This window comes from Mytilus trossulus, chromosome 7, assembly GCF_036588685.1.
Source record: "Mytilus trossulus isolate FHL-02 chromosome 7, PNRI_Mtr1.1.1.hap1, whole genome shotgun sequence".
Classification (NCBI taxonomy): domain Eukaryota; kingdom Metazoa; phylum Mollusca; class Bivalvia; order Mytilida; family Mytilidae; genus Mytilus; species Mytilus trossulus.
Genome location: NC_086379.1, coordinates 39,076,109 through 39,220,287, shown reverse-complemented (window position 1 = coordinate 39,220,287; position 144,179 = coordinate 39,076,109). Strand labels below are relative to the sequence as shown.

The 144,179-nt window shown below is 32.0% G+C and overlaps 2 protein-coding genes across 4 annotated transcripts; both read left to right on the top strand.

Moving 5' to 3' along the window:
* The first annotated feature begins 49,685 nt into the window (after positions 1 to 49,685).
* LOC134726394 (putative nuclease HARBI1) lies at positions 49,686 to 50,260 on the top strand. Its single transcript, XM_063590794.1, has one exon. The coding sequence runs from the start codon at positions 49,742 to 49,744 to the stop codon at positions 50,258 to 50,260; it is 519 nt and encodes a 172-aa protein (XP_063446864.1). The 5' UTR covers positions 49,686 to 49,741.
* Positions 50,261 to 61,706: 11,446 nt separating this feature from the next.
* LOC134725058 (netrin-1-like) lies at positions 61,707 to 100,780 on the top strand. 3 transcript variants are annotated; one of them, XM_063588558.1, is made up of 7 exons: positions 61,707 to 63,221; positions 84,259 to 84,447; positions 90,285 to 90,434; positions 90,550 to 90,594; positions 93,469 to 93,513; positions 95,721 to 95,792; positions 98,450 to 100,780. In XM_063588558.1, exons 1-7 carry the CDS (start codon positions 62,183 to 62,185, stop codon positions 98,794 to 98,796), a joined length of 1,887 nt encoding a protein of 628 aa, XP_063444628.1. In that variant the 5' UTR covers positions 61,707 to 62,182; the 3' UTR covers positions 98,797 to 100,780. The 3 variants fall into 3 exon arrangements, with proteins under 3 accessions (XP_063444628.1, XP_063444627.1, XP_063444629.1); XM_063588557.1 differs by lacking the exon at positions 84,259 to 84,447 and adding an exon at positions 84,021 to 84,209 and having other exon boundaries at positions 61,712 to 63,221; XM_063588559.1 differs by lacking the exons at positions 84,259 to 84,447; positions 90,550 to 90,594 and adding an exon at positions 84,021 to 84,209 and having other exon boundaries at positions 61,713 to 63,221.
* The last annotated feature ends 43,399 nt before the right edge of the window (positions 100,781 to 144,179 follow it).

Genomic DNA, 144,179 nt, shown 5'->3' with positions numbered 1-144,179 from the left:
GTCAAAAAATGTATTCTAATTAATAATCTTTTTTTTCCATGCTACAAAGATATCGGAAGAAGTGGTATGAGTGCCAATATGTTTAAATTGTATAATGTCTATCGTTATGTCATTGATATGCCTTTCTGTCTGTTTGTTTTGGGGTTAGTATTTGTTCTAACTAAATAAACTAATGAAATTATTATTATTATTCTCTTATTCATTGGTTTGTTGTGGGAAGACTTTAACTTTTATTTAAAACATCTAAAAGAGACTTATTTTATACAGATTCCGTCTATCACATTAAGATTAAAATAAAACTCCACACGGCAAGAATTTAGTATTAAAAGTCTAAATGTGCACAGCAGGCTACAGCATTTTCTTTGCAATTTGCATGATTTTGTGGACAGTGCGCATCCTATGTACAATGAATAAAGGCAACAGTAGTATACAGCTGTTCAAAACTCATAAATCCATGGACAAAAGAACAAAATCGGGGAAACGATCTAAAACCGAGGGAAACGCATTAAATATAAGAGGAGAACAACGACACAACACTGAAATGTAACACACAGAGAAACGGACCAAGCATCAGACAAAACCCCACGAGAATAACAAATATAACATCAAAACCAAATACATGAATTTGGGATAGACAAGTACCGTGACACGTCTTATCGCAATGTGAATTTACAATAAAAAAAAAAAGAGAACCAAAAACGCAACGTTAAAATGACGCTGACTTGGTACAGGACATTTTTAATGGGGAAAAAATGATGGGTTAAACCTGGTTTTGTGGCATGCCAAACCTCGCACTTTAATGGCAATGTTAAATATAACATTGAAATGACAACATAATATAACAGGACTACAATACAAATAAATAGGAGAACATATTAGACAAAGAAACACATGATTAATAGATAACAAAAAGCATCAGGTTTAAAATTCAATACGCCAAAAACGCGCCTCTTCCACACAAAACATTGATAGTACCGGATGGAGTTGCCAGACTTTTTTCCAAATTCTCCCACAACTTTACTCAATTGAGCGCTTGCATCACTGCAAGTTTACCTTCGAATTCACTCGAAGAAATTGTATCATCTGTATTGTAAATTTTCCGATAACTTTGAATGTCACTGTGACTACAATTATTTACTCACTGCTTAGTGTGTATCCTGTTGACATAGTAACAGGCAAATTTAGTCCTGTGTTTTTTATTCAATAAATGGGCAGAAAGACTGTGCAACAGCTTCATGCCTAACTTGGTTCCTATTATATGCTGTATCAGTCTCCACATCTTCCATATTGTCTTTACCGATAGAGGTGTTTTAAAAGTCTCCTACCAATAACTGGTATTTTATCATGGCATCTTCATTTAGCTCTATAATTTTGTCACATTGTTTACTTTTTTTATTTGATATGAGCTGTAATATAACAGCACCCTGATGTTAAAGCATGCAAGGGCCATTTGTAGGTCTGATCCTCCCATTTTTATATTTTTTAATGCTAATGTCTTGCTTCATGGAGGAAGCAAGCAGCTTCTCGTCTGCTAGCTTTTTTGGTATCCTCCTCCATGAAACAATGACTAGGGCCGAGTTTTGTTGGCAATGTTTTTTCCTCCCGATTATACTGTGACACCGTTTTTATATACATTTATTTCAGGTCGACAGACTCTTTGGTTAAAACATATTTATGTTCTGCTTTAGTATTTTTAAACCCCAACTTGTTATTCCAAGGTGTGTGCATTTTACCTTTGATAAATGTTCTATTTCTTCTATTCAGTTTTTTGGTTTTTTCTGCGATCTTGGCAAGATATTTGGAACCTTTATTTTATACTGTTGCATAAGAAAATTTCTGATCTGGTAAAAATGACGTCACAAATGTCGCTATAATGTCATGATTGTTTCAAAGATTCGAATAGACAAAAGAAATTTATTTTATTCTTTACGCAGAGAAATATGTTCTTTAGAATTGTCAAGTGCAAATGCAATATTGTTTAACTTTGTTATTTGAGTTTCTTCATTGATTTGTGTGAAAATTTGTAATTAATGGTGTGATTATCTCCCCCTTGATCACAAATAAACGTTTTGCTATAGAAATATTATATTTTTTACTTTTCTAATGAAATGAAATGAAATAAAAAAAGTAAAATATTCATAGTTCAATGTGTCATATTAGAATTTCTTTAGTATGTTTACTTTTTATTTAGTCGTTAATATTGTTAGACATTTGAATTTTTCACTGCTGTGTGTTATATTAATTGTAAACCATTTTAACCGAACAGTACAGGTATTTATTATTTATAATTGTTGATGTAAATGTCCTTTGGTTTTGTGACGTTTACTCCGTGGTTTTTATTGTTATTGTCTTATATGGCAAAAATACATTATGTTTGAACTTTCCTAGAAGATAAAGGCTTTGTTGATCATGCTTAACGTTTAAATGCCACTTTAGTCGAAAATTTTTATGAAGAAAAATATTTTTGTGACTTTTTATTTGATGGGAGGAAACTTCATTACATCCGATTTTCACCCGTTGCAAAAAGTAAAATCACAAAAATACTAAACTTAGAGGAAAATCACTTCGGAAAGTCCATAATCACATGGTAAAATCAAATAGCAAAACGCATGGACAACTGTCGTATTCCTGACTTGGTATAGGCATTTTCAAATGTAGAAAATGGTGGATTAAACTTGGTTCTATAGCGCTAACCCTTTCACTTTAATGAAAAGTCTCATCAAATTACGTTTTATTTACATTGATGCGTTAGGTTAACAGATTCAATAAATAAAAGTCAAAATGTGGGTATATCAGTCATCATCGTATAACAATTTTAAAGGGAACAATTTAACAGAACACAAAAACATCTTCTATCTACGAACACATTCATTGATTTGAGTGTCTGACGTCAGAAACGTTTATACGTCACATAAATTTGTCGTTCAATGTGCATACAAACAATTTTAAAATTTACATAGGAAATGTCAGCATACAGGGTTAAAAAATCAAAAGTATGTAAGAATAAATTTCAGAAATAGACCGAGATTTAAACTAGTCCATAAGTTTTATACATGTATTTATAAGAATCCCCAAATAATTAATTCCACTACGCGATTGAATGATTTTGACGTTTGTGGTTCAACGTATATTGTAATTCATGATATAAATATATCATGAGATATAATAGAACAATATCATACTGACGGGATCTTTTAAAGTACAGAGTCACGTTAGAAGAACAAAGGAAATACAAAACAAACCACTAAGAAATAAAAGCCAATACTAACACATTGACGAGATGCATAAGTACCGAGCCACGTCAAACGGATATCACATAAACCGTTCAACAGTAATATTAATAATAGAACAAAGACAAATGAAAGAACTATAAAACACGTTTTAAGATGATAAACAACATCAGTACGCAGAATCTACACATCAAGAGCATCGTGTATTATTTGAGAAGTTGATACGGAATATTTATCAACAAGGTCTTGGTACCTTCCGGTGAACTTTTTTAGAAAAAGGACGAGACGTTCTTTGACATACCCCTGGTTCATCAACTTTCCATATGCAACTATTACAGTCATAATAACGTTCGATAACTCTGCATTGTGACTGGTTCAATTAAGATTTTTTTACTGGTAACCTGATGAATTATTTAAAGAAAATTGAAAAATATATTTAGTTCACCTCGGTTTCTATCCATTCGATGTCTTCTTTTATGAATATAAAATAATATAGCAAAGAATTTCATTGATACTTGGACAACACTAACCGGCATAGGTATTGTCAAAACATGCATCTACATGGGTATTGTCAAAACTTACATCGTGATTAGGTGCCATGTTTGTTTTCTTTGATCACGTTGATGTTATGACTTAATTAATATCTCCTTAATCTAGCTATGTCTAAGGCTATTCTTATAGTTACAATAACGTGTCATATTTAATTGCAATAAAAACAGTGAAAATAAATTGAATTATGTGCATTAACAAAATAAGTGTCGAACATCCTCTACGTTTGAAAATTATTTGTTCGCCATTTTTTCAAAATTTTATTAAAATAACAACAGCATGTTTAAGCTTCATAGAAAGGAACCAATGTTCGATTACATGCTGCTTTAAGGTAAGACAATGACTGAAAACGCGAGCATCCAACAGTTATTTAATTTTGATTGTAAAAATCGTACAAATTATATTTTTACCATGTCGCCCCACGCTGTCAATCTGGTCGCCATCTTGAAAAATAATAGCAGATTTTCTGAAAATAGCTTATTTTCAAATCAATTTGGAAGGGACATACTAGAAAATTAAACTATTCTATATACGATATTTCAAATATTTATGAATATAATAATAAGCACAAAGACCCACAATTATTCCATCTGTTTTGTTTAAATCGCAATTTAAGGCAAAAGACGACAGAAAATCCAATATTTATCGTAGTTGTATGATTTAACAGTGTAAACTATCGAGACAACAAGACAAATTTTCAAAAGCATTTGGAAGGGAGAAGATCAAAATTTAAACTATTCCAAAAGGAATATTTATATTTCTAAATATATGAGGAATTACTACAAAGACCCACACTTTTAGTATCATGAACTTAAAGTAATGTATTTCATCGATTCCAGAAAGCCCCTATGCATTTCTATACAATTTACTTGGGCTTGATACGGGTGATGTGTGACGTCACAAAAGTCACGTGATGACTGCTATAGTTGGATATGTACTCAGACACTGATGACGTTTAACAAAGTCTGAGTAGGAGCTGCAAGCCCTTGAATATCGAATAAGTTGGGAAATATATATCCCATATATGCAGATGAAATTGGTTGGTATATTGCTACTAAGGTGGAGGAAATTTATAATTTCAAAACCATAATCGCTTGTCATAGATTCTGATACTGAGATGACTGTGTAATTCAAATTCGAGATATAAGTCTAAAAATGAGGCGGAGGAAGCCGTGTCTGTTTTTTTCTTTTTCTTATGAACCTAATCAGAAAAAGTTCGGATTGTTTATGGAAAGAACATCTTCAATAGTATATTTGAAAGTGAAATTAAATAATCTGGCTTCTTTGATCCTCTTGTTTTTGACAAGTGTCATATGAAAATAAGAAGAGGTCGGCAAGAAGAGGCGCACAGTTTGTTCCCATAAATTTGTTGGAAAAGTCTACCTCCAAACTCAACAATCATTTTGTCGATAAGAAACTCCAGCATACTGACCACTTGTTCTTCTGTGTAGCCTGTTTTACCTTTTTGTTTGCCACTATTAACGAAATATGCCTTATGAAATCCCAAAGTAATAAATGTATAGCGTATGCTAACATTTTTATGTCGAGAGGCATTGTGGATTATTTCTTTTAGGCGATTTTTCAATTTCACATGGGGAATTGTGGTATACAGGGTTTTAAATCAAAAGTTTTGATGGAACTAATTTCAGGAAAAGACCGAGATTTAAAATTGTATAGAAGTTCTTTACAATTTTTAAGAATACACATATGGTTAATACCATTACGCGAGTAAACACTTTCACAGTATTTCTGATGACCCTCTTCACTGCGGACAGAATTTTAGTCAATTAAATGGACAATTCTTTAGTGGAACATGAAGATGAGCCAGCAATATACCGTTATTTGTACGGAATTTTATAAAGCTTTGGTATCTAATAGAAACAAGGTAAGTCATCCGATTTGGTGTTCAATGCAATGTTTTTTGAAGCCATGAAGAACTTATGATTTGCTTAAATCTCATCCTTGTCAAATGATATGTCTTTGTATGTGGGATTACCTGGTTGCTCCTTTATACCCGATTCTTTGACAAGCAACTGGTTTGTCCAGAAAAGGCAGCTTGTTTGTCCAGTAAGAAAGCTCCTTTCGGAGCAGATGAACGTATCCTGAAACTAAATTATCTAACATCAGTCGGACAAGCTCTTCGAAATACATAGTATAAGAATCCTCAAATATATATGTGCCCTGGTTAATGATCAATGGATCCAAAGGTGATATGCTTTTAAGGTTTTTTAGGGGGAAATGTTTAAACAAGAGATGTTGGAATTTTTTTATTTATTCAAAAAGTTCATGGACTTATCTTTCCATTGATTTATCGATACCTACATAACTATGAATATTTAACTTCTGCATGATGAGTTCACCAGTACATGCCAAGTGACCTATTGAATGATGTCACGTAAAAAAAAAATATTAATCGAGCAAGGACAAAAACCGCAGAGGTTTTTTTGGATGTGTAAAAAAAACCATGGAAAAGTCCTCCCTGATGAAAAATTTACTCCCTCAGTGCTACATGGTGCTGTTCAAAGCTAGTGGAAATGAAAAGTATAAACATTCAGGTAGACAGTTGTGAAACTAAAGAAAGCTCCACTAACACAATGCCTTATGTGGAATGATTAATAGTCAATGCTGCCACTGGTCTGATAAACGTACAAGTGACGCCTAAACAAGCACCACAGTTGAGACCTATCAAAGGCCCATTGAAACAACGATTGATAAAACTTAGGATACTGAGGCGTTAATGAGAAGAAACCAGTTACTGATTATTCTAATTATTTGAGCAGTGAGGATAGTGAGAGTGACAGCTCTTGACTTCTACCAGTTCTTCCTGCAATTCAGATTTCACAGTCGAAACAATTAATGTGAACATTGAGGTAGCAAATTCATTTGATTCATAACATATTTATATGTAGTAATTTGATGGAGACTCTCGCTTCAAACAACGAAATTTAACACAGCAGCAAACAAAAACTGGCGCATGCTGACATAACGTGTCGGGGTAAACATGCAGTAGGATCCTAACCCTCCATCAACCTAGAACAGTAGTTTTATAAAACAATAAAAGGACGAACTTGAAAAATCAGGCTGAACTCTTTGGATGGAAACAACAAAAAAATTGAACTACCAAAAGCACGACGTGGCCGGGTACTTGTACATCCCTACAACAAAAGGACTACAACTATTTGGTTTCCAAAACCAATTCTGAGAGGAAAAAAAAGGGAAGATTGTGTAAAACAAAAATTAAAGTTATTTCTTTTCTAAAGATGGTATCCCTACATCGTTGGATTTTCAGTCTACTTTTTCCAGTGATGAGTATACATTACATGATGATATGTGTTCTGTATTATACTCTACACATTTAGCGAGTTAATACACATTTTGAAATTATATTATTAGGGAGCTACCATTTGTTTTTTAGGGGGGGAGGGGTGGAGGCTAGGATGAAATTTAAAAAAAAATAGGCAGGAAAGGAGTTTTGAGTGAAAAAAAGGCAGGATGAGCAACTTGGTAAAATAAAATAGGCAGGATGACAATTTGTGAAAAAAAAGTCAGGATAAACTAGTAAAAAAAAAGGCAGGACCGATTATAGTAAAAAATAACTAGAGGCTCTAAAGAGCCTGTGTCGCTCACCTTGGTACATTTGTATATGTGAATATTCAACAAAGGACACAGATGGATTCGTGACAAAATTGTGTTTTGGTGATGGTGATATGTTTGTAGATCTAACTTTACTGAACATTCTTGCTGCGTACATATATCCCCATCTATAATGATTGGCCCAGTAGTTTCAGTTAAAAGTGTTAGTAAAAATTTACAAATTTTATGAAAATTGTTAAAAATTGACTATCGATTTGTCTGAAATTTTCAGGGCAGATAGATCTTGACCTGATAAACAATTTAACCCATGCCAGTTTTTCTCTTAATGCTTTTGTTTTTGAGTTATAAGCCAAAAACTGCATTTTATCCCATGTTCTATTTTTAGCCATGGCAGCCATCTTGGTAGGTTGACCGGGTCAACAGACACAATTTTTAAACTAGATACCCCAATGATGATTGTGGCCAAGTTTGGTTTAATATGGCGCAGTAGTTTCAGAGGAGAAGATTTTTGTAAAAGATAATTAAGATTTACAAAAAATGGTTAAAAATTGACTATAAAGGGCAATAACTCCTAAAGGGGTCATTTGACCATTTCGGTAATGTTGACTTATTTGTAAATCTTATTTTGCTGAACATTATTGCTGTTTACAGTTTATCTCTATCTATAATATTTTTCAAGATAATAACCAAAAACAGCAAAATTTCCTTAAAATTACCAATTTAGGGGTAGCAACCCAACAACAGGTTGTTCGATTCATCTGAAATTTTCAGGGCAGATAGATCTTGACCTGATAAACAATTTTACCCCATGTCAGAATTGCTCTAAATGCTTTTGTTTTTGAGTTATAAGCCAAAAACTGCATTTTACCCCTATGTTCTATTTTTAGCCATGGCGGCCATCTTGGTTGGTTGACCGGGTCACCGGACACAATTTTTAAACTAGATACCCCAATGATGATTGTGGCCAAGTTTGGTTTAATTTGGCCTTGTAGTTTCAGAGGAGAAGATTTTTGTAAAAGTTAACGCAGGACGACGACGGACGACGACGACGACGGACGACGACAGACGCCGGACGCAAAGTGATGAGAAAAGCTCACTTGGCCCTTCGGGCCAGGTGAGCTAAAAAGGCAGGACAGAGATTACAACTAAAAAAAAGCAGGACAACATTTTTCATTTTCTTTTACAGCTTAAACAGTATGTCTACATGTAATCAAACAATTTTGCTACATTGGGCATTTTCTTCAGTATAATAATTGTAAATTTTTCAAGATTTGAATATTATTTTATCATAAAGCACAAAATCTTTTTATTTTCATTGCCAAAACTCGACTTTTTTCCTGAGAACTCAACATATTGCGTATTTTAATTTGTTTCTCTAAATTTTCAGCGGTGCTAATTCCATATGAGCTTATATCGGTCTATCGAAAATTTCAAAGAAAAGGTGACAAGCTTTTTTATTCATGTGTCCGTTACAAATTCTGTCTTTATTTTGAATTGATATATAATTGTTCAAATAGAAATAATCTGGTGCGTTTTCAACTTAATCCAATACAACAAAAATGCAACAGAATATGTAGATGTCATTTGTATTGCCTTCTACACAGCGGTGCGCGGCGATCTTGGACTAACCTCGTGTTATACGTTCAGCAAAAACTGTCATGCCTACGTCTAAAATGTAAGATTATCCGAGTTAACGATGATAAGACTTATATCAAAAATAGCAGCGTGGGCCCCGCAGCGACGAAAAGAGTTGAATCATCTAATAGACAAACTTGCAAGCGATATAGGTGTTGCTGATATTGTTCATAACTAAGTGGCGATGCACTTCATGAGCGAATAACTTGCGATCTTTGACTAGGCTGATTTATTGAAAGATTTTCATGACGTTTGAAACAATGATTATGAGAACAAGCTAAGGACCTGTCGTATTTACAAGTAAAATGTTTAAACAGACAGTATGTCCTTTCGTTTTTACCAAGAAACGTAACTCGAACTATGCCATTATTTCGCAGTGGATCGCTGCCTCTAGCTGTAGAGACAGGAAGATACTACAGACTGCAGATTCCGCTAAATATTTGACTATTTAAATTTTGTAAATTGAATGATGAAGACATTATATATAATTTGATTCAAAAGACACGTCAATTTATTGAAAACATGAGTACAGAGCTCAGGTTCAATGCTTTAATGACTTGTAATGACATTCAAGTAACACTGCCCTACTCTATTTACAAATTCTATCTGAGGAGAAAACGATTTTTATAACATATCATTGTACATAAAGCCGGTTCTTTTTTAAATGAATAAAGATAATTTAAAAAAATGTTAGTGTATATTTGTACAGAAATAATGAAAGTATATTTGTTGTAATAGTTTATGTTATATGTTGATAGCCACTTTAATAAAATAAATTTATATGATCTATTTTAAAAAGTTAACCTAGTTATTATAGCTTTTAAATTTCACTCTCAAACCTTTTTACCATCATGCACAGTGTACATGTACATGTACCAGAAACTCATATTTACTATTATTGCACACTTCTCTGTTATACACATCTATGGGGTACATCAGATAAACTTAACTGAATTTGTGTTTACTTCCGCTTTTCTATGTTCTATACAATTTTCACCTGCGGAGAAAAAAAACAAATGTACAGTAGTTGTCGTTTGATTATGTAATATATACGTGTTTGTCGTTTTTTTATATAGATTAGACCGTTGGTTTTCCCGTTTGAATGGTTTTACACAAGTAATTTTGGGGCCCTTTATAGCTTGTTGTTCGGTGTGAGCCAATGCTCCGTGTTGAAGGCCGTACATTGACCTATAATGGTTTACTTTTTTTTAAATTGTTATTAGGATGGAGAGTTGTCTCATTGGCACTCACACCACATCTTCCTTTATCTATATTATAAACTTGAGATGTTTTGTATTAATAGAACTAAAGTATATTTTGTATAGTTTCCCGCCAAAATGACAAATTCGTGTAAGAAATATCGTACTCATACGGTGTATTAACGAAAGGCAAATAATCTCGAAAGGACATTTAAACTCAAGTCGGATATAATCTAACAACGCCAGTAAATAAACTCATCAAAGATACATTTTTGTATTAGGACTAAATTTAGTATATACGCCAGACGCGCGTTTCGTCTACAAAAGACTCATCAGTGACGCTCGAATCCAAAAAAGTTTAAAAGGCCGAATAAAGTACGAAGTTGAAGAGCATTAAGAACCAAAATTCCTAAAAGTTTTGCAGTAAAAGATAAACAATAGTACACAACACAACATACAAAATTAAAAACACGAACCCCACTATAAACTGGGCTAGCCTCGGGTGCTCTGGAAGGGTAAGCAGATCCTACTTTACATGAAGTACCCGTCGTGTTGTTTATGCGAGTACAAACACAGTAATAAACTCTTAACAGTTAAACTCAGTAGGTCATATTCGAGAATTGGGGAGAGATTGTTGTAACTACATAAGAAAAAAATCACTATCATCTGTGAAACGAATATTCCACGGTCCACCATCTCCGTTCGTGCTTAAATTTACGAAGGGATGATAACAACTTCGCCACTATAGGAACTTTTTGTTTAATTGATTCCTTGTTATAGCAGCAACCTTCTATATATCAATGAAATCGTGATAGGAAGCCCTGGGATGTCCTTAACAACTATGAAATATATCTTCTGTTTGCAAGCGCTGCTGGAATGTTTGCTATATAGATATGGAAAGTTCGCAATTGGGAAGTTGAAATCATCTCTTTTGTCGTAAAGTTTTGTTTTCAAGATATCCTCATTGGTCATTACTAGATGTAAGTCAAGATATGAGGTTGGCATTTTTTAAAGTAAGATTAAATGACCAATTTAAATATAGAAAAAGGAAGACATATTCCTAGTGAGTACAGAATTTGCCTTTGAAGTAAAATATTAGAAGACGAGAAACATATTTTTATTAGATTATGAGGATGAACAACTTTTTTACATAATTTGGAAATAAATTTTTCTGTAAAACATATTTGTATGATGAGGAAAGGGTGATTTTATACTCATTTAATCAACACCATCACCAGTAAATAAATTGGGGTTCTACAATAAAAAATCATTATATAGAACTGACAGAGGATAGAAGACTGGACTATTTACTATTTAAATTATTGTGTATATACATGTATATCTATGTTAAGTTGTATTTTTTTTGTATTTGTCACCAATTATTGTTTCAAGTGTATATATTGCTATTAACATTTGAATTCGTATAAGCAAAGACACGTGTGATTACTTAGTAATTCTGTTTAGCATGACAGAATCATAATGATACACACATTTTCAACTCCACATTGACTTTTTAAACAGTATTATATAATAAATATTTTTTCGGAGGTCGAATCATAAATAAAAGGATAGTCGAACACGTCTCCCAAATTTATTCAAATGCACATTTATTTCACATATTTAATTTTTTTTGAGAAACAGCGATTTTTGTTGGAATTTTTTTTAGATAGTGGTTTTAATTATGTTCTCTGATGCAAGTGAAGTCATTATAATTATGATTCAATAATAAAAATTAATGCTATCTATAGTTACCAACGTTTTTTGTGGGGTTCGTGTTGCTCAATATTTAGTTTTCAAATTGTTGTGCGTGTACTATTGTTGGTCTTTATTTTTTTTAGCGATATACTACTGTTGCATTTATAATTTAGCCATTGAGTTGTCCGTTTATTTTCAACTTCTGAGTTTGAATGTTCTGTTGATATCTTTCGCCTCTCTTTTTATTGGAGATAATGACATTTTGTACATATTTTTAACACATAAAAGCCCGAAATAAATTGAGAATGGAAATGGGAACATGTCAAAGATACGACAACCCGACCAAAGAGCAGATCATACAGTGGAGATCACTTCTTACCTGTCATTAGAACTGTCAGAATATCTGTATTAGAACTGTTCCAACCTGTCCTAGAACAGTTCTACCCTAGCCAAAATTTATCTAAATCGCAAGTTTCCTGTTTATGAGATATCAAAACATTCATCATTGAAGTTGACTGGTTATCATTCTTGACTGGAACTGGACCTGACAACAAATATCCGAGTTTAGAGCTTACAGCAGTCGGACCCTTTCTACGTATTACTTTATTAAAGAGGGACGAAAGATACCAAAGGGACAGTCAAATTCGTAAATATAAAACAAACTGACAACGCCATGGCTAAAAATGAAAAGACAAACAGAAAAACAATAGTACACATGACACAACATAGAAAACTAAAGAATAAACAACACGAACTTATCTTGCACTATATTCCAATAAAAGTCTGCTTTAATTAGAAGAGTAAACTCAAAAGACTCTGCGTCTGCAACGGGATGGGCTAGAGATAATCCATGTAGATAGTGAAGTCCTTGCGTGATTTTTCTGCTCTGGCTCTGAAGCGGTGATGCTATGGTGGGTACTATCAGTACTTTTATGGGTATAATCTCTCCATTATTGGCTTTCAACTGTACTGAGGTTTTGTCTAACTTTCTTATACCGCTAGTTTTATTCCCAAAAGAAACAATATTCAGATTTTTGGATCCCTCTTTCTGTACATTTAATTTAGTAGCTAAGTTTGCAGTAATAAACGACCGTTGTGCACCCTCGTCGAAAAGTATTTTTGACTCTGCTGTATAATTCACCGACATTACCTGAGCTACTGCTGTTTTAAGCAAAACGGTTGAAGTTTCTTGACTGGCTGATGTGTACAGCATTGAAGTTTCTGTGGTGTCCTTATCTTCTGATTGTTGTGTTGTATTTTTCTTGTAAATTGATGTATGATGTTTACGATGGCAAATTCTAGTCGTATTTAGAGCGACAATCTGATACTTTGTGCGTACCAAAACAATTAAAACACAATTTCTTTTACTTAATAAGGGCTATTCTTTTTCATGTTTGGCGACATCCGTGCAGTCATTGGAAAAGTGGTCCCCCTCACAGAATGAGCATGCTTTTCTTTGTACGGAATTTATTGTTTTTTTCATACCTTGCTACTTCGATGTTTTTCCTTGTGAGCGATTCTTGCCAAAATCCTTCTTTACACTTGCTACAACATTTGTGGTATGATTAGCTGTCGACGGTTGATACATGTAATCATTATGTCCTGATTCTTGAATTGAAGGTTCTCTGCAAATAGCGTCTCGTAGTTTCTGTATATTCCAATCATCACTTCCGTTTTCCCGTGTACTATTTTTTCCTGAAATCTGGCGGCAATTTCCCTAGAATAACTGGAATCAGTAATGAACCAAACATTTCTTGGCATTGGCCTATTAACTCTCGCTCATCAGGCACCGGCATATCCAAAAGTGATCTCATGTAAGCATTGATTATCTTGTGGGTTTGGCCATAACGATTCTTTAAAATTTCAATAGCCTTGTAGTAATTTAGGTTGGTCATGTTTAGGCCTGAAACTACGTTTGCGACATCTGATTGCTATAAGACTTCAAATATGAAAATTTCTGAATGTCAGCTAGTGTACTGTTATGATGAATTGTCGATTCAAATGAATCCCAGAAATATTGCCATTCTATTATATCTCCGCTAAAATTTGGTAGCGTTAACTTGGGTAGGCGATGATTTTGGCTTCAGGTTGAATTTGTTTGTGACAGCTCCCGACTGGAATGCGTAAATGGGTTTAAATGTGAATGTGGTATAAACTTTTGGGCATTGCTATCTAGAATTGAAGAAGCGGCGGTGGCGACGGGTTTCAAGAACTTTTTGTATTTTCTAATTTTACTCTAAATAGTACTCATCTGTTTCTATAATTTCATCAGTAATTCCCTCCGAGTCCACTGTATTTAAGATCTGTTCGTCGATATTGGCTAGAGTTTTCTTTTTCTTTTCAACTGCTTCCAATAATGTACATATTTTCTCATAAGGGCGTATCAACGATGGCGTCCTCCAGTTTGTTAAAACTTTCGTCACCGCTGCTTTTTTCCCCGCTCTCAACGATTTTAATCTGCTTATGTATATTCTCTCTCTCTCCGTTAGTCACGGCACCAATTTGGGTTTTGAGTGTGTTACTTCTTCGCGTTGTGTTCGATTAGGTTTTAACTAACAATAAATACAATCGTGTGGTTCAACATTCATTCAAAAGCATATAATCATATATACAATATACATAGAAACGCATAACGTTCCCGCAATCCTCGACATGCTCTGCAGCTGTGTTCTCCCGCAAAGTAGATATGGACTGCTTAACCTCTCCCAGAGCAGAACATTCAGAAGAAGATGAAGATGAGTATGACTCAAAGGAACACCATTCCACTCCGTTGCTGGATGGTTTGTTGAGGGTGAAACAGGAGGATTGCTGGCACCTAACAGCTGGGGCAACAAATTTTCCTCGTCCTCAATTTCCCGGTCTCTCATTATAATGTTCCTCACTGGTGAGGCCAGTTCTGGTGTTGGTTAACTGGAGATCAACTCCAAGTGCAGACTGATTCTTCTGTATTATGTTCTCAACAATGTTGGTTTCTGTTGGTAAGGGTGGTGAAGCTTGGATGGACGGCGATGACCAGTGTCCTGGTGTGAAGTCTAAAGGCGGTGGTGGTAAAGATGAGGAAGTATCAGATGGAGGAGTGTAATTGAAAAACTAGACTAGTTCTGGTGGTGGCATAATAGAAAGTATATAAACAGTAGCCCGTCCTACTGGCCGTTCTCTCCCCAAGGGTGACTGGGGTATAGAAATATGGTCACTTGGTCTTCTCCGACCGGCAGTAAAACGCTTGCCGAAGTGGGGCGTCCGTTTGACTGTGCGGGATGTATCAAGTTCGCAGTCACGTCCCGTCAGAAGGGGAACGTTAAATCCGATGCCTCGTGTAAAGAGAGTGCCACACTCTTTGCACATTAAGAACCCTTGCAACAACTCTTTGAGGGGTCCGTAAGTGATCTGTTGCAAGGCAAAATCTCTGTCCCTATCCAATATACCCTCCTTTTCCGGTGGCAGTCCAAATTTCTCCGACCATCATCCCAGATGGCCTCTATTGTGTCAACCTACCTATTGTATTTATTGTGAACTTGTTCTCGTCCTGAATATGCATGAAATATTTGCCACTGGACGTTAAGAAACCAACAATCAATCAATCAATACTGGTCGTTCTGGAATCATACATGTAGGTAAGGTTGGAGGCGATACTCCACCAGTGCTGCTGCCTGAACTTAATTCCTCTGGATCTACTGTGGTGCCCAAACCGGGTCTCTGCCATGACAAGTTTAAAATCCCTGCCTGCGGGAAGAATGGTGATTCTGCGATCAGAAAATAATCCTGGTCTGGTAATGCTGAAAGGCTATCCTTTAAAGTCTGATGAGGCCTATGAAAGTTGACATGCTGCTTCAGGGTATCCATATTAGTGCATCTGAACTGACAGAGGGTGCAGATGTATGGTGTTCTAGAAACTTACATTTTCTAACATTAATCGTAAAATAAAACATTTCTATAACAATTTCCACAAAATTTAAGGTAAAATACTTTATTCTTTTAATCAACCAATGAAATCGCTAGCCTTTCATCTGAAGTAATGGCGGATAGCGATACAGTCCAGGCAATCTATGAAAAACGTTAAACTAATTGCAACAGAATATATTATTGCTTTAATGTTGTCAGATGACTTCCATATAAAACATATAAAAAGTCTTTGAAAATTAAAAATGTCTAAAGGGGTCAATTCGGGGGGTCCAATTTGTGGATTTTGGCTTGCAGATATTATAATAATCTTTATTTGTCTATAAGTAACATTATACTTGTGACATAAACAAAAGTAACAACAACAATAAAATAACTGAGTTGAACACACACATATCTATATATATACAAGTAAAACTAACTAAGAGTCCCCTGTCCTCAGCTCTAAAGACTATTTTATAAAGGAACCTGTTTTTTTTTCACTTGGTTTATATTAGAAGGATTTAGTAGAATTACTAGTTTTTGTGTATCAGATAGATTTGGAAACATAGGATTATCTATTGCCATGTCATTAAAAAGTTTTATACGTAAAACGTTATTAATTTGACAGTGGAGGAGAAAGTCATTTTCATCTTCTAAGGTTTGATTACAAGTTGGACATGTTCTATTGTCTCGAGGTACATTATTTTTAGATATCTGCCCTTTTCAATGAGCAAATTATGGTCACTAATTCTGATTTTTGTAAATAAACGTCTAGTTTCAAAATTTTGATATTTAAGATAAAATGCTTGGTCTTGTATGACTATAATATTTTTGTAAAGAAAAAGTTTGTTATTTTCGTTCAAACTATTTATTTTATTTTCCAGTAGTTCTGTATAAAATTTACTTGTGATATTCTTAATCCAAGTCTTTAATTTGTTAACTTGTTCCATGTTTTGACAGGACATTACTCTTTGTGTATCAATATTCATTTCTTGTGTTGAGTCTTTTATAAAAGTGAACCAAGTATAAACTCCTTGTGAATCAAGGTGTTTACTTAATGTATAACTTTCTTTTAGTAACGGGTTTATGTTTTCAGTGTTTAATCTAGCCCAATCAAGAATTGCTTGTGTTTTTATATATTTTTCTATTGGTTGTCTACCAAGTTCAGCTTTAACACCTAAATTAGCAGATGTTTTTTTAGTACCTAGAATATATTTACAGAAATTAACATGAACCTTTTCGAAGGGAGTCTTATCCAAATATTGGAAATTATCTATATCTTTGTTTTGAGATTTTAATCTGCCTTTTGCTCTATAATAAGATTGATATGTATCCATGTATGATATTTCAGCATTATATGTTAAAATTGGTTTTATAAGAGAATTAAAAAGATTACAGGATACATTAACAGGGAAATTTCCCAAAAAGGCTGCATGTGTTTTTAATGAAAACAGAGCTTTCCTAGCTTTTTTGGCTAAATCTGTTAAACTTGCATTTAAATTTCCGTTATTTTTTATCAGAGTGCCCAGAAATTTATATTCTGTAACGTTATCATTTTTTTCATTATTGAACCTTACAATGTATGGTTCCAGTTTTGTAGTTCTTTGTTCAATGATCATTGTTTTTGTTTTTTTAGTATTAAGACATAATTGCCATTTTTCACAGTAATTTGATAAGTTATTTAGGCTATTTTGAAGACCTTCTTTACTTTCCGATAAAATTATAAGGTCATTGGCAAACAAAAGACTTCCCATATCAGAATTTAATATTCTCAAGGGTGTTGAACCCTTATGGTCAAAATTTTCAACTATATCATTAATAAATAAATTAAAGAGTGTGGGACTAATACTGTCCCCTTGTTTTACTCCTCGGTCAATGGGAAAGAATCTAGAATGTTTATCATTATATTTTAAAGATGCTTCAGTATGAATAAACTGTTGTTTTATTATTTCAAACATATGTTTCCCTACACCCATTTTAGCTCATTTATAAAGCATTCCAATTCTCCAAAGGGAATCAAAAGCCTTTTTAAGATCTACAAAACAGACAAAAAGTTTTTTTTTATTTTTATGAATATATTCATTAATCAAAGTTTTAAGGATAAATACACTGTCTGCAGTTCTATGATTAACTCTAAATCCAAATTGGGCATTAGTTAAATTTTTTTCCATAGTTTTAATCATTCTTTGATTTAAGATGCTACTAAATAATTTGGATATACAGTTGATTAAAGAAATTCCTCTGTAGTTGCTTGGGTTACATTTGTCACCAGATTTATGTACTAAAGTTATGTATGCAGTATTCCATGAAGTTGGATAGTGTCCTGTTTTTAACATAAGATTAAATAATTTAGCATATGCTTTGGTAGTTACTGGACTACTAAATTTAATTACCTCGTTTAACACACTATCTGGACCACTTGCTTTTCCATTTTTTAAGTTTTTTAAAATACAATTAATTTCAGAGCAAGTAATAGGCCTGTCTGTTTCAGGGTTATAAGAAATATTATCTTCAAAATTTTTCAGCTTTTGCTCAATTTTGGTTTGAAAATCATTATTTATTTTTGAAAACTTTCCTTGATTTTGGAAATGTTTAATTGTGCTTTCACTGTTCTTTAACATTTCTTTTAAATCATCATCTCCATCTATATTTTTGTTTTCTAGTGATTTTAGTATTTTCCAGTATTCCGGAGGATTTTTATTCATTGAATCTGAAAGTTTATCAAAGATTTTCTTTTTATATTCTATTTTTTTCAGTTTTATTAACTTTCTAAATGATTTGAGTAAACAAAAATATTTATGTTTCAGTGAACAGTTAAAGGGATTTCGTCTTAATTCTTTTCCGACTGCATTTATTGACTTTTTATATTCATATACTTCATTATCTGACCATTTTTGTTTCTTTTTTTTTTGTTTCTTTTAGAGTTTGGTATACCTCTTGCATGTCTTAATGTACAAGATTTTTCTGTTAAGTTGCATAAAATTAAATCAAGCTCACTAGCTGCCTGATCTATCCCATTTTGATTTTCACTATATTTCTTTGTTTCAAAGTTTATAATTTCATTTATAAAATTTTCAGAAGATATAGTTTGAATTAATACATTTTTGGAGTTATCGTTCCACTTATAAGATTTCATTGATTTCCATTTTTTTTCTGGAAACAGATACTGTTTTTCACTTATATTACATTTAAGAAATATTTCAATTTGTACATGATCTAGTTGATTTCATTAGTTTTAAAGTATATTACTGAGGTCAGGAGACTCTTACTTACAATAGCATAATATACTGTACTCAAGCCATTGGGCGTGAAACATGTAAAATATCCCAAAGAATCACCAATGTATCTGCCGTTAAGTATACGTAGTCTTGATGACAAGCATAATTCTAAAAGATTGTTGCCCTGTGCATTAAGTACTTTATCTTGGTTATTTCTTTTTAAAAATTGATCCACATCATAATTTTGAGGTAATATATTTTGAGAATGTATATTAAATAGATCTGGGTCATCATTTTCTATAAAATCTGGATGACTGCTAGTGCGGGAGTTAAAATCTCCTATTAAGGCAATTTGTCCTTTGTTTGAATATGTACTTATTTCTTTTTCTAACTGGGTATAGTCATTTTCATAATGAGTGGAATTTACAGGGGGGATATAAACAGCACACAAGTATAAGTCATGTGTAAGGCCAAAGAAATTTTTGTCTAATTTAAGCCATAGCCAGTTTTGTGAATTTGTACCTTCTTGAATATGGGAAATCCCTTTGCAGTATATTTTTTTATAGTATACTAGTATCCCACCACCGTCTTTTTGCTTTCTTCTTCTTTTTTCTTATTTTAGAAAAGGTATTAAAGCCACAGGTTTCTAATAAGATATTTATGTCACCTTTTTATACTGTTAAGAAAAAAATCATCATTTGATTTGTCACCAAGACCATGTATATTCCATGCAGATATAGTTAGTTGCTTAATTAATGACTTCTGATTCATTATAAATCCAAAATTGAAATATATGGCTGAAAACTAGCTTTAAAGCATAGTGATATATCTATAACATTATTATATTCATGTGTACATGTAAGTCTACATTTAAAAACACATAGTAGTATAATACATCTGTTTGAAAGTATGCATTAAAAATAAAAAGGCATTCAACTTATTTAAGCTAAGTACCATAAAAAGAGGGATCATAACTCTATCTAAATTTTCTTTATTCCAGATCTTTGAGAGAGATAATACTGTGTTACAGAATAACCCTTTTTATTTCTTTTCCTTCAGGTTTTTTATTGTATTTTAGAAATACAAATAAAAATTTCTATTTCTAATTGTGTATAAAGCATTATCTTTACTGGTTGTTATTACATTTTAGAAAAAGGATTTATGGCTGCATGAATATAATATACAGTGATGAAGAATATAACTAATATAATACAAATTTAGTACCACTTTACATGTTAAATGAGGGAAAACTTTTAGATAAATACAAAGAAAGTTTCTTGACAATAAAGTTTTACTATAGTATTTAATATACATGTATATTCTTATTATTATTAAAGTAAAATGTATATATAGAGAGAACCATGAATCTTTAAGAAATAAAATTTATATAGAAAACAATAAAGCATTATTTCTCGTTCTTTGTTTTACTGTGATAACATATCACTATATCTTGTTATAATGTCAGACTACGTCAAGATTTTACTGTTTTACAGTATTGCAAAAAATAAATTCTAGCTAATAACATGAATAATAATCTATCAAGCACCACATTCTTTTTATGGTATACTACTATTAAACAAAAGATTATTTATAAAAAAAAACAATTTTTAAACACCCCAAAACTACATCTTAATCAGTCATTAAGCCATGTTTATTTCTCAGCTGCGTTTTAAAATCAACATTGAACACAAGATTGATCTAAAAACTGTATAAAATGAAGAATAAGATACACTTATTTCCTATTTCATTTCTTGCAGCATTAATTCTATCATTGGAAGCAAGCTGTCTGTACTGTCGCTGTATTGTTGACGGTTTACATTTTGGTACTGATTCTGCCAATTTTGATTTATATTTTGGTTTTGCCTATTGTTGTCATTTTGCCAATTTTGCTTGTTATAACTCATATTTCTATTTTGTGTATTATAATCCTTTGTATTTCTATTGTAAAAGCTATGTTTGTACCCTACATTATCTGCTGTGTTTTGATATGGTCTGTTTCGATAGTTTTGGTTTCTATATTGTATGTCTGGACTTCTCTGCTTTGTATATGTTACAATACCAAGTAATGGGTTAGTAATTTTCTTGATACATTTCACCATGATTCCAACTCCTACCTCATTAAGATGAATTCCATCAATATAGTCTGTTGTTCTCATATTACTATATTCTACCAGTTGTATGTTTTCGTCAAAACAGTAATCTTTAAGTAAAGTATTATACTGACGTCGTTTCTCTTCAAATTCTTTAGACTGATCACGGTCTCTTAAAAAACGAGGTAGAATTTCTGCGAGAATGATCTTAGTTGCTGGTAGTATTCTTTGTGTTGTTGATTCTAGATATTCTACTTCTTTTAGTACACAATCAGCTTGTTTTCTTTCAAGATCATTTGATCCTATTTGAAAAAGTACATTTTCTGCACTTACTTTTTCTAATTTGATAAATTGTGTAGCGCCAAATACTGTTTTGTCTCTCAGTGTATTAATTCGTGTATTTTTATTTCTATATATCCTTCTGCCATTCAAGTCTTTAACTATTGATGAACCTATTATCCAAAGATTAGCTTTGGGAGTATTTTCATTTGTTGAATTTTGTGTACTTCTAACACTTTCTCCTTTTTCTTGAGAATTTTCAAGCTTGTTATGATCAATTTCACTTTCATCATTTCTAAAATCTTGCGATTGATCATTGTGAGATACTGGTGTGTCATGTGACTTACACATTTGGTTTTTCCTTAAATCTGAATCAATTTTGTCTATTTTTTTGTTAGTTTCTCTTGTTTCTGCTGCCTGATTTTCTCTTAACTCTTCAACAACGCGGTTCATGTTCACGGCATTTGCAGTCTGTGCTAATAGTTTGTGAGTTACTTCTATTCTGTTGAGAACAACCAATGAATCTTGATATATTTTCTGTGAATTTTCACATCTGTCTAAATACATCTTAAAATTTTCTCCTAACCATGCTAACTGCCTGGCGACTGTTGACATAGTTTCACTATTTATGTTGGTATTTAAATTCTGAACAACTTTTTCTACGTCGGATTTAAGTTTTGTAATTTCTGAGAATTTTTCATTCATTTCATTACATACTTTAAGGACCTCATTTGTTTTAGAATCGTTCTCTAATAATTTACGTTCGATTGAGTGCAAAACTTGTTTTATATCACTTATCTCTTTTTCTTTAGATTCATCTCGAGCTTGGACATTTATTTGTTCTTTATCTGACATTGTTTCTGAAGTTTTTTTGTCTTTTTCTAGGTTTTCAGACACTGTTTTTGAATAGCTAGTTTCTTCGTGTTGTTCATCAGATTGCATGCTAAGATCAACATTTACTGTCACCTTGTTTGAGGAATTATTTTGTTCTTCGTCCTTGAAAGGTTCATAAAGTGTAACCTTTGCAAACAGCTCATCATCTCATCATTCGGATTATCTCCCTTTGTCCGTTGGCTAACCAAATTGTCAATTATCAAACATATCTCTTTGTATTCATTTTCTAACCATGTGTCAATAGTTTTACCCTGTATCATTGCATTTGTCGTGGTGTAAAAGAGAGTAACTACTAACAACTTCTTATTATTGAATGATATTTCAACAGCTGATTTGTACAGCAAATCTGTTGGTGATTTCCACTGGAAGGGCTTTTGTTCATCGTTAATGTTAATTGATTTTGATTTAATGTCAAAATCTTTCCATTTTACATCGTAATTTGGATTGTCACCCAATATTTTAAAGTATCGGATAAGCAGTGCTCGTCGCCAGAGTAGTAAAGTGTCCTTGTTAAGCTTAAAAGTTGCTTGTGATTTCCCCCTAACAATTTGATGTATGGGGCTTTTGCTGGACCTCGGAGCTTCAGGTGAATTTGTAGCCATTGTGACGTCTAGGGTTGAATGTATATATAAAATATAAAACACGTGTTTTGGGTTAGTTCATAAAATCTATTTTTTGTGTGTTTTCAGCCATATTTCTCATTTTTAAGCCTTGTTAGTCTTCTGCCCATTTGGGACATGGGGGGTCGCCATGATACCGGAAGTTAATTTCATTAATTAAAAGATTGACACCAAAAGATCGCCATACTCACAAAGGGAGACAACTACAACAACAAGATTTTAAGTGTCAGTACAAACGAAATCATTGATTTATTCGGCAAAACTAAATATGCAATGTGAACAAAGACTTCAATTGATGGTAAGTATCTCTATATAAATTATTATACGAGTTACAACCTGTATAACAACGGTAGATGCGAGAATCAGCAAAAGTAAACATTCCCGAGTGACGTCACTACGCGGGTTTTTCACATGCTATTTTCGGCATTTTTCAAGGAACTAATCAGATCTTTTTGATTTAAATACACATATTTACAGAAATACATGTATGTTTTATTATATTGAACCCATTGATACGTTTTATTTCTAAAATAGTAACAATTCTACATAAGTCCCTGTCAAAATTTAAAAACTATGGAACGCCATTCGGGACAAAAAACTAACAGTTGAAACATATATACGGATTAGAAAAGTTGCGTAAATTTGATTAAATTTGAGTTACTGCAACAAAAAATAAGAACTTTTAGAAAAAATAAATGCATTAGTGTAATCCTGATGCAAAAAAATACAAAAAACAAAGTAATTTTAAACATTTTAAAATAAATAAGCAAATTGGAAATTACAAAATTATTTTTCTTTTGCAGATTATATGGATGAATTGAGTGACATAAGCAAAATCAATGCAGTATCAAGTATCCCACGATGAGATATAATCCAACAGTGATTTAATAGTTTTAAGGTAATTTATAACGAATCGTAGAGTATCATGTACACTGCAAGAATATTTGATTTACAGTAAATATACGTATATTAGTATTGAAAAATCAATTTTGAAAAGACTAGAACACACCCGCGAAATCGCGGGCATTCAGAGCGTATTTGAAAGGATGAAAAGTGTTGTAGGAAGAATTTTGTAAAAGATTTAATGACTTGAGAATTTCAGGAAGGTAAAAAAAAAGTCATATGTACTTGGGGACAGGAAAATGTTTTTTTTAACCCTCCTTTATTTCCAAAATTCCCATTTTTTTGTTTTCTATTAATTTCATTATGAACATACATTTAGTGTACATGTATTATGAACATTCCAGTCAGGAGTCTGTAATTCAGTGGTTCAGTAATATTTGTTTTTCGTTCATTTTTCGTACATAAATAAGGCTGTTAGTTTTCTCATTTGAATTGTTTTACATTGTCATTTTGGGGCCTTTTATATCAGACTATGCAGTATCGGCTTTTGCTTATTGTTGAAGGCCGTAAGGTGACCTTTAAATGTTAATTTCGGTGTCATTTTGGTCTCTTGTGGATAGCTGTCTCATAGGTATTCATACCACATCTTCTTTTTTTTGTAAAACATTTAGTGATTTGAGAATTCGAGAAAAGGTATCAAAAGTCATAGGTAATTTGGGACAGGATAATTGTTTTTCTAGCCCGGCTCCTCCTTTTTCCACCAAAAAATCCTATTTTTTTTGTTTGTTTGTTCTCTATTAATTTTGATGACACATGAATAATTTTAGCGCTTATCTGTATATTATGAACATTCATTAAAAGGGGGGTCGGGGCAGAGGCGGATTTCAGGGGCCCGCCCCCCTTTTTCTAGAAAATAATTGGTTGCATATATTATAGTGAAGCACTGAAGCATGACCGGAGCGGTCCCCTCTTTTCGATCATTTTCAAGTTTACTATCATCGGCGGTCACAGAGTTTATTTAATAGAGAGGGTCTGAATAATATATCAGAAAATACACTTTCTCGTAGTATATGTATTTGTTTCAAAGTAAAAAGAAAAACACAAACCGGAGGTCTAATCTGACTTAAATTTCGTCCAATGACGGATATAAGACAGAAAATACACTGTATTCATAGTATTAATGTATGTTCAAAGTATACAGTAAACGTAAACCGGAAGTCTAATTTGACCTAAAATTTCGCCCAATGACGGAGACATATCCGGACGTCTTTTTTCTCGTTTTTCACCCAAAATAACTCAATCTGAATAATCATATGAATGGATGACAAATGCGATTAATCATTGTACTCATTGGACACAGAGGCATGATGATTAATTTATTGTGGAAAGAAGAGAAGCGACACCAAAAATGAGGTCTTCTCGTTTAATAGTATAGATAATCTGAAAGCCACAAGTGCCGGTCGTTTTGAATAACTGCTAGCTAAAAACCAAAGACTTATAGAGTATAGAGTTTGTTTTTCTGGTTTTATAAATCACAAATCGTAAAGATTAATTCTAATACACAATGATCTAGTGATTGACGTATACATACTAAACATTATTATTAAGAAATATGATTAGTTTTTTTTCTACTGTTTGAGGGTATATATTTTTATACTTGCAGGTATCAGTGGCTGTTATGGAAAAATGCATCATATGCCTTAAAGATGACGATACACCATCATTAGTCAAGTTACGTGAAAAAGGAAGCCAAGGAATAAATAAAGCGAGTAGAGAAAGAGAGGGTCAGATTCTAGCTTCTGCAGGACAGTTTGTCCACCAGGAATGTAGAAAATCATATACCAACTAAACAGAAATCACAAAAAAGCAAAAGGCAGCAAAATATACTACAAGAATCTAATATACCGACTCTACGATCAAAATCATATTTCAGTAATAAAGATCATTGCTTATTCTGTGGGAAAGAGGCACAGCTAAAAAGCAAATTAAAAGGAAACGATATTTTTCCTGTCCGAACGGATGATTTCCAGAAGAGGATTGAACAAGTCTACAATGTCAGAGACGATGAGTGGGCAGTGGAAGTACGGGGAAGATTAGAATGTGTTGGCGATCTTCATGCTGCAGATGCATTATACCATCAAACCTGCAGTGTTAACTTCAGAACCAGTAAGAAGATTCCAAAAGCATTTTCACCAGACAGCAAAGGAAAGGAAAATAACTACCAGGGAAGACCAGCAGCTTATGGTGAACAATTCCTAAAAATTGTAGATTATCTCAGACAGCACGAGGATGAGCAGATGACTATTGCAGAGCTGGTTAATAAAATGAACGAGTTGTGTGGAGAACAGGCATACAGTTCAGTTTATATGAAGAAAAAACTCAGAAACCATTTTGGAGAAAATATTATCATAACAGATATTTGTGGAAAAATTAGCGTAGTTACGTTGAGAGATACAGCATCCTGTGTTTTGCAAGAGTTTTACCACAGACCAACATATCAAAATCCAGACGATGAAAAAAAGCCATAATAGATGCTGTGCAAAACTAATCAAAAGTGACATCAGATCTTTGAAAGGGAACAAGGAAAACTATCCATTGGCATCAGATGTATCATCACTAAAATCAAATTTGCAATATGTACCTAAGAGCTTGAGCTATCTACTAGAAACAATGTTTGCTGAAAAGGACTCCAAAATGAAAATTGCTTCTATTGGACAGGCAATAATTCAGGCATCAATACCCCGTGTGCTTACTTCTCCTTTGCAAATTGGTCTTGGCATTCAACTTCATCACAACTTTGCATCCCGTTTTCTGGTTTCTACTTTAAACAGCATAGGATTTTGCTCATCTTATCAAGAAATTCAAAAAATTGAATCGAGTGCCGCTTAAACACAAGGAGTTGACATCCCTGGCGAAATATGTAATAGTTTTATTCAATTTGTAGCTGACAACGTAGACCATAATGTGAGAACACTCGATGGCAATAACACATTTCATGGAATGGGAATCATAGCCGGCATTACACCAGGCACTAAGCGAACAGCCCCTATTCCTAGAATATCTGTTTCATCTGATGATATCAATTCAATAGCAAAGGTTAATATTCAGTATTACAAACCTCAAAACGACTTTATGACAAAGCTAAATTTTCAGAGCTTCGGGAATTAAGGGGAATGGACAGGACTGCATGTTTGGATTTACTGTCACTGGTGGTATAGCCCTTAAAGAATCCAACGCCAGGTTGGTCAGGTATTATGCAGAAGATACATAAGGGAGAATACCCAGGCAAGTCAACAGTTGTATTTCTACCAATGATAGATATGAATTCAAGCGATATGTCATGCATATACTCAACTCTTCTCTTTGTTTCAAATCAAGCACATCGTTACAACAGAACACCAGTATTGACATTCGATCAGCCCTTGTATTGGAAAGCCTTGACAATAATTCAAAATGAACCTCCAAATAGTCAGTTGAAGTCTGTAGTATTGCGTTTAGGAGCGTTTCATACAGAAATGAGTTTCTTAGGTTGCATTGGTCACATTATGAGGAGTTCGGGGCTTCAGGAAATTCTGGAACTTATTTATGCACCAAATGCAGTTACGCACATGCTAAGTGGTAAAGCTGTGGCTCGTGCCATTAGAGGACATATGCTAGTTGACACTGCCATACACAGCCTTCTTGTATCTAAAATTTTCAACTTAGATTTCCCAGCAGACGAAAATGAAGAAGGAAACATAAATGATAGTGTTGACGACATCTTATCTAAGGCAGCCGACGTATATACAGAATTGTTGGAAGGAACACTGTCCATATCTTCTGCATGTGATAGTGCTGTTCTTCAGAGTATCAACGAAACAATTAACAGACCACTTGAAGAAATGAAGAAAAATCGAACCTCTAAATTATGGCTTCAGTATACAGAAATGATTCAGATCCTTAGACAGTTTATCAAAGCAGAACGGACTGGCGATTGGGAATTGCATTCAAAAAGTGTTAAAGATATGCTGCCTTACTTGGCTGCCTCTGGTCACAACTTGTATACTAAATCTGGGTATGTGTATCTAATGATGATGCAACAACTTGAAATAGATCATCCGGAAGTCTTTGCTGCTTTCAAAGATGGCCATCATGTAATGAGACATAGTGACAGATATTGGGCAGGATTGTCATCAGATCTAATGATTGAGCAAGTGCTCATGAGGAGTGTAAAAACAGCAGGAGGACTGACACGTGGCCGTGGAATGGGTGAAAGTCAGAGATCACAGTTGCTTTTGTCCATGCCCGCTTGTGCAGACATGAATCAAGCTATCCAAGAGCTCACAGGAGTAGGTTACTACACAAGTGATCAACACAAGGAAGAATCAATTGCACGTCAAAAACGAGACAGAGAAGACATATTGTCAATTCTAACATTTATGAAAGAACGCAGTCCATTCACTGGAGACAGTTCACTGCGAAATATTGAAACTGGAGTAACAGCTGATAGCTCTGTTAATGTAGACAACTCAAAAGATGTGGGGACATCGATAATAGAATCTCTCGTTGGACAAAATGTCATTGACTATACTTTCAAGAAAAAAAATCAAGTAATAACGTTAAAAAGCAAAACTAGTATCAAAGTAGACGGGGAATTAATACAAGTCGACCCACAGCTACTGTTTCAAAGATGCACCACCATAGCTAATGGACTATTTGAAGACATATCAGAAATATTCAAATATGAACTCTGTAGTGTTCCATCTTCGTTATTTGACAATAATGGCTTACCAAGACAGGCAAATAAATCAATTCTAGCAGACTCAATTTGGGACTTTGATGGATGCGGATGTTTGGATACAGGCACCAATGTTCACCATGTATTGGATGGTGGGTCTCTCATACATCGCATACATTGGACAAAGGGAAACTCATTCAATAGTATTTGTCAAGCATATATTGATTACGTTAAAAGCCACTTCTCTGAAGCAACTATTGTATTTGATGGTTATCCAGATGTACCTACTGTCAAAGATATTACTCACATACGACGATCAAAAGGATGTATTTCTCCCAAAATAAATTTTTCGGCTGAAATGCCCTGTAAAACTAAAAAGGATGCATTCTTGTCAAATGAAGAGAACAAACAACGATTTATCAACCTGCTAAGTGTAAAATTTGAGGCAAGTAATTATGCAGTAGTCCATGCCTTTGACGATGCCGACTTGAATATCATTCAGACAGCAGTCTCAATTTCGGAAGAACAAAATGTTGTAGTTATAGGTGAAGACACAGATTTGCTTGTTTTACTTTGCTATCATGCCATGATGCCCAACAAAAACGTTTATTTCAAGTCAGAACCAAAGCAAAGTATTCAAAAGATCCGAATATGGGATATCAAAAAGACAAAGAAACATTTGGGTGAAGCTATCTGTCGGTTGTTGCCGTTTATACATGCATTTAGTGGGTGCGACACGACATCACGAGTGTTTGGGTTAGGAAAAGGAGCACTATTGAAAAAAGTTAAATCATCTGCATCCTTACAAGATCAATCACAGCTTTTCCTTCAGAAATCAAGTAAAGATCAGGTTGTCAAAGCTGGAGAAGAGGTTTTGGTTGATTTTTACGGTGGAGTTCAGTCAGTAGAAGGCTTAAATTTACTTCGATACAGGAAATTTGCGTCAAAGGTTGTTGTAGGGAACATTTTTGTTCAAGTTCACACTCTGCCGCCAACATCGGATGCAGCTAAACTACACAGCACGAGAACCTTCTATCAAACACAAATTTGGATTGGAGAAGGACATGATTTAGATCCTAACCAATGGGGTTGGTATACATCAGAGAACAAACTTATGCCTGTTAGATGTATATTACCACCGGCACCCCAAAAGCTGCTGAAAGTAATACGATGTAACTGCAAACAGAACTGTGATTCAAGAAGATGTTCGTGTCGAAAACATGGAATTGACTGTTCTGCTAGTTGCGGCGAGTGTCGTGGCATTAACTGTTCAAATTCCAGCATAGTGACACAAAGTGATTTGGACGAAGTATAGAATTTCTTTTGTTACGTATGGGAAATGGCTATGACTATGATTTTAAACAACAAAAAAATGTTTTATAAACAGGTTAAAGAACTGGACATGTCACTTTCAATATGAACTATAGTATGGACATTGTCTCAGGAATGTGTAGCTGATATTGTTTTTACCTCTCTAACTTCTGTTCAATATATCTATAAAGTTAGAATAACTGGCCGTTAAAAATATTTATAATTGCATATGTTTATTTTTTTTTTGCAACTAGAATTAAAAGTACTAATTTAACATTTTTTCATGATTTTTTTTAATGAACATCTTATTTTTGACACGTTATATTTTTGTCATGGATTTAATATTTAAATTTTGTTATAGGCAGGCAATTCAATTAACAGGTTACAAAGAACAGCATTATTTTTATTGACAAGTACTTAATTTAAGCATTCCAGTGATTTATAGTTTTCAATAAAAAATTGTTATTTTCAATGAAAAATTTATAATGTTCAATGAAATTTGCATTTTGAACTTTTGAATTGTGGACCACAATTTTAAAGTTTATCATATAATGCCTGTTAATTTATAACACAATTAAAAAGGAACATTAATACAAATCCAAAACACTAAAAATTTCATTGATGTACTGCCAAATTGCAGTGATATTGTTTGCCTTAAATTAGTGGAGAATACAGGCTTTTCCCCCTGGAGAAGAATCCCAAATTGAAAAAAAATATGGCTTAAATTATTCCCAAAAAGACAACTTTTTTCCCAAACAGTTCAGTCTCAGTATTAATTGTGCATGAAAACAAACTGAAAAAAAAAATCATTTGAACATTTTTCATGCCTAACATGACTATATGTGCAGATTTAAGGGTCTATTTATGTATCATCACTGGTAAAATGGGGTCTTATTTTATAACAGGCTTTGATTCTTGAAAATGGGTCTGTAAATTGAAGTTTCAGTCAAATTCATGGTATATTTGAAATTTCCCAATTTGATGAAAATGACGCATATTTTCCCAATAAAAAAGGGTAGAGGTAGTTTTGAAAAAAGCCAACAATATCACTGAATTGATTATTTAAAGCATTTTTCCATTTTTCCTGGATTTTCCCATAAAAACTCGTATTTTTACCCCAAAATAACGTTTTTGATATATATATGTTCTCTTGCTATAACTTATTTCTTATTATATCATTGTCAATTGAATCACACACTGTTTGACTGATTTTACTACAAAATAAACTTGTTCTGGTATTTTTCCAGTTTTCAGCGATTTTTCTATAAAAACCTGTATTTTACCCCAAAATATCGTTTTTCCGCACTTCAGATTTTGCAAGACTTTTGATATGTGATAGAGACCATATTAACCTTTAAAATGAGACCAAATTTCTTTCTGTTGCAATTTGTTTAAGGTTGAGCTATTTTTGGGTAGAATGACTGGACTAATACATGCTGTCTGTAACAGAAACGAAGATCGACAAGTTTAAGCAAAATGCATAACCTTCAGTGGGGAAAATTAAATTAACGAACTCAATTCGACTTAAGAAAAGAGTGTATACAAGTAAGTTTGGCTGTCATTGTCCAAAACTGACAAAAAGTATGTCTAAAGTTGGGTCGATCCCGAAAAAGTTACAAATGAAAAAGTACGGGAACTTTCTCAAAATAACAACAAGTCTCAAGAATCTAAATATCACATTATTCCTCATTTTCTATCCATTTGTTGGTACAAGTTGATAAACAACACAATTATTAAAGCATTTGACATAAAAATATGGAAAGTCATTTTAACAAAAATCTTGATGTTTACAATTTATGCAAAAATGAAAACATTCCCGACTTGGATTAATTTATGAAAATATCTCTTCAATGAACACACAGTTTAGTTATATTATCATAGGAACTTAGCACTCATATTGAATGTATAACATTATCAACAATATTTAACATATATCTTATCTATAACAAGGAAATACCATATTTACAGCATAATACAAAAATTAAAAAAATACATGCCCTGGGGGTTACTTGTCACAGTATTATGATTATCATAAAAGTTTCGCCATCGTATGTGACGTCATTTTTAATTTATTGCGTCGAGGCCAAGACTTAATCGGGTGTGTCTATTCTGTGTTAGTCTTAGCATTATGTATTCGGGTTTAGTTTTCTGTAATTAGTTAATACTTCAGTTTCATTAAGTATATCTGTTTTATATTCTTTTGATTAAATTTACTGTTTGTAATAGCTTTAATTGTTCCAAATAATAAGGATGTTCTTATCCCAAGCATAAAAACATAGCCGTATTTGACACAACCTTTTTTCAACTTTGATCCTCAGTGCTGTACAACTTTGTACTTTTTTTCACTTTCGATCTTTTATATATGAGCGTCTTGTGTCTTCTAGTCTTGTGTGGACGAGGCGCGTTTTTGGCGTATGATTTTTAAACCTGATGCTTTTTGTTATCTATTAATCATGTGTTTCTTTGTCTAATATGTTCTCCTATTTATTTGTATTGTAGTCCTGTTATATTATGTTGTCATTTCAATGTTATATTTAGCATTGCCATTAAAGTGCGAGGTTTTGGTATGCCACAAAACCAGGTTCAACCCACCATTTTTCCCTATTAAAAATGTTCTGTACCAAGTCAGGAAGATGGCCATTGTTATTTTATAGTTCGTTTCTGTGTGTGTTACATTTTACCGTTGCTGCGTTTGTTTTCTCTTATTTTTGAGTGTAAATTCACATTGCGATAAGACGTGTCACGGTACTTGTTTATCCCAATTTCATGTATTTGGTTTTGATGTTATATTTGTTATTCTCGTGGGATTTTGTCTGACGCTTGGTCAGTTTCTGTGTGTGTTACATTTCAGTGTTGTGTCGTTGTTCTCCTCTTATATTTAATGCGTTTCCCTCGGTTTTAGTTCGTTACCCCGATTTTGTTTTTTTTGTCCATGGATTTATCAGTTTTGAACAGCGGTATACTATTGTTGACTTTAATTACGACATTACGTCAAAGAAAGAATGTGGCTTCTGTTTACATGCACATTCGACAATGAGCTGAAAACGTAAACCGAAACAGGGTCTTCCGAGACAGAAACAACCAATTATGTATGGACGATGAACAAATTGTACGTAGGTATACTTTCACGCCCATTGATTGTTGAACTTTGTAGAAAGTTTGAAAATGACTTAGCACGGCCAACAGCAAGATCTCGTACGTTTCCAGTATCATTTCAGATCATAGTAGCACTCAAGTTTAATGCCACTGGAAGCTTCCAAATGGTCAATGCAGATGTACTTAAGATATCAAGGCCTGGTGTATCCAAAATTACAAGTGATGTTACCTTATGTGTAAATAGGGTTTGAAGGAACTATATAAAGATGCCAACTGACGAGGCTGGACTGCACAATATAATGAGGGGTTTCTATGAAAATAGAAAAAACTACCATTCAATTAAAGTGCAAGCAGTTTGTGACTCTAGTATGAAGTTTTTAAACATTGTCGCAAAATACCCTGGTAAAAACAAATTACTCTTTTATTATGGCCAATTCAAACATTTATGAATTATTTGACTCGAGAGAGATGGGCATTGAACGGCTTTTAGGGGATAGTGGCTATCCGTTACGACCATGGTTGATGACTCTTGTTCTAAATGCCTGTACAGCAGCTGAGGAATGCTATAATAGGAAACATATGAGGGCAAGATGTGTTGTGGAAAGGAGCTTTGGTTTGTTGAAGTTGAGGTTCAGATGCATTGACAATAGTGCTGGAACGTTTTTGTACGGAGCTACAAAAAGCTGTGACATTATCGTTGGTGTATCAGTTCTCAACAATATGTGCATTAACGATGGCATTCCACTACCTCCAGACGAAAATCACTGTGACCGTGGACATATAGCAAGTCAACAGTACATTGGGCATCTGCACGATGGTGCAACTGTACGCAGAAGACTTATAAATGGACGCTTTTCCCAATAAAATACCTTTTCTGTAATATTTTTGCATGTTTCAATATTTTTATTGCTTTTAAAGCATATCCTAAATACCATTGCTTGTTTTCTTTATTTGAATTTTATAGTTTCTAGTACTACATGTAGTAAACGCAGATGCAAACACAATTTAAACTTTCATGTTATCATTGTGCGAATTAATTTCTATAATAATGACGTTGTGAATGGATGTAGAACAAACGATAATCAATGATTTATTCTGTAAATGTTAAGGATTATGTACCCTTCTGTTGCTTCAATGCCAAACATATGGAAATTTTATTGAAAATCCTTGTACTCTCATATTTGGAAATTTTAAAAGAACACCTTTTAAAGTTCGCTATACTTAAGTGATTCAGCATGAGGTATTTTGGAATTTACAGGTTAGTTAGAACATTTAGTAGAAAATGAACACTAACACATCATAGAAAAGCAAGTGAGTAATCTATGTTTCAAATATTCAGTATTAAAGGCTGAGGATTTTCTGTAAAATTCTTGGTTTATTTGCCACAAAGCACTCTTGTTCTAGTAAACGCATCAAGCTTCCCCTTGGTGTATGCACTTAGTGGCCTGTCTCTATTATTCATTATATCTAAAGTTTTGAAAAATTCGTACTAAAATGGCTACAGAAGGGGTCATATACCGCAACGATATACCTTTTAAATCATACAACGCAATGACAAATTGAATACAAATACTCAACTCGCATAACTACAAAAACCTTCATAAAAAAATAAGAATTACAGCTGCTTTCTGGCTGATTGGTAGCCACACACGGTTTAGACATATGAAAGAGGGTTGGTTGTGCTGAGCATAGTTCTGCAATTTCTAACTGCTGCCTTGACAATTCCAAATTATACCTGCCCTTTTCCATTTCCAGTTTTTCCTTTTCTATCTCTAATTTCTGCATCTTTAAAAGTTGTATATGTCTTTTTCTGCCTCATATCTATTTTTTCTATCTTTAACCTTTCTCTCTCCACTTTCACCCTTTCATTTTCAATTTCAATAAGGCGCAAGTTTTCATTTTCTTTCTAAAATTTCTTTGTTGGTATGTCCAATTTTGCAACTTTATTTGAAGATGGCATATCCTGGGTAACTATCACATCATCATCATCGTCTGGCGAAATAAGTGGAAAGGCTGAAACAAACAAAAAAATAAGCTGATAAAAAGCACTCTTCAATGATGTGAAATATTTTTTGTTTTCCGTGGATCAATGAAATGTTAAGGTTCATCATCAGGAATTTTAAAATATGGCCGTGTTTATCTCTCAAAATTTACTATCATGAGTACAGAGAAACTGGTACATCTAGGAAAGTTTTAAGGCATGGCAGGAACTAGATATATCAAAGTTATATGAAGTATACGTTTCAGAAAATTTAAAACTTACCTGGATTTTGATGTCCAGTTCTTTTCCATTCTGCAGAAGAGAGCCAAATAAACAAACACCCGAGTTTCGTTTGATATGGTCCACTCATTTACACAGTTTAAACTACCTGTTGTCTGCAGGTGTCAGTTGTCCATCTATAATCACTGGTATTAAAGAGATAATAGTAACTTTAATTACGATTATCCCAATATGGCGAAGGTAGGTATAGGTAAAATCTTTACACTCATTTTTCTTACATGTATCATGCTTTTGTCAATAGTTACTCAGCTGCAAGGTTTATCGATACCATAGCATCATATTTGAATCGTAACTGTGCACTGGAATCGTCTGAGCGCTTTGAAAATTGCCGTTGAAAAATTCGGTATGATAATCGTAACTCTATGGTATTTTTCTTCTTTGATAATCGTAATTTTCTTTATCGGATAATAGTAACTGAAACATAATAAATGTGTCTTTCAGCATTTCAATGGTATTTTGTGTGTTAAAAATGCAAATATCTAAGACAAATTTTCTATATATATATATACAACTCGTCTAAACATCAACCCAACAATGTTAGATCTATAAATTTGCTTTCGCAAATTTTTGGTTCTACCCTCGCCGGGATTCGAACCCATGCTACTGTGATATCGTGACACCAAATCGCCTGCACTTCAGCCGTCCCGATAGACCACACGACCACCTGGGCTCTCAAAAAAAAGCTTTCAATATATATATATTTATTTATAACTGACAACAATATGCATAACCTTTTGATATATACATGTACCTGTTAAAGATATGGAAAATGAAGCAGATGTCGAGTCAGTTATTGTGGAAAGTAGATATTTTTTTATTTTTTTTTAATGTTGTGTGCGCGTTTAAGTTCGTTTTTTTTTTTTTTTTTTTTTTTAGGGGGGGGGGGGGGGGATGGATTAGCTATATCCCATATCCCAAAAGTGCAATCCTTTCAATTCATTGCTCAAAATGAAAGTCACGTATATCACATTTGCATATGTCATATATATGTTTTGCTTCCAATATCACGTTTATACTAAAATTCTGCGCGAAATGAACAAAAGTTTCCGTCAATAACTTTATAACTGCATTATCGGATTTAACAGTTGATACTTTTATCGGTAGATATTAGTGTTCATATTTCCCTTTTCCTTATAATTCAATAAATATAGCCGTCCATCTTTTTTCCCTTGGATTCACTTTTTTTCTATTTTATACTGATATACATGTAATATATGATTTAAAAAAAATGAATTCAAATGTTTTGATCAAATACCCATGTATTTTAGGACGTTTCTTTGTAAAAGATCTAGAATAGTTACAGTTTATTGTTACTTTTGTTTATTGTTACTTTTTTATTGTTACTTTTGTTTTTTGTTTTTATTAGCCTTACCTATAGTCTTACGAAGCATTTGACGGACTGAAAAAAACTCACACAAATATGTATATTGATAAATTAGATCAGAAGGCATAACATGTACATCATCACAGTCGGAACTTGTTTAATCACAAAGGTTTTTATAGATTTTACAACAAATATTGTGTGCTTCAGAAAAATGCATGACAATTAGGTAAGGCTATTTTTTGTTTTCATTTAATATAAAAGTACTTATTATATGGCAAGTATGCAAATACAAAAATGTTCCTTGTTTAGTACCTTCAATTTTTTTCTCTACAATAGCTTCCATGCATATGTATGCAGCATACTTTTCATATACCGAGTATTTATGAATTTTTGAACTAGTTTGTTTCTAATATTGCGGAATATGCGTTATTTTATTCTCCACTTTGCAGTCATTCTTTGAGTAAATATTTCTTGTAAGACAATTTAAAGCCACATCAATTTTATTTCTTGATTTTCGGGCTTTTGGCCAAACTATAAGAGAACACAAATCCATGTTTGTCTATGAACTGCACGTTACTTAATTTCATAATACACAAAGAATCCCAACCTTTCTCTATTCTTATATAGCATTAAATGTTTTAAGGAGGTCATATTGTTATAATTCAAAATTAAATTTGTGTTGTTTATATAGATTAGACCGTTGGTTTTCCCGTTTGAATGGTTTTACACTATTAATTTTGGGGCCCTTTATAGCTGGTTGTTCGGTGTGAGCCAAGGCTCCGTGTTGAAGGCCGTACTTTAACCTATAATGGTTTACTTTTTAAATTGTTATTTGAATGGAGAGTTGTCTCATTGGCACTCAAACCACATCTTCCTATATCTATTTATAGTTATTTTCTGAGACATCGAAATTTCAGTGACAGTGATGAAGTAGCTTATATGAAAAAGAAGATGTGGTATGACTGACAACGAGACAACTTTCCACAAGATACCAACATGACTCAGAAATTAACAAAATTATGTCACCGTACGGCCTTCAACAATGAGCAAAGCCCATACCGCATAGTCAGCTATAAAAGGCTCCGAAATGACAATGTAAAACACTTTAGACGAGAATATTGTGCCTTAAGAATAGAGTGAAATACTTAGTTATTTAATTTTCGACAGGTCTCCCAGGACAATCAAATGTATCAGCACTTGAAGGGTCAATCTTGGTGATTAATAGTCCAAAATATTCAAGTACACCAAAAAAGAAGTTAACGAAAGCAAGTATAGGTGCACGCAACTGAAAGTTGAACTTTACCCCAAAAAGACATCGGTGTTTAATATTTCACTTGTTCATTTATTTAGATATTTCACATTTGATTTTTTTTTAAGTATGACAGCTGTCAGCTTTCAATAGTATTAATGTCTTTCAAAAAGGTGTTACCCTTTTTTCTCTCAAGTTCTTATTTTAAATAGAAAAATACACGATATTTCTTTCTTTCTTTCAAAACGGAAGCAGCATCTTGTAATAAATTGTATAGGTCAGTATCAAGGAGAGCAGTCTGACTGGATTCATCTTTCATTCTTGTTTGCATTACACCACTTATTTTGTTACATTCTTGTGTGTGGGCGTCAACCTGTTTTCGTTTGTAAGTAATATTTTTGTCGGTTGTGTTTATTTTCAAAGTTATCCCTTGTTCTTCAAAACATTTAAGTTGTGATATCATCCATGAAAAATGAAGTGACATGAAAACTGTAGCCCCTAATTTCTCGTCAAACTCTTTTTGACGAATACTAAATGTCTTTCCTACTTCGTTATGGCATAATAGGGTAAGTTCTAGAATTAAATCAGCAGTGGCTTCCCGGGGGAAGAAATAGCACATATAGCCACCTGCAATAATTGAATTTAAACAGTAATTATAACTATATTTACTTTTTACTTCAGGATAAATTAGTTTTTGTTTACTGTCTTAACCAGAAATCTGATGTAGGGTGACACATGCGGGTCGCCTGACAATTATTGTCATGTATCATAATTTCCATCGCTCATTCACATATTTTGTGAAATTCTTAGTTTTTGGGAAGTTTCACATAGTTCGTGTTTTCCCTAATTTCAAACTTTTTGAAGCTTTTTTACCCTTCCAATTTTATGATATACTAGTATGTAGCTGTTTTCCTAAGAACTGTTAATAATATATGCATAAAAAGAAATGTCACGGGCTTAATATGTTGGAACCGTTTTCGTGAATAATTCATCGCCATAATTTCATTATATGCTATCAGATATATGTTTTTAGTGTCAATATCAATAAAACACTTTCCAGTAACGATTATCTTTTCATTTATAAATACCATAATTACGATTATCTTTTTTTCCGAGTTACGATTATCATCCCGAATTTTTCGACGGCAATTTTCAAAGCGCTTACACAATTCCAGTGCACTTTACGATTCAAATATGATGTAATGGTATAGATAAACCTTGCAGCTGAGTAACTATTGACAAAAGCATGCTACATTTAAGAAAAATGAGTGTAAAGATTTTACCTATATCAACCGTCGCCATATTGGGATAATCGTAATTGCAGTTACTATTATCTCTTTAATACCAGTGTATAATTGTCCATTTAAATCAATACTACTCACAACATGTATTAGAAAAGGAAGATTGACAATCCTCTTTCCCGACTTAGTTTATTTTGGCACCTTCTGTAGGAACGGAAAAAACTGGAAAGCAAAATCTAATAAAGTTTATAGTTTTCTAAAACATAAAATGCAGTTACAATTTATATATCTAGTTCCTGTCATCCCTTAAAACTTTTGCAGGTGAATAGGTTTGTCTGTACTCAAGAGTAAAATGTGTGGTGTAAATACGGCCACATAGTCATTAGCTAAAAGGTTGTGTTGAACCTTAAGGATTATGTACCCTTCTGTTGCTTCAATGCTAAACATATGGAAATTTAATAGAAAATCCACAGTCTTAATCCTTGTTCTATAATATTTGGCAATTTGATGACCGATAGATATAGGATTATTGAATGCAGTGCTAGCATTGATTTCCTTAAAAACCAGTTTATTAATGTAGTTCTTGGTTAGAACACATAAAATATGGACCAAATCAAGTACACCTTTTAGGGCTCGACTTTAGTTACTCTGCACGAGGTATTTTGGAATTAACAGGTTGGTTAGAACTTTTAGTAAAAAATAAACACTAGCACATCAGAGAAAAGCAAGTGAGTTATCTATGTTTCAAATTTCATAACAAAAATTTCTTTATTATTAAAGGCTGTGGATTTTCTATAAAAATCTTGGTTTATTTGCCACAAAGTACTCTTTTTTCTATTAAATGCAATGCAACGGTAAATAATAATGCTTTGCATCAAGTTTCCCCCTAGTATATGTTCAAAATGGCCTGTCTCTGTCATTCATTTTGTCTGTAGTTTTGATACAATTGATGTTTAAAAAAATCTTACAAAAATGACTACAGAAGGGTACTTTAATAAGGATTATGTACCCTTGTGTTGATTCAATGCTAACCATATGGAAATTTTATAGAAAAATCCGCATCCTTTATCCTTATACTCTCAGATTTTTTCAATATGATGACTGATAGATATAGGATAATTGCATGCAATGCTAGCATCGATTTCCTTAAAAAAGTTTATTGGTGTAGTTATTGGTTAAAACAAATAAAAATATGGACCAACTAAAGTACACCTTTTAGGGTGCGCTCGACTTAAGTGAATTCAATGGTTTGTTAAAACTTTTTGTAAAATATTAGCACTAGCACATCATAGAAAAGTAAATGAGTGATCTATATTTTAAATTTTTATAACAAAAACATCTCTCTATTGAAGGATTATGTACCCTTCTGTTGATTCAATTCTAAACATATTGAAATTTTATAGAAAATCCACAGCCTTTATCCTTGTACTATCATGCATATTTGGCAATTTGATTATTGATAGATATAGGATTATTGCATGCAGTGCTAGCATTGATTTCCTTAAAACAAGTTTATTAATGTAGTTTATATTGGTTAAAACAAATAAAAATATGAACTAAATCAATTACAGCATTTAGGGTGCGCTCGACTTTAGCGACTCTGCACGAGGTATTTTTGAATAAACAGGTTGCTTAGAACTTTTTGTAAAAAAAACACTAGCACATCAAAGAAATGCAAGTCAGTACCCTATGTTTCTTATTTTATAACAAAAATACCTGAATTAAAGGCTGTGGATTTTCTAAAAAAATCTTGGTCTATTTGCCACACAGTACTCTTTTTCTATTAAATGCAATAAAACAGTAAATAATAATGCTTTGCATCAGGTTTCCTCCTAGTATATGCACAAAATGGCCTATCTAAATTATTCATTATATCTGTAGTTTTGATACAATTAATTTTTGAAAAATTTGCACAAAATGGCGTATCTATTATTCATTATATCTGTACATATACCAAGGGGGAGACTTCATGCAAAACATGTTTATTTCATAGAGATTTTAGTTATAAACTTTTAAACATAGATTATTCACTTGTGTTTCTATGATGTGCTAGCGTTTGTTGTTCACAAAAGGTTCTGGATAACCTTAAAATTCAAAAAAAAAACTCTTGTTGATTTGAAAATTTGTACTTGGTTTGGTCCCTTTAAAATCATGAGCAGATAACCCTATTGAATTTGCTAAAATAATTTGTGCAATATTCAGGGGCTGATCTAGCCATTTTAAAAGGGGGTCCTAACTATATGTCCCCATTCAAATACATTGATCGGCCAAAAAAAGGGAGTTGCAACCCCCGGACCCTAACCCCCAGCCCCTGGATCCACCAATGTTATTTCTATTTTGCAAGAAAATAAGCTCGAGAAACCCTGTTTTTATTTGATATTTCTTTAGTATTTATGGAAAGAAATTCAATCATTGATGTTTCAATATCTCTGCTGTTTAATAACTCGTTAATTAATTTGTTTTCAATATAGCCCGTTAGATCCGTGATTTTGTATCGAAATTCGACAGGACATTGATCCATGAGTCGTTTTAGGACACCCATGCTGTTCTATTATGTACAATTTACCTTCCTTTTACGATATATTTTTTGACAAGAGTCCTTCAAATGAGACAACTACCCATTACATTTCAAATGACATAGTTGTAAGTATGTGTCGTTATAAGCCGTCAACAATATCAAATCTCATACCGTCTACTAAGCCTAAACAATAAAGAGTGTTAAAGGAGAAAACCGAAAGTTTGATAAATATACATCAACAAAAATTGGTTCTCGCTTTCAATTTGCATGAAATATTTGGCGCTGGATATTACACAATTAACAATCGATCGATTTGTCATGTAGTTTATGCTTAACAATTAACTGTACATACCTTGCAAAATGCTGGTTGGAACTTGAATATGACAACCGTTTTAATTTTCTGGCGATTGAACGCAAGCACAAGAGTTATTCCTCAAATGAAGCAAATACACAAGTGTCAATACTCACACGGCCTTCAATTCTATTGATAGGAGTATTGTCAATTATCCCAACTTCTTTTTTTTTCTACTGATGATACTGCATTTGGAGGGGACCAACATTAGTCCGTCTTTTATTTTCTGCTGGATTCTTCTTTGTACTGCTGATGTTACAGGTCCATTTTTTTCGAATCTCTTCAACTGTACTGGGGTGATCTGTGTCATTGACTGCATTCATCTTTGAGCATACAGCCTTCCGTGCTCTCTTTTTGGCACTGTTTGTTGCTGTATTTGTGTGTCTGCTGAATAGTAAATACTTGTTCTTCTCTACTTCATCAGTCAAAATTTGTATCTCTTGTGACAAGGTATGATAAGAGGCATTTTTGGCCCCCTCTCCAAATGACTTCATATTTGATCCATCATTAGTCTATACATAGTTACTTAAAAAAATGTTGATATTTTTGTGTTTATGTGATAATTTGGTTGCCTAGCAACGGGTTTTATAAAACGAACTATAATATCCATCTTTATTGCAATTTCCCAAGGAAAAGACTTCTGAATCTATTTAAATGAATGGCAAAGTGTTAACAAACACTTAAATATTTACTATTGTTGGGTATATCATTTTAAAAAGTTCTTAAAAGTAACTTAGCAACTACAATGTTGCCTAGTAACCACATCAAAGTATTTTTTTAAACCAATGTTATCCATAAAAAAATGAAAAAGTCAAATGTTCTCATACAACTCATATTAGGTCGACTCCTATATTGATATATTTAGTAACAATGTTTGCATGAAAAAACAACTTGATTTTGTATCTATATAATCTGTCTAACCAACCCGAGTTTTCTTTAGCAACGCAAAGTTAGTTTTAAGTTAACAGTTGAAGAACATTTAAAAGGATGTTTAGTTCTACTGAGTGTAATTTTTCAGCTTGAAACGTGGAACTAAAGGTTATTTATGAGTACCTTTAGTGCAGATGTGCAATTCTAATATAATTCTAAATTCAGCGTTTCCATGGTTACACATGGATTTTTCCATGGTTACACATGGACGTTTCCATGATATAATATCTTGCTTAGCAACCATCTCAAATCAGAAAAAAATAATTTGTATGCATATCTACGTATGTATTTTCATATAAAACAGAGACAGCAGATACATATGTTTTTAGTGTTGCATACTGTATAATAATCTAAGATTCCTTGCTGCTTACAACAGCCTTATGAGTTGTACCCCCCCCCCCCCTGTTTTCACAATGTTTATTTTTTTCTTTATTGTTATTTTCAAAACAAAATCAATAGTGCATGATCTGATGAATAGACAATGTTATTAATGACTATAAGGTTTCAATTAATTTCTGTTATTTTTTTCTTCGCCCAAAGATTAAATAATTTAACTTAAATAAATTGAGAATGTGTTCATTGACATAGGGACTCAGTTGATTCCCTCGCTTACATATAAAGTTAGTATACAGAGACATATCTCAAGAACTTTAAAAGTGACGCTACTAAAATTTGAACTTAAACTGAGTTTTGTGGCAATAATCATTATATGTGCATTTTATAACATTGAATTGAGACAAACTCAAGTAAGAGATCGGAAACCAAATGAAATCAGCTTTTGCTTTTCATTTGTAAAGAGATTAACCCTAGAACAGAAAAAAAATTCATAAAAATTTATACTGGGTCTCTGTTTTTGTGGTAATAACTATTGTTTATAGAGAACGGAAACGAAAAATTCAGCAAGTTTTCCTTTTATTAAGGAGCATAACTCTAGTATGAAATGGCGCCAGCAAAATCAAACTTGACCTGTGTTTTGTGGTGATAAGCATTGTGTATAAATTTCAATACATTTGGTTGAGGCAAACTAAAGTTAAGAAATCGAATCCAATTTTGGAACGTACAGACGGACGGACCTATGTATGTACGTATGTATAGACGGACAAGGGAACAACTTAATGCTCGCTCCGGTACAGAGAGGACGTATGCATGTTTTTTTTACTACAAACGTGGAGCACAAAAAAATGTTGAACATTGTAAGAGTAGAAATTATTGATGTGTTAACTTGGCTGCTGACTTTCAAAATTTACATAAACGTCCATTTTTTTAACTCTTTAGTTGTAAAATAAATGTTATGCAGTAAAAAGTAGTACCATTCATATTATTATTTAGAACATTGAGTAAACTGGTGCATACTGTACACTGATTGTAAAATTGATCTACATGTTGATATTTTTCAACTGGGATCGTCAGGACAGGGGGCGATGACTTTGGGTTCTTTTATAGTTTTATTTTTAATCTAATACAGAAGATGAATATATCATGAAACAATAGAATAATAACATATCTATCTTTCGGCTATTCAAAAAACTGATAGGAGTCTAGTGGTTTTAGTCATTTTGTTCAATGCATGTATTAAAAGTAAGAAGGTGTGGTATGGTTGACAATAGGACAACTCTCCACTCAAAAGACCAAATTGACACAGAAATTAACAACGGTACGGCCTTCAAAATGAGCAAAGCCCATACCGCATTGTCAGTTATAAAAGGCTCCGAATTAACAATGTTGAACGATGCAAGCGAAAAAACCAACGGCCTAATATATGAAAAAAAATAACCAAAAAACAAATATGTAACACATAAGCAAATAATAACCACTTGATAACAGTAGTCTATTTCACACAAAAAAAAATACGACTAAGAATGATCGTAAGGTATACTGAATTGTCTATGACTTACGATCAATCTTAATCGTAAGTTTTTTTTTGTGAAACTGACTCCATGCTCCTGACTTGGGACAGGCACATACATAGAGAAAGTGGCAGGTTTAACATGTTAGCAGGATCTGAAACCTCACCATTAATATAACAGTAAAACATAAGGACAAACTATAAAAATCAGTTAAAAAAAGGCTTAGATCAATAAAAATACAAATTTTGCAAATAAGTGGAGGTGGCTGGGTACCTGTACATTCCAAAAACAAATAATCACTGAATCGTTTTGTTCATCATTATCTAATAGGTACAAGATGTGCTTCACTTGAGTAAGGAAATGTCTTATCTACATCCCTTGAGAAGATACACAAAATACAAGTTTAATATATATTGTCTAAAATTGGAATGGACTGGATAGGGAATGTGTCAAAAAGTCGTGAATTTATTTCTTTTACAAAAATTAGTTATGTTCTCCTCTAATCGATTAACAATTCGCACACATAGCATCTTCTCCTTTTATTTTATATGAGAGAAAAGATTCTAAAAAAGAAAAAGTGAAAAGAAATAAAATAAAATGAAATAGTCACAGAAAAGATAGTAATTATAATTCTTTGACTTAAAATCATGTTATAATGTCAGCTTTTAGCAAGTACTTATACACGAGAGAAGACGCATGGATTTTCGTTTTAAAAATTAAGCATGCATCTGTAATGTAGCTTCGGATTTTGAAAATCGAATTTTGTTGAGATTATTATATAGTGTCATATTTGACTTTGTATTTTTTCAAAGGTTTATAATATTTGCATACACTTTTTAAAGTTTCAAAATTATATCTAATCCTGCAGTATTTTATTTTAATACATGTTATATATTTAACATTCTTATAGTAAATTTAATGAATGAAATTATTTCAATTAAATTAAAATAATTTTCTGTATAATCCATTGACAGGGGAGGTATTCTCGGTTCTAATTTTGTTTTCATGTGAAATCGATTTAAATTTCCAGGTGCCATTTACGTACTGTGTACACGGATAAAAAGGGTTATAGTTTGTTAGGGGCTTTATTCATTTAGTGTTGTTGAATGTACAGTTTGCTGGTTGTTCTTTCACAACACTGCCACTGTCACTTTAAAACAAATGATGCAAAATCACACGTTTCTTTACTTTGCCCGATTAAAAAAAAACCCGTAATTATGATTAAGAACGAAAAAGCATTTTACCTTCCCGACATTGAAGTTTTGTTACCCAATCAAGATCACCTGAGCTAAAATAAGACGTTCGAGCAGATTCGGAAATGCAAGTTCGTTCCGGTCGTTGGTTCGCATATTATTGACGTTTCCGTAAAAACAAGGAATTTTCAGTGTAGAATTATTGAATTTTGAACATGAGCGGACGCGAGTTCCACGAATATATTTAAAACAGTGAATTATTTCCTTACAACAAACAACACATTGAAATATCTTCGTGGTACTCGCGTCCGCTCATAGTTAAAAATTGCTTAAATGGACGGAAAAACTTCGAATTTTCATAAAATTTACGTTTTTCATGAGAAAGAGAGAGGTATTCATTATTTTTTTCACACGGAATAAGAAAAGTTAAGTTGATTTTTAGCTCACCTGGCCCGAAGGGCCAAGTGAGCTTTTCTCATCACTTGGCGTCCGGCGTCCGTCGTCGTCCGTCGTCCTGCGTCCGTCGTCGTTAACTTTTACAAAAATCTTCTCCTCTGAAACTGCTGGGCCAAATTAATCCAAACTTGGCCATAATCATCATTTGGGTGTCTAGTTTAAAAATTGTGTCCGGTGACCCCGCCAACCAACCAAGATGGCCGCCACGGCTAAAAATAGAACATAGGGGTAAAATGCAGTTTTTGGCTTATAACTCAAAAACCAAAGCATTTAGAGCAAATCTGACATGGGGTAAAAATGTTCATCAGGTCAAGATCTAACTGCCCTGAAATTTTCAGATGAATCGGACAACCTGTTGTTGGGTTGCTGCCCCTGAATTGGTAATTTTAGGAAAAATTTGCTGTTTTTTGTTATTATCTTGAATATTATTATAGATAGAGATAAACTGTAAACAGCAATAATGTTCAGCAAAGTAAAATCTACAAATAAGTCAACATAATCAAAATGGTCAGTTGACCACTTTAGGAGTTATTGTCCTTTATAGTCAATTTTTAACCATTTTTCGTAAATCTTGGTAATCTTTTACAAAAATCTTCTCCTCTGAAACTACCAGGCCAAATTTAAACAAACTTGGCCGCAATCATCATTGGGGTATCTAGTTTAAAAATTGTGTGGCGTGACCCGGCCAACAAACAAAGATGGCCGCCATGGCTAAAAATAGAACATAGGGGTAAAATGCAGTTTTTTGCTTATAACTCAAAAACCAAAGCATTTAGAGCAAATCTAACAGGGAGTAAAATTGTAAATCAGGTCAAGATCTATTTGCCATAAAATTTTCAGATGGATTGGACAAACTGCTGTTAGGTTGCTGCCCCTGAATTAGTCATTTTAAGGAAATTTTGCTGTTTTTTGTTATTATCTTGAATATTATTATAGATAGAGATAAACTGTAAAGGGAAACAATGTACAGCAAAGTAACACCTAAAAATAAGTCAACATGACCTAAATGGTCAATTGACCCCATAAGGAGTTATTGCCCTTTATAGTCAATTTTTAACAATTTTCATAAAATTTGTAAATTTTAACTAACATTTTCCACTGAAGCTCTTAGGCCAAGTTCAATATAGATAAAATGATTGTGAGCAGCAATAGTGTTCAGTAAAGTAAGATATACAAACACATCACCATCACCAAAACACAATTTTGTCATGAATTCAAATGCGTCCTTTGTTTAATATTCACATAGACCAAGGTGAGCGACACAGGCTCTTTGGAGCCTCTAGTTTGTTAGATGAGACACTATTCTCTTTAGAAATAGTCAAGTTTCTTGGATATTATGCATTCTAATTTCAACGAAAATAGGGGGCCAGTTGCAATAGCTTATCGTACCTTGTCCTTTGGCCTTCTTTTCTTACTCGTGATTACGTATAATAAATATATAAATTATGTATTTCCTTTAATTTTTTTATATAGTAGTTTAGTAACGTATTTGCACGGGTATTTCGTTAAGCGGGTAATCGATGTAGATTTAAACATTACAATTTTTTTTTAAATATTCATAAATATTACTAGTGATAATTATTAAACCCGTACGGATCAACGGGCGACCGTTGTGACTACTAGCAGCAGACTGATATTTTTGACAATTTACTACTTTATTAAAGTAGGTGATTATATAAAAAAAAAACGGGTGCTAGAGAAACACATCTCGAGAACCTTATAATTAATAAACCATACTTACCAAAATTATTCTATATTAATAAACCCTATGTAAGTGAAATTTCACAATGCTAACGATAAATAATTTTGATGATGGCGATGAAGCTGGTTAAATTGGCGCTAAAAATATTCTTTCTCCAATAGCTTTAAGTACTAAAATTTGTAAAGAAATAAATTTGACTAAAGTTCAGTATAAATAAAAAGTGAATATGCAGAAGCATGACAATATATTACTAAAGAAGTGTGCATATATTTCTGTAAACGAAGTTGCCTGTATAATTCAAGATCTCTAATTTTGAATCGGTTTATTAACCCCTTTGAACCCAGGGTCGAAGTTCAAGATGTTAACATATTAACGGAATTTCTTAGCGTTGCGTTTTCCATTTAGGCCATCTATTTTTATTGCGGGGTTTCATATATGTAAATCGGAATTATAGAAAAAATGGAATATGTTTAACTTAGCAAAATCAAAACAGAAAATAATGAACAATAGTCTTGATTATTTTCAGCAATACGTAAATTGGATTGATAGTCTATGTATTCACATTATTTGTAAAACACTCCTTGTTCCTGTGAAGCGTGTGCTTTACATCGAGGCTTGCTATGCTTTACAGCGACGCCACAGTACTTCAACCCATCACGGAATGTTTATATGGGGCATTCGGCCTATTTTAACTCATTTTGGCACATTTTAATCGAAATTATAGAAAAATGGAATATTGTTAGAACATATAAAATAGATAAAGATGAATACTTTTAGCTAAAGATGATTTGGATAGGGGATTTACATTATTTGTACCACTCTCCTTACTGATGCCATATTTTGGAATTTCCGTGACCTAAATGGTTCGCGAAAATTAATATGTTTATATATAGTATAGTAATTAATGATAATTAATATTGTCATATTTATTTTTCAGTCTATAGTTATTTTTAACATTTTTGTTATATAATTATTAAAAACAAACGTAAATATGTCCTCTTATGACATATCATTAGATGGTCATAATATTTGTCCTATAAAGATATATCTTATGATACTTTCGAAAACCAGGGGCCGTGTCAACGAAACGGTCTTAGGACTAGGACGTGTCTTAGGACGTGTCTTAGGACACGTCTTAGTCCTAAGTCAGGTTAATGAAAGTCTCCTAAGTTAAGATAAGTATGTCCTAAATTTGGTCCTAAAGTTAGGATATACGAACAGGTGTCTTATGATGATCTTAGGATAGTCCTAAGAGTTATGATGTCCTAAGTTGAAATAAAAACAACAAATATGGCCGCTGTGTATGTTCATGTAAGACGACGAGAGAATAATATTCGCCGAAACAGAGTGTTTAGGGACAGAGACAATCCATTATACTATTTAGACGATGCTGATATTGTACGTAAATATAGACTTTCAATACCAATGAATCTAGAACTTTGTGGAATGTTCCAGAATCAGCTTGCTAGCCCGACTAAAAGGTCCCATGCATTTCCCATGTCATTACAATTAATGGTAGCCCTAAGATTTTATGCTACTGGGAGCTTTCAAATGGTAAATGCTGATGTTCATCGTATTTCTAGAGCTAGTGTTTCTACTATTACACGTGACGTCACCCAATGCTTAAAGATGCCCACAGATCCAGCATCTCTACAAGCGTTAAAGCAAGGTTTTATGACATTTCGAATTTTCCCAATGTTATTGGTGCTGTTGATGGAACTAATGTGCGAATTTAAAGTCCACCTGTTGATGAACATGTGTACGTAAACCGAAAAAACTACCACTCGCTTAATGTAATGGGAGTTTGTGACTCAAACTTGAAGTTTTTAAACATTGTAGCAAAGTGGCATGGTAGTACACATGACGCATTTGCATTGCGCAATTCAAGGCTTTGTGAAATGTTTGAAGTCGGGGACATAAGCGATGGATGGCTTCTTGGTGACAGTGGATATCCACTTCGGCCATGGCTTTTCACACCAGTCATAAACCCAACAACTAGACAGGACCAACGTTACAACGCTTGTCATATGAGAACAAGATGTGCTGTTGAAAGAAGTTTGGGTGTGTTGAAATCTCGGTTCCGATGCATCGATACCACTACAGGAACATTGTTTTACAGCCCTGTCAGATGTTGTGACATTATTGTAGCTGTTGTTGTTTTACACAACATGTGTATTAACAATAGAATTCCGTTGCCTCCAGGAAACGATAACCCAAGAGATCAAGGAAACATTGGTGGGCAGCAATATGTTGGTAATCAAAACGACGGTGCAATTATTCGTACTAGATTGATAAAAAACAGATTCAACAATTAATAAAAACAAATCTTCTCCTTTTTTTTTAGGGGGGGGGGGGGGGGGTGTTCATTGCATTTATTCTTGTATTCTGAAACATGGATGACTATCTCACAGACATATAACCAGTAAATAACATTTCATTTGGTGGTACAAAGGAATTAACACATTGTAGTTTTAAGAAAAAGAAAAGGGATTCTTTAGGGAAACTTGAACTCACAATTCGAAAACAAACTGCAAAAGACATGGCAAAAACGAGAAAAAAAGAAAATGTCCCAAGACAAAAAACAGTATACAAAACACAAAAAATAGAAAAGCAAAGATTGAGCGACACAAACCAGTATAGCGATTATCATTGTATACTTCTAGTTGTCAAAGGAAATAAGGTAAATTATCTACTGAAATGATAACTATATGAGTATTGAATATTGAACTAGGACAAAAAGTACATTTAGTCAATTTGATAGATAAGTACCGATTGTCAGGTTATCTGCATATTGATATCGTAAAATATCAGCTGCGAGACATAATATGAATTTTTTTTGTCGAGTGAGCGTAGCGAACGAGATCAAAAAGCCTTCATATAATGTCAAGCAGCTGATATTTTACAATAACAATATGCAGATAATCTGATAATCGATTTATCGGGCTATATTTGTTTCAGAAGTGTTTTCTTTGTTTCACCAGCACACAAAAGATGAGTTGATAAGTTCGGGTCAAAGTTATTAACGTCGGTTCAAAGATTATGACATCGCTGAAATGTCCGGGTCAAAGTTATTAAGGCCGGGTCAACGTATTTGACGTCACAAAAACATGATACGGAATAATATTAAGAGCTGAACAGAGTAATATAGACAGTGGGACGACCGATAAAGTTATTTATTACTCGTGATCACAGGCTCGATCTGAGTTTTCGGGAATCTGCAAACTGATACTAAATTGCGCCAAACGCAACTGTTCTTTGGCTTGTTCCAGCTACATGTAAAGGCGTTGGCGGTCAACAGATAGCTTATCTTTTTCTACGCTAGGTCTTTCCTTTTCAACTTCAAGTCTCTCTTTCAGCAGTCCCATCTTTTCTTCTTTCAGTCTCAGTGAATCCTTTTCTACCTGAAGTCTTTCCTTATCAATATTGAGCCTTCCTTTTTCTATTTGGACAAGCTGCTTATTACTACTATCTTCCATGGTTGATGCATTGGTGATAATATTTCTGGTAGGGGTAGCTCTATTAGTAGCACTGCTGATTGATGGTTCTAAAATAGAAAGTTAAACATTAAGTTAATTCATAATGACACTCTTTTCAGTCGACAAAATGCACGAAAAGAATAAATTAAACGTTGATTGACATATTTTGGCGATTACTGTGTGTGTGTGCGCGCGCTCGTGTGTGTGTAACGTTGTGGTCTATATACACCCATATCTCTTTTTATCGGTGGACTATCAAATACAGTAGTTGAATCCAAAACAGATGGTTCTTAGAAATACTTCAAAATTTGAATAGATCACAATTGATAATCACAATCAGTGGCAAATATTACAGGCATATCACGAGCGGAAAAGTGCATAGACATGCGTGTTGAACTAATCATGTCGCCACCTCCTCCCCCCTTTTTTCTCTTGATTTTACCCAAGAACTATAAGAAAATAAACAAAATACCTGATTATTCTGCTGAAGAGTATGAGCTTCTTCTTGAAGATGAACATGACGGCATCGACAAATCCATCGACGTTTCTGTGAAAGAGGCTGTATCTATTCCTCCGTCTATTCCAATAATTCCTACCACCTGATCTTCCATGGAGGAAATTTCTTTTGGGGAGGACCTCCACCTGTCTTTCTTGCCTCACGTCTATTGTGTGACACTTTCTGTTTTGCGTTTCTCGTGTACTATGTGGTCCATTTTTTTCTAATTTCTTCAACTGTTCTTTTGTGGTTGGTATTTGAAGAATTCATTTTGGTACAGATACCATCCCATGTCTTCTTCTTAATGTTATTTGTAGCAACATTTGACAGCTTGCTGAATAGAATTCCCTTATGTTTTTCTACTTTGGCCAGCATAATTTGTATTTCAATTTCGGTGAAATTTGGAGACCTTTTCCAGCTCATGTTGATTCAGTATACGAATTGAAATCGAGTGGACCCAAGTACAAATTTAAGCTAGTTTATATAGTAAAATTGCAACACGACAATAGCCTCTAAAAAGTTTTGAGACAACCAATTTATTTTAATCGTTTAAAGAATTTTATTCTCTCATTTTAACAGTTTATATTATGGTTTTATTAATATATATTAAAACCTTTATTTTGTGTACTTTTTTTCATAACAAATAAGACCCCCCCCCCCCCAAAAAAAAAATATATAAAGAAATGGTTCAAAATCTATTTGATTTCATTCACTACATATTTTATTGATTAAATAAATACGTTAGAATGGTCTTGGGATCATCGTAGTTGGGACTGTCCTAAGATAGCTTTGTTTTACATCCCAAGACATGTCTCAGACACGTCCTAAGACCATCCTAAACAATTATGTGCTAAGACATGTATTATGATATACTTTCATTGACACGGCCCCATTAGTACGGTGACCGAGTAAAGAAAAGTCGCTTATTTAAGGAGTTTAATCGTCATTCGGACTATACGGCTATAACTCACAGTATTTGGTAGATCAAATATTAAACTTAACATTTTTACTTGTCGTCAAAAAAATCGTACGGTGCATTTTTTGTAAAATTGGCTTTGAAGTACGCAAGTTAACTTAAACGAAAATCGACTTAGAAAAGTTTTAAGGTCTACATTGTAAAATAACGTCCGTGCTATGATTTCTGTTATTACAACATTGTTGTTACACCTTATTTTAACGATTTCAAATAAAGTTTAGCAAAATTAATCCGTTATTAAAGAGTTTATGTTAAAAAAAATTGCCACTACGAATATTTTGCATTGAATAGAGTACGTTTCAATTCAATTTCATCATTTTTTTAACGCAAAATGTACATGTATCAATTAACATTTATATGATATTACATACCTTTATTAATCAATAATATTAAATTCATTTATCTCAAAATCACTAATTAAGCAATTCAAGCCAAACACAAGTCCTTACGCTCATATGACGGAGCTATTCGAGGCACATACACAGCCTCTTATAAATACATATAAGCAATGAGGGCTGTATCATTTACATTCAAATACTGGGATGTGTTCCTTGTAGCAGTAGACATTTTGCTGTCAAATGTTAGAGCAGGACTAGAGGGAAATTGGTCACTTCCTCGCGATCGTCATCTCAAATGTAACCTTATTTTTTAACCGTACTATTTACTGAAGTTGGATGCCAGTTTACATAGTCGATAAGCTTCAACTTTCTGCGCATATTCGATCATCTTTTATGGATGGCAACTTTTCTTAAGACATACTCCTGGACAATTTAACGGTCAATGACCGACATGGCAAGATAAAAGACCGTTATAAAAGCCCCAAGGGGATCAGGTGGCACTGTAGGCATAACAAATCAAAAGTCTGCGATTGCTAGATGGACCCTTACTATACATTTCCTAGAACCCTTTAGTCGTGTTACGCTGAAAATGGCTGGAACTGCTGCAAATAATGCAAATTCACAAGAGGAAACAAGACCAACAGCAATGAAGAGAGACGAAGACCATGTTATTGCTGTTGAACCATCAGAATTATCCATGACTGATACCTTTGATGTTGAATCCCATTCTCTATGTCTTATCAATATCTCTTCTAGAAAAGGCATGCTACAAGAGATATTCGAAATTCTTTGCTCACAGCTGTAGAGGAAAGATTAAACATGTCTTAACATAGTATCACTAGTTAACTGTCCTTAGGTCCTTCAGGGAGTTTTTATAGTCAAATATCAAAATCAAAACTAAAAACGTTGAAAACATGACCACAAAAACAAACCTTAACTATGAATAGGGGGAAATACTTTTAGGTCACATACATCCATTACTTGTATATAGACGTGCACTGAATGTGGCAAAATATAGAGATGATGTACCATAGAACATGTGCTGTCGCACCCTGTAGATCTCATTCCAATTTCCCTTTTTAAGATGACGGCACCATGAGAAAATCATGCAAGTCTTATTTGTTGAAGTAATCAGAATCTGAAGTTCCTTGAGCACTTTCCGTACCTTCCTTTGTACCATCACTCCCAACTTACAGTTGATATGGCATTGAATCAATGTATTGATGTTTAGAAAGGTAACCTAAAACATTCGGTGACATTGCAGCTGACTATTAAAAAATATGTCCCAACGAATTTAGCGCAAACAGTAGCAGATGTGTTTGACCGCTACGTCATGAACAACTTTATACAGTCTAGGGAACGCCGCACAAAGACTATAGCTTCCACCAAAGTGTATCAGATTATTCCTGACTACAAAACTTTCACAAATCCCCTATGATTCCACCTGATGTGAGCTTTGCATAACCAGAACGTTTGTAAATTCCGATATTGTCAAATTATACCAACACTGTTAATGGCTGTCGGAATGTGTTATGCACCCAAGAAGAGGTCAATACTCGATGTCTTAAACTTTGACACCAAGTTAAGAGAAATGGGAAATAGTGGAAGAAAAATCATACGGACCTCTAATACAGATGTGATTGTTGTGTGCGTTCACTACTATAAATATATGACACATAGGAGCGAGTTGTGGGTGCATGTGAGGAACATTAGCAGTGTAAAGGATGGGCGAAGACTTTCCTCTATTCACTAACTATATGTCTGTCTTTCCCCAACAATTTAAACTATTGCCTGCTGTACATTTACTAACCGGATGCGACTTAACTGTCTCTGTTTGGAGTAGGTAAACAAAACTGTCTACAAGACTTGGAAGGAAACGCACTACTATTTCGGTGTTTTGTGTTTTTAAATGTTTCGATGATATTGATAAAGATGAAGCCCTTACTTGGGCATGGAAGTTAATTTCAAAGCTTTATGATCAGATATATCTCTTTAAAACCATTCCATCATAGTAATTATCCAATGCACTTCAAACTTGCCACCAGTAAAGATACAAGTTTAGTCAGGTTACCTCCATGTGAGGCAGCACTAAAACAGCATGTTTTACGTACTTTGTTTCAAACTTAAAATGTGAAGCGCATTACACATTGCTTACATCCTTATTGCGTCAATTATACATTACGGTTGGCTATATTTAAATGATTCATTACACCCCGTGTATTTTAATGGTCACATGTCAGCAGAATTCTTGCAGGATCTTGTGTTTTCATTGAAGGGAAAATGTCCATGTAAAAAAGTCATGTGATTGTTCACAACAAAACCTCACATGTCCGGAGCTTTACTCATGTAAAGGGTCAGAATAATATAGAATTGGAAATCATGTTTCTTGACATATTAATCAGAAGATACTAGCTCCTGGCATAATTCTGTTGTGAGGATCTCTTTGGTTAGAATTTTGAATTATAACTGTTTTCGTGGTATTGGGTGCTTTAAAGTATTTTTGAATTACATGAATGAGCTACTTGAAAATACGCCTCCATGATAGCAGGCTTCAGTTAAAATAATAATATTTATCATTTATTGATGAGGTTAAATGTCAGCCGGTAAGGTATATATAGCTACTGTAACTTTATTAGAATATTTGCATAAAAGATCAAGTGTTTGAAAAGAAAAAAAAATCCAGAAAAAAATCGATTTCCGAATTTATTTATTTTTTTCATTTTCGAGATAATTCATTGTTTCATAATTTGAAAATAATGTCTGTATCTAAAATTTTACCTAAATTGTTGTATATATCTTCTAATTTCAAAATTATGGAAGAAAAAAATAAAAACAAAAATTTGATCTTTGACCCTATTTTATGCAAAACTGTTACCACATTTCTTTTTGACGACATCGTTATTTCAAAATTACTCATTTTTCCGAATCCAATGATATATAATATAGCCATATAGTATGTTTGACGATTAAATCTAAAAAATATTGGGTCTGGTCACCGTACTACATGTCCCATGTATCTATGATGAGTTTATTGTTTTACATTGTCTTATTGGGGTCTTTTATACCTGACTATGCTGTAGGGGCTTGGCTCATCGTTGAAGGTCGTACGGTGACATATAGTTGTAAGTGTCTGTGTCATTTTGGTCTCTTTTGGACAGTTGTCACATTGGCAATCGTACCACATCTTAATTCTTTTGTATACATGTATTATATACAGTAGAAATTTTATTCGCCTTTTTTCAATTCGAAATACGATTCAAGTAAATATGTGAAATCAAAACGTATGCCCTACTCAATGATGAGTAGTTGTGTACACGCATATCCCGATGACAATTTCTACAAGTCACGGAAAATTGATACTATCTTAATGACTTGGAGTCATTTTGATTGTCATCATATTCACACCTTGTAAAAATAACAATGATGTAATTATTAGAGATCATTCAAATATTATGTGAATATAATAGAATATAATTAATTAACACCCGAAGATATTTGTATGAATGGGTGGGACACCTAAAATTGTTATCATTCGAAAATAAATTACGTATAGGGCTATTAAAAAAAATGAATAGAAAAAAAACTATATTTTATATCATATGAAATTTGAAGAAGCCGATTATTAACGGTGGCTTCGGAAAATCAGTTGAAAATATGGGATCAAATAGTTATATATATATATTGTACTTTTGTTATCATTTTATAAAATCCACCCACATTTTGTCATGCAAGATACATTTTGTACATGTATGTTCCGTCTAGGTAGCCGAGTGTCTAAAGCTCAGGACACAATGCAGACGATGTTGGATCGATATCCCAATAGCGTGAGGTCGAATCCAGGCGAGGAAAATAAAAAAAAATGCTTCTGCAAATTTGCAGATTTAACGCTGACCTTATATAAAAAGTGTATACTAAATTCATGTATATGTAATAGATATATGATCGGTTGGATAAGACAAAAAAAACTATCGTTTGAAATCATAAAACCCGTACAAGAACTGCCACATTTGTCAAAGGGTTTTAATTTGTCTAAAATATAAATTTAATATCAAAATGTCTTATTTAACGAAGCACTGACTACTGTTCAGTCGACCAGCAACAAACCCGCGTGAGGCTGGGTGCGTTGGTGCATTGCGGTACATTTGAGACCAAATTGAAGAATGCCAAGTACATGTAGTTGTATGAAGTAAATCGTGTATGAATTAACATAACATCACACAAGAGCTTAAACGGAATTAGATGATACATTTCTCACTTGATTTCTTATGAAAGCCGAGGCTCTATGTATGTGCATGCGCTTGTAATAGAAACATTAACTGCTGAATGCCCTTCAATGGCGACATTATGCAGAACTTAAATCAAATATATCAAATAAATGACATGTTTAAAAAGAGCAAAATTACTAGATATAGGAAGATGTGGTATGAGTGTCAATAGGACAACTATCCATCCAAATCACAACTTATAAAAGAAAACCATTATAGGTCAAGGTACGGTCTTCAACACAGAGCCTACTTATTGTTTTCGGCTCTCCCTTGACACCATTTGCGAGTTACGTATTTAGGAACGATGATAGTCCGTCGGAAGGGGCGATAAAAGGCTAACCCATGTTAAGGGAGAGCAGTATCTCTTGATCTTAAAAGACACCCTTGTAGATATCGAAAAAGACTAATGCCGCTGCGTGGCAGCACTCGCACCACCAGAGTGGAGATGGATTAATATAAGTTGCAATAACTTATTTCTAAATCCAAAATAATTGTTTTTAAAATATGTTTAAAATAAAAACAATTAGATTCAAATATAGAAAAAAATTAGTTGACTAAACCTTAGTAAATTTACAATGCCTCCACGTCACAGATAAAAGTCAGATTGTGAAGGTCCTCGGTTTGGATGAAATATCCGACAGAAGTCCTTACATATTAGATAGGTGTTGATTGCTCTGACCCAGGAATGGTGAATAATATTTTTGAGAAGAAAGACGAGCTTTCGAGCTGGTAATAGGCGAGTTTAAATGTGCATTACTTTTTTTCAATTTTCGGTCTAGACGTGTATTTACAGATCATAGTTCTTTTTTCTTCTATGTAAGCTTTTTTTCTGACGGAGACTATGAAATTGAAATAATGCTGCTCGAGAGAAAACAAAATCGTAACATCACGCCTGTAACAACAATGGCAAACTCTGGTAAGAAAGCATGTCTTAGCACGCGTACAATATATGTATCTGCATGTCCTAAGTCAGGAGCCTGTCATTCAGTGATTGTCCTTTGTTGTTGTGTTATTTATGTGTTATTCGATCATTGTTTTGTTCATAAATAAGTTGTAAAATTTTTGTTGGAATTGTTTTACATTGTTAATTTCGGGGCCTTTTATAGCTGACTATGCGGCATAGGTTTTGCTCATTGTTGTATACCGTATGGTCAATTTCTGTGTCATATGATCTCTAGTGAAGAGTGGTCTCATTGGCAAGTATACCACATCTTTTTTAATCAATCAGTCTTCCGTGCACAGAAACATTTTCATTGCATGTCTAAACCATGTGTAAAAGCAAAACATAAAAAAAACCTGTCGTAAAACCAAGCTTCTAACTTAAACAAGGTCATGTAATTTGGGAAGTAAGGGTTAACATAATGCCTGCTATCCTATGCAGAAGACTAGTCAGTCAGGTTTCCAGTACTGTTGTCGAATAATTAAATGCTACATGACTACGGAAATGCGTAAGACAAACGAAATACAGATCCATGTTTACGGAATAAGTAGGTTTAATTCGTCCCAAGCACTCACTGTTAGAAAATGTCTTAAAATATCACGATGTTATTCAATTTACGCATTAACAACATTTTACTGAAAAAACGTGTTGTATTATGTTTTTACGAAAAATATTGTATGAACAAAGAAAAAGATGATGTAACTGACGACTGTATTTTTTTTTATATAGTTTGTCTTAATCCTTGTAAAAGTCAGTTATATAAACAGTGAACAGAGGTGGATTCAGAGGATTTTCCGGGGGCCGTCCCCACTTTTCTTGGGAAAATGTGGTTTGTTACATGTATTTCGGGAATCACTGAAGTGGACCTTTCTTCGGCAGCCAGAGGGCCGGCCTTCTTGTGAATATTTCTAGATCTACTACTGAAAACATATTTCTGCCACCGTATAAATTTTGAGAATTGTATACGGCTTTTGACTTTTTAGTGAAATGGAACTTGAACTGAGTTTGAAATTAAATTTTCACTGACAAATTTTACATGAGGTAGGACTGCAGCGGCCCCCTTCATAGGCTGTCAATCCCCCCGTAATAAAAATTTCAAGAACCACCACTGAGAACATGTACGTACATGCCAACCGTATAAAATATTGTGAATTATATACGACGTGTGACCTAAATATAGTCATCAATTGTGAAATGGAAGTAGGATTGAAATAAAATTTTCACTGACAAATTTTACGTCTATATATGTCTTTTTATATGTTGGATATCACTGAATTCACATTGAGACTTTGACCTAATCATTTGCCTTGCCTCGTGAAAGTTTTTATATTTTGCTATATTATAATTATGTTTCAACGTGTTGAAATAAAAGGTATGGATTCCATGTGAACTTGCAACGGTTCCAGTCGACAAATGTGTGACTCGATAACGGCCTTCTGATTTAGATATTTCGAAAATTAGGTTTTTACCTCTCTTGTCAGTCTTTTCGACAAATATCCAACTAATATTTTGTTATACGTACATTTATATTAAGAAAATTACAAATTATATGTTTGTACACTATTTTAGAATCAAGATGCGTTCCGTTTTCCTTTTTTTTTTTATTTATCAACGGCCTTTGGTTTATTCGGATTTAAAATTCACAAAAAAAATGAGTGGTCGCCTCTGTGTTAAGTCTCAGACTGTTGTACTACTTATTTTTTATTATTTTTACCATCATAAATTGTATATCATTTGATTGCTTACCAGAAAACGCATGACATTTCACCGCCAGTGAGGGGGGAAACAGTATTAAGCAGCAAGGAACTTCTATCACTTTTTATGAGTTTCCTGTTAAGTTTTAGCCATCCTAGGATAGGTATACCGTGCTTATAATATTTGGTATAAGTGTAATAGATAATTATATATGTATTGTTGTATTTTATTTTCTCTTGACTTAATAACAACACAAACTATAGCTAGATGCTCAAAAATATATCATTATAATACATTTTATAGTTTTCTTTTTGTTTGTTAGCACATTGTGTTTATCATGCGTGAGATGATAATTTTGTGTTCTCGAGTTTTATTTATAGTTTTGTCAGTAACTGTTTCTAAAGAATACACTCGGACTCAAATTTAGTTAATTTCTGCGCGTATTAAGGTTCCTACTAAAAGAGAAATTTCTCTAAACCTCAATACACTAACATTTTTAGTGGACCATATCGCTATTTAACTTTAAAATTCATGACCCAATTTCGTTTACGGTGGTACAGTAGTTTCATCCCCTTATTTGCCATTTGGCATAAAAATTTGGAAGAGGTAAACAACAAAAATAGCAGGTACCACAGTGTCCCCACTAGAAATTATATATTGTAGACAACGAATATCAAGAGACGATACATTTGTTAATGTGGTTCCATTTTTTTTTCTGTCGAAATAATCGTGTTCCATACACAGAAAGTTCTTCTAATTTGCATGACTTTTTAAATTATATTTCATGCAAATTGACGATTAATCATAACCGTTTGTTACAAATATTTTCTCAACAACTAACATTGTAATGTACTGTAATTGATTTTGATCATATTCGATTTAATTTCCATTTAATTTGTTTATTGAAAGTTGAAAACTATATAATAATTTGGAATATTTTTCTCCTTTTCCTTGTCATCATACTGACGGAATTCTTTTAAGTCATATTGCTGAACATTCCTTCAAAAACTTAAGTAAATTCTTTCCGCCCTTAATTCGAACACCATAGCAATAAGGAATCTGAAAACGAGACATGGTTCGTTATAATATATTCTTTAGTGAGCTAAATCAGCGTACATATATTCTATTCCTTATTATATATCTCTAGTTACATGTTATCGCCACTGACAAAAACAAACATAAGATAATATGTTCAGATATAAGATGATTTAAAACGTTGAAATGTGATGCCTTTTCCGTTTCAACTTTAAACTCGTATCAATGCAAGAAAAGGAAGATTTTAATTTGAAATATTAGAAGATACAGTTGCTTCAAATCGCTGCTTAGTAAAACGTTTTTTGTCGTTCTGTTTCAGTTTTTTTCTGGAATTTATCCAAACTTTCACGTTTTTTGCTTATCAATTTCCTATCAATGGTTAAATTATCTTTTAACACCTTTGTAACAATGTGAATAAGTCTTAATTAGTAACCAATGATGAATTAACTGAATACAAAGGTGGGCGGAGTCATAAGTTACAATAGCCAAAAGAATTATTTATAGCGGTTGATTGATAACATTGTAGGCGTGTCTAATCATGGAGAGCTATTCTTACTGTTGAATTTGCGAGTACTACCTGCCCTATAGATTAAGATTCGTATTAATGGAATTTCAATATGATTAGAGAGAAGAAAAATGTTTCTTGAAATCACTTCTTGAGCAGAAAAATTGTAAGTCGCCATTTATACGAGTGGACTCGTTTATATGTTGTTGAGTTGTCTCTGAACTCTCGTAGCTTCGGAATATCGTTTGACTATAGACAACTAGCTCTGACAGTAATAAAGTGATGGATTTACGCTGATAGAGGAGATGATAAGATGATATTGAGCGAGAAACTATTAACAAAATGCTAAACTGTTTAAATAACCAATGTGTGGTAAAGTGAGAGAATCATAATACTACAAATTTTGATAATCGACTTGTGATATAGATGAAACATAAATTTTAAAATACAATGTAAAAATTCCGATAATTTTCAGTAGTTTGGTTTGCTTGTGGATTATATTTTTATCAAAATGAGATTATGGGTATTCAGAGCTTCCAGACTTGTTTCAAAAATGTTTAAAATATTGTTAATACTGTTGTGTGTATGTTTGCGGAATGTTTTAACAGGATCATATATGAATATGTTTGAAATTCAAAATACTCCACCAGATCCCTGTTATAACGAGCGGGGAGAGCCTACGTTGTGTACTCCAGACTTTGTTAATGCAGCCTTTGGAAAGGATGTTACAGCGTCAAGTATGTGCGGTTCACCGCCAACTCGTTTTTGTAAATCAACAACGGACAAAGATGGTAGAGTTGTCCGGAACTGTTTTATTTGTGATGCGAATCATCCAAAACGTATGCATCCGCCATCATACTTAACAGATCTGAATAATCCAAACAATTTAACATGTTGGATGTCAAACACGTACGTACAGTATCCTCAAAATGTAACTTTAAAATTATCTTTGGGGAAAAAATATGAAATAACATATATAAGTTTGCAATTTTGTTCTGCAAGACCGGATTCCATGGCACTTTACAAAAGTATGGATTACGGGAAAACCTGGGTACCATTCCAATATTATTCTAGTAACTGTAAGAAAATGTATTCCAAATCTCCAAGAGCATTAGTAACAAAAGCAAACGAACAAGATGCGTTATGTACGGAGGAATTTAGCAATATAGAACCCTTAACTGGGGCTCGGGTTGCTTTTAGTACCCTAGAAAAACGGCCATCGGCGTACGATTTTGATAACAGTCCTATTTTACAAGACTGGGTGACAGCGACAGACATCATGGTAGTGTTTAATAGACTAAATACATACGGAGACGAACACGACGACGAATCAGCACGGGAAAGTTACTATTATGCTTTGTCGGATTTTGCAGTGGGAGGCAGGTGCAAGTGCAACGGTCATGCATCTCGCTGCATAACAAATCGTGAGGGTCAATTTGTGTGCGATTGTAAACATAATACTGCAGGATCGGAATGTGAAAAATGTAAACCGTTCCATTTTGACAGGCCATGGGCACGTGCTACCAGCAGAATCGCAAACGAATGTGTCGGTAAGTACAAATAACTTGTAATTATTTTTGCAGTATCTCTTTAGCAAATTATGTCATCAATTTTAACTATTTAAGTGTAGGTAAATACAACCTTTGGCTTAACCAAAAGAGATACTATTTCTGCAAATTATAACGAGAAACCTGGTATTTTTGTTAAATCTTGGTTTCTCCGATAACTTTTGTGTCTTTATACCCCCAATCTATTGCTAATCTTAAAAACGCGGCTTGTTTACCATCAGACTTATAATGGGTGGATTGGTAGACGATTACCATGGACAAACAAGATTTTTTTCTCGATTTATTGCATGAGTTTTCCGTTGATAAATGTACCTATTTAGATAATTCCGTTTTAACTAGCAAAACAATTTTAAAGCAATATTTTATTACAATATAATGTATTAGTTTTTCAAAAATGTTTGAAATAGTGATGATATTTTAATGCAACAACGATAGATTTATGCCGAAACATAGATAAGGAATACATTAAAGCTAAGATAGGTTGCAGAATAGAAATGGTATCCAAAACCCACTGTTAAACATACTTAATAAATGTAATATATCACTTTCGTACTACGTAAAATTCTTAATATCTGACTGAAATTAACATTTGTTTTGAGGTTAAGAAATATAAAAAAATAAATAATTTTTGATGGTCTTAGCAGGTGTTGGGTAAATTCCATACCTTTTCGCGGATACACATTTTTCAATTTTATGCTTTTTATTACTATTTTACAACTGTTTGATTGTATGCTAATTTTGGTGTACATTTACATTTTCAAATTATTAAATATTTCCATAAATTTATAATAAAGTCTATAAAGAAATATATTAAGATTCCCATTATTGATACCAATCTGCAAAGTATAGATAAATTCTTCACAATTCAAATGTCATTAACTCTTAATCGCTGAGAATGCATGTTAAACATTACGAAGATGTTAGATGTTTAATGCTTAGCTCATGCCACGTGTGCACACTTTGAAATGCAGTACACAAAAGTATTGTCTATATACCACCTATAAAGTTAAATTGATTCCCTGAAAGACATTCATGAGAAATTTATGTCCATTTTAAACAGGTCATAAATATTTAATGGTTGTTTAGACATTATATAGACCATAAACACAAGTCAATTTTTATTCTTTATTGTCCCTGATATGTGAACTTTGACACTGTGCGCAAGTTTAAATCTACCGTGCATGTAAATTTCCTAAATGAAATGCATATTCTTATTTGACCTATGGTTAATTTTGGGGGAAGAAGGTTAAGAATAAAGAGTTTATTGAAACACTTATGCTTTTATTCGAAAAGAGGAGGTCAAATTAAAAATTTCAAGCATGTGCCCTATTAAAAGAACTTGGAAGATGTTGAAAAATTCTTAGATCACATTTCACATTTATGTAAATATCTTTGTTATTTTGTGTCTTTTAATCGCCTGATACAGTGTCATGCTCAACAAAATTATAAAATTATTTTCGCTGATTCATTTTTGCATGTTCCAAAACAATTACCCTAGTAGAAATATAAAATGGTTTTAAGCGTTCAATGAACATTTATGAACACATTGAAATATAATCCTACTAAAGTTCAATAAATGGTGTTTTATTTCTCATTATCTTTGCGATATTTAAGGATTTGTACGCGTTTACTTGTATTTTATATCTAATGTAAGACAATAATATTCGACCATCGCGATGGATGCCTTGGCTAAAAAATGTCGATGTTATACTCTAAATTTCCCCTTGCACAGACATTACTTGTAGAATTGGATAAAATCTTAATAATTCAAATCTAACATACATGTATGTTCTTCTAATTTAACGATTTTACACATTCAGAAATTATACGATATATAAAATTGTTAATAAGACAATACATGCTTCAACGTTTGTCACTATTTACTAATATTTAATTGGGATAAAAAATATTGGAATATAATACTATATAGTACCCTATTGGTAAGGTGTTTCACGACTTGTCACGTCCATGCTATTGATATTACAAGACTTCATGCAATTTATGTTCTTTCCTTATTTTCTGAGTAGAATTCTGCAAAAACGTTTTTACAAATACCATCAAACTTCAGTCAATTCTGCACATCCGACAAATAATATTTCAGATAAGAGATCAAAGCACGATGCACGTGCAGTCATACCGATGGGAAAATACGCTCTAGAAATATACCGGAATTTCTCTTTTTCAAATTAGTACAGTGAAATTTGTTTTGAATGGGAATCGAGACTTGAAGCTTGTCAGTTCTAAAAAGTGAAATAAAAATAAACTTTCCTAGGTTCTCTTAATACCTTGTAATATTTTACCAGTTTAAAAGTATATGTTCGAATACTTTGAAGTGAGGCATGCAGGTGTTCTATTCTTGTTTCATACTTCTTCGTCTTAGTTTATTTTCTAACCGCATAACTTCTTCGCTTATGTTTAGATAACTACATCAAGTGGCTTTTCTCACTTTCTATAGTATTAAGGAATTAAACACTTTCTTTTTTCACACATTGCATATGAAGCATAAGTTATATTTTTAATATAATAGAGAATAATTGCATAGGATAAATTTTGACATTAATCTCAAACATAAATCGCAGATTTTTAATGAGTTTAGGATTATTATTAAATGTTCAAACTAAAAGCATTAATAAAGAGAAAAATGTGAAGGGTTGAGGGATTATTACACAATTAGGAAAAGTCGTATTTTTGGTCTGGTTAATGGGCTTATCACACCTGCTTTAATTGCAAAATAAACCTCCCTACATAGGTGAGATCATACTAATCGCTTTTTTTGGTCAGGTATGAATGAATGGAGGGTGTTTAACAATATCGTGGATTTTGATCCGGTTTACGTCTGTTTTAATTACTGGCTGTAATACCACCTTAGGTGACCACTTACAAGACTTACTTTCAAAATAAGTGTCAAAAGTATCACCCATGTCCATTCAAATTCGGCCGTTAATGGGGTAATTAAGTGTCCGCTTAGGGCAAGTGGGACGTAATAATTTGTCCAAGTGATGAATTGAATTACAGCCATAATAGTTCTATCAGAAGCGAGAAATTGCGATAAAAATCGAGTTTCCAGTACATCAAAGCTCTGTTTAGATTGCTGGGTAATGATTATTTTCTCGCTTATGGATAGAAATCTTTGACGCATTCTCTAATCAGGTCCGTCAGCCTATTAAACAACGAAAATGACAAAAATAATTGTTCATAAGAAATATTTCTTAAGTTGTTTATCTGATATAGAAAAATTATGTAACTTTCCCCCTAAAGAACCAGAAAAGCAACTTGTTAAAAGAATTAAAAAAAATATTCCGATGCTTTATCTGAATGTTCCAACCTCTGTTTGTGTACTCCCCGTTTTAAGTGCGGATAAAAAGACGGTCAAGATATATACTACTTTCATATATTTTTTGTATTGTCTGATCGCGATTATACACAAAGTAAGATATGCATCTCTAGCGCACATACTTCGGACTTTTCGCTAACATATTATTGATGAGGAACGTATGATCGTAGAGTTCTTTTTGTGTAAATAGATCATACTATTCTTACAATTGATTTGTCCGACATGAGAATGGAGCCTACATGTAGTTTCAAATTAACTATGTACAATGCCGATCTAAATAAGCTTCCGATATGAAATTTTAATTTTTGAATACATATCATATCTAACTGAATTATTTGGAATTGTTCTGATATCTACTCCAAAAAATGAAAATGGGCCACCTTCTCAATGTTGTAAAGAATTATTTGCCGTATATTCAATTTCTGAATTATTTAATTAGAATGTTTTAAAAAGAAATATCATTTCAAGTAAAATTAAAATATACACGAAGAAAAACATTTTACAACCCCGAAAAGAAAGAACCATGTATTTAACCAATTTGAACCTTTCAAAACTTGAATTTAGAAAAGAAGTATAATTCACAGCTACTCCCCTTAATTTTATCGAACGTGACTTTTCATACTTTTTTGCTTTACAAATGTACTTCCTAAACTTTTTGTGAGAATTGAAGATATTTTCTAAAGTATGGATTTCTATTCATGTATCTGTTAAAGTAAATATCCCAGTATAAAAATTATAGAAAACCCTTAACGTGTAAATATTGACTTTTTTGCTGTACGGTTTCAATAGAGTGCCTATCTGTTAATTTTTATCATTGAACATATAATTAATTTTTAAAAGATCGGTTTATTCTCATTCAACACGAGAGTACTCATTCAAATTTAATTGACTGTATAGTAGCTATCTTTGATATACATTTACATCAACAAATTTTTTAACAAGTTACAAGAATCAACTGACTTAATTTGATATCTTGTACTATGACGAAGTTAAATGAATTTAATTCAAAAACATTTAAACTTGTACACATATAGTTCCCCGACTTAATTTACATAACGTGCTCTCGTGTACGATGACTTGTCTAATTATTAAAATGATTAACTAAAAGTACTATGATACTTAGGGACGACATCAAAAGATCGATGTAGGATAAAAAACTTCATTCAAATAGTTTGGGGTGGGGGGTCAACATTGCTGCAAGTTTTGTTAATCTAAAATCGATTTTACATATATCTCTATTGGTCAATCAATTTTTCCCAAATTAAGTTAAGAGGGGGGTGTGGGGGTCAGTGAAAAAACTATGTGAATTAAGTTTTTTATCCTTCATTGAACTTTTGATGTCGTCCCTTATGTGATCCGGTCTTAATAACTAGCCGTGTGATACAGGTTAGATATTCGGTCTTGAGTAAGACAGTAATATTTGTCACTGTTACTGTCTGTTAGGCAGTCAAAATCACGTAATTTTCGGAGACTTTTATTAAGCATGTTACCGTCCAGAATACAGAGCAGATAGCAGTCATAAAACATTTGGTTCTTTGTTATTTAAAACTTTTAATTCGAAATTGTCTAACGTTCATCAACCCTGTACCCTTTATAAACATTTCAAATCAAGTTTAACAATGGTTGGCAAAACAATGTGCATTCTGTAAAAATAAACATGTACACTGTTGGTGACCTTCTGCTGTTGTTTTTTTTATTTGGTCGGGTTGTTGTCTTTTTAACACATTCCCCATTTCCATTCTCAATTTTATTTACACATTCTCTGTGGCAGTAAGCGAGGTGCATTTATAAGTCAGTGATATATATAATGTATAACCAACAATAATACTCATCTTTTCAGTTGATAGATTTTTTTACAACTAAGTCCTAAATACAAAATGTACATTACATGAGTAAAGAATTATACTCATGGCAAAACTAAAATAATAATCACCTTAGAATATAATATATTTTGTATTTGTCATAAAACTAATTCATCAAAATGTCGGAAACCATTTACACAAAACTATTCCGTTACATAATGATAAAATAATATAGACAAAGCTGCAATTACTGTATAAAAATGCCAATGTCTCGCTATTTTTAGACGTGTGATAATGGTTGTTACTAGATTGTTATTTTTTGCTAATTTCATTCCATCTGTTTTTCACTTATCTCAGTTAGAATGAGATATAAGTTTACTGCGCTTCACATTTTCGTCGAGAAATGTGCGTGTTCATAACCCAGCCCAAAGAAAGCACGTCATTGTAGTATCTCTCCACCAAAAGGGCTTCTGTGTATAGTAAAGTATACGTAAAATATTTTTGACTGCTTAAATTTATCGAGTCTGAAATTCCAAACCGGCTTATATAAAAGTATTAGTTTTTCTATCGCAGAACACGCAGAGAAACATATATAATCTCATTGTATTCCATAAAACGCCATTTTTAGCCCTGCGCTTTGCCTTATAAATATTAGTAACATCAAACAAAAATCAGTAGTCATTTTTCATTGAAACTGATAACAGCCTCTTTTCATTGAAACATCTTTATTAATTCATACGTATAGATTTGTTTAAGTTTCTTACATTACTGAAACATTTTGCTTACATATTTCCTTTTTAATGAAAAGGATATGGTTTTTATATATAGTCAACTTAGAATTAAAATCCGTTTCAAACAGAAATTGAGGAGAATTGCGTATTGACTTCATAATATATGCTAATTAATCTAAAATACTAGCCGATATGCGTACCCATTGTATTAGCTTCTATCGGTACCCTATTCTTTCTTTGTTCATTTTCTTTTATTCATTTATGCATGTTAAAAACTATATCATTGTTAATGCCTTTTGCAAAGAATCTATGGAAAATCAATAGTTGATCGAAACAGTAGAAACATCAGCACAGAAACCCTGTTTGTTCTCGAGTGCTCAGCTAATAAGTTTTGATGCAAAACGAAGAAGGGAAAATAAGAATGAACATACAGATGAGGTGCATTCCTCTCAGTTAAAAATACATTATACATGTTCTAGTTACGAAACTTCTCACTTTGAGAGAACTAGATTTGGAGTACATCTGACGTTTTGTACTATTATCTTAGGTCTACAATGATGGTAACGCCCCAATCAATTTGTTTCTCGCTGAGAATACTAACTCCGATATTATGAACCATTGTTGTAAAGATATCTATTCATATCTAGATTCAGTTCAGGGGTGATCTCAGTAACCTTAGTAGAAATATTTAATGCATAGACATGTAGCGAGTAGATAATTTACAAACAGAAGTGTGTTAACTAAGAAAGCAGATATTTTAACTGTTTTATTACTTTTATTTTCAACCAGAAAAAAAGGGGGATAATGTTGTTTTTTTATGTTTATTACAATATGTGTAAGTTCTTTTTTGAGATTCTTTACAATTATCAAATTTGCTATAAATAAAATCTCTAATCGCACGAAAAACTAAACTAAAGAATGAAAAAGAAAATAACATAACATAACAAATACGGAAGGAATTTCGACACAAAATCCATAAAAAAAATCTATGTTTTTTGTATGCTTGTAGTCATTTAAAAATTGCGAAGATACACTGTGCCATTACAAGCATATCGCTTATCAGTTTTGTTTTATTTTTTCAATATTTTTTCTAAACTTAACTGGAAAGATCTGCCTGCAGTCTGTACAACACCTGCATGCATTCAGATATGTTCGTTTTACACGTGTTTACATATTGTTTGTCTAATCAAACATCACTCCAAACAGGTGGCCTCGAGTACTCATGCTAATTTATAGTTTCAGGTTAAAAACAAAACAAAGAAATACACAATGAAACGCATCATTATATTTGGATTCAAAATGGTTTATTAGAACTAAGATAAATATCTTGACACTGAGACATCAAGGACTCTTATTCAGACCTCTTGAAAGTTGACACGCGGTATCCGGGTCTGGCGTTAGCAATGTGCGCATAAGGTGAAAGCGCATAAAATTGTTAAATTGTTTCATTTTAAGCTGCATGTGGTGTTGACACAATGAGTGTATATAAACGTGGAGTATCATCTCCTTCACTATACTCTGTTGACCCAGACTTGTAAGTTTATTTGGTCGATATTATTTGATTGTATGTATTGAAGTATTTGACAGTTTAGTACCACTTTGTATTGATAAACCACCGTGTAAGGTGTTGAGTGATGTTTGATTAAGATATCCCACCATACGTGCCTTATCATCATACCAAATTTATGCTTAACAAACAAATCCTGACATTAAACAACAACATAGTGTGGGATTTGTTTCACTTATATCTGATACAAAAACTTATCTTTATTTGAGAAGCACTTTCAATAGATTGTCATTTATTATCTTAAGAATGAGATCACCTTTTCTTGATCATCCAAAATTTCATTCATAAAGATTGATGGGGTTTTGACCTTCCAGTTTTATAGGTTTTGTGATGTGTTTGTATGAGGAGAGAGATGCTACCGTTGAATAATCTTGGCTAGCTGTTACAATGTAGGCCATATCAGAAAAAATATTTGTAATATCTTCGAAGATTTTTTGTAAACAAGATATGAGGGTTATGTATGTCTTAACTTACACAGTCAAGTGAATGAAAGATAAAAGAAATGTTACAAGATCAGAATTTATAGAACATACCTTTTTGTATGCAGGTGTGACACTACAGTAACGTGAGCTATGTATGAATGTATAGACTTGCTACTAAACCCTTACTTTTTGGTAGAGTTCTTCTTACTAACTCACTGTATTTTTTTTTATTGACTGCCATTATACAGAAAGTCCTTAGATAAAGGCATTCCTTTGCATGTCTCAAAATAATGAAAGATGCTAAGTTATAGAAGAAGATTTGTAAAAAGGGGTTAAAATTGAAAGACAACATATGATTAGCTATAAACGTTTTGCAAGTCTAACATGCATCGTTCCATATTTTCTGAAAAAATCACATGGTATATTTACCATACTTGTTGTGCTCACATTGCATACCTACAAGGTCCGGTGCAGTCACAGTGTGATTGTTAGCAGTGGTAGATCCAGGAGAGGGTTCGCGGGGTTGAAACCCCTATTAGACGATCATTGCAATTAAATTGGAGAATATAGTTTGAACCAGCCTTTCTTCTGGGTTTGAAACCCCCTTTTAAAAAGGCTTGATCCGCACTTGTTGTTGTTATTTTAAGTCTATAGATTCAGCATTAAATCAATCGCAAATTCAGAAAGTGATGAATTTCCCATTCATTATAAAAACGAGGGCACATTTTACGTGCTACAGACTAGTTAGATAAATTCCAATCTCAAACTTTATATTTATGATAACTAACACTTTAAGTGTGTGTAAACAACAAAATTGTTTTACAAGGGATCGAATTAGACAGGGGGAAACATTTCATTCCTGATATTTTAATGCACAAAATACGTAAATACGTCAAAAATAGATTACGCCCGTTTTTGAAATAAGTTTAGTTTCTAATGAAAAGTGAGAAGTGTTTAATTTTTGAACTTGTGATTCATATACAGTACAAGAACAGGGGTATTTTTTCGTACACACATACGTTACAAACATTTTGCTGAAGTTGTGGATAAGGTGTATAGTAAGGTGGATACACGTTAACAATAAAAAAAAAATCCAAACTAAAAGCCATCTACATGTATCAGGGAATGTTAGATTAGTTAATCTCTCAGAACCCTTTTTTTCATAGTCATTATTTTTCAAAAGTTCACTCTTTGTCGAATTAAGTCAGCTCAAAGTGTAAGAAGTCATGCTTTTTATAATAGCAGAAACACTACTTTACGGGTTTGTTTCAACAACTGCAATCATTCTTTGCCAAAAGTTTTGTCTATAGTTGTTTTTTTTGGGTTTCTTTTTTTCGTTGATGATTGAAGATAGTGCATTTTATCGGAACGTTTTGTGTGTGCAAATTCATCAGATATTTTAAGGGGAAGCACTTTACAAACCTGTGGAAATTCTTCCCCGTGTATACTAGTATATGTGTTTGGGCGTCGGTAAAATAGTTATAAATTTGAATCGAGCGCTTTCTCTATAACATATGTGTTGTTTGCTGTATTCTCTACATATATACGTCTGGTATGTACTGATCTCTCCTTTTTGTGTACACAACGAGTCGTTTGAAATCTGTTGCGTATTAATGTATGTCCCTAGACAGGAAACTTCTGAACATGCCTGGTTATCATTATTTCTGGATTGACTTTAGTATAAATCTGCAAAATTATTACGTTTTCGTCACTCAAAAAAAAATCTGTATAACCAAATTACGATATCACGTTAGAAAACTTCACATATACTTGAAATGTTTAGCTTCGAACAGAACAAGGTTGCGTAAGTATAGATACTATTAATGTATACCTTTAGACTGTCATTTTATCGCCTGTCTAAATATTTACTCAATAGGCCAATGACCACTATAACAGGTGTGAACAAGGTATATGATTATTTATGCTGTTTTAATTTTGAAGAATTTCAATACATTTAAGGAATTATAAAATTTCCTTCTAATGTGGACCGATTTTTTTTGGGGTAGCAACTTTTAGTTAATTAATCCTTAACTAAATATCGTATTTAACATCTGGAGCTAGTATAGTTTGAAGAAGATGGCACCCACACAAAGTATGACCATAAATTTCCACAGATAGAAACATATGTGTCTAACGAGTTCGTTAATTGATAAAAACAATCATGATAAATGCGTTTTCGAAGATGTTGAAAACCCCAAAGTTAAATTTTATTTAGTTTCTGCATGTTGAATTGACAGCGAATTAGTCGGCAGAAAACCCGATTAAGTTTTACAAACACACCTTGATTAATTGAGACATTTCAATTAGGATAACATTATTTAAGGTGGTACCCAACACTTTTACTAAAATTAATTCGGCTCGTTTAATTTTCATAAAATTTTGCAAAAGTATTTACTTTTACCCTATAACAAAAATATAAAGATTTCAAAAATTTTGAACCAACCGTTTTGTCAAAAAAATTACACTGGTTATATAGCAATTTGACAAAGACCAATTTTGATCATTGAGAAGCTTTATATTCCCTTAACAACACAATGTAATTAAAACGTTTAGCTGAATTTACAGAGTTATCTCCCTGTAGTGTTAGGTACCACCTTAATTAAGCAATTTAGAGTAGACCATTTAGTGATTTTAATAAAAGTAGGTGAAGGGTGTTATGGGAAGATACAGCCATAAAACTACATTATGAAAGCTAGACAAGATATCTTTTTTCAACATGCATACGGTTTTTATATTTACATGGCATACTACAAGCTTTGATCGCTACCAGTTTTAGAAATATGTGAAAAAAATAGCCTTAACTTTCAAAAATCTGTCATCAAATTCATTTAAAGTTGAAGACACCAAAAACTACCATTTATAATTGACCTGCAACAGAAACATTTTCTTGCAGACTTTAAAGTGCTGATGCGACGTTAAGCGGTTTGAAAGATTCAATCAATTCTTATTTTGTTGTGACCAAAATACAAACTATTAGTTTGTATAATATTTGAAAATCAAATCAATGAGACAAATTTAAAATTCAAATGCAGTTTACAGCATAACAAATAAAATGTCCATCCGAATTAATCGCACATCACCAAAATTGCTCGAAAGATGTAAGGGTAATAAAATAAGGCAATATACTCAAAGGTCTTCTATTTTAATGCATCTAAGTCGTGTGTCCGAATGTATAATGAAATACTAGGGTCAGTGAAAGTATAATTATGAATGAAAATGGAAGTATGAACCGCAGTGAATTTTAATTTTGGTGCATAATTCAGAACTTCTGAGTGCAAATATAGCACTGAATTAATCTGCAAATTTCATTGATAACACTGCTTCAGTTTGTGCATTTACTACATGTAAATGAGACTATCTGTACCATATGTTGTTCGTTGCTAAATTGTTTGGTGCATGTGGTTTTTCAGACTTTGGTGGTTTTTTTTCGAATAACAATAATTATTCAGCAGTTATTCAGTACAGACAATTTTCAATTGATGAGTTGTTGTCTCATCTACACATACATACATGTTCACATCTGTTGTCAAATATTTCACGTTTCATTCACTGAATCATATGTGTTTACGATGAAATATAATGCACATATACTTTTATGTATTAGTATATAATTTTATCACATATTTGTTATGAATACCTTAGGTTTTGCATATGCAATAACCTCAAAATTGCCCGGGGCAAAAAAGAGATATCCATATTGTGCCCTGTACCTAATGACGTGACGTCATTGCATCCTGAACGACACGTTTGTAATAAATTATTTAAGATTTTACCTTTTATGTATCATTAAATTGTTATAATTGACCTTTTTTCTCTTTTCTGCAGAACTTAAATATGTGATAAAAAGATTATAACATGTCTTTTCCATATTGGCCAGGGTATCATCCCTCGACCCATATCGGCCCTCGGCTAAAGCCTCGATGCCGATATGGGAGTCTCGGGATGATACCAGGGCCAATATGGAAAAAGGCATGTTATAATCTATACGTATGCACTATTGAGGCAAAGTTAATACTGATGATAGAAGACGATAAACCACAGTTGCTTCCGTATATCATTTCTGTACACAATAGTCATCTTTTGATTTATTGATCAAATACTATAAAACAATTTTTATTCAGACCGTTATATGTGTCATACTTGGGAGGTTTTCAAAAGTTGTAAAAATAAAAATTTATAGTCGAAGATGAAACACTCTTTGAACTCGCAACCTCATACAATTGTACTAAAATATTCAAGCAAAATATTAAACTTAGATTCATCTCAAATTTCTGTCATCATATAACAATATATTAAACTCTCGTTTTCGCTTTTGCTTATTCACGATCCTCAATTTTATTGCATTTAACATTATCTCTTATTACCACACAAATCATCTCTTGAATATTTTCTCACAAAATTTGACTTTGTCACAAAACACACGCTGGCTAACTTCCAGTGGAAAAGTTAGAAAGACAAATTACAAATCAACTATTCAGGTGCACGCCTCTTACTTTGCATGAGGACAGTGCAAGTGAATGATCTATTCAATCTGGTGACACTCGAATGACACATTATTCGATATTCCTCGGCACTCATAAATCCTAATGTTTTTCTAAGTCAACGATTTTGTGAAATTGAGATATTTTATTTATTCCGCAGACTTGGCCACACAAAATGAAAGGGTTTCTTTAGGTATTTTAATAGTAATCTGTATTTAATGATATTAAAGTCAAACACGGGTTATACTCGCAATAGATATTTGGCAAAGTTGTAATTATTAAGCTATATATTCCAATGTAATTACCCAGGGTGTAGGGTTAAGGATGGGAAAACGACTTTTGCCTTTTATACTCTGATGTCTGTTTTCAGATCCTGAACCCAATTATCATTTTCCTTTGACATTAAAACCTTGTTTGCATCCCCTTAAAATGTCATCAAATAAACACAAGATGGATACAAAGCCTCAAATCATATCAGATTTCATCTCATTTGCCATAAAAATTCGGTCCGAAATCTCACTAGTACTAATTAGACATATTTTGTTTGAAGATTTTTTACTAAGAGGTTGAATTTGTTAAATTTCCAATTTCGAAATGCGAAATAAAATACGTCAAAACCAAATATTGGGGCAAGAGTTGAAAAAGTCAATATAATTACTTGTATACGTATATGTCTGGATTTCCTCAAATTTCTAGTAAATCGCGTGGTATTGTTTTTAGTTTATATTCTATACAAATGAAGTTTCAAAACGAGTAGTTTGTAATTTAGTTCAAGTTTCTCTATTAATTTTTAAATTTATATATCTTATAGCTGACCTGTGGCACTGTTCCACATCATCAACGGGAAAAAAATGATGTTTTACCACAAGTATAGTAAGAAAATTAAACAGAGCATTTATCAGTAAATATTTCAACTTTATGTTGAGTGTTTTTCGGAATGTTGGTTCTTATCATATGTCATGATGTCAACTGTTTTTATTTGTTTTTTTGCGTATTCCCCCTTTTTCTCAAAACTATGACCAAAGCTCATACGTTTTGTAATTTAGTCGATAACTAGGTATTCTCTAATTTGTAAGCAATTGTGTGTAAACATTGCACCTGCTGACTCGATACTTATTTACTTAAGAGAGAAATTGCGTTATAAAGCTTTAATACCCAACACCTTTTATATAGCATATGAAACATAAAAAAAAATATTATTTGAAATTAATTCGGCTTGACATTATGTAAAAAAAATATCGCCACGGATGAAAAATTATACAATTAATGAAACCAATAAAGACTATCTTTATATCACTTATAAACCAGCTTATTGTGAAATTGTTGATATTTTTTCTAAATGTGTCTGTAAATGTATGTCGTTTGCATAAAAAAATATATTTTATCTTTAAGAAAGTGACGAATTCTATAAAATAATTTGAAATTAATATGTTAACTAGATTGATTTTAAGCAAAACAAGTCATTCAAATTCTCACCTATCAAATTAATAACGCTATATGTTCATAGGTGCCCATTGAGAGACACAAAACGATATAATTTCTTTTCTAAAGACGCAGTAAAGATCAGATTTCATGCTCAATTTTGTTTTATTAGAAAGCTATGTTCTGTTAAAATGTTACCGTTTGAAGCACAGCAGGCTGTTATAGGTGTACATTCATGTCACAAATTACTTTCCATAGGTGGTTTCTCACCCGGGTCGACTTTATCCGTGGCAAATCAACATAATTGAATTATCATATACAAAGTAATATTCATGTGCATGATAACAACAATACTGTTTTTAAATAAGATAAAAGTCTGGTAAAGATCTTCAAAGAGTGACTCTGTTCACCAGGTAAAGAAAGCTAAAAATTGTCAGTGTAAGAATAAAAGAGAAAATAATATTTTAATGAAGTTTGATCATATTCCTACGTAAAGTATCTCACATACTGACATTTTTTTAAGATTGTCACGATAGCCGAACTTATATGAAATATGTAAAATACGATTCACTTCAAAGCTAAATAGTAATGTATACTTCGAAGCCTCAACATTATTATGGTATAGATAGAAAAATAGTTGAAGTGCATTAGGGATTAATATGACTTTTGAGTTATTTTATGGCTATATAGTTTATCAATAATGGTATCTTTCAATACTTTACTATAAATCACTGGACATTAAGGGATCAATATTATCGATTTTAAAAAAAGTGGAAAATTGTCATTTTAATGCATATAGATTTACAAATGTGTAAGTTTATTTTTGCGTCCTCCACTGAACTAGTATACTATCATTTTTAAGAGGCCAGCTGAATCCTGAGTCCGGGAAAAGGATTTTCTCGCATCATTAAAGAACCATGGCATGGTGCCTGATGCTTTGGGTTGTGGTCGGGTTGATGCCTCCTTGATACATTCCCCATTTCCATTCTATATTTTATTTGTGATAAAATTACTTCGAAAACAAGGATCGCCGGTCCATTTAAAATACTCTGCTGTTTTACAAATTGATGCAGTTAATAGCGTATCGCAATAAAGTAATATTTTAAAAACGAAAAACTATTTGTTGCTTTTTTATTTACTTTTCATTCCTATATGAGTAAACGTCTAGTGTGTTGAAAACCAATAAAGTGAATTCTAGAAATTAGGAATCTTGAAAATTGAAAAAAAAAATATTGGTGAATACAACAATAGTAATTTCAGTTCGAATTGTTAGATTACTAGAATAGTCCACAGTTCGGACTATTTATAAAGTAATTTATCATGATTTGAAGGCAATAGAATACTTTTCTTTGTGTAACTTTGATCTTTTAGTATCGATTTTTAGCATATTCAGCGAAAACTTTTATCCAAAACAAACATTTGTAAATCCTATAAAATTTGTGTTTTTGGAATGACATGAATTTTTTAAAATGATAGATTACTGTTTTGAATTTAAAGAAATTGACAAAACTGGGTAAAAACTATAAAAATATTGCATCGACACAAAAATGCAAAAGATTGTTGGCTACAAAAGGAATGAAAAATCTATTTAAAAACTAGTTTGAAAATATACTAGAAAAGAGGAAATACACGTATTTTGCATTGTTGTTGCACTTTGCTGTTTCATTCAGTAAAAAAGGCGAATGTAATGGTAGTTTGAATAAAAAATTCAGACGATATAACTTGACATTTTGTGAAGAATTTTTTCATAAAAAAAAATAATATAGTTACCACTTATTGTGTCGACATAAACAACGTTATCTGATGTCCACTAATATATTATATAGTACTATAATAACTTGAAATATTATATAAACACTAGCCTATTGTTAAAGAACAGAGATCAATTTCAAAAAAAAATCTTACGAGAAAAATACTTTTCAAGTCATCAACTTTTCAGTATAACTTACGATCAATTTTTATCGTTGTATTTTTTGTGTGAAAAGAGCGACAAAAGTTGGCCTCTGTAGATGTCTTTTGGTCTTTGGAATCGTTGGGTTGCTGGTTTATTGACGTACACCCCACAGTTACTTTCAGTAATTTTCAATCTTAATGGTCACTTTTGAGCTGGAGTAAATTCTAAATTGAGTTATATTTGACACTGAATGTTAATGAAAGAATAGTTTATCAATTTTGTGGGTTACATTTGTACTAGAAATGCATGACCTTATGAACTTTTGAAGTCACAAATAAACTAGTGAATTAATACTAGAAATTTATTTTCGGATGTCCTACATATGTGTTTATTGTCATGTAACAATTAGCCAATAGTACAAAACGTCAAATAATAGGTTTGATGATCTCAGATTCCTACGGCTTCAAGGTTGCATATATTTTTGTTTACATCATTGATAATTTTTCACAACGGTTACTAATTTATCTTAATTGATTCGTCTAGAACACGATCTAACCAGGAAACGTACTTTTTGTCCTTAATCTACAACACACAAGTTGTCCTACCGGGATCTTAAAGCTTCACTTGGTACCATGCCACTGATTAGTTCAAAAGACGTTTATTTCTGGTTTTTATCTGCTATGATATGACTATTTCATCAAAACAAAGAAATAAAATTATTACAAAAGCAATTAAGAGGCATCTGATAAGAAATGACAATGCGTTATAATATACCTACTATATTGTGCATTTATTAACGGAATTTGTTCTTCCAAAAAATTATGAATGCCAAATTGTTTTGCCCTTGTCCTTTAACATTGTAAATATTAGTTTAGTAAATCAAAATAGTGACATCTGTCAGGTTGAGACAAGTCCACCCAAGGACACATTCGCTCATACTACCTCTCTGTTTTAACCAATACTGCCAGATGTGCACTAATATCTGTAAAATTATCTTTACAAATTATATTACAAGAAAGTATTGACCTGATTCATAGTGAATCCAAATTACTTGAAGTGAGGCTATGTTCCCTCAAAATTAGATAAACGACAAAATTAGATATTCGATGCATATATAAATAAACTTTCAATGTGCTTTAATTTCTATCAGTGAATTATTTTGAACTATTGCTTCGCATTTGACTACCGAACTCGACAGATTATCAGTGGAAAGCTTTAGTTCCACTTATCATACACATAAAATGTATGTGTCGTACCATTGTTTCTCTAGTTTGTACCGACAAATATTCATAGAAATTTAGCAAGACTCCATTCAGTGTATAGTTGTAGTTATATGCAAAACTGAAATTAACCAAAGTGGTACAGTCATTATGTTTGCTTTTGGGTTTTATTCAATTTATTACATAATGTTAGGGTATTGTATACATCCAAATCCCTTGCTTTAACGGCTTTCACTTTGATTGTTTAAGACTTTAGAAAAACTGAAATAAGTTTTGGAAACTTAAGTTTGTTGCGATAGATTTTACTGAATTTTTTGCATTAGTGAAGATGTCTTTTGTACGAAACGTACACTGCCCTCGTTTTTATACTTATAATAGAAGATGACGATATAATTTTTAGCAGGAAATTGCTTTATTTCTCATTGCTGCGATTTATTTTCCGTACTTATGCTTTGTACTTTTGTTTATTTGTTATTGTTTATTAAAATATTAAGAGTCAATGACTCCTCCAACACGACGGGTCCTTACTAATGTCTGCCCTAAATGGGTCAGTATTCTATTGTTCAGGCATCTAGATATGCTTGATAAATTAATAATCGTGGAATAATACAAGACATTTAGCAGTATGCCGTTCTTAAAATACATTCAGTTAATTATTCCATGTAGAGTATTTTTAAGCTTACAGCTATTTTAACACTAGGAACACGTGATGTCAATAATTCACTTAACGAGTTCCGAAAGATAAATATTTTATTCATAACGAGTTCCGAAATACAAATGTTATACTAGTACAATTATATTCCTGTTGGTTCTATTGCTTTCTAAGTAGTTGATATTATTGGCTTAGATAAAACAGTTTCGTTGAATGGCGAGTGGGAGCTATATAGCTATATCTGTTAATGATTGACAATAGCCATGATATGATAACTTACGTCAAAATTGGCTATTTATCAAATTTTAATAAATCTTAGCAGTAAATACAGAATAAAATATCAGCAGGGTAAGTTTTCTTACTTTAAGCTGTGGCATACTGCACGATCTATAGTCTCAACAACTACGATAGAAAAAATGTTTTGTTCGCATCCTTAATGCCCAAAGAGGGGAGGCTACTCGCATAACTATACAAAATAAGCCGTATCATGTCAATAATATTGCAGCCATATCATGAATATACATCGATTTCTTCACTGCTTTTAAAATTGCTCCAAATTATAAGTTATTGAAAGGTATATTAAGCATGTTGATTTGGAAAATCACTAGTATAGATAGTATAAAAGCTGGAACTTTCCTACAGAATGGCCGATATTTCTGGAATACACGCTTCCTACAAATATTTAAAAATTTTAAATGAAAAAAAAATGACATAAGAAAAACCCTTCCTTAGTGCCGATAGCGTTGATAGTATCCTTATTGTTCAACATTTTATTGTAACGACGGTAGTGATCAAGAAATTTCACAAACTCTATATTCGCTATTATTCAATCCCTTTTCACAGGGTAAGCAGGGTCATTAAGTTGAAAGTAGTTTATATAGATTATTCATACCCGAGCTTGTAAATGTATCCGTAATGATTGTCTGATTTAGTACAATTAAAAAACATCCATCCTTTTACAATAGAATATTTCTTCTGTACGATGACTGATGACTTTGATACTATGATATTAATCGTTATTTGATACGCAAATTACCTCCCGTGAATTAAACAGCGATGCGTTTGAAGTTATACCTTATATAGCTAAATAATATGAACTTTGATGTAAACAGGCGTCTTTTTCGGAAACTGATAGTTAAATCTGTGTACCAAGACCATAGAAAATACAAATTATGACATCATATGTTTCTTAAAATATGTTGGTTTTTTTTCTAATTCACATTCAAATGATAGCTTTATATTTGTTATGTCAATATTAGTCCTATGGGATCATTCTTAAAAGTGGATTCAATATACTCTGTATCAGTGTACTTACTCTATCTATATACAGTGATTGTATTCGAACCTCTATACAGTGATTGTATTCGAACCTATCTCTATACAGTGATTGTATTCGAACCTAGTCTTTCTCTATACAGTGATTGTATTCGAACCTAGTCTATTTCTATACAGTGATTGTATTCGAACCTAGTCTATCTCTATACAGTGATTGTATTCGAACCAATTTCGATAAATTGCATATCTACAATTAGACGTATGTATGGCATGTAAACTTGATGATTGCTTGCAGAGTAAATGTGATGAATTTGATTCGATAAGGGTATAGTCGTTAGCAATAAACACAGGATAGTGTAGCTTTCATTTTCGTTGTTTTTAATTTTGTTTGATTTATCTAAAAGGCTACCCAAAAAGTTATTCTGAAGTGTATATTTCAATATACGTTTACTATTTCAAAAGCATTGTTGGCTATGTCACTACATAATGATATTGCATCAGTAATAAAAGTGAAAAAAAATGCTTAATAACTATATATTCCCAAAGTAAATTAAGGTCATGACATTTTCGCGTGTTTGTTATTGATTTGCAAAATAAGCAAAAACTTTGAAATCCGTTTTCACAACTTCACTTTCAAATATATCGAAAATATATGCCAAGGAATGCCGTTTAAGCGGTTCAGAAGTCATAACGGCAAAAACGAAGAAGGAATGCCAAATTCAATGTAACAACAAATTTGTATTGGTAATTTAAATGATATGAATTTGTAACATCATATCGTATACCTGCTATAAATTGTTGGTGTTAACATAATAATCGATTGAAAGATAAGTTCGTGTAAATAGTACCTCCGACATTCAAGTCACGTGATTCCAGTCAACCCCAGGTGTTCCGGTATTCAATATCTTTCACGAGTCATTGGTTAGCTATGACGAAGGATAAATCGATCCTTTATAATGTTGGTCTTCTTTTTTTTTTGGAAACATTATGATACATTGTATTATATTTGTAGCTATAGGTTGTTTTTCTTCTCTGCATTTAATGGTGGGATTATCCCAAAACCGCAAAATTATTTAAGGTATTTGTAATTGAAATAATATGAATAAAAGGAGATGTGGAATACTTCAGCAACAAAACGACACATTTATACCTAAAAGACATTCAGAGATCACAATACGGTCTTCGACAATAAAAATATTATTTATAGATATGAAATATTCTAATAAGACACCGGGGCAAGGACAATGAAGTTTCGAAAGTATTTTCTTCAAACGAGATATACTACTTAAAACTATTTACTATAGTTTTAACGCTATTATTTTAATTGTAAAATGCACTTTCACAGCAACGGCGGTTATTCAGTGACGTAATAAACTCGACTATGACGATAGTTGAAAAATGTTCTTCCTTCCTGTAGAGATAATTATTCATCGATAAACCCTCTTTATCGCGAGCGAAACGAAGATACGATATCAGTCATTTTCACCAGCTGTTTGGTAACCACGTGTACGCGTTCAAACACGTGCATATGAATCAAAATGTAAAAAGTGAGCATACCGAGAGTTTGATGGCTTCCCGTTCAAGGTTGTCGATTATCTACGGACGTTTTTATTTTTCTATAAATTTGACATAAAATGGCTGAAATAAAGAAGAAACGAAACAACTGAAAAATAAAAATTTCTGTTGATATCTAGTATTTCAAATTTGTGCCAAATCCGCCTAAAAATTAATATTGGCATATGTGAGTTCAACAACGAATGATATACCTTTTTTGCATATCACATGAAGCAACAACAAAAATGACCGATACGATAAAGGTCGTTGATTCAACGTCATGCAGTTACACATTTAATTTATCAATTATCATAAGATTCACCCTCTTATTTATTTGTATCCACATTAATTGCTGTTTAAGCTGTTACTATAGTTTACTATATATATACATTTATTTATTTTATTAATTTTCCTATGCCCTTTTCAGCCTGCAACTGCAATCTCCATGCACGCAGATGTCGTTTTAATATGGAACTATATACATTGTCTGGATACAAGAGCGGAGGGGTGTGTTTGAAATGCCGCCACAACACGGCGGGTAGAAATTGTCATTATTGCCGTGAAGGTTTTTACAGAGATTCCACAAAACCCATTACACATAGGAAGGCATGTAAAGGTAGGGAGATAATTAACATTTCATTTTAATATGTCATTTTATCTTTCAGCATGTAACTGTAATTTGCATGCGAGACGGTGCACCTTTAATAGGGAGCTGTATTTATTGTCTGGATTCAGCAGTGGTGGAGTATGTCTTCGCTGTAAACACAACACAGCGGGTCGCTTTTGTCATTATTGCAAAGAAGGCTATTACCGCGATCCAACTAAACATAAAACAGATCGTAGAGTGTGCCGAGGTATGAGAAATTCCATTTCTCTTTTCCTTCGCACGGTATAACATCACGCTTAGTAGTTTTTCTTGCATGTATTATGTTTTCACTTTACAACTGATTCCGGAAGTGTGCTGTTATTCAAAGTGATATGACTTTACAATTGAATTTCGATTTGTTCCCAATCACAATCCACAGACTTTGCTTGACTATGCTTGTAGCAGAAACAATATATTACTGTTTCACCCTGTTTTTGTGTTTGTTTTTGTTTTTGTGTTGAATTGTATTTTTGCTTAATATATATGTTTTTCACTGCTTTATTTTTGTACTGTAAATCGACACATTTTAGATTAGTATTCTTATTGCTTATCTTTTCTGGTCACGCATTGTTTACATGCTAAGTCAATGTAAGTAAGGGTCCGTGAATAATGTCAAATGGGGCAATTGAATGCTCAAATTCAAGGTTAAAAACGAGTGTTGATCAAAATCATCAATGTGGCCGGTAACCGTATTCTTACATAAATATGTTAGTGTTGTTTTGCTCTTCATTTGACAGTCAGAAAATACCGAGAAAAAGCAACATAGACATCTAATCGACTTAACACGGATGTAAAGCACTTGCTTTAATTTATAAATACAATAGGTATATCTATGAGAAAACTAAACGTAAACTAGAAATGTAACTTACTTTGCAAGACATCACTAACCACTGTTGATATAACCTGTTTTAGCCTGACTCCTTTTACGATGTGAACACCTTACCGTATGTACAGACGACCCCTAATTATGGGTTTTACCACTGGATAAAAGTTCAAATGGCCATATATCTACACCCTGGCTCGTGTGTGTTAACTAAGGTTTCAGATATAATAGGATAATTGGCCTGTCCTGTTAGTCGCCAAGAGGGAGACAATTTCTGTCTAGAAACAACAGATAGTTTTATTAAAAGAGAGAAAAGGGAAGGACTTCGGCAATTTAAATTAATGGCACAAACATTGGCACAAACCATGACAATAGAGCAAACTATGTTATAACATACACTCACATTAACTTCTTTTTAGTAAGTAAAATAACAGTAAATTAGTTGCGGAGTTATGGTATTATATTAACTGTCAATAACCCTTAGATGTTAATATTACCGAATTCTCTTTTTACATCGAAAGTTAAACAATTACACATGTAAAATACCACCTCTTCTAACTTAAAGAAATTTTTATGATGATTGCACAGGTGTGCTCAAAAGCTAACCGAAACCTTTGATAACATTCTAGAGACCTTTTCTTTTCTTTCTCTGAGTGACGCATAAACATAAATCAAGTCTATATGTACATGTAAGTGTTCACATCTGGAATAATAATGTGATGAAAAATTTCATTCTACATAATACTAGAACCCTCTTTATATACTTCCGTTTTCTTTACAAAAATATGAGATTGGTTATCCAAATTAATTGTTGCCGTCCGCCGAATCAGTATGTTATGGATACATTGCTGTTAGTAACGGGAAGACAACTCGAATTAAAAGTGCTGCAATTATCTGAAAAAAATCTGCATCCTGCTAGTCAAACAAAAAATATTCAATTTGTCGACATCCATGTTGTTATGTCATAATTACTCTTGTTAAAACTTAAGAAACCACTAGGAAGTCCTAACACACAGGTCAACATTTTACATACCTCTCGATACCTTGTTCAATTTCCAGGTATTTCCCGAACGAACGAACTTTATAAAGTGTTATTTTAAGCGAATTTTCCACTTATCTGACACAGAACCAACGTCAATTTGTTCTCGTCCTAAATAAGCCTGACATATGTGACACTGGACGTTTGGCAAGCAACAACAATAAGTCAATACCATATTTGACGCCTATAGTTGATGAAATCTGCTTCATTTGGACTAGGACATTAGCATAAGTCATGTAGCGATTTCAAAAAGCACAAAGAGGAATATCTAGAGGATTAAATCTACTGCTGACATCATTCAACAAACAAGACATATGATACCAACACCGAATAGAAATAGTTAATTTCTTATGGATTTGTTTCAATTACAATCGGAAAGATACAAAAAACGAAATAAGAGTTTTTTAAAAGCTTTTTTGTTCTTTTTAGTAAACATATTATTACAGTGCTACATTGTATCTCTATGTATTTGTGTAATTAAGGCTGTTTTTTGATACATTGTACCACTTATGCAATGTTAATTTTTTAATTTATTTTTGGGGCATCTTAAGACACCCGATCTAGAAAACATTGTTTTTGGGGGAGGGTTTGAAATTCCTACATTGTACTTATGTTTTTTCTTTGTTAGTTACCTTATCTCGAATAATATGCACACAACTGTGTAACCATAATTTATAAAAGATTAGGAGTTAGTTTTTTTGTGGTGTTCTCTAAACAGAAAATTTTAATGTGTAATGGGCCTACACAATTTAGGCTCAATCAAAAGTGTGAAAATTTCCGTTTATGTGGCGGAGTTGAATTCGAACCCATCCCATTTTTTCTGCAAAAACGAAATTAAAAAAAAAGGATTAAGATTCTAAATTATATCAATCCTTATTTTATTATTGTGTTTGTTTTAAGGGTGAAACTTTTTGAAACAGTAAAAAAAAACAAGTACTGGAGCCTCAATATATGATTGAATTGTTATTCTGGTTCGTCACACATTTCCTGTGTTTTGTTCTTTTAATGTTCATGGTGGTTTTGTAAGTGTTAACCACCAATAACAAGAAACACTGCTTATAAAGAAGTACAAGTTTACAAACCAGTCAAGTATGTTTAAATTAAATACTTGATCGCCAAAGCAAATTCAAATTAAATTTATCAATTATACACGTTCCCATTCATGTCAATGATTCACACTAAATACTAAGTCTGGTTTTTTAGAACTTTTTTTTAAAAAGTTTTTTAATGAATAGAAACTTACATTTTTATACAATAAATCATACAAATTTATGCATTACTATATGCATCTTCTGATTTTTGAATTGAGGTACAATTTATTTAGAATAATAACATGTCTCTAGATGTCCTTGTAGATAATTTAGTTATTTTCAGCAAATGGTTTGTTCATTCACAATTGACGTTTGCAGTTATATATATGCACATAAATTAAAACATGAATCATGTGTGTGAAAATCTATTATAGTAAATAAATAATGACTGAAAAATGTATATAAATAACGTCCTACTTCTTGTGTCTGATGATCACAATTGTTTAATTTATTTGCACCAAAATTTCCAATTTATAGGTTTTTTTTTAATATTTCACAATTTTCATCATTATGAATTACAACATTTTTTTACGATAAAATAATCTTTCTAAAAAAAAATTAATAGACCGAAATATTTTTATTCTTTTTTCATTATTGTACAATTATTTTCAGGCGTTATATATTTTTTTATTCTTATATGGTATGACTTAAAGTTTGGGTCTACCATAAATAATTTGAACAAAAATACCATTGAAGCAAAGCAACATTGCAATTTGTTCTAGCAGTAGTTTGATTACTCCAATTTTAATCGATTCTACCACGAATTAAACACCCGACACATTTAAAATTTTATATTAAAAATATTAAGTCAATTAAATAAATGGAATTATATTATTTAACTCTAGTTAATAAAAGGTATTTATATATTTGTGTAAACACCTTCTTTTTTTTTAATCTGAATGTGACGTTGCATAGAACGGAGAGATTTAAAACTCTCACACCTTTGTATTGCGCAGGAGTAGAAAGAAAGAATCTAGCTTATAAAGAAACCAATAGCTAGAGAATCTAACTCAAGAGCTTTACACCTAAATCCACATTGAGAAATTGGACAAAGATTTCTTTTCAAATAAATATCATGGTTTGATGAACGCAGGTTTCATTAGCTATCATATTGGTACTTGAGAAATTTTAGATTAACCGCCAAATTAGACCTCCTCGGCGGAATTTCATTGTATAAACACATTGACTCAGAATTCTAGATTACAGTTTTCACACCCTTTAATGAATTTCGAATCTACATTATATGCTGTCCTTTGCAATTTCTTTAGTTTTCCAAACAAAGTTATATAACCCAGTTTTACCAAATTGAAAAATAAAGATATTAGAATTTTGCAAAATAGACATTTCAAATTTGGCGTAAAAAATGTTAAAACGATGTGTTCATTACTTTGTTATTATTTTCATCAGAGCCTGCAGCACGTTTTCAAAACCACATTACATGTCTGTTCTTGTTAATTAGTTACAATCGTTGATTTTTCCATAACGCAATTCATTCAGTTGAATATGGGTTCCTGGTGGGTTTTTGTTTTTGATTTTTTTTCACATACCTGTCTATGAAGTCTTGTAAAATTCAAGATTGACATATGCATTTAACATCAAAAGTTAACCTAAATCGTTAATGCCTATCTGCGTATATGAAGAAGAAAAATCGAATTTTACCATTCTGACCTTGTCGACATTTTTAGAATTGGCTTTTGTTGTCCTAGCTTAAATCCGGTCATTTTTTTTTGCTTCAAATTTCCATTATCTACCAAATTATATGTTGCATTAGCTGATAATTTCTTAATAATATCTTATTTATCCATTCGTGATGTATTTTTAATATGAAAACTAGAAATTTGCTGAACAAAGATTAAGTTGCAAAATCTTCATATGCACTTACTTTTAGGTCCTCATTTAATAAAAAAAAATGTATAGATTTCATTTAATGAGGAATATGATCAGATAATGAAACGGCGTTTTGCTTAATAACTCTTAAACACGTAGTTTCCCTTTCGCTAGTTGCGTGAAGAATAGGACAGAAAAGTATTATATTGTCTTAAATGGATCATAACTTAAATATTCAGTGGATTAAACACGTGTATAGAATCAAGCTCAATTCCGATGGAAACTAGAATGAATTATTTTGGAATGTTTGTGCAATATTTTCTATTTTGAAGTGCTTAATGTTTTGTCATATCGGGGTCATGTATATTTGATTAAACGGTATGGAGTTTATTCATTGAGGAACATTGTTGAAGGTCGAATGGTTATCTTTAATAGTATTGTTGACAAAATCAAGGTCATTGAGGCGTCATAATTTTCTCTTTTTCAATCTGTCATCATCACCATATTTTATACAGTACTATGATGCACTGTGTCTTATTTGTAAACAATTGCATCGTGAATGAGTATCATGATAATCTTTGGTTAAATGCACTTTGAGTATGTGTATTTTAAAACAATTTGGATACTAAATGAGGTGATAGTGCATTAATGAATGTTCTTTTTAATGTTCAACTTTCATAACATGAAATAAAAATAAAACAATTTTTATTTTACCTACTCCTTTTATGCACTCAAAGATAACAAATATATATTCAAATTTCTTCAATGCTTTAGAATTCTGATTATTACTTACTTATTTTTAGGATATACGTTATAATATATAAAACTTTAAAACATTGACGTTGTTTTCTACAATAAGAATAAATTCAAAAATAGTTTACCTCCATTCTAACCGACCACGTAGTGTGTTTGGACCCGACTTCCGACAGAAAAGAATAATAACAAGTGCGGTTCTTAATCATAAACGCTCAAAAACTGTTGATACTGGTATGTTCAGTCACCGTCATAACCAAAAGAATATGTCAAACAGATGAACAAATATTTGCCAAACAAATCTCAAGAAATGAAGATTAAACAACACGAACACCACCGGAATCCGGATGCAAGCTCAAACAAGGATGTTACAACAAGGAGCATGCGTATTTCTGCACAGAACACTGTGTTCTATATCTGTAGTGTACATATACATGTATGTGTAAATCAACATTTTATTAGAATTTATTTATAGTGTAATTTGAATTAAAAAAAAAAAATTCTTGTTTCAGCTTGTGATTGTCATCCTGTCGGAGCTCTCGGAAAAACTTGCAACCAGACATCCGGTCAATGTCCATGTAAAGATGGTGTGACTGGTCTTACATGTAACCGCTGTTCAAATGGCTACCAACAGAGCAATTCACCTATCGCTCCTTGTATAAGTGAGTACATCGTGTTTGTGTGTTTTGTGTGTTGTTTGAGTTTCGTGTTTAAGTCAGAGTTTTGTGTTCTTCAAATCAATTATTTCAATTATTTCATTTTTACTTGTTATTTCAGACGGAACAGCAGTGAAGAAAGGAAAGGGAAAAAAAGGAGATAAGAGTTAGTGTTCTATGCGCATGAGCGATTTTAGGTTTTAGTGTTTAAAGTTATTGCGCATGAGCGCTTTTGACATTTCTTGTTCTTGCTTGTTGGGACTCTGGCGCATGGATATACTCTGACAAGTTTTTATCAAATTTTCTGATTTATCCAAGAGTGTAGCTTAGTTGAGCATGGTTGAATTCTGTGGCCACTTCTTGCACTTCTTTGGAAGCGTCTATTTATTGACATGCCGTTATTATGCTGATTGTTTTTCTCTGTGCTTGTGCAAAACTTTTAACTACTACTCAATTTATATTAACAAGCTACATATTTTAATCAGAGAGATTTAACTCATACAAAAAATATATGATTTTTTTCTGATTCAAATTAATATTTTGTTTATGTCTAATCGATAACCGCAAAATCTATAAATTGTCTTGAAAAGAAAATGAAGGGCTTAGATTATAGTAACAAATTAAGCAACAACGTTCAGATTATTTTTCTCGCTGCCAATTTTCTAATAGTTTTGTGTCTTTGTGATTTGATGGCTTTATCATTAAACTCTTTATAGTTTCAAAGATACATACGGTTTATCAATTTAGAAAGTTATAATTGCACAAGTGAATCGGCCAGCACTTGTTTTGATGTTGGTTTTGAGCATGATCTTGAACATTGTATAGCGGGAGATCAGAAATGATGCACGCAACATTTACTTCCAGGATGGTAAAACAGTTTTCTTCATAGATTGAAAATGCATGAAATTGTTGTTGCTTTTGCACTTTGAATATACGATGTACAGCTACATGAATTGAATATGCAAACCGACTATAGATGATACATGTAGTTAAAATTTCTTTACGTTAATCCTGGTCATATTTAGATTTTTGCAGGAGAAATTCTAGTTGAAAACAAGTATAAACGTATTGAAAGAAAACTTAAGACTTTTAAAGCACGCATATAATAAATTATTATAATACTTTGATTAAAGGTATCTTAAAAATATATCGAGAGTTGTCTCGTTGGCACGAACACCACATCTTCTTGTGTCAATGACACACAATATTAAAAAATGAATTCAAAAATTATAATTAAAATACATCAACACATAATAAATACAACTAACATCGGCTAAAATAGTAGCTAACAAAATCGTCTATGATCAACTTTGAGAATGTTTTTGTACTTTCATTGTGAGGTTGCGATTTATTATAGTTTAAGAATAAGATCGTTTTCATTCATACTTGAAACAATCGAAGCTAGTAAGAAAAAAATATATTTACTTAGTGCCATTATTATAAATTAATTCTATGCGGTGCGTGCGAGCGCTGTTTTATTTCTTTTATTCCTAAATATCCTTTTCAAAATGAGGATAGCTTACATTGACGCAATATTTTTTTTTTATTTCTTAAAGATATTTCTTTTTTTTGTGTGTTTAAAATCAGTTTTCAATTATGCATGCTATTTTATATGACAGAGCGACTACTTATATTCTAACGTTGCTAATAAAAAAAGAGCCAAATGTATCTGCTTGTCACCAAATATGAGTCAATTGATTTTATTAAAATGTCTTTAAAGTAAAAAAGAGCTGACGATCATTCTGCAGAGACAAATAACTTAAATGGAAGAAATTGTTAACATTAAATTTGTTATGCTTATAATTCAATAATTTCTTTGTTATATCTTGGCACTAAATGAACGCAAAACAAAAAAGTGTCTTAAATGGCAAATTGCAATTCTAAATTCTTCACAGCATCTCTGTTTTCTTCTAATCGACATTTAGAAATTGTACTTTGTAGTTGCATAGTGCATCTTTGTCGATATTAATTATCGCTGAAACCACTTTTAAACAGCTGAACATCTTTAACATAACTGACAAATGTATCGTTACTTGTTGTGCTAGAGAAAATGTTTCATACATTAACGTAAGCGATTAAATATTGCGTATCTGAAGCCACTTACGATAACGAAAAGTCACACTGAGATAATTATTGCTGAAGCTTTGTTTTATTTAGCACTAATAGTTCTGTTTGAACCGCTGAAGATTTTCAATGGGTTGGCACACTTGCACTTTTAAATAATTGCATCACTAACGTCAATTATTGGAAGTGTTTTCCATAAACATAAAATGTGTCTATACTTAACAATCATTATGCATATATATTAATAAAACTTAAATAATTCTCGTAAATGGTCCCGTTACATTCATGGATGTTTTAGTTTGAATAGTACAGATGTATCCTTTAAACATGTGACTCCGTATACTTTTGTACTTTGTTGACCTTTTGAAATATTTTCCGTTGCTCACTTCTGTAACTCGCTTTGGTGTGAAAATGAAATTGTTCTATCGAAAAAAAATAATGGAGGTCTTTGTCTTTTTTGGACTATTCTGCGCCCCATTTATCATTTATATAGGGAAGCTTTGATGGAAGTCTCGATTATAAATTGGTGTCCAGATCTTAAGGGGATAGTTTTGAGCATTTTAAGACCATTAATTTAATAAGTTCATACTTGTTTGAGTTCAGTCAATAAGCTCAATGAAAAGTTATCATTTCTTTGCATAATTATGGTTGATAAAATGCTTTCTCCATTTGATATTCGTTGAGCTAGATTTTGTAGTGCTTGTTTTCGAGATTTGAAATAATTATCAAAAATGTATTCATATTTTGAAACATTTACAAGAGTTACTGCTGTCGTTCTGAAATAAACAGTAATAATGTGTTTAAAAAGATAGGATAGGAATAAACTATTTTTTAAAGATCCATGATATTCTTTATTGAGCATAAACATTGGATGGAGAGTTGTCTCATATTGGCACTCATACCATATCTTTTTTATTTTTATTTTTTTTATCTATTGACGCATTTGATACTAATAGTCTTATAAACTCTGTTACAGAAATTCCAACAGTTACACAGAAGCCTCCTCGTACAGGTTCAAAGGGTAAGTACTGTATGAAAAAGAGGCTGTGATTTAGTTTGTCTGGTTCGATTTTAACGAGTCATATAGATTGAAGATAGCTTTAGAAGAAGAGTAATTTAAAATGATATTTCAGCAAAATCTACAATATGACTTCGAACCTCCTCACAAGCTATTTACGCAATATATAAATGTTTACACCATGGACATATTTTATTTAATAAAAGTAGCAAGGAATTAAGAAAACAGGCTATTACCCAGGTTAGGGGGAGGGTTGGGATCCCGCTAACATGTTTAACCCCGCCACATTATTTATGTATGTGCCTGTCCTAAGTCAGGAGCCTGTAGTTCAGTGTTTGTCGTTTGTTTATGTGTTACATATTTGTTTTTCATTCATTTTTCATTGTCTTATCGGGGCCTTTTATAGCTGACTATGCGGCATGGGCTTTTCTCATTCTTGAAGGCCGTACTGTGACCTATTATAGTTGTTAATGTTTGTGTCATTTTGGTCTTTTGTGGATAGTTGTCTCATAGGCAATCATACCACATCTTCTTTTTTTTTTTTTTATATTAAAACAATTGCTACAAAAGGATGATTTTCATTTCGAAATTTTCAGTTTACTATACATTACACATACCCCAAAATAAAATGGCAATTACAAAGATTTGGAAACTGAAATCCAATTCTCTCTCCTACGCACATAACACTACAAATACAAGCATTAACTTTATTCTTGCCAGCAAATGTTTCCCCGAAGAACAATTTACGTATACCACCAACAAACATACTGACAATTCGTAAATAATTTTCGTTCTTAGCATTGAGATTACCTGGATCATTGTAATAATGAATTTATATCTTACCATGGGTAATAATTTAGGGAAATAATAGTTTTATGAGTATTTCCCAGAAGACAGTAATTAGCCTGTTGCACGTGAGAGTAACTTCCTGTCATTAAGGTTCTAGAGTGTCATTATTTGGATAAGTGTCACTAACTGCGTGATGTAGAAAGGTAGAAACAATAATTAGTGTTGCTATTGTCTATGAAAAGATTGTTATGTGATTGAATGGAGAAAGATCGGATAAGGGTAAACTCATTATGATGCCAAGCGTCTGTATGATTGATGGTTTCATGCTCTCAGGTGTTAAGGAACGTTTATTTATTTTGGTAAATATCCAGTTCTTTGAGCTCCTTTTCTGATCTACATCAATACAATTTCAATAATTGATTTTCCACAGACGGTAGAAGAATTCCTATTACTTTTTTGACAAAAACTGAAGAATTCATCAACTTGCAAGTAATGTTTTTCGAAAAATTATAGCCCCATAGTAGTCTCATTACTTAAGAGAAAAATGATCAAAGCAAATTTATTGGATAATTCAGGAATCGCAAATATGATAACAAGAGATAAACCCATTACAAAGACAAGCATGTAGAGAAACAATAAACCACAGTAAATATAACATGGTTTCACTTTTAAGTAAGGCATAATGGCATATTGCTTAACTATTGGGTAATTGTTGAATGTCTTTGATTTGTCTTTCAAATTTTATCATAGTGTGGTTCCCCGTTCTTTTTTTAAGTTAAGTTTGCATATTCTTTTTATGCTCCTTCTGAATAATTTTTTCGAGTGTCTTTGTTCTTCCAGAAATGGGTTTGTTTTCATATGTATTAATGCCTTTAAGGTCATAAGATGAGAGAATGCATGAACTGCAGCTTTTATCAGAACTTTAAATGAGTTAGAGGGAAGATTTTAGTTATCAAACAACTATTTTAACCCGCCACATGAAAATAAACTCATCATAGATACCAGGACTAAACTTAGTATATACGCCAGACGCGCGTTTCTTCTTCAAAAGACTCATCAGTGACGCTCGAATCAATAAAAGTTAAAAAGGCCAAACAAAGTACGAAGTTGAAGAGCATTGAGTACCAAAATTTGAATTTGAATGCGAATTCAATGTTAGGACAGGATTTTTGCATTATCTGCTTAATTTTTACAGCTTGTCAAGATTCGAAAATATTTCAGAGCTTGACACACAGTGTAGACTCTCGTCAATTGGTGAAATCGCGTGTTGACCTAGAGCTATTTTAATTATATTTTTTTTTGGCTAGATCATTGGGTAGCTTCACTGTATAATCTCACTTCATATACTTCTGATTTGTACAGATACCATTACATAATGTGCCTACATTGTATTTTAAAATTTGAAGTTTTTAATTTAATAGGTGACAGGTGCGGGAAATGCAGGAAGAAACAAAGGAGAATTAACAACAAGAAATACTGCAGAGCAGATTTTGGTAAGTCTAATTACCAACTTTCACATACAATTAAATCAGCAGATCGGAACTGGAAATGCAACGTACGCACCTGGTTCCTGATAATTAAACGAAATCTTCAAACCAGACTATCTTTTTTTCAAACTTGAGATGAAAGTATATTGATATGCTATAATGATGTGCCTTATTAATGTCCATTATTATCTTCATTGTTAAATGTATTTTGATGCTAAAATTTGGCAAATTGGTCTTATAATATTTAGAAAATAAAATATAAACCCATTACATTTTTTCTTTCTTTCATAATTTTCTTTAATCAAAATGCTTTTTGCGTATAATGTTCGTCATAAATCAATAATAAACTCTCATCTCAAAATGTTTCAACATTATAATCTTTTATAAGAAAATTCTGTTGATAACACTATAAAATTATAGTAGTGTCTGGGTGTATTTTGAATAAACAGTTAAAAATTGAAAACTAAAAGTTTGGTACGTTACTACAGATAACATTTGTTCGATTATTCGATTGTAAAATAAGTAAATCTGGAATTTTACGCGACTGTCATACATCATTTGTACATGGGATAATTTTAGGTAGCTTTAAAACCAGGTTTAATTCACCATTTTTACATAAGAAAATATGCAAAAAGTCAGGAATATGACAGTTGTTTTCTAGTGAGCTTTTGTTTTTGCCATTTTATAAGGGACTTTCCGTTTTGAAATTTCCTTGGAGTTCAATATTTGTGTAATTTTTTTTTTTTTCTATCAAACAAAATACAAATTGGGTCATTCTGATGAAGTTGACTTTACCCTTTATCAAATAAACTCTAAAACTGTTTCTTATTTACAAAATAAAAGGATAAGTACGTGAACAGTTATATATTAGAGTTTTCAAATAAACAGCATCTTTTGATAGGTGCAATAGAGATATCATCGAAATACTCTCTATAGAAAACGTTTATCAAACATATTAAGCTTTCACGCGTTTTATAGGTCAAATCGTTTTTCATTTTTTTACCATCTCTGTTTTGAATAAATATTTGATTGTTCCTTTCAAAATTTTGAATTCTATAACACATATGCTGTAGCGTAAAACGTATTTACCACTGACATGGTACAGACTTTGCTTTATTTCAACATGCCAAGAAAGTTTTTGTATATTTTATGCCTGTTGTCAGTTCATTGATTGGTACATGCAAATCAGTTTATAAAATCTATCTTTATTTTGACAGTAAGTTGATTTACTATAGAACGTTTAGAAACAGAAGTGTAAGCTTGGTTGTACTAGCTTATATCTGACTTTTAAGATATATTTGTTGATTTGAATTTCATTCATTTTTTGTATACGATAAGTTTTAAATACAAGAAGTCGAAATGATTACAAATAATCGTGCAAATTGTAGAATTAGATGCTCTAATTTACGTATGTTGCTGTGTTCAGTGATAGCCGGTGACGGTTTCATCAGCTCAGTTTGTCAGCTCTCTGGTGCTTGCACTATTTTAAACGTATTTAAAAAAAATATATGCTGTAGATAATAAATTTGGAAGTTATTAAGAAACTAAGGTTACAACACCCGTATACAGGCAAGGTTGTACTGATATGCATCTGGCCCTGCTTAATAGACCCATTTCGGTCATATAGTGCCTAAGGTTTCTACATATTTGTATATTCATAGTTTTCAAATGTTTAGGTTCGACCGTTAATGTTGAAGTAAAAAATAGAAGTGCCCAGGTGTGAAAGTGTTATTTCCATTTCCATCATTTAGTGCCTTGCAGAAAAATAATAAAATTATTGAGAACATGCACACAACGATACGTGTGCACAACGCGCAATTCTAAAGTTACCCTCATCAAGTACAATTAAGATTGAAATTTTAACAAGAAAAGAATAAAGCATAAAACAAGAGTTGCTTAAATAAAATTAACAAACCCGTTACGTATAAGTCAACTTTGCCGAAAGAATTTTCAACCTTAATTTATTACATTTATCCACAGGATTTTATTAATGAACTGAAATTCTTTCTTTGGTTACATCTTCTGACATCAGACTCGGACTCCTCTTGAACTGAATTTTAATGTGCGTATTGTTATGCGTTTTCTTTTCTACATTGGCTAGAGGTATAGGGGGAGGATTGAGATCTCACAAACATGTTTAACCCCGCCGCATTTTTGCGCCTGTCCTAAGTCAGGAGCCCCTGGCCTTTGTTAGTCTTGTATTATTTTCATTTTAGTTTCTTGTGTACAATTTGGAAATTAGTATGGCGTTCATTATCACTGAACTAGTATATATTTGTTTAGGGGCCAGCCGAAGGACGCCTCCGGGTGCGGGAATTTCTCGCTACATTGAAGATCTGTTGGTGACCTTCTGCTGTTGTTTTTTCTATGATCGGGGTGTTGTCTCTTTGACACATTCCCCATTTCCATTCTCATTTTTATTTCAACAATTTGTTAAGCAAGTTTATAGGCTTTTGAGTAAAAACATTACCAAATCAAGAATCTATTTTCTTGGCATTGATATTTTCAGTCTGTAAATTTGATATATATGTTTTTAAAAAGATATTTTATGAAACTTTGATGATTTCTCTGTTTCTTCTTCTTATCTAGCATTATTTAAGGTATATTAAGGAGAACGTATTTATTTATTTTAAACTAAAGTATTTCATTTTTCGTATTTACAGCAATCCAGGCGGCTGTTGTTGCCAAAGAATCAATCGCAGACTGGATTAGATACACTATCAACATTATTAGTATATATAAACGGGATCAAAATCAGAATAGGAGGGGCGAAACCTATGTCTTTGTTGCTAAACGAGACCACAAGTGCAAGTGTCCAAAGCTTCGACTTGGTAGACGATATTTGTTGGTTGGTAGACATCACAAAAATATACAACGACCTGGATACCAAGTAGACCGTAAAACTGTCGTGGTTAGATGGCGGGACAAATTCCAAAAGCGCATGCGTAAATTTATGCAGTATGAACGCAGATATAAATGTGGAAATGCTTCACGAAAGAAACGCCATTAATTTCACGATATTTATTTATGTCCAGTGCTATGTTGACGAGAACTGAACCTTGATTTTGTGAGATCACAAAACATATCATGTAGAATACTCATTTTTAGTACCTCGTGTTTGAAATTGTTGGATGATTAATGTATGTTTCCCCTGAAAACTTGTGTTGATAGGAATTTACTGTTACATAATAGCTTTAATATGTCTGATGTAATTAAGTTATTTGTTCTTGAAGAAAATACAAGAAACAAAGTGATGAGTTATTCGTGTCAGTGCAGAAAGTGTAAACATTAGTAATAATTTAAAGTGTGAAGAGAATTTAATGACGTGTTGAAGTTATATACAGCTAAATGCGTGAATCAGTTAACATGAGCAACAATATCGCACCCCGGGTAAATTGTCACGTTTTGATTGGTTTAAAGCCGTCAAGTTGTGACCGCTATCGACATTCATATGTTCAGAAGTTGTCACACAGATGCCACAATAGAGTGTCGTTTATAAGCTGACTTGAAGCACAAGTTCCATTTCGTGAAGAACAGTTGGCAGTGTTATTATTGCAAGGTTGTGTGTAATGATATAAACATTAAGATGTGCGAAGTAGCACACTGTTATATCATTGGAAAGCCCTTTTCTAATGGTTGTTTCAGAATGTATATATGTAGAAGATGTCAGTTGTTATGTTGTATTTGTTGTAAATTTCAATTGTGATATATTTTATTGTTATTATTTTTGTAAGAATATTTTTTATCACATTTTAAAATGAAGTAAACAATATAATGATTCTCATATACGTGTACTTATGTATAACAGTTTTTCATATTAATTACTGTAAAGTTTTCACTATGTTGCCATTTTCGAACGAAAATCTCTGAAGAGAGTATACATCTCACCTGAATATTATACTTGAATAAAATTTCAATTGATTGAGTTGAGATGAAAGTTACCAACACTCAATTGAAGGTTTGGGTAAAAAAAATAGTTCATCTCCTCTACAAATAAACTAAGGTCGCTGTTTTTCTCAGATATGATTTTAAAAGTTCATTTAAGGAAACAGCGTTGTAACTAAAAAAATGGCTGTTGTTATACTTGATAGAATAGATGAACCAACCAATTAACTAAATAAACTGAGTTTGTTTAAATTTGGGCTGGAGTTACATATACTGTAATGTTCAGTAATCTAATCATGACAACGCAAACTTCGTAAAAGTTACCATTTTGAAAAGCAAAATTTTAACAGTATATTCATAAAAAAAATAATAGAATAAGTCAAACGAAAAAAAATATTTGTTACATTTTTGTTTTGTTTTAACGTACACTCTCATAAAATATAAAACAAATTCACGTCATATATTTTATTTCTTTCATCTTTAGTATAGCTTTAATTCACATCATTTTAATTCCATTAAATGTCGTAAAACTATGTGTTATTTTGCTACAACTGTACATAATTGTAATTAGTCGTACTTTAAGCCGTAATATATTGGCTTTGCAATAGGAAAAACACGGCCAGTTAGTAGAATGACTATTTCAAACCATTTGTGATAATAAATGCAAAGTATTTGAAACTTACGTACATTAGTGTACTTTATATTTAACTGGTCCAACCAACTCCAATCAAAAGTTATTTACAAAAAAGAAGACCAAAACAAGTAAAGAACTAATTGATTCAAGTGAAGAAAACTTGAATCTAGGTCAATATCTCAATTGATAAATTAAGTTGCATCATTTAAAGTATTTTTTTCTTCTGAAAAGTCGATCAAGTTAACACATCCACTAAAAAGGAAATTAGGAATGTTAACTGTTTAATGATAATTGTAAAATATTCAAAAGAAACTATTCAAGTCAATAGTTTGAGAACAAGGCGGAAGTTATATGATATTTTTTCCTCTCTTAACTGTTATACATTTTAATATTTACATTTTGAAATGATTAGTTATGTTTATATTGTTTCAAAATGGCAAAAAATGTTAATAAATAAGTATCTTTCGTAACTTTAGTTCTATATATGTTGCATCTATAACTAAATTGTTGCTGAGAGTCCGGCTCAACCACACGAAACATTTCTACGGGATATAAAACATAGGAAAGACATTCACAATGTCGACATTCACATCAAAAGCTAACAAAACCTTTAAACAGACTTTACATATTCAGAACGGATATATATACGAATCTGTTGTCAGTTCATTTAAGAAGGCATGTTTTGGTATTAAAAATGATTCACTCATTAGGGTCATAGAAATAAACACACTTATTCAGTTGTTTTTATGATACGGGTTATGTTCTTCTAATATATTTTATGATGGTATGATACTAAACGACTTACAAAAGGGATTGTGCTTGATTTTCATGTGATGATGACAATCTTTCAACCAGTTTAATTGAGGTCTGATGTTGGCATGTCAGTAACAGCTAATAGGCCTTTGTTAATTTATGTATCATTGTCATTTTGCTTAGTTTCTTTTGATACCTATTCTGACCTTTTTCTATGAAAGGAATTGAATGTAGTTAAACACAGAACTGAATAAGAAAGAGACATAGTACACATGATAAATATATGTATATACATACATTGTATTACTATAACAACACAATGGCTATTATTTAAAAAAAAACAATAGAATTACGGCGAAAAGAACAACAATACAAACACAGCACATAAAACTAAAGATGCAGCAACACGAGCCCTTTCAAAACCTCTTTGAAATCAGGTGTTTCCGAAGGCAACTCAGGAAAGTTTTCAGTCGATGATCAGCCTGATTTGGTGATGTTAGGGAAAAAGAATGCATGATTGTAACTACGTCAATTAAAACATATCTGTCGACATATGTGAAACTGATAATTTATAACAGTCAACCAGATCGGGATGGCTTCCGTAATGTTTTCGAAGGAATGTTTTCAACCTTACCACCGAATACCTAGGTTCAATAACACTTTTAAAACTACCAACCCAATTTCGAAAACATTATTAAATAAAACGCATGCTCCTAACCTTAAAACTGCATCAACTTGGAGACATATACTCAATATGCATGCTCTGCTGGAATGTTGCTACATTAGAAAAGGGAAACTTCGCAGTTACATGTCGAAAGCTGCAATTCTCTAGTCTTTTGTAGTAAAGTTTTAATCCCAATCGACCCTCATGGAAAAAACTAGATGAAGGTCAATATAGGAAACCGACGTTATAGTTCCTGCCGAATGTTTGTTGAACAACAAGTCCTATAAAAGAAACAAATTTGTTATCAATCTAGAAGTCAAGCATTTTGTCAGTATGATTTATCCCTTCCTATACCGAACAAGATATGTGTATGCAAGTTTGTCATTGTCTATTATGACACAAAGTAAGAACAATTCTTAAATCTGTATTCAAGTTTAGAATAGGGAATACTTCTGTAAATGATAGACACGTCAATTGCTTTAATAATACCTTTAGATGAAAAAAACTTGTATTTAATTTAACAGTTCTTTGGGTTTTGTATTAACCACATCTGAATTACCCCGCCCTTTGATTAGGTATTTTTACAGTAACTGATAGTAATGATTTAAAAACAAATCGTGGAACACTTGTTATACCAAGAATCACAACGTTGCTCTTAAGTTCACTTATTTTATATAGATACTCAATACAGTAAAGCAAGATCCAGTTCTGCTCTGCCTGTTTGATTGAAATTGCCTGACATAGAAAATACCTTTTATTATTCAGGATTTCCTCTTTAGTAAGTGTCGTAAGGGTATATGATGTTGTGTTTCTAAGTGAATATGCGAACTTAGTTACTTTATCAAGTAGTTTAAGTAATGTGATAACACACACAAAAAAAGTTAAATCACAAAAATTCTGAACTTAAAAGAAAAATTAAAAATGGAAAGTCCTTAATCGAATTGCAAAATTAACAGCACAAACACATCAAACGGATGGACAACAACTGTCATATTCCTGACTTTGTACAGGCATTTGTTAAGGAAAGTGTTTGATTAAACCAGGTTTTAAAGCGCTTAACTTCTTGTTTGTTTGTATATCAGTCGCATCAAGTTGGTGTTTGAGACTTTTTCTACAAGAACAACTTAATATTTGTAAAAATGATAAAGCAGGTGCTTGGTACATTAGAGTCTTTGAAGATCGATGCTGCATGAGTATTTATAGACCTATTCCTTTTTTTCAAATCTAACTTGCGTCAACGACCTCAACTCAGATGTTCATTTGAAGACAAATTTTCCACAAGTACTGATTATGAACTTATTATGTTTAGTGATATTTTGTTGCAACAAGAAGTCTTAGCGAAATGGTATGTTATATCCACTTTAAACTTTACTGGTCCAAATAGTTACTCTAGTATTCATCTTATCTTCACGTATAAAGGGAGAGAAAAAACCAAGGGAAGACAAACATGTGCAAGATACACGAAGAAAAGACGTACAAAGTAAAATCACAAAAATACAGAACTCCGAGGAAAATTCAAACGGAAACAAATGATAAAACACATCAAACGAATGAACAACAGTTTAAAAACACTAGCGAGACAGTAACATTTTGAGCAACGCAAACCAGAACAAAACACATAAGTGAAAGATGTTACTAGAACAATGTGTACAGTTCCTCCTCCATTACTAAAACTCGTCATGTTGGTTATAAAAAGAAACAAATCATGATCAATCGCATTTTGTAAATATCGTATTCAAAATAAATATATGCTATAAAATTTTTCCATAAGCTCCAACAAACAAACCAACCATATCCACATATAACTTTGGACGATATAATATACCTTATATGATTAATACTCATAGTGCAAAGCTTTCGCGTAGGTATGAAACTTCTATCAAGAAGATAAAAAGCCTTTGAATATTGTATAAATGATGTGATGTTTTCTTAGTCTGCAGTTGCTCCTTGGTTTTGTTTTACGTAGTTGTTGAAAGTTTACAATGGGGAAAATGAAATGATTTCTGTTGTTGTAAAGGTTACTAGTAGTTATCAACTGACCCTCATTTTATATTTCTAGATAAATAAATAATCTGCTATAGGATATTTTTCTTCTTGAATTAACCGTAAATTTTAAGTTCAATGTTTCATTTACCTTAGTTTATTATCTACAAACTATTGTATGAATTCTGTATCACACGAATAGAGCATCAAGCCGAAAAGTATAGGACTGATACTGCTGACTATTATAAAAAGCAACAGTACTTAACTAAAAATATAATTGTTATGATGATAGTTTAAGTATATTTTTGTTGGTAACAGCGCAGATCTTACAAAGCATGAGCTGTCTTGTTCTAGACCTGGATGAAAGGAAATACTAGTTTACCAGTGTTTAAATTTCGTCAATCTATTTGGGATATATATAAAAAAAAGTATTGTATGGACTCATACAGGGGCAGGACCTTGAATGGCGAAATGGTAATCATTTAATGTTGAGCATGCATTTACCGTCATGAAAATTCTCTCAGTTAAAACATCTCGTCAATAGGGAAAAGACATACTCATTCAATTTACTGAAGGTACGAGTAACCTGGTATATATAATGATGTAATAAACTAAAACAAAAATGCCGTACTCAAAGGAAAAATCAAAAGGGAATTTAAAGCTGACAAAATAAAACGTTTAACTTAATCAACCCGCGGAATGAAAGAAACTCAATTCCGGACTTGGTACTGGCATTTTCCTAAAGAAATTTGTTGATCAAACCTAGTTTTATAGCTATCTAAACCTCCAATTTGTATGACAGTGTAAGACTGTAAAAAAGGTCATGGCTAAAAATGAAAAAGACAAACAGTCAAACATTATTACATTGACACAACATAGAAAACTAGAGAATAATCAACACGAACCCCACTATGGGTGATTGCAAGTGTCTAAAGAAAACCACTTCGTGATGATAAACTTGCAACGTGTTTATTTAAAATGATTTTCCTAAAAACCATGCCGGGCAGATGTTAGGGCAGGAGAAAACCCTGTTAATGATGGGGTTCCTCTTGCTGAAAGTTTAGTGTTATGTGCAATGTTTTATGTTGTTGTTTTTCTTTAAACTGTAGTTTCGCCTTCATTCATGTCTTATCATTATTTTATAACCATTTGAATGGCTTATTTTGTATCTTTTCTCTATTTAACGAGGTCCATATAATTTGAACAAGTACGCGTATTATTTGAGATAAGTAAACGACTTTCAATAGTCAAGTAAAAACAAGATATCGGTTTCTAAGGTGGTCATTTGTTTGATGAAATTGGAACTATTTGTTTTTTAAATATTTTTCACATTTAAAGTGAAGAATACTTTTGTTTTGTCAGAGGAGTATGGTAGTCAAGTATTTTTATACTAAATACGTTACCTGAACGAATGCACTTTGTGTTGCAAAATTCAGTACAATAATTTCCGGTTATCATTCATCTGCCTTTATTTTCAGATAAAAGTTAGGACAATTTATTTGATGCGTTTTTTTGTTGCCTAAATGTTCCAACATGGGTTAATAATATCCAGCAGAAATGAGATGCAATGTTTAAAAAAAATTAAATTCATTACACAAAAAAATTTGTTTTAAAAATTTAGATTTTTTATTCATATTCAGAAATAAAAACATCAGAAGATTCAATAGAAAAAATATAATGACATACGTTACTATGATTAGAAGGATGAAAGCATTTGAGATGAGCACAATACTCAGAATAAATTCAGAAAGTATTGCGTGCATTTATTATTGCGATTTTTTACTTTTACGATTTTGAGAAAAAAAACTGTTTAGTTCAAATAAAATATTTCAAAATGCGAGTTCAAATTATTACGTTTACAACTCAGTCGCATTTTTGGCCTTAATAAAAACCTCGCAATATTTTCTGAATTTACAGTATATTGAGTCTTGAAACACTAAATTCTATAATTTTACTATTATAGTTCTCAAGTTCGTGCATTCGATATGCCATTTATGACTTCATTCTACTATTCGTATGTGAATTCAGTTAACCCATTTTGCATGCATTGAAAAAATTGCAAACGAAAAAAAAAATTACATTAATTTAAGTTTTAGATGTATATAATTGTTTACAAGTACAACATTCTTTTACTTTCTTGTATTTAATTTGCTCCAAATGCACTCTAATAAACCAATTAAAGGGAAATAACTCCGTGATTTCCTATCATTCTTACCGAAAGTTCTCTACCGAATATAAATAAAGGATTTACCAGACAAGTCGAAACGAAAATCACTTACTATTTCTATCTCAGGATGAGGGTATCTTTAAAAAACAGAATTATTAGGATAATGTTTTTTTTTGTCATGTTTTGAAATTCTTCTAAATTGTGTATTTCGTTCAGAGACTGGCACTTTATTGTTATCTGAGCAACGATTTTCATTTACGTTTTTGCTAAGATCTTCTTATAAATAGTTTAGAATTGATAGGATACATGTACTAGCTAGTGTTATGAAGAGCAAAATCATTTTTCAGTTTGATTTAATTGTAGGAGGAATATAGATGATGTGATATGATATGAAATGATATGATCATTTTTCAACTATTATACGTGGGTAGCATACCGATTATTTCCTCATTAACTATTTGTTGAATACGTCATGATTTCAACGTGTGAAATTATATCTACCAGAAGTTTCCTATAAACATCTGAGTTCCATAGTTTGCCCCTCCTGGTAATAATGTTTGCACTTATAGTAATAGCTTGTGTAGGATTTTCATGTGCCAATTCTGCTAATTAAATAATCTCCAGATAACCGTATGTCAATGAAAAAGAGTGATTAAAACACTTATACTATTATATAATTATTGCAAAATTATTGAAAACATAATTTTCAAGAAACAATAGAGAAAACTTATTTATGTTGGGTTTATTTCTCAGTACAACAAAATATTTCATAATTCAGATGTGTTTTGCAACACACCTGCATGGTGATCTTACTGATATGTGTTTTGCATGATGACCTTACTGTTTAATAATTGCATTATAGCATTCAACTGCGAACTTTCTATGTGACTTATTTGTAAACGTTATAGCACAATATTTTCAACCGCTTTTGGAAAAGAAAAGTATTTTGTTCAATCTTCTTTATTTAGTTTCAAATAACATACAATATATACAATAGCTGAAAAATTCTGACTTCGTTATAAAAACTTGAGTTATCACAAAGTAACAAAAATGATAGAAGACATGTAAACGTTGCACTAGATGTGACAAATAGACATACCTCCTGATCACAGAATGTTTCATAACTAACTTTTAGATCATCTACGAATGCCGTCATTAAAACATCAAAAGGAAATTATGAACTATTAGGATGGTATCATCGATAATGAATATGCACTGTGTAATGATAGTAGTTTGTCATCGAACCATCGGGACATTGCCATGAGAGGTGTTTGTTCGTCTTGAATCCATCATGGCCTTGCAAAACAAAGATCATAATATAATTCCTCAATTGTAGAATCTGACAGATTCACACTTACATAACTCTGTTTATATATGCCCAAACATTTAGATACGAGCATTCCTCCCAAAGACATACATAAAAGTATACCACCATTTTTATCTTAAAATGTCCTGTACAAGTCAGGAATATGGCAGTTGTTATCTAATAGGTCGTTTCTTTGTATGTTGCATTGTTGTTTGCATTTTGTTGCAATTCAATGTCATGTTGTTTCATTGCTTTTCTCTTATAATTGTTGTTTCCCTCTGTTTAAGATGGCAACCCGGATTTTTTTCTCTCAATCGATTTATGACATTTGAACAGTGGTATACTATTGTTGCCTTCATATATGTCAAGTTTGGGCTAAAATTTCGTTCTCTTAGCTTTTTATGCTCATGTTTCAATTTCGGTTTTTTTTCATGTTTAGACTGTATGTGAGAATTTTAGATGGCATATTTTTTTTATTTTTTAAAGAGGAAATGCAGCATATATGTAAAGTTTGGTCTAAGATTTCGTTCTCTTAGCTTTTTATGCTCATGTTTCAATTTCGTTTTATTTTCATGTTTAGACTGTATGTCCGAATTTTAGATGGCATATTTTTTTTTATTTTTTAAAGAGGAAATGCAGCATAAAATCAATCACGACCCTGATCAAGAAATCACAGAGAAGATGATCATAACGAACCATTAATCTTGTGCTAAAAGTTTTTGTAAACTGAGATTAACAAAGTACTTGTCAGAGTGTTGGTGGGTATGTCTGGTATCAATAATACATTTTATACAACACCTGGAAGTTGTTGAATTTTACCAATATCTTCCCTTTGATGTTTCAATGTTATGTTTTAAGTGCTGTAAGTGGTGAGAAATTGGAATATTTATTTATTTATATTAGATAGTATGACAAGCTTTGTTATAAATCTTTCTTATATCATAATAAATCAGTAAATATGTGTTTGACTTTATGATAGTTTAAAAGATTCTGCTAAATTGATAGGAATTGTGTAAGTAGGGAAAATGGAAAGACTAATATGCGGTTAGTCTGTTTTCGCTCATATGTCTATAATATTATCCTTAAACACAATAACTCAAAAATGTTGAATTTTAACACATTACATTTTAATTAAGAGATATGCAAAATATATTTCTGACGGACACTGTGGTAAGCAGGAGTTTAAACAGTACGATTTGTAACAGAATCACGACGTCTGGTGTGTATGGAGTGTTTAGAAAAATCATGATACCATGCCAAGGTAAATGTACCGGTCTCGACAGTTATACCCATTTCTTAGTTTGAACTTAAGGCATCTCGATAGTGTTTTAAAATGCATAGTTTTCGAAAGGTAAATGGGTAAAGTTTAAAGAATATATGCTAATGTAGTACGATTTCGATAGAAATGCAGACTACTTTTGTCATAATGGTTCAAACCTTATTGAAAAAACACGGTATCTTTAAAGAATTAATATGCAAACAATTATAGTGAATGCCAACGAATGGTTCGTTCTGACAGGGGTTCCCAACAACAGTAGTTCCTGATCGTGGGCTGCGAAATAGTGTCATTAAGTGCAAATCTGCCTCGAAATCAGGCAGAGGTGAAAACGTGACAAACACAAACCCGCTCTGGTTTATATTCAGACTACTTTAAGATCAAAATTTATAATGGTTCATGAATATAACTTTTTTTCCTTTACTATTCTGGTAATTCGAGATATCATTTGAATGCAGTAGATATTAGCAATTAAGGACAGATAAATCCGTAAATTGCTTTTATTCTAACCAAGATTTTTCTAGACTTTCTCACCTAAAATGATGGTAGTTTCAAAATAGCGTGTTGGGTCGGTAGAGTGTTTTGGCCATGTTTTGAACTTTTTCTGATTCTTACAAAAACTGGCAATTAATTGTAACAGATTAACTGATTAAATGTTATACTAGTATTCATTTAAATTATTTATGATATTCTACTCCTAAAAAAAGACCGCCTTACTCAATTTATTTGATAGATTTCACAGAGTCACCTTTTTTACTTTGTTCGTGTTACACAACAACACAAATTGCATGGTCATGATATCAAATGACAAAATTAAAAGCTCAAACACATCAAACGAATGGATAAACACTGTCATATTCCTGATTTGGTACGTAAAAAAACGGTGTACATGTACTTTTTAAGGATCGGTTTTGTTTTCGCAATGATATGTAGACAAGAGAGCCGTGGTGTAGTGGTTAGTGCATCGGACTACTAACACAAAGGTTTCTGGTTCGATTCCCGTTTGGGATGAAAATTTCAGGAACTAAATATTCGGCTCTCCCTTGACACCATTTGCGAGTATGGTCTTAAGGAAACGATGATAGTCCGTCGGAAGGGGACGATAAATGGCTGACCCGTGTTAAGAGAGAGCCATATCTCTTGCACGTTAAAGACACCCTTGTAGATTTCGAAAAAGAGTAGGCTAATGCCGCTACAAGGCAGCACTCGCACCCGCAAAGTGGAAAGGGATTAATATAAGTTGCAAAACTTGTTTCCCAATCCACTCTAAATAAATATGTTTAAACTAAACTAATGCTTTACTCAGCATGCAACTTTAAACTTCCTTTTCAAAGTAGACATATTATAATACGCAATGATTTTGTTTGCGATGTGTTTTATCAATCTGATATCATGACCAACAAAAGTCTTGATAACACCTTTGAACAAAAGCACATGGTAAATTATGATGTTTCAAGGAACAAAACCCCGGAAATGCTGGATTTAAAAAAGACAGATATAAGACCTTCTTTATCCTAAATTCAGTACAAAGGACAGCTCGTAAACTACTCCAGCAGAGTAATGATTGATTGATTGATGATTGCCTAAGGCTATACCAGCACAAAAAGGTTATATAGTAGTGATTTAAAGTTTAGTTTAAACTTATTTTATTTGTTTAATTGCAAATTGGACAAGACATAAGGCAATCAGACTTATGGGGTCTTCTCATCTCGTGTAAACTTCTATTGCTTTGGTCTGCAAACAGTTACGGTTGACATTTGAATGTTAGTTAAAGGATAAACGGGAAATGCCTTCAATATTAAACTCCATACCCAAAAAATTAATATTTACAATATTTAAATCAAAAAGAGATTCATAGAAGTAAATTTTCCACGCTTTTATATATAACATGTTTTACGGTGTAAAGAAAACTTGATCAGAAACCGATCAATGTAAAAACAAAATTTGTGATCACACTAAAATAACATAAACTTTTGACAAACTTGCTAAAGGAAATTATTAAGCAATGTAAAATACGTGGATGCGTCTACTAGCATAGAGATGAGGTGAATTCAATCTTATCATGCAAAACAAAACTTTCAACAAAGGAGGAATAGTGATTATCATACTATTTGTTTAAATGCTGATATCAAAGTATATTTTCTCCACCGAAACCTATTTCATGTACGAGAACAAAATTGTGCATTTAGTTTCACCCACATTAAAACATGTATTATATTGGAATTGATACAAATAAGAATATACTAGGACATCAAATAAAAAATAACCAACATTTATATACGGTGAATACAAAATAATAAGAATAAAAAAAAATACCGAACTCAATGGAAATTTTAAAAGAAAAATTCGTAATCAAATGCAAAAATCATAAGCAACATAAAAGTGGGATCTTCCTGACTCGATACAGACATTTTCTTATATGGAAAATTGTGGATTAAACCTTGTATTAGTTAGCTTAAACCCTCTCCTGTATGACATTTAAATAAAAAAAAAACAGCTTGTGTATTTTTAAAGCTTATATGTAACAGCTAACACCATTTCCTTAAAAATTGTTAATGACTTGTGAGCACCATAACACTGTATAACAACAATCATTGCGTTATAAGAAAATAGGTATTTCCATGTTCTTGTTGCTTTTTACCTCTTTTTTTAAACTCGCAGGGTTCGTCTCTCTTTCATTCATTTTTCTTGTTAAAACATTAGTAGTAATAATAAATATAATTGTAACTATTTATCAGATGAATGAATACGTAATGCTGCGTGATGACATCGTCATATCGACGTCATGAAAATACATTAAAATATTTCCTAAATTTTGGGTAACCTATAAGAATTTCCAAAGTACAAAAGTATAAAGGGATGAAAATAAACCGATTATAAGCAAAGACTCCTTGGTGGTATAATGTTTAGTTTCTATGTTTAATTCTTATCATATCATAGGGTTTTATTAGTCGTAAGCATCATTTCCAATTTACAAATGCACATAAATAAAATAAATGTACAGTTAGACACACTTTAAAATCAGACCATAGAAATAAATGATAAGAATAGTTTTATTTTTACTTAGACGAGAATATTACGGTAGTTTTCGTGACATTTTGTAGGTCAATAAAATTATTTCAAACAATTTTTTTTGAAGATGAATAATTATATACTTAAGAGTCTGAATTGTCTGGTTCGGCAAGTACTCCCAACAGCCAGTGCTTTTGTACTCAAATTTTGAAGAACATGTATCATGTATTGTTTCCAAAATTAACGTTGTTGGTTTTTGAATTTTGGCGTTGTTATTTAGTACCTTTCTGATGTGTTTTATTGTCTATTAGGTTTTACTTCTTTCCGTTCGAGAACGTTTGGTTTTGCGAATTCTTTGTCCATTATAGTTTATATTGTAGGTTTGTGCCACAACCTGTGACTCGTTATTTTCTAATTATTTGTATTTTATATTCGTATCGAAGCATAATATCTTGCAAACACTCAAATAAATTTAGCTAACAAGAATTAAAAAGAATAAAGTAACTGTTGAAAACAAATCGATTTAAAGATTCAACACACACTAAACACCAGAAAATGATTATCGTTTGTGTTTTTTGCAATAAATTTTACCAAATTATTACTCAACTATTTGTTTAAATGTATTGAGTTTTTAAAACATGCGTTTTCCTGTAATTAAATGCGTATAAAAAAGTGGTATTTTCAATTATTCTTGTATTTTTTACAATATAACAAAATAAAAGCAACAGAAGTATACCGAAGTTCAAAAGTCATGACTCGATGATAGGAAACAAATCCAGGTAACAAACTGAAACCGAGGGAAACACATCAAATATAAGGGGAAATTAACAGAATAACAGAAACACTAAACTGCAACAACAACTAAAAAACGGCAAACATAAATAAAACCGGGCTATTTGATAAGAACTGCCATAATCCTGACTTGGTATACATGTGGGACATTTCAAGTAACAATGGTTGGTTTAACAAGGTTTATGGCTAGACAAATCTTCAGTCTTCTTATATGGTAATGTTAAAAACAAAATACCGCAAAAATGAAAACACTACGTTACATGAGTACACTACAAACAAAAGCAAGAACACTCAGTTCAAATAAATACATAAATGAATATCAAAATACGACTTTACAACTCGTAAAACGCAGAATAACCATGGATATCTCCCATGAAATAACGACAGCACAGGATATCACAAACTATGTGGAACATGAATGAAACCTTCACAAAGCTTCTTTTATTGAAGGATAAAATTGATACTGGCGTACACAAATGTGACAACCTTACCACTATGTTAACCTTTGCAAAGTGTGCTATAATACCAATAAAACATTGATCATTTAATATCATTGGATCGAGTATAATGACAGGCAACTGACTAAATGTAAACACAAATATCATGTTTTTGGAAGGGAATAAACATACGTTGTCGCAAATAAAAAACACTCATAACTGAATTTTTTTTTGTAAAACGCACTTTATCATAAATTTTATTATGTAATTAACAACACGTTAGTAACGTGTGAAGAACCTGTTTCGGCATTCCTAATTTAGGAACTACCTGCTAGCTTCATTTTTTGCCAAATTTTGTCATAGTTTACAAAAGCATAATTTCATACAGGAGCTTCAACGAAAAAAAAGAAATGATTACAGTTGTTTCTATAGAGCAACATTCGATCAGTAATCCCAAAACTGATACGATATTCCAGACCTTGTATATTTTTTTTATCAGAGTTCATTGATAGAGTGTACAGCTATAACTGTTTTGTTGAACAAAGTCATTCCTTAGAAATGTTTACAGTCACCATCATGATGTGATTGACCTGTACAGAATATTTGCTTCATAGATGAAATTGGCCATGTTTCATTTGCATTAATTCCGTGCCTTCTATTTCATTCTGTACTGGCACAAAACTCGTAATACGTAAAGTTTAACTTAAGTATTACAAATGTTAGTGCAAAAAGGTACACGTGTAAACTAATATTTCGATCAGTAGTTTACCAATATTAATTCCTGTTGGCTTTTTCACATTTCCTGTGAATATTTCATCTTTCAATTTCCATACATCATTTTAGATTGCGTATAAAGAAGAACAAACTGGGAATACAATATACTTTAAACATGTTAGAGGGCACTAGGTCGCTCTGTTTTGAGTTACTAATAATTGTTACAGTAATAAATTTATAAATATAAAGAATCTTAAATGTTGTATGTTTTAGATTTTAGATTTGAAAAATATGAAGGATAAATAAAACAAAAGTTCTTTAAGATGCATTTTTCCGATTTCTTTAATTTTAATTTTTTTAAACGCTAGATTTTTTTTTCGACATACAATTATACAAACTAACATAAACAAATATAAAGAAATAGTTGTCCATACATTTTATTTTTATGTTTAAGACCTTTACAAATAACCGAATTATAATTTTATGTAGGAAGAATATATTTGAAATTCTGCAAAATGAGATGAGCTCACCTTCACATCTTTTTCAACAAAGTTGGACATTTAGGTAGCTTATGTTCGGATTGTTGCTGAATATTACATCGTTCCAAAATCAGAATAAAATTGTTCAAAAGAATACATCACAGCACATATAATGTGCACATACTCGGTATTAGACATTCAGTGTTTTGAAAACGTTAAGGTAATAAAGGTGGTGAAACAATTTTTAATCCACCATTTTCTACCTAAGAAAATGTCTGTACTAAGTCAGGAATATTACAGCTGTTATCCATTCGTTTGATGTGTTTGGACTTTTGATTTTACCATTTTATGAGGGCTTTTCCGTTTAGAATTTTCATCGGAGTTCGGTAGTTTTGTTATTTTACTGTTTAGTTAAAAAATTGAAAACAAAACGTTTAATAACTTCATGCGTCCAAAACGCTTTTTTTTAAATTGTTGCTTTAAATTAATGCTTTTGCAAAATGTTGCATTTAACCCACCTCTACTTAAATCCAGTTTTACTCAAAGAACGTGACAACTTGGGTCGAGAAATCATTTTATGTGTTGGGTTGGGAGCATGCAATGTATTATCTGACGTCTAAAACATAGAAACAGTGTCAAATGAAGACATTATTTCAAGTTTCCAGACACTTATTATATTCTACGCTAGACTCTTCAAAAGATAAGATGAAATTAAATGGTAACCCATTATAAGCTATATGATGCAATAACTATTCACACAGTAATAATTGACAAACATTTATTATTTAGAAATATAATTTATTGGAATTCCAAACAGATATATTAATGTATTAAGGAGATCCGACTGTGCAGGAGAGTTTGTTAGAATAATAAACTTAAGACAAGCGGATTAAGATAGACAAAACAACCCATATAAATGATAAGAAATAATAATCAAATTAGATATATAAATATATACCAAAGTTTGCAAAAATATCAATTAATTGCCAAACTTTTGAACAAACACATCTTTTAAATGCTGGTTTGAAGTTACATGAAAAAAAGCTATGCATTAATAAATGATCGAAAAACAAAATAGATATTAAAGCAACATATTTTCCCTGTTGATTTGATTCCCCTTTGTGCAACATAAATCATTTCATGCAGCAGTACATTTTTTTTAAATGTACACGAAAAAAATACACAGAAAAAGTAAAATATTTGAACATATTTTAAATGCGTTTCTAACAAATATTTCTTCACTTGTCCAGTAAGGAAATTTGTGTTATAAATATGTTTTTGTTGACACGAAATAATTTTAATAAACATTATATATTTACTCAAGGCAGTGATATATGTGCCTAACATATAAATTGTGTTGTTGTTTTGTTTACTCGGTGTCTCCCTCTTTAGCTGGGTTACCAGTGGTATCATTAACCATCAAGTAAGCTAATCATATAAACAAATATGTTAAGAACCTTTTGATTTACTTTTCAACGAGCATTCAAAAGATCTCAAAAAGTAAAACATCAAAACTGAAATAAAATGTGCACATCTGATCATTTATTATGTTTTCGATTTTCAATGATATTTAAAAAGGCCAATGATGTATTGAATCACAATCTCTAACATAGCCTTTTAGCTATAACTTGACTTGTATTCTTCATATACCTTCTGATTCCACCTAAACATATAAAAAATTATTAAAATTAATATTGTATTTCAATAATTGCATCTAAAAGTATCAGTAAAAAGTATGTCCTTGAAATTTACTTCGGAGATTTATTGAATTGATACAGCTATGTGTAGTTCTGTGAATAACGAACTCATGCATTTATAGGTAGTTCTGTGCAAAAAAGACACATGCATATATATGTAGTTCTATGTATACTTGACTGCTGCAGTTATAAGTAGTTATGGATACAATGAACTTATGAATTTATGTGAAGTTATGTCTATACTGAACTTATGCCTTTAAATGTACTTCTGTCTAAAATGAACTAATGAATGTATGGGCAGTTCTGTGTACAATGAACTAATGCATGTATATTAAGTTATTTCTATAATGGAGTAAATGCATTTGTATGTAGTTATGTCTATATTGAACTAATGTATTTATGTAGTTCTGTCTAAAATGAAATAATGAATTTATGGGTAGTTCTTTCTATAATGAACTAATGCATTTATAGGTAATTCTAGGTACAATAAACTATTGCATTTATAAGTAGTTCTGTGTTCAATAAACTTGTGCATTTATAGGTAGTTCTGTGTACATGAACTAATGCATTTATATGAAGTTATGTCTATAATAAACTAATGCATTTATGAATTTAGTTCTTTGTACAATTACCTGATGCATTTATATGTTGTTCGGTGTACAATGAACTATTGCATTTATATAAGGTTCTGTATATAATAATTCAATGCATTTATAGTCCGTTCTGTGTACATTAACTAATGCATTTATAGGAATTTTTGTCTGCAATGAACTATTGCATTTATATGTGGTTCTGTCTATAATGAACTTATGTATTTATATTTAGTTCTGTGTACAATGATCTTAAGCATTTATATGTAGTTCTGTGTACAATGAACTAATGCATGTTATGTAGTTCTGTGTACAATGAACGGGTTCCGTAAATAGCAACCTTTACTTTGTATATTCTCCAGCAAAAAAGCACTGAAAGCTTCATTAGTTTCACATTGACCTTCATGGGGTTTGAAGTGCTACCGATTGAACACCTGATTATTGATTAAGGCACATTATGCAATTTTAAATCATACTTATATAAATTATAAATATGCATGTGTTTGTATTATAGTGAAATATTGTTGAAGATTGATCATTCTCTTGAGTATTTGTATTCTGTTCCCACGAACTAACAATTAATTCGACGGTGTCATACCTATGAACAATCTTTCATTTTCTATTTGTAACAACATGCTTTTTTCTACTTGGATGATGAATACTAGAAAAGATACTTTACATTTCTATAGACATAATATGTAGTCATTGATCCGATCGTTTAAAGAGTATTTAATTGAAGCGATTGTTCACTTCACCTCTTGATAAAGGTACCTGGTAACAGAAAAGTCAGCAAGTATGTATGACTAAAAAGATGATTCAAAAAGAGATTTATTCAAAAGTTTAAATACTAAGAAATACTACGATACAAAATTTCCCATAGTTTTATTTCTAATTTATATACTTGATCAATAGGAATAACATGGTGACTTATGCAAGTTGTTTTTTCATACAACAAAAAGACTAGTGTTAAAATGGATTAAGTAGTTTCTCTATCATGTAAATCCACATGACAAATTATAGTTAACCTTCTACCCCGATCACACATACTTCACAGAGATCAAACACTATCTTGAGATTTTAAGGTTCAATATTATTGACTTCAGTATTTATCCCTGATGATTATGTCAGGTTATTTTCACACGTAGCGCTTTGTTCCAGTTAGCTGTTATATACTTTCATGTCAAAAGATATCTACTGACAGTTTGTCATTGTTTCGTGGGGTATTACTAAGCTAAGAAGAGGGATAGTCATGTAATATTCTAATTTCTGGACTTCAAACGATTTTTGCCACGCTATAGTCTCTATCTAGGATGTTCTTTATTCTCATTTAAATTGTGAAATTCATATAAAAAAGATTTTCTTATTTAGTAAATTGTAGGAGTAAATGAATTATTTTAAAAAAAGGACATAACTTAATTGAAGGGTTGTACGTTGCTATCCTAACACAAAATGGCAAAGTAACCGAGTGTTAGTTTTTACGAACCCCAATAAAATAATAAATATAACCTTTATATCATTTATACTGTTATGAGGAACGAAACATGACTGTAATGTCCGCTTATATAATTAAATGACAGGTAACATTCATCAGAGTGTACAAATAAAAAAAAATGAATTATCCTTATTTCAAGTAGCTACAGCTTACTTTTATCTCTACCATGTCTACGAGGTTCTCAAAATACATGAAATATACATGTACATAATGTATATAATATACACCTGGAACTTCTTAATTATTGGCAATATTAATTACGTGGAAAACAAAAGGACCTGGAGTGATGTAATTTTTAATCTACACCTTTGTACTATATTAGTTGTATATAAAGTTGAATTCTTTGATTCGTCGATTTTACGTGATGACGGCTGACAGATTGGACCTCGTCTTTTTAGTATTATAGATATCAAAGCATATTATGAATTTTCATTTTATTATTTAAAGCATATGTTTCAACAAAGTATTTAGACCCAATACCGTTAGAAATAGTTATAATATTTACATTTAAACTGTTTCAACAATAAACTTTTATTTTACTTTGCTGTTTCTTAAATGTAAGTTGTATTACTAAAATATCTTCTTCTGTCTTATGTATATTAGTCTAAAGTTTCACTGGGCATATCTGAATGTCACTTATTTTTGCTAGATTTTTAAACACTGAACTAACTTTAAATGTATTAGACCGTGTTCACATTGACCTAAACTCGGTGTTGTGTTAGTGTAACTCACACATAAACTAAACATAATTATGTTCCCATTGGTAAAACTCAATGTTTACATGTAGTGTAAATCATGTTTTGTCTACATGCAGTCGATAGTCGAGTTAGGACGTGTGTAGGTTAAGTGTACACAAAACTAGGCATTCAAAACTCGAATTTTCCCATGTATATTTGGTAAGGAACGATTTTTGTATAAAACTGATACTTATAACACTTATTAATAAAGTCTTTACAGATATAATTTTCTAAACTTGATATATTTATTTGATATAAAAAAAAAAAGAATCCTCCATCATCACTGCCGAACACATAGGTCTACACGAATCGACTGGACGTACAAAATGACAGAAATATTTGCCACTGGTATTTACTCAAACAACGATTCACTCATAAATGCATTACTGAAAAATGGTGAGGTTAATTGTTTTTTTATGTAGTATCTGAGATCCGTTAAAGTACAATTAGAAATAATTAAAAAAAAAAAGCATTACTCCCTCGTTTTGCCAGATACTCCTTGGAGAAAAAATACCATTTGAAACAAACAGAAAAGATAGAAATGTAGTGATCCTTAACATCGCAATTCTTTGTATTCGTCTGATCTGTAAGCAAGCTGATGCAGCCTTCGTTTTTAATGCGTAATCGAGACATCTTTAACTAAGGCAAATCATCCAAAATGACTTTCTTGAAGGAGCAACGGTTAACCACTTTGCTTTAAAAAAAAAAGGGGGGGGGGAGGGTTCTGAGTCAGAATTTTTCTCGCGTATTTAGTTTTGTTGTCGATGGTACCAATTCAATATTTAACACTACAATATATGGGGAATTTTTGGATTCAGAATAATTGTTCATTCTAATCATCTTAATGACCCGAATTTAAAAAAAAAAAACAATTAAAAAAATTGTGGAAAATCCATCCCCCCCTTTTTTTTTAAAATCAAATGGTCGTTCCCTTACTGCTAGAAAAGTTGTTTGAAAAGTATGAATTAGGTTCTACGTAATGAACATTCAAATGACATATAGTTTACAAGCGTGAACACATCTTATGTACAGGTAGCTAAACAAAGTGTATAGATGTGAACAAATTTAATGTGAAACTAGCGTGCACTACATTAAACCAAATGTAAACATGTTTACTGTACACGGCGTTTGGTGTGAACACGGCCTTATAGTCTACAAAAATTGACTGCGGTTGACCGATAAATGCATTGGTTCATTGTAAAAAGAACTTCATATAATTATTTTGTTGTTCTCTTATACACATTATACATAGAAATACTGTTACATATAAATGCATTTGCCTGTTATATTAAGAATAATTATATAAATACATAACGATAGATCTACCTTTAGATGCAGTAGTTCATTATAGAAAGTACTACATAATAATGCATTTGTCTAATATAGACAGAACTACATAAAATGCGTTAGTTCAGACTGTCGGAATTCCAATGGAACAAATGGTGCCCCTCTTCTTGTCGATTTGTTTCTCTATTATTATGAGGCTGACTTTATACAGGAACTTTTTAGTAAGAAAGATTAGATGTTAGCAATATCCTTTAACTTTACGTTCCGCTATATAGATGTTGTTCTCTCACTAAATAATACAAAATTTGATGATTATGTGGAACGAATCTATCCATCGAACTGGAGATAAAGGATACTACAGATACAGTTAAGTCTGCCTAATATCTTGACTTACATCTAGAAATTGACAATTAGGGTCGATTGAAAACTAAATTTTACGACAAAAGAGATGATGTCAGCTCCCAATTGTGAAGTTTCCATTTCTATGTAGCAAAATTACAGCAGCGCCTGCATACGGAGTATATATTCCCAATTGATACGATATTCCCTGGCTTGTATTTCCTATCATGATTCCCTTGATAGAGGATTGCTGCTTACAAAGAAGCTTTTAAACCAAAATTTTCAAATGGTGAAGTTGAAATCATCCCTTCGTAAATTTTACGGACGCAATCACGAGTTGATTGACCGTTACGTAATAACCGTTTCACAAATGATATCGGATATATTCCTTATGTCGTAACTACAATACCCTTTCCTATACATGAATGAACCTACCAAATTAGACTATTTACCGGATTTGTAATAGCATACATTAGCAACAAGACGGGTGTCACATGTGTAGCAGGATCTTCTTATCCTTCCGGAGCACCTGAAATCACCCGGTTTTTTTTAACCATGGCGTTGTCAGTTTAATTTCGATCTATGAGTATGACTGTCCCTCTGGTATCTTTTGTCCCTCTTTCATATAATATAAAAAAGAATAACTTAAAAATGATACTAGTAAGCCATAAACTTAAAGACCCCCATCCAGAGACTCTAAAATATTACACATCTTCTTTTTTATATTTGATTGCTGATAAATAAGATGTTAATAATTTAGAAAGTTCTGTGGAGCACTTGGAAGACCCAGCAGTATACCGTTGTAATTCCAAAGGAACATAGAACAGACCTATGGTTATCCAGGGTTTCCTCTTTGCTAAGTGTCGTGAGGGTATATGTTGAGTGTCCAAGAGAATTGTCAATACCTAATTCATTTATCAAGCAGTGTATGTAATGATATTTACACACAACAACTATGTTGTTTGAGGCTTTATCTACGGGGACAACAATATATTTGTCATGGAGGTACAGTTGGGTGCAGACCAAGCATTACATGTAGACGGGCCGAAAAAGTTAACGCGGCGTTTACTCGCGTGCACTTCATGTAAACGCCGCGTTAACTGTGCGTTAACTCCGAAATAGCAGTAGACATTAAAAGTAAACGGGCGTTTACTTTCGCGTTTACCTCCGCGTTAACGCAAAAACGGCGCGTCCTCTAATTTTGTAAAGAGTAAACGGGCGTTTACTTTCCCGTTTACCTCCGCGTTAACGTGGCAAAATGCGCGTCTTCTATTTTCGTAATAAGTAAACGCGCGTTTACTGTTTGTAGTAAACGCCCGTTAACGCAGTTTGTCATCGTAACCTGGATACACTGACCTAAAAAATGAAATGATAAGGAACATCAAAATTAATTGACCAACTGGTCATTTCTTCTTGACATATTGACGATTAAAGTTATCTAAAAATGTCAAACATTTGTATTCAATTGAACAATAATTATATTAAATTTCTTGTTCTTCGCAAATAATAGTATAAGTATACATGTTTATTCAAATACATGTAATTTAATCCTCACCAAAAATAAACAGTTTTCTCATCTTAGACAGACTGACTCGTAAAACATAATTATTTGATATCATTAACCAAAACTGACAATATTTACCTCTTAACAAGTTATCTTATTCCATATAGAAGTAATTCAGTTATATTTTTATGCCATAATTGACCCTATAATACAATTGACAGCAATTGTTGTACCAGCCTGACTGCCATGAACTCTTTTTATTTAAAATATTGAATAGTAAACACAATTCAGTAGTTTTAATACATCAGACTAACTCGTAATATATAATTATTTGTTTGCAACAACCAAAACTGACCATATAAGCAATTTATTAAGTAAATCTATATAGCCCGCATAGTAAATGAGTTATATTTTGATATAAAGATTGATTGTATAATAAAAAAGGAAGCAATATTTGAATATTATGACATAAAAATTTTGTTTGCATCAATTTAGAGTGACAGCATGTCCTTTTTTATTCAAAATGTTGAATCGCAAACAAAATTCAACAGTTTTTTTTACCTTAGACTGACTCATATAATAAAATTATTTGTCCGCAAATCAAAACTGACCATATAAGCATTTCATTATGTAAATCTATATAGCCGCATAGTTAATGAAAAAGATAAGCAGTATTTGAATATTATGATTAACAAAATTTACTCGCATTCATTTAGAGTGCTAGCATGTCTTTTTTTTATTCAATATATTGAATCGTAAACAAATTTCAGTAGTTTTCATACCTCAGACTGACTTGTATTATAAAATAATTTGTCCGCAACACTCAAAACTGACCATATAAGCATTTTATTATGTAAATCTATATAGTTGCATAGTAAATGAGTTATATTTTCATGTAAGGATTGATTGTATAATAAAATAGGTAGCAATATTTGAATATTATGACTAAAAAAATTTGTTTGCATCAATTGAGAGTGCCAGCATGTCCTTTTTGTATACAAAATATTGATTCGTAAACAAAATTCAATAGTTTTTTTTACCTTAGACTGACTCATATAATAAATCTATTTGTCCGCAAAACTCAAAACTGACCATATAAGCATTTCATTATGTAAATCTATATAGCCACATAGTAAATGAGTATATTTTCATGTGAGAATTGATTGTACAATGAAAAAGATAGCAGTATTTGAATATTATGACTAAAAATTTTTACTCGCGTCCATTAAGAGTGTTAGCATGTCTTTTTTTTATTCAATATATTGAATCGTAAACAAATTTCAGTATTTTTTATACCTCAGACTGACTTGTATTATAAAATTATATGTCGGCAACACTCAAAACTGACCATATAAGCATTTTATGATGTAAATCTATATAGCTGCATAGTAAATGAGTTATATTTTCTTGTAAGGATTGATTGTATAATAATAAAGGTACTAATTTTGAATAGTATGACTAAAAAATTTTGTTTGCATCAATTTAGAGTGCCAGCATGTCCTTTTTGTATTCAAAATATTGAATCATAAATAAAATTCAATAGTTTTCATATCTCAGACTGACTCATATAATAAAATTATTTGTCCCCAACAACCAAAACTGACCATATTAGCATTTAATTATGTAAATCTATATAGTCACATAGTAAATGAGTTATATTTTCATGTAAGAATTGATTGTATAATGAAAAAGATAGCAGTATTTGAATATTATGATTAAAAAAATTTACTCGCATCCATTTAGAGTGTTAGCATGTCTTTTTTTATTCAATATATTGAATCTTAAACAAATTTTAGTAGTTTTCATACCTCAGACTGACTCGTATTATCAAATTATTTGTCCCCAACAACCAAAACTGACCATATAAACATTTTATTATGTAAATCTATATAGTTGCATAGTAAATGAGTTATATTTTCATGTAAGGATTGATTGTATAATAAAATAGGTAGCAATATTTGAATATTATGACTAAAAAAATTTGTTTGCATCAATTGAGAGTGCCAGCAGGTCCTTTTTGTATTCAAAATATTGATTCGTAAACAAAATTCAATAGTTTTTTTTACCTTAGACTGACTCATATAATAAATTTATTTGTCCGCAAAACTCAAAACTGACCATATAAGCATTTCATTATGTAAATCTATATAGCCACATAGTAAATGAGTATATTTTCATGTGAGAATAGATTGTACAATGAAAAAGATAGCAGTATTTGAATATTATGACTAAATTTTTTTACTTGCGTCCATTAAGAGTGTTAGCATGTCTTTTTTTTATTCAATATATTGAATCGTAAACAAATTTCAGTAGTTTTCATACCTCAGACTGACTTGTATAATAAAATTATTTGTCCGCAACACTCAAAACTGACCATATAAGCATTTTATTATGTAAATCTATATAGCTGCATAGTAAATGAGTTATATTTTCTTGTAAGGATTGATTGTATACTGTAAATTCAGAAATTAATGCGAGGTTTTTATTAATGCGAAAAATGCGACTGAGTTGTTAACGCAATAATTTAAACTCGCATTTTGAAATATTTTATATGAATTTAACAGGATTTTTCCCAAAATCGTAAAAATTAAAATCGCATTAAGTCTTGAATGATAAAATCGCAATAATAAATGCATGCAATAATTTCTGAATTTACAGTAATAATAAAGGTACTAATTTTGTATAGTATGACTAAAAAATTTTGTTTGCATCAATTTAGAGTGCCAGCATGTCCATTTTGTATTCAAAATATTGAATCGTAAACAAAATTCAATAGTTTTCATATCTCAGACTGACTCATATAATAAAATTATTTGTCCCCAACAACCAAAACTGACCATATTAGCATTTAATTATGTAAATCTATATAGTCACATAGTAAATGAGTTATATTTTCATGTAAGAATTGATTGTATAATGAAAAAGATAGCAGTATTTGAATATTATGATTAAAAAAATTTACTCGCATCCATTTAGAGTGTTAGCATGTCTTTTTTTATTCAATATATTGAATCTTAAACAAATTTTAGTAGTTTTCATACCTCAGACTGACTCGTATTATCAAATTATTTGTCCCCAACAACCAAAACTGACCATATAAACATTCTAGTATGTAAATCTATATAGCCGAATAGTAAATGAGTTATATTTTCATGTAAGGATTAATTGTATAATAAAATAGGTAGCAATATTTGAATATTATGACTTAAATATTTTGTTCGCATCAATTTAGAGTGCCAGCATGTCTTTTTTTTATTCAAAATATTGAATTGTAAACAAAATTCAGTAGCTTTGCATACATCAGACTGACTCGTATTATATAATTATTTGTCTGCAACAACCAAAACTGAACATATTAGCATTTTATTAAATAAATATGTAAATCTATATAGCCACACAGTAAATGAGTTATCTTTTCATGTAAGGATTATTGTAAACTAAAATAGATAGCAGTATTTGAATATTATGATTAACAAATTTTACTCGCATCAATTTACAGTGCCAGCATATCCTTTTTTTATTCAATATAATCAAATTTCAGTAGTTTTCATACCTCAGACTGACTGGTTTTATAAAATTATTTGTATGCAACAACCAAAACTGACCATATAAACATTCTATTATGTAAATTTATATAGCAGCATAGTAAATGAGTTATATTTTCATGTAAGGATTGATTGCATAATAAAATAGATAGCAATATTTGAATATTATGACTAAAAAAAATTTTTCGCATCAATTTAGAGTGCCAGCATGTCCTTTTTTTATTCAAAATATTGAATCGTAAACAAAATTCAGTAGTTTTCATAACTCAGACTGACTCATATAATAAAATTATTTGTCTGCAACAACCAAAACTGACCATATAAGCAATTTATTAAGTAAATCTATATAGCCCGCATAGTAAATGAGTTATATTTTGATATAAAGATTGATTGTATAATAAAAAAGGAAGCAATATTTGAATATTATGACATAAAAATTTTGTTTGCATCAATTTAGAGTGACAGCATGTCCTTTTTTTATTCAAAATATTGAATCGTAAACAAAATTTAGTAGTTTTCATACCTCAGACTGACTCATATAATAAAATTATTTATCTGCAACCACCAAAACTGATTATATTAGCATTTTATTATGTAAATCTCTTTAGTCACATAGTAAAAGAGGTATTTTTTCATGTAAGAATTGATTGGATAATATAAAAGGTAGCAATATTTGAATATTATGACTAAAAAAAAATGGTTCGCATCAATTTAGAGTGCCAGCAAGTCTTTTTTTTATTCAAAATATTGAATTGTAAACAAAAGTCAGTAGTTTTCGTACCTTAGACAGACTAGTATAATAAAATTATTTGTCCACAACAACCAAAATTTACCATATAAGCACTTTATTATATAAGTCTATATTGCCATATAGTAAATGAGTTATATTTTCATGTATGGTTTGATTGTATTATATAAAAGGTAGCAAAATTTGCATATTATGACTAAATAAATATGGTTCGCATCAATTTATAGTACCAGCATGTACTTTTTTATACAAATTATTGAATCCTAAACCAATTTAAGTAGTTTTCATACCTCAGACTGACTCTTATTATAAAATGATTTGTTTCACAACAACCAAAACTGACCATATTAGCATTTTATTATGTAAATCTATATAGTCACATAGTAAATGAGTTATATTTTCATGTAAGAATTGATTGTACAATATAAAAGGTAGCAATATTTGAATATTATGACTAAAAAAAATGGTTTCGCATCAATTTAGAGTGCCAGCATGTACTTTTTTATACCAATTATTGAATCGTAAACCAATTAAAGAAGTTTTCGTACCTCAGACTGACTCGTATGATAAAATAAGTTGTTTCGCAACAACCAAAACTGACCATATTAGCATTTTATTATGTAAATCTATATAGTCACATAGTAAATGAGTTATATTTTCATGTAAGAATTGATTGTATAATATAAAAGGTAGCAATATTTGAATATTATGACCAAAAAATTTTGTTCCCATCAATTTAGAATGCCAGCATGTCCTTTTTTATCTTCAAAATATTGAATCGTAAACAAAATTCAGTAGTTTTCATACCTCAGACTGACTCGTATTATAAAATTATTTGTTTCGCAACAACCAAAACTGACCATATTAGCATTTTATTATGTAAATCTATATAGCTGCATAGTAAATTAGTTATATTTTCATTTAATGATTGATTGTATTTTATAAAACTGGAAGTTAGCAATATTTGAATATTATGACTAAAAAAAAATTGTTCGCATCAATCATGTCAATTTAGAGTTCCACCATGTTTTTTTTTATTCAAAATATTGAATTGAAACGAATTTCAGTAGTTTTCATACGACTGACTCGTATTATAAAAACATTTGACCAACAACCAACACAGACCATATTGGCACTCTTTATAGCTGAATAGTAAATGAGTTATATATCCATGTAAAGGATAGCAATAATTGAACATTTAAAATGACGTACATACTTTTGTTACACTTTATAAATATCCCCGTACAATTTACGTTTGATAATTTGTCAAAACAGAATCTGAAATCATGTTAATCCAAGACAAACGAGGGGAATTTCGATTAAAAATTATATATTAAATGCACCGAGTTATAGAATTCAAATAGACAATTAAAAATAGGGAAAGAAACAACGTAAACCTTGTTTATATCCCATCATATAAAAATATTTTTCCGATGTCTCGGATAACCTTTCTTTCCGTATAGATATTTATACATGTAATTTTTGAAAAGAAAATATAGAAAATCTGCTATTCAGCAAAAAAATGGACTTAATGGAACTGATTGTGTGTAATTGAATAAAATTAATATTCGAATTAAAAGAGTTTATGTATTGTTCTGGTTTAAAACACATATACGCAAAATACAAAGACTAAAGGTCGTTTTTATAAAATAAATGTACAAATGAACTTGAAGTTTATTTCTCAATTAATCCAATCAGTTAACGCGAAAAGTAAACGCGCGTTTACTTTCAAGTGCACGTAAAAATACACTTTTAAAATCTGTAGTAAACGCCCGTTTACTTTTAAGTGCACGTAAAAATAAAGTTAACGAATTCTGAAGTAAACGCCCGTTTACTACTGACTAAACGGAAACAAAGTAAACGCCTGTTTACTCGGGTAGACATTAGAAATTTCCGTTTCGACCGCGTTAACGTAATTATAGTAAACGGGCGTTTACTTGTAAACGGGAAATTTGAAGTTAACTAACGAAATATGTGCACGCGGCGTTAACTTGCGTTTACTTTATGTAATGCTTGGTCTGCACCCAACTGTAGGACATTTGAAGTGTTTTACAACATTTGCTCTTTTAAAATTGACGTAGCGTGAGCATTGATAGACTCATTTAGTTTCTTAATTCGGATTTGTATCAAAGACCTCACAGCCTTAATTCATTTGGAAAAAGTATCTACGTCTTCTTTCTCGCGTTTAGCCAATTGCCTGGCATAGTCCACGACTGAATCCATCAGTATTTTAAAGTTATATTTCCAATTGATGAATTTAGGCTCACGATATTTTGGACCTTTGGATAACAAATTTCGCTGAAAAAAAGGGTTATTGACAATGTTGAGGTATCCGGTAAAAACGTTAACGTGGCCAGGCGGATTATATGTGAATTGGGAACTAGCACAGGTGCAAACAGGTGGTTTAGATTTGAAGTCATCAATGGTGAGAACCTGCAAAACGTGTCTGTAATCGAAAAATTTTGGTTTGGTATATATAGGTATAAGAAATTATTAGACTAATAAGTGCAGATTGATCTTTAAAATAAAGGAGGTATTTTTGTTTGAACTAATTTATGATGAAGGATATTGCTTGAGTTGACGGAATCGATACCTTTGATGGCAAAGGTAAGTTTAAGAAAAAATCTTTTCTCTTTTTCATTTTTCTTTATGTAAACTGGTTTGAAAAGTCTGTGACTTGCAATATCTGAAATGATAGCTAAAAGTTTGTATTGGTTTCAATGAGGTTTTGTAACAGTGGTTTCAAAACGTATTAAATAGAACAGAGAATAAAGTTTTGAAAGGGGTAATGTATAAATTTTCGTGCGAATGTGATGGATACGAACCGGCTTTTGTATAAATGGCAGCAAGTCACTTATAGAGACATCATGCACAGTAAGTGATGTATAATGACGATGACCATGACTGCGTCTATGTCGAGGAGAAAAGTTGAAAATATTAATCAAATTCCCCGAGAAACAGGCAGGACTAGATAGAATACCAGTACCTATACCGTCAATTTTGTCATTGCAACCATATGATGTCGCAGTTCCCAATTGTCGAATCCAGTAGTCTTCTTTTGGTCTACAGAGAGGCGTTGTAAGTTGAGGATTGTTAGTCTTATGGTATATGTGTTCGATTACACGAACTGTCATATAAACGATGGAATGCATGTTCTCCAAAATATTGTATTCTTTGTATTTTAACGTCCCATTTATTAGTCTAATGTTTTGTCTTTTGTGTTACTCTACAGTATTCGTTATCCTTTCTGTCCATTTTCTGCGTTATAGTTCTTTTATCTTCGTATCAGTGAACATAATTTCAACCCTCGTATATACAGTCTAGGTTACAATTTACTCATTGACAAGTATATGTATAGAGATTTTGTAAACAAATTATTTCCCAAATAAATCAGTAATTTTAGCCTTGAAACAAGAATGTAATTGATGTAATTTTCATTCTAAGAAATTACCCTTTCACATTCATCATTCAGAACCAACGAAATGTATATATTACACACTGCAATACTAATCTAAATTTAAAATTAGAAAGAAGCAAACAAACACAGCTCATTTCCACGTTCTTAAGGAAATGATGCTGTGTTAAACGTCAATTTGTCATGATCTAAGTCTCCTAGAGTCTAGAGCGGGGACATTTAACAGAAGCTGTCAAATACCTGTTATCAACAACAAATCCAAAATTTGACAAACAAAAAATAAATAAAAACAAAACAAAACAAAATATTATCTAAGATAAATAATACTAGATAAGCAGATTAAAACGCACGGTACTTAAAAAGAAACAACTTAAAACTAAAATACACTGTCGACAAAAATAAAAGTAAAATTATACCGTACTTAAGTTCTCAGCACTAAAAGAAAGCTAAGTAAAATATTTATTCTGCGGTTATGAAAACGTCCTATACTTCAATTCCGATCAGATTTGATATAGTAACTTCATATGCAAATATGATCATGTACAATTTAAAAGTATAAAAAAACAATAGAATAAGAGAATCACGTGTATCTATATAACCGTCATAAATAAGTTTAATTTATGTCAAAACGAAAGAACTTGTTTGCTTTACAATTATCTTACAGCATTAGCTGAATTTGAAATTATATAAAACTTATTATTAAATATATTGATTGATAAGAGTTAATTGCCACTTTCGGCAATATTTAGCTATTTTGTGATGGTCAGGTTTTATTTGTGTAGAAAGCGGAGTGTTCTAAGAGAACCATTTGCCATCGGTAGGAAAGCTGACAATCCTAGTCAATTAAGATTTGAGCCGAGTGCAATAACCATTTGTTGGGTTCGAGCTAACAACCAACGTTTTTACAGACTAGTGATACATCAGTTCGACTACTTACATGTAGATGGATGCATCCTCGTGAAATTTCTATATTAGTGATACACCAATTCGACTTCTTACATGTAGCTGGATGCATCCTCGAGAAATCTCTATATCACGGTGATACATCAGTTCGACTACTTACATGTAAATGGATGCATCCTCGAGAAATCTCTTTATCAGTGATACATCAGTTCGACTACTTACATTTAGATGGATGCATCCTCGTGAAATCTCTATATCAGTGATAACATTATAAGTAAACTTTTCGTTCAATTACTGATATTCTGTTTTAAAGACTTGTGTCAAAAACAAATATCCACTGAAATCTACAACGTTACTAAACACGCATATACAATATATTGGAAGTAAAATGAAGCTGGTGGCTGTAAATATAAATCGTTTGCTTTTAGTTAATATGAATTAATTTGCAATGCTTGATGAGACAGCATCTCAACAACACAAATAACGAATCTTCTCGAGGTAAATATACAAATTGAATCATATTTTATAGTGTTTATGAATCATGGATCAGCACATGTGATTTCTGAAATTTTTAGAACCCATTTATTTTATTTTTTCTTTACACTTGTATTTCGTTTTCTTCAATTTCTTCAATCTTTTGTACAAAAGAACAAATATTTGTCACCATGAAAGTCTGGTTCGGAACAATTGAAAATTTCGAGACACAGACCGTTTGTTGTGTGACCTTTATTATAAGCTTTTAAAATGTTATTTCAAGTATCTTGTTTATATGATTGCAATTTGTTCGCGCACCTGCCAAATATTTGTATTCTTTATTCAATGTCCAGTTTGACATCTTTAAGTGTTTCAATTATTACTAATTAATCGGCTTAAGGCACCTCTTGACATTTTGGTAACACCAGAATAACAGTAAGTCAAAATAAAATAAATCACTGGATATTTAATTTCAGAAAGTAAGAGGGGCTAATCACCGATCGATGGATACTTAAGGAATCGGTATTAAACAAATCCAAAATGCAAATACAAGGTATTTAATCGAGACCGATTCAAATGGAGATTGTTAGATTCTTATAAAACAGGCCGACTTTTTTTTAGTAATAAGAAATCAAATCTATTATAATAGTTACTTTTAACGGACGCATATCCATCAATTTATTTTGATACACTTTCCATTTCGACTTATTGTTTGATATGTCAAAATTTAATACTTACTTTTGTTTCTACGACTATAAAAAGTAAGAAATCTTAATTAGAAAGATAAGAAAACTATTCAAACTCTCGGTTCAAATATGTCTGTAAATGTCTAAAAAATGTTTTCTTGCACCCTTAAGCTTCTGAAGATGATATAATTTTTACTAACCTTCGGAGCAGATTGCTTGAAAGTTTAATATACATTCTCTTAATTGAAGACTTGGCCTTGTCACTCCGTCTGGATTTTCAAAAACTGACCTACATACATGTTTTTCTTGTATTTTACTGTTTTAACAAGTTGCAGTTCAAAATGAAATGCCAATTAGCACAAGTCTTTTTAAAATAAATTAAGAAAGCTTTCAACATATGGAATGCAATCAACAAAACTTGTCCAGGTGTCTGTATCATTTTGTAATTAAAACTAAGCCGAACTGTTTGCTGTTTTGCGTCTGGTAAACAATAATGATTGCAGAAGCACACTAGAAAATCAGGATATAACGTGACTCTATCATCACGATATAAGTTCAAATTAATGTTACAAGAAAGCACCATTTTTCAAGGTCGACAAACCTTAAATTATTTCCGTTGTAAACACTGGATTGGTGGTACCGTGCTTTTTGAACACTCGTTAACTAATTAAATCTGAAAAATAAAAACATTAAAACCTAATTTTTATTTTTAAAGTGAAAATAATGTTTTGGTAGTTTATATTTTCTTTGAACCTGATTATTGATCTTTAGGCTGAACTTAAAAAAGTGGATCCTGCCTTCACCACGTGCTTTTTGTCCAAAACTGCTCTATGCTTTATTGTTATTAAAAGCATTCAAACTCAAATAACCTGCGAATAATTGAAAATAAATGATCTCAAATGATTAGTAAGTTACTTTCTCAACCTTAAAGTAATCTGTTATGATTTGATGATCGGAATATTAATCCGAAATTATCCGGGAATGACCTCGTGCTTTTCATTTGGTCGTCTGCTCAAATCATGTATGGAATGTTCAGGATGTGATTATAGCAAAAATTGACAGACGAAATTCTCAATCAAAACTACAATTAACCCTTAATGCCTTGTTGTTATAAAATTTATACTAAATTAATAGTTCTTCTACTCTACTACGTAAAAAGCTTAATCCAATTGTGCGTGCAATTTCTATGCAGTATTTGTTCTCAATCAAATTATTTAATATTTGACACACGAATAGTAAATTTAAATCATGTAAAAGAATGTCTAGACTTTCGTTAAAATGCAATATATTCAGAATGTGATCAATTTATTTCAAATATAAATAAATTCTTCGATAATTGTAAGAATACTATATCATTTCAATATTTCTATTTGGTGCCATGCGATATTTACAGCTAACGCCTTGCCTCTTAGATAATTAGAGAAGAACGCTAAGTGAAATTAATCAAAAGAGGAGTAGGGTAATATATTTCGATGGCAAAATAACCAACGACATAAAAACAAAAAAAGTCATCTAGAGGTTGACATATCGTCTTCAACAATACCCAAGTGTCTCTCCAGTATGTCGAGCTAAGAGATCTGGTATGATTGTCAATGAGACAATTAGCTAACAGAGTTGAATAAAAATGTGTACGTAAGAAACAGTTACTGTATATGTACATTCGCGGCCTTTAACATATAGTTATGCCCATACCGAAAAGTCACTGATGAAAGGCTCCAAATGAACCCCCCAAAAAAGCCAATTAAAACACTAGAAAAAAACAACGACCATTAAGGATTATTCACCGGTAAAAAACAACTAGTTTCTAGATTTTTGAAATTATTATTGATGCGCAACTGAAAACTAAGATTTATGACAAACAGTCTAGGTTACTAGTATCCTAATGTAAACTGTTTTATTTACAGTCGCAAATTCAATATATGTCTCTGATAATGTTGATTCAGTGTGTTCTGCGTAATGTCCCAATGTGTTTTACTACCATCAATTCGATATTCCTACTTGTAAAATATCCGTCTATGAAGGTATCATGCACCCTGTAGCCAGTGCTTACGTGTTGGCATGCAATGATCTAAAACATTTTATGTATTACGTTCGTCTATGTAAATGGTCAAGAACAATGGATATCGCAACTTTTGTTTCGAGTGCCACTGATGACGTTTGGCGTAAAAGAGAGGCGAACGATACAAAAAGGATAGTTTAAACATATTTATTTATAGTGGATTGGGTAACAAGTTTTGCAACTTATATTAATCCCTTTCCACTTAGCTGGTGCGAGTGCTGCCTTGTAGCGGCATTAGCCTACTCTTTTTCGAAATATACAAGGGTGTCTTTAACGTGCAAGAGATACATGTATGGCTCTCTCTTAACACGGGTCAGCCATGTATCGTCCCCTTCCGACGGACTATCATCGTTTCCTCAAGACCACACTCGCAAATGGTGTCAAGGGAGAGCCAAACATTGAGATCCTGAAATGTTCATCCCGAACGGAAATCGAACCAGAAATCTTTGTGTTAGTAGTCCAAAAAAGGATAAGCAAAGTAATAAATCGAAAACAAATAATCGACGAAAACACGACCGAGAGAACAAAAACACAAAATAGAAAACTGAAGACCGAGCGATACGTACCCCACCAAGTACAGGGAGTCTCGGGAGCACTAAATGGATAAGCAGATCCTTCTCCGCATGTGACGACTGTAGTGTTGCACATGTAAGTACAAACTCAAAGATAAGCATAATACGGTAATTCACATTCGATGGAAGAGAGGACAGGGTACAAATTCTATAAAACTTTTGTCTTTGATGATTTTATACTTAAACACAGGACACTATAATACTATCTATTTCCATGTGGTTTTATACATGTTTATATATAATTATTATTAATTAAAGCACGAAGATATATATCCCCGGTTTTGTTTTCACTTTGAATAGTGAATAAGTGATATTTGCAGACTGATATATAGTGCCAATAAAACATAAAAGAAATTAAAATGAATTAAAATGCAATTTTATTCTTTTCAACTTCTTTTTTTGTCCTCATGTAATTGTTTCACACTTTAAAATACGTAACGCAGCAAAATATATCATGAGACAGTTTGTTTTTGTAAATCAAAGAATTTTTTTAAATGGTACGAACTCCAGGAAGATCATGATAAATTTTCTTAAAATGGAGTAAACCACAGGAGGGGCCAGATACAATTCACCTTGAAAAAAACAGCAACAGATTATGATTATATCACAACCATTTCAAGGATATGGGAAGTTATGAAGTTGTGAAGCAACTAAAAGATTTCATTGATATTATTTGTAGATAAATATAACAAAGATCATCCAACGAGACGATATTATTCGCATTGTACAACAATGCATCAGGTTGTTTGTCACTTCCTGTACAGTATCACACTATCAACATTACTCAAAATTGGTTGTTTTAAATATTGCAGTCGATGTCTTTTACTAGCATGCAAATGTGGTGGTCAACAAGGACATAACATTTAAAAAATGATGTGATTTGATCCCACTATACATTGCTTGAGGTTTGAAATTGTAAATGTTTCATGCATATACTATCAGGAATATGTTAACGCTTGATTGATAGTGACAACCGTCTAGTATCGGTTCAAGTTTTGTAAATCTCAATGGATATTCATTTCAGGGACATTCTTGCCAACACCAATTTTAAAAAGCGCAATTAATTATTTGATTAAATATTAGAAATCATCGGGAGGTTACTATCTATTCAGGCGGCTAAAATCATATGAACCTATTTCGAAAATAGCTTATCGTAGAACTAATTCACAAAGTACTTGTGAAAGAGAGACGAAATTAAAGATATCATATGGATAGTTTATCTCATGAGTCGAAAACAGACTGACAATCGCATTGCATAAACCCGAAAAACTATTAAAAAACAAACAATTACATACAAAACCAATGACAGAGCAAAACGAACCCCACAACAACTAGCGGTGAACTAAGATGCTTTTGAAGGGTTAGCAAACACTTCTTTAGATTTGCACACGTAAAGTACATCATAATGTATCCATTGTTCTGCAGATACTGGTGTACGATAGCATAGGTTAAGAATAAGATACTTGGTAATATTTCATCATAATTCAGTTTTTCAATAGTTTAGAATAAATAAATGCTAGATAAATATTGGCGTGTTTTTGCCTGATGTGTTCAACCTTGTGACTACATTGCTGTCATGCATTATCTTTTAACGCTTCTCCATAAGATATAGAAACCATAGGAGTCTGAAGATAATATTTATCATATTATCTGTTTTGACAAAAAAGTAACAAAATATAAATCATACGAGAATAAAAATGTTTACATGAAACATTTGATATTCTTTTCAGTCATTTGGATAATTTCCATTGTATAATAATTGGATGATTTTCTCTGTATTAACACGTTTCAATCTAAAATACGAATTTTCTGATATATAAAAAAGAAGATGTGTTACGGGTGCCAATGGAACAATTCTCCATCCAAGTCACAATTTATGAAAGTTAACCGTTATATGTCAAGGTACGCTCTTCAACACGTAGCCTTGGCTCACACCGAATAGCAAGCAATAAAAGCCGCCAAAAAAATACTAGTGTAAAAGCGTTCAAACGGGAAAACCAACGGTTTTATCTATATAAAAACGAAAAACGAGAAACACTTATGAACCACATAAACAGATGACAACCACTGAACATCAGATTCCTGACTTAGCACAGGTGCAAACAATTGCAGCGGGACTTCTGATATACCTGCTTTGGGATGTAATGATTGATATGCATGGTTATGCTAAGAAAAAAAGAATGGCATAAAACCTTTGAGTCTACAAAAAAGAATGAATGCAGTATGTCTTTCGTAAAACAACTGCAAAACGATAACTGGAATCGGGTCATCTCAATTAACTTTATTCGTCAACACATTATTTTCTTCAGAATAGTAAGATGTTTATTGTAGTTTAAGATCTTCAATGCATTACAACTGTATTCTTTTAGTTATTTATCACCTCTGTTTTTGTATATTACATAACCTCATTATCAATTCAAATACTGCTGGTATCCTATTGTATCGTCTTACAATAATGCAAGAATATTAATATATCTTGCCTGCTCTATATCATGTGTCTATGGTAAAATTGAAATGAATTGTTTTATCGAATATCGTTCATCATACATGCTTTTGTAATGAAACAAATAGTCAGAAATAACGCTTGCGTAGATTTTATCCCACTATACTTGATTTAATTTAACTTTGATGTGCATGCTTTTTTCTCTTTTTAAAACGTTGTAGTATTTAGTCATCAAGATAATTTACAGCGACTTGATTACGTCATAGGTTGACTGTCTAGTCATTATCCATTTTGCGTTTTTTTTTCCATTTACAGACTATTCTTGTGCACCTGTTTTTTTTCATTTTGCAGGGGGTGGGGTGTGATGGTTGTTATTAAATCTTTACTTTTATTTGTCAAGTGTAAATGGATGACTGTTTGTTTGCTTCGTTTTGTCTTCTAACTATGATGTTATCTATTTTTCTTCGAAACTATTGGTTTTAATTGCACCCCCCCCCCCCCCCCGGCATTTCTCGAATGTGACCTACTGAATTAGACTTATCACTTGGTTTGAACTTACATGAGATACATGCCGGTTTGGAGCACAAAATTCTTACCCTTTCGGAGCACATGAGATCACCCATAATTTTAGTTTTTTTTTGTTACCTTGGAGGTATTTTATTGTATCAGGTTGTAAATAGACCATCCTGAACATGGAGAGTGAGGAAATGATGAGCTTCGATTATAACCTAACCGTAGAAAAAGGCACAATTTCTTATCAATTCCCGCAGTTATAATAATTCTTTCACAACAATTATCTGTAGAAAAATAAAATGTATTATAAAAAAGAAGATGTGGTATGATTGCCAATGAGACAACTGTCCACAAGAGACCAAAATGACACATATATTGATAACTATAGGTCACCGTACTTATCGAAATAGCAGGAAAATATGCACCCCATACATGTAACAAGACGCCTACATTATATCATCATCAAGAAAAAGAAAACTTTGCAGGAGAAAGGAAATGTCATTCAATTTATCGTACATTTTTGTTATACATATTATAATGATGAATTCTTAAAACTCTCATCTAGTGTTTAAACTGGAATTAAAGAAATAGTTAGAAATGCTAATAAAAAATACAAACTATATTGCACTAGGCAATGTCCCTTTTTTTTAATTATGCCCGAGGCTATTGTCAACACAATGGTAGTGACATGTATAAATTATATTCACCCGGAAGTATATACTCGGACATGTTACTACTAGGGAATATTTAGCGACCTTGACTGCACAAAAGGGTCTCACACAGTCGGGAGCAGTACAGTATTATAGTACATAATTTTTAACCGGATTTTTGTGACAAAAATGTCGGTTATTGAATTGGGGATGTACGGCGGTCGGTCGGGCGGGCGGCCATCAAATGTTCTCCGTGCATTTACCTATGAACCGTTCAACCAAAGCTTTTAAAATTTTAATATGTTGTTACTGACAACTAAATGAAGGTCAAGTTCAATAATGGCGATTCTGACTTTTACCGTTCAGGAGTTATGGTTCTTGAAAGATTGAAAAATGGAATTTCCAGTCGTGTCCGTGCATTTACGCATGATGATGTGTTCTACCAAAGCTTCCCAAATTTTAATATGTTGTTACTGATGACAAAATGGAGGTCAAATTCAATAATGACGATTTTTACTTTTACCTTTCAGGAGTTATGGTTCTTGAAAGATTGAAAAATGGAGTTTCCAGTCGTGTCCTTGCATTTACGCATGAACTGTTCTATCAAAGCTTCCTAAATTGTAATATGTTGTTACTGATGACAAAATGGAGGTCAAGTTCAATAATGACGATTTTGACTTCTATCGTTCAGGAGTTATGGTCCTTGAAAGATTGAAAAATGGTGTTTCCAGTCGTGTCCGTGCATTTTCTCATGAACCATTCAACCAAAGCTTTTGAAATTTTAATATGTTGTTACTGATGACAAAAAAGAGGTCAAGTTCAATAATGACGATTTTGACTTTTACCGTTCAAGAGTTATGGTTCTTGAAAGATTGTAAAATGGCGTTTCCATTCACGTTGTTGCATTTACTCATGAACCATTCAATCTAAGCTTTTCAAATTTTAATATGTTGATTCTGATGACAAAACGGAGGTCAAATTTCATATTGACGATTTCATTTTCACCATTCATCAGTTATGGTTCTTGTGATATTGCCAGGACACAAATAAATATTAATAAATCCGGTTTGCTGTCGTTGTGACAGCCTCTTGTTCTCATGATAGTTCTAATCAAAACATCAACCTGTATCCTCTTTATATATAGGCAATTCGCCTCAACTACAAGAATATGATGCACAATGCAGTTCTAATATTTATCTTATTTCCTCTTTTATAAAATTACGGTAGCATTGCAGGCAAAATCTTTCTCTTATTTGTCCCCCCACCTTTTACTAATAATAATTTCTTCATTTACTATATATACATTTTTTTAAGATGTAGGTTTCTAAATTTGTAAAATATTTATAATGATTATACATTTCTCTCTATTCAATTCAAATATCTGTCCGATTTCACCAATGCAAAATTGATATTGAAGTACTAACAGATGGCAAATTACGAAAATAAACTCCAAGGACGATTAGTATGAATATCCTATTATTGTCTTGTACTTTTACAAGCAGGGAATGTTAAAATACCCTAGAAATTCTATATAAAGATAAGGAGATGCTGTATGATTGACGATGAGACAACAATGTAGGCCCCAGACTACAATTAATGATCCCGCGTTTCGAATATAGTTCCCTATAATTAATAATAATGAATTCATTATTTTGTTTGTACATGTAGTTTGCATGTTTATTATTATTTTAAAGGAGAGAGAATAGTCAATTGCTCATTTCTGGACTATCTAGGCGAACAATTAAGTACGTTTATCAAGTGATTAAATTCTGCAGATAAAACCAATTGAAAGTCTTTCATATACTTATTTAACAAAAAACAAAATATCAACTCCAAACTGTTAGTGTATTGCTACACGTAGCTTGTATTTGGAGCAGGATCTGCTTACCCTTCCAGATCTTTGAAGATTCCCCCATTTTTTTGTGGAGTTAATGTTTCTCTATCTTTCGTTTGATTTAATAATTGATTGCTTTTTTTTATAACTTCATTGTGGTGTAAAAGCGTTGACCGAAGTACATTTTATATGAATCTCGGAACGCGGAAGCGCTTCATTCTAAAAATGTGCGCACGGTCACGCTTTTACAACCCTATAAAGTTATAAAAAGAACCATTCAATTCTTATCATTACATTTTAGCTGGATCGTGAATACACGATTTTTATCAAGAGTAGTTTTTATTTAATTAACTTTATTGTGGGACCTCGTGTCATCATGAGTGATAAGTTTTATTGTATAATGCAATTGATTAAGGAATAACGCGAGTTGCAGTGTAGCCAATCAGAATAACGTATTATAATGAAACATACATCTAATGTAATTATATTGTAAGGTTTTGCATATATTGTGGTCGTTTTTCCATTTTTGCCATGGTGTTGTAATTTTATTGTCGACTTTTGAGTTTATATGGCCTTTTGTGACTTTCGGTCTCGCTTTGAGACAAACACGTTAATTTAAGTAAGTGGGTTTGAAGGTGATACCATTGTATCAAATTCATAACAACATCAATTTTAATTTACACATTTTATGTTATCATTTATAATGTGTACAATAGTCTTATCTTCAACAGAACCGATAACTGTTTGTTTAAATTTGTTGTTTTAAAAGCTGTACAAGGCTGTCAAATAAATACCTTTTCATATAAAAAAAAATATTTGCGACATCTAGCTGCCAACATACTCTTCTGCATTTTCTGGCAGACATTTGTTTTCGAAACTACAATCTGTACAAATAAAAAAATACAAGTCATTGTTTTGAATAGATATTATGTTATTTGAATTCGTTTAAATGGGTTGATTATGTTAGATTACTACAACTTAATGTACCAATTACTTCAAAATTGTATACAAAGTATTATCACAAAAATACTGCACTCAAACGAATGGACAACAACTTTCATATTCCTGACTTGGTACTGGCATTTTTAAATGTAGAAAATAGTGGATTGAACCTGGTTATAATTTATTAACATATATTTTCATTATCTTTTTCTTCTTCGGAAGTCCACCCTATTTGCAGGGTCACCACATTAAAAATATCCTAGTTTTAGGTAAATTTTTAAAAATGCGTAGTATCATAGGGATCCACAATATGATTGGCCAGACACTCCATTACCAATATTTCTGTTTAATATAACAGCTATGACTGCATGTTATATGTTCTATGTTTTGTTATAACATGAGAAAACGACGGATGCCACATGTGGATCAGACTCTACTTACCCTTCCGGAGCACCTGAGATCACCCCAGTTTTTGGTGGGGATTGTGGTGCTTATTCTTTAGTTTTCTATGTTGTGTCATGTGTACTATTGTTTGTCTGTTTGTCTCTTTCATTTTTAGCCATGGCGTTGTAATATAAAAAAGACGATGTGGTATGATTGCCAATGAGACAACTATCCCCACAAGATTAAAATGACACAAACATGAACAAATATAGGTCACCTTACGGCCTTCAACAACGAGCAAAACCCATTCCGCATAGTCAGCTATGAAAGGGCCCGATAAGACAATGTAAAACAATTCAAACGAGAAAACTAGTTTGTTTTTGATTTATGAGGTTGACTGTCCCTCTGGTATCTTTCCCCGTCCCTATTTCCTATATGTGACAATATTAAAACAGTAAGCTCAATATAACTCTTAAACCTAAGGGTTAAGCATGTAATCATATGTTTTCTTAACTTATTTTTTTTAACGTTTAGGATTGCATACGATTGATCGTGTGCACATTTGTTAAATGGAGCGTGGAAACACATTTGATTCGGTCAACGCTATAAAATCATTAAAAGCATTAATATATATTCCTGGCATTTCAACATGTGTCCCCATGCATTGTTTATGGCGTTTTATTATATCAGTTGTTTTCAGAACTTCAAGCATCGATATAAAAGTGAAGGTCTGTATGACGGCAAAATTTTAAATCAGCAATTTAAGCCTTTTGTGCTTGTTTACACCCTAAATGTTTTTCTTTGTACTCTTAATTTTTATTTTAGTTTTTTAACGTTTTTGATTCGCTAGTCACTGATAAGTCTTTTGTAGACGAAACGCACGTCTAGAGTACGCATTTCTAATACTGGTATCTATGATCAGTTTATTCACAGTGATTGTACGCATTCTTTGGTACAGAATTAGGCTAATGTTTTGTTTTAGGTTTTCTTTTTCATCTAATGCAAACTGGTATTATAGGGTTTAATTATTTTTCAGTAATTGATTCGTTCGATCACACTCAAGTAGCTTTTGTTAATCCTCGAATCAAGATTACAATAGAGGTATATTTAAAATTAAAATAGTTCTTCTCCGCCATATGTGCATTCCTGGTCAAAATATGTAAATGTAATCAAGATAATGATGATGCATCTTAATTTTCTTATGCTTTTCATTTTGTCACATTGTTATTTTGCTCTGCTATACTCATTTCTATATACCAGAATTATAATCACATGAGCAACACGACGGTAGTCACATGTGGAGCAGGATCTGCTTAACCTTTCGGGGCACCTGATATCACCCGTTTTAATGGGGTTTGTGTTGCGTATTCTTTAGTTTTCTATGTTGTGTCTTGTGAACTATAATTTGTCTATTTTTATTTTTTTTTAATCCACTGCGTTGTCAGTTTATTTTCTATCTACGAGTTTGCCTGTCCGTCTGGTATCGTTCTTTCCTCTTCGAATTAGTGTTTGACACATGATAAAGACACTTGCATACTGATGGTATTTTGACACCTTTAATATGTCCTTTGATTTTGTTTGATGTTATTGTTGATATATGCCAAATTTGAATACTTATAGTGAAGGAATAGAGCGGTTCTATCTATGGATACTTCTATAGTTACTAGAAAGCATCTCATTAAAAGATGAACTTACTCAAAATAAAAAAAAAATTAAGTTTCAGTTAAGCATTACCTGCCATTTAGTCAATACTGATTTGTTTATGGTTGTATGCACGTTGGTTGTTCTTTTTAAATTCCATGTAAGCAAAATGACTTCCATCCCGATCTTTGAATCCAAATAGCATCTTGATATTCTTTATTGCTTGCACTTAATGAAAAAAGTCTCATTTTTTTTAATTTCATTTTGATATCGATGTCAAACGTATTAAATTGTTTGTCCATCTTCTTTCCTCATTGCCAGGACAAACATGCAAAGGAGTTTTCAAGCAGATGTATGATGAGAACTGATTTAATTGATATGTAAATTGCAAAAAGAAATTGCTCCGAAACGTGGGAAAAAAATGGAACAGAGAAACACTGTTTATAAATGTCACTAGCTTTTATGAAATAGTCCAGCATATTCTAAAAGAAGTGTTTCAAACTTTTTTATGATGATTTGAAATCGGATTGTTACAAGACGCGACAAAATTTTCTATTTAGTATCACTTGAATTTGTGTCTGTTAAACGGGGAATAACTCAATTATTCAAATGTCCCACCGCCTGTTTGGACGTCATTTAAATGAAGTATAAGTGAGTTGCTTCCCTCGACGCCTCTATTAAAAAGACAAACATTCACATGTGAAAACTCTTGTTATTTATACATTTTGATAACTATGCTATTTCGGTCAACAGGTATTTTGTTTAGAAATCTAACTTAAGAGAACAAACTTAAGACATGACAAAACTGGTATTCTAAAAACACTTTTAAAACGAAATAATATCTAGAATACAAGTAAATTCATCTTAAACAAAACGACAATGTCTTAGGCAGTAAGTAACCTATTGACCAAAAAAGACTAGAGAAAAAGATATTTTTTTCCGAGCTTCTGTAACACAACAGAACGCAAACAATAACTTATATTGACACAATCTGGCGTACTAAATTATAATCCCGGTATCTTTAATAACTATTTGAACAGAATATTCTGAACGTGAGTGTTTCCTGAATTTGCAACGTTCGTTTTGTAAAATTCTGCGTCGCATATGTTGTTCTTTTGTTTTGTGTACTTATATCATCACTTAATCTTCTCGATGGACAATGTAACATTGAATTTTTTAAACTTCGTTGACCCTTGTTGGTGTCGTGCATGATTATCTTTAAATTCAAAAAGCCTTTCCAACAATATGCTTTTATTAATTTTCCGTTTGTAGCAGGATTTAGTGTTCACAGTATTCATCAAAAAGTCAAAATTTGTGTCAACAGAGTTTTAACTTAAAACAGCATTTCCTGGACATGCTTTATCACTGATTCACATTTGTGGAAGAGCAGCGTTCAATTAATAGTGTTTGCGTTGACGTCTTGGTTTTATAAGATGATCGTCATGACATTAAATGACTTGTTGGCGCCATGATATGTGTTATTGTTTGTTGTTTTCGACATTCATTGGTAGTATTCATTCTCGGGGTTCTAGTTACATCTTGTGAAAAAAAATGGAACATTCTAGTCCATGATAGGATGTCTGTCTCCTGGTAGAGCATTACCGTATATTATTTCAGGTCTTGAATTTGTCGTTAAAAAACTTAATTTTTTTAATCATAAAGAGTGCCTCTAGTTACAGCTCAAAGATAGTGACCGACATTTTGTCTTTTTGAAAAGAGACCATTCATTATCAAAAATACGTGTAGGCAGTAATGGCTGGTTTTAATCTTAAACTGTCTATGAATTCGTTGGTTTGTTGCTTCTGTTAAAACCATCAACCTATCTTGACAAGAACA

Excerpts from the sequence above, each read along its gene's own strand:
- LOC134726394 (XM_063590794.1), top strand. The coding sequence starts at position 49,742 with ATGGGAGTTTGTGACTCAAACTTGAAGTTTTTAAACATTGTAGCAAAG.
- LOC134725058 (XM_063588558.1), top strand. The coding sequence starts at position 62,183 with ATGAGATTATGGGTATTCAGAGCTTCCAGACTTGTTTCAAAAATGTTT. Across the intron at positions 90,435-90,549 it reads ACCTATCGCTCCTTGTATAA|ACGGAACAGCAGTGAAGAAA; the intron begins GTGAGTACATCG and ends TTGTTATTTCAG. Across the intron at positions 90,595-93,468 it reads GGGAAAAAAAGGAGATAAGA|AAATTCCAACAGTTACACAG; the intron begins GTTAGTGTTCTA and ends ACTCTGTTACAG.